General features: G+C 42.4%; 1 protein-coding gene across 1 annotated transcript; it reads right to left on the bottom strand.

Annotated features, from left to right (window-relative positions):
- Positions 1-29,831: 29,831 nt before the first annotated feature.
- Positions 29,832-86,598, bottom strand: PRR5 (proline rich 5; the record flags this gene model as incomplete). Its single annotated transcript, XM_080628789.1, has 8 exons — positions 86,089-86,598; positions 75,469-75,549; positions 68,503-68,551; positions 67,764-67,821; positions 62,282-62,373; positions 59,923-60,063; positions 33,030-33,168; positions 29,832-30,382 (listed from the first exon to the last, which is right to left on the bottom strand). Exons 1-8 carry the CDS (start codon positions 86,217-86,219, stop codon positions 29,832-29,834), a joined length of 1,242 nt encoding a protein of 413 aa, XP_080484915.1. The 5' UTR covers positions 86,220-86,598.
- Between the last annotated feature and the right edge of the window lie 57,581 nt (positions 86,599-144,179).

Raw genomic sequence — 144,179 nt, 5'->3', positions numbered from 1 at the left:
TAAAATAAAAGCTGATATGGGCCAAATTCTCATTTGCTGGGTTAGCGTCACTGGATTTAGCAGCAAACCAATTTACTCTGGTAAATCGTCCATACTCTTGTTTCAAACGAGCTTATTATGAGGCACAGAATAACAGCAAGAGTAGTGTGGTATGACCCACAAGTACTACTGAAGTACTAGTGCTGTACAAATACATTTGTTGCTTTAGTAGATAATGTAAACAAAAAGCAAAGTCAGCCTGGCTGGTAATTCTTGGAGGACAGAGATAAGTAAGGATCAATGGAGAAAGATTACAGACGTGGATTTTCCTGAGAAATACCTTCTGCAACCACAGGCTTCAGAAGGAAGCACATTGCCCTAAGCAGTGATCCACCCAGCCAAGATATGGCCTCTCAATGTGTACCAGATCTTTCTAGAAAATTTATGACTTTTTTGACACAAGATATGAAAAACTCTGTTCCTCATGAAGATTTTAACAAAATGCATAAAAAGATCTGGTTTTCAACCAAGGCATGAAATTTATACCCCTATCTAAATTCTGTAACAACTGCTGAAAAATTTCAAAATCAAGTTCTTTTCATCATTTTCATCAGCCCTTGTCCAGAAACCTGTTCATGAGTTTCCTTCTACCACATCTTTAGCACCTATCTGAATTACATGTAAGGTGATGGTTTAAACTTTGCTTTTTGATACGAGTTCATTAACCAAAATTTGTGCCCAAGTTATGGGCCAAGAAGATTGGTTAAGGTGATGAACTGCTTTGATGTGAACTTCTAGCAAAGTTTTGCATCAATTCACACCAAGAGCTCCTCTCAATAAGCACAACTTACAAGTACAACTGTGAGTGCAGTTTCTATATAATAGGACATTATTATCATTAGAACAGAACTGAGAACAGAGTTCTTCCCAAATCAGTTTCCAATGCAAATAAAATGGCAAACTGTAGAATCAGCACATATGGCAGTAGATTTTTATTAATTGGTTAACAGCTCCAATAACATAGATGCCTACACATCAAAGTCATGTAAACAGAGCTCAATCACCATATGGGACTAGACCAAGATGATAATGGGCAACAAAGCAAGACAATCCTATTCAGGTTCCATATGGCTTCTGTTGACTTCTATCTATTATGCTGAAACTTCACTGTATGCTATTATGGAGTGTAGTGTTTTGCTTTTCAAAATGGATGTATAAAATTAGAAATGGCCAAAAATTGCAGAGAATATATAACGAGAACGTAAACTGTATTTTTTAATATTATTTCTTTTATGTATCAGTGTCATGCTTGCTTTAACCCTATTTACTTTTTCCTATTTGATGAAGATGGTTCGATTAAGTCTTACTCCACTACCAGGAAATCCTCTTCTACACTAATGAAACCGGTCCTTCTGTTATAGCACAACTACTGCAATATTGAACCTTGGGAGAGAAACCCAGTGTCTGCTGGCAGCAAATACCAGCTAAGGGATACCTTTCTTTATACACATACCTTTATCTGCAGCATTCCAAGTGTATAGCACAATGTAGATGATTTTCCTTTCTAGCAAGACAAATGAACTTAAATTTTTATTCCAGTGAAAGGGGTAGAAAGACATAGATACTCTGAGGAATTGACCTGGGAGAAACAAATCATTATTGTGAAAAGCCTAATGCTTTTCCTGCTTTCAGCTTAAATGGAAATATCATTTGGAGCTAATAATTAACAGTTTGGATTTTTCAGACAGATGTGCTAAGTACACGTTTTGAAAATCAGACATAGAAGATGGCCCTTGCAGAGTGAATTGCCATTGAAATGTAAGTGCTTTTCCAAGTGACACGGAAAAGTACAATCAAAGCACAGTAGCCTTCAGCTCCAAGACTCAGAGAGCAGGGGGAAGAGATGAGGAGAAAGCAGAAAGAATAGCCTTCCATCTAGTGGAAGCTTTGTTTTTCACTAGCTAATTCAGAAATGTCTGCAATTCTAACAGCAGTACAGTCTAGTAACCACCACTTGCAGAGCCCTTTGCTTCTGTGTATCATAGCATATAACTACAGATTGGGATGCTCCAGTGATACACGATTCAGCGTCAAACCACTACCTGGCCTTTCCTCGCACACTCAAAACTCCTACTGAAGAGTCCGTGTTCAGGTCTAAATTATTTCAGAAGTGAGATGTGGGAAGAAAGGTATTTCCTTTATATTTCTTCCTAAAATAGGAAAGTGATTTGAACTGCAATACCTATTTGAACTTCGAGCTTTCCTTCAGAAATTGAGAAGGGCCTAGATGCTGGCTGTTGAACCGCATCTTTACACACTACCAGACATACGTCTCATGGTAATTTAAGTGCTGTTAACCACAGTTTCTGTCATTGTGACTGGAGTGTAAGTGATTTTTTTAGCTGGACTAAAGCCAGTTTGATGTCTGGTGTCCAACATATGAGAAAAAGCAAATGAAAATGGGGCAGCTGCATTTGGGAATCCACTATCTTGTAGAATGAAGTGAGATGACAAAACTTGCAGCATCAGGAATGGCTGGTGGTGCGGAGTGAAGGAGGCACTGCAACAGCTAGTACTGTTTCTCCATAAATAACTACCTGCTTGAACAATCAACATTAGTGTCCTGCATGTAAGTAATTTTGACTCAGATCTGATGCCACTTCTATGGTCTGCTTGTTTCCTCAGCGATCTTGTAAACCTGAAGTGTCTATCTGAAAAGGATGACTTCCGTCTGGCAAAGCACAAAAAAGAAACATGGTCTACACCATAAAACACACACTAGTGGGATTTTTCCTCTCTCCCATCAATGCTAGTCTTATGAATAAAAGACAGCTGAGAACTTGCATGCTTCATTTTCCTAAACAGATTTATAAACCACAGCAGCACCCTAGCAGGTGCTGAGGTTTGAAGTCTCCCATTTGCTTTTTTTTTCCCTGAGCAAAGGCAGCTGGTGAACTATAGGGAAATTGCAAACTTTCTTTAAAAGGCTTAATCCACCATCTGAAATTCATAGAAGCATTAAGTCATTATTCAAATGAAAAGCTGCTTTTAGCCATTAACATATTTTCGTCAATAACAAAAAAAGGAAGATGCTGATATGAGAGGAGATATGCACATTCTTATTTATATGGTAATTGAATGGTCAGGGAGTTTGCCTGTTATTTTCCTAAGACATGGTATGCATCAATTAAAACTATGTTGCACTACTCTTCTAATAGAACCTGGCACCATTAAGAAGTCTTTTCTTCTTCCTGAGATGTGATGGGGAAAGAGGCATTGAAAATCAACCAATTTATGCAACCTACTTTGTAACATGATTGCTGGCTTTTGCCTTTCTACAGACAAAGCAAAATTAATAATTCTTCTCTGTAACAAGTGACAAAAGAATTATTTCTATCAAACCCGTCCTAAATAAGAGTAAGAATATTGCTTCCCCTCCCATAAATTTGCATATTTAGAGTGTTCTTAGTAAAATCTGGCGAGTTGTAATTGAATGGCTCATATTCTTCATCAATCAGGCTTCTTTCAAGAGTGAAAATATTTTTAAAAGCCAGTTTACAACTGCAATTCTCTTCAGGCCAAGCAGCACATGTTGCAAATGACGGTGCAAAAAACTCTGGCTTCATTTAGATGGGCAGAGTTCCACTGATGCTGGTGGTGCTGCAGTTTGCCTCAGCTAGGTCCAAGAAGTCCAGCAAGCTCCTCTGCAAATGCATCATTAAGAAATAATTGTCAGTGCTGAAGAAACACCATGAAAAGACAACTCTTAGTGTTATATAAGTACGATTTTACTGCCCTCGTTTCATTACTTGAGCTGACTTAAACACCAAGCAGCACCTCCAGAGGAGCCATTCTTTACGTTGTATACTACCCTGTCCCTCAATGTATGCAAATTTCTCAGGGCCTCACCATAAAGAAAAAGACAAGTTACTGTCCAGTGGCGTGGAATTATTAGCATGTTTTGCTGAAGATGCTTACACACGTCCCATTAGTTTTCCTACCTATGAAGCCTCAGCCTGAAATGGGACAAGTTAAGGTAAATACTTTAGTGCTATCAGGAATTACAGGGATCAAACCCATCATTTAGAAAAGGGTTTGAAAGGGTTGCTGTTTAAAAAATATGAACTGCTCACTAGAAATATCTAAAAGGTGAATTGCCTAAATCTCAAAGTAGCATGTCTAGATAAAAAAGATAACACAAAAGGACAAAGCTCAGACGTGCAGACTGTCCAGCTCCCCTCTGCTCTGAATGAGTTTCCAGTGTCCCATGTGGAGAACACGTCAAAGCATGAGCATGGAAGACAAACTGCATAAACACTGTGCATGCTAAGCACAAGACCAGTCCCTAAACACAGACTGTAATTCTGAAGGGAAGAATAAAATATCTTTCCAAAGAAATTTGTGCTAAATCTGCATGATGCCTTTATCCTATCATACTTTTTGGCCATGGATTATCTTTCTGCAAGTGTAATTTGGAGAAAGTTTTAGATTAAGGAATAGTTGGGGTAGGGTGGCAGTTCTGGTTTTCTAGTACGTATGACAAATAATGCAGTATTTACAAATCCCAGTGATGCTGTCATACAAGTTCTCAGATTTGGATCTCACCTGAAGAGCCCTAAATTATATTCATTTTTCATTAAAAAAGGGGGAGGGGGGGATTTAGAAGACAAGAAGCATTAATAAGCCAATGAAATATATGTACTTAAAGCTAAATAACACGAGTTGCAAAGCAATGATAAACAGTCTAATGATCTTGGAACAGCAGCTGAGAAAATGGGGAACTTGAGTGTGATTGGTAAGCAGTTAGACTAGCATGGACAGTAACTATAATTCATAAGAGAAATAAAAAAGAACCAAGAAAAAGCTATACTGGGCCCTGTGGTTTTGTAGGACGAGGTGCAGCAGAGGAAGTCAAGGTATTTGCAGGTTGATTTAGAATGTCCAGAGTCGTTAAAGAACTCTGGCCTTAGCTGAACATGTGACAAGTGAAGTTGGGACTTCCCATACGGGTGAGGTAAGCGGCCCATTAACAAGTGTCTATAGAATCATAGAATCATAGAATAGTCAGGGTTGGAAAGGACCTGAAGATCATCTAGTTCCAACCCCCCTGCCATGGGCAGGGACACCTCACACTAAACCATATCACCCAAGGCCTCATCCAACCTGGCCTTGAACACCGCCAAGGATGGAGCATTCACAACCTCCCTGGGCAACCCATTCCAGTGCCTCACCACCCTCTCAGTAAAGAATTTCTTCCTTATATCCAATCTAAATCTCCTCTGTTTAAGTTTGAACCTGTTACCCTGTGTCCTGTCACTACAGTCCCTGATGAATAGTCCATCCTCAACATCCTTGTAGGCCCCCTTCAGATACTGGAAGGCTGCTATGAGGTCTCCACGCAGCCTTCTCTTCTCCAGGCTGAACAGCCCCAACTTTCTCAGCCTCTCTTCATACGGCAGGTGCTGCAGTCCCCTGATCATCCTCGTGGCCCTCCTCTGAGAAGATGGTGGTTCTACTAGGGCTCTTTGCCTTAAGAATACGAAGTACATAGTACATGCCCCAGCTTCAAAGGCTTATGGTGTTTAACCTTTTTAAATACCTAATTGGCAAAAATGCATCCTAAGAAAATGAAATGTAACAACTTGCTAACACTAAAAATACTTGTACTGCTTTAGCTGTGTTGATACACTTATTGCAGAACAACTACCTATAGAAATGAATGCTGATCCAAATAGGAATAATGTATTCTGCCATTTTCACCAAGAATCAGGATTTCCACGAAAGTATTTAGGGTTATTAAAACAAATAACAACAACAACAAAAGAAAGTCAAACAAAGGCTTAGACCAGATTGTACATACTCAAGAGCCCTACTGGTAACCACATGTACCAAAAGGCAAAAGTACAGATTAAAGCTGGGCAAGTTATTAGGAAGAAAGAGAGATATTAAAAATAGATGTTGCACAGATTTGCACTGGGATTGAAATTCTTCCCAGTTGCAGGACTGTAAAAGTTTATAAACTTGTTATAACTTTTATTTTTTTTAAATCATAATTCATTGAAAAGCAAATGGGTATTGCACATTCAGAGTTGCACACTTTTACAGAAATATCCCACTTTCTAATACCAGAGCTTTTAATAAAAAATTGATTTGAAAAGCATTTAATTTCATCCATTTAGTCATGATCTGAAGATAACGCTTGGGGGAAAAAAAACCCAACAAAACAAGGAAAACCCAAGAACAAGACAAAAAAAAAAAAAGAGTACATTTTCTTACTGAAATTATAACGTTTTTTATCAGGAAAATAGAAAACACTAGCTGCAATTCTGCCTCCCCTTCATTTTCTGAGGGAAATATGTTTGTTATATACCCCCTCAAAAGATAGGGGCTATATGCAAAGACAACGTTGGAGCTTAGAACAGAGCTGGATGTTAGAGCTGATGTACTGGAAATAAGCCCGCTGACAGCTAGTGCTCATCATGTGTGCAGAGGGGGTGAGGAGGTGGCAGGAATATAACAGCAGAGATTGTGGGCATCCACTGAAGCTTTGCACGCCTGAAAATAATTCTTTATAACCAAAGAGCTTACGAGGAAGAAGGGGTTTCTGAACCAGAAAAATTATAGCGGTTAAAGAGCCTGGCAGAGCAGTGCAGGGGCTACACTTTATTCATAGGAAGGCTTGAGAAATCAGTGGCAAATAACAGGGAGTCAGAGAAGACAAAATAATGCTACAGAAGAACTGAATGCTGGAAACAAGGAATTTGTGCTTTTTCATGGAGTTTTCCATTTTTCATGCATATTTTCACTCTGAGCCCTTGCATGTACTCCTAGAAATCTGCCAAGACACAAGAAAATGGAACAGACCCTATTTTCCTACTTCACCCCTCTGCAAGAGATTTTTTTTTGTCTCTTCTATTTTAACCCCAGGCTTTCCTAATGGTTTATTTTTCTCATTCATCATGTATGCTGTTCTGCCTGCCTCTGGTACGTTTATACATCTCATTGTGCTGCACGCCTTACAGGATACAGAGGTTGCCAGAGTGACGATGCATATTTCGAGGATGACAATAGAAGTCATTCATTTAAATAACACACCAAAACTTGTGCTGAATATTCTCAAACACATCAGTATTTGGCAGATAATCATTCTCCTTGACAGCCTCTTCCTAAGGATGTACCAAGTGAAAAATATTCAGAATAGGCTGTAAATGCAAAACTGGGTTGTGTTCGAAAACCACCAAAGTTGAGGCAGCTTGGTAACATACAGTTTGGAGCTCCTGTAGTTATAAAACCCGACAGATCAATTTTTTTAATCCCTGGTCCCATTATAAATTCCACAAGCAATATTCTGCTCCTGGATGTTAACATGCTGAGTGCAGCAAGGAATCAGTTTACAGAAGTCCCTGTAGAGAGGGCAATGATATTACACGCATCTGTTGTATTTTCAGAAGCATTATGCCGCCTTTTCTCTTAGGGGTTATTACTATGAAAAACCACTGCACATGAAAAAGCCAAAAGCTGTTGTAAATAAAGCAGGAAAAATTTCAGGAGAGGTGTATAGAGCTTAGAAATTCTTTGAAAATCTCTGTACACAGAAACTTTCTCCAGAAAGTCCCAAACCTACAAGGGAAATCCTACATATTCTATAGATGGTATTACTCAGCCTCTGGGCTATAACCTTTTATTTCTTTATATGTATTGGAGAAACTCAAGCCTAGGTCTTCTCTGTGCTAGGATCTTCACAAATGCAGAACAGAAGGGAACCAGGCCCTCAGGAATTTACAATCTAATGTAAATGTAATTTACAATTTACAACACACAGGAATCAAGCAGGAAGGCAGAGCCAGCAGTGGTACAGGTTATCTTACTAGAAGGTGTTCTAGACAGTGCAGGCCAAGAACTATCTTCTAGCTTATCCCACCAAGAATCTCAAAACCAATAAAATTATGAGGAAGTAACTTAAAATAAATTTTTTGGTGCTTAAAGCAAGATTAATCTGTGTGTCATATTAATATTCCTTATCCTATATGCGTGTCTACATTTTAGTGTATGATAGCAGTTTATTTTTTTATTAAGGTTGATTCTAGCAATAAAGATAGCTGGAGTTTCCAGTGATAGCAGATAACAACGAATAGCTTTCCCAGTAGTTGAATAGTATTTCTGATGATCTTTGCACAGAAGAGAAAGGATTTTGCAAATCTGCTTACTGCTATTAGAGGTAGTTTTAGAATCCCTTATACAGTGTCTTTAGAAGCTGTAAGCTAGATAAATTCCTTGGCACCCAGGAAAAAAGGCCAAACAAAAAGCAAGAGTCCAAACTTGAGCAAATAAGCCTTTCACTTTGCACTAAAATCTCTAAGCCTACACAGATAATCAAGCATTGTATAGTGAACTTCAATTAGATTTTAATTCAAGATTTGCCTGGTAGGCTTTGATATTTTTCCTCATGTAACTTTACGTTTGATCCATCCTTGCCAAAAAGAGAGGGAAATTTTGGGGCACAGCGTATACTTCATACATTTCTGTTACATCTCTGTAAACCCATCCGTAAGTATCTATTGTATCTATGACCAATTAGGTATTACTGCTAAATAATATATGCACATTACGTCCTCCACTTGAGATGATCAAAAGTCTCCAGATCTGGAAGCAGCGCTACAGCAGCTACTGCCCAGGAGCTTTATCAATAGAAGAGAATTGATATTTCAGCTATTTTGCCATCTCAAACAGCCAAAGAGCCAGTGCCATGTGTACTTCCACAAAGAGCAGCTGAAATCTTAATAGAAGTAATTGGTAGCTCACCAGTTGAAAGCTTAGGTCAAAATCAACGGCACTGCCTGCTGGCTTTCTATGAATTGCTGCTATCCATTGCTGTAAATTATTATCGGTCACCTTGAGAAAAGCACTGGAAGTTAAGAACAGACCAAAAGCCTACTTAAGTAACTCATCATCAGTTATATTTAGACAAAACCTCCTGTACTGAGTTCACCCACCTTTAAAGTAATTTAAGTAACTATGAACAGAAAGGGGTCTGTAATTATTTAAAGCTGAAGTGCATCCATCCTTCATATGTTACGTAGATTCTAGTGAAATACCGGGCTTGTCCTGTTCATTTATGTTAATGCTTTGTCTCTCATTAAGGTGAAGATCCCCAAGTCTCTGAATATTTGTCTATGTTTAAGATGAAATGTGATTTGCTGAACACTCCATAGTTTGCGGGAGAGGGCACGCAGGGCTGGAAATGAGCATTTGGCAAGAGAAGTGTGTGCTGTCATTTCCATACTATCATTTTCATTTAGCTTTGTTATTTTTTTGGCAAGACACAGGCAGAGTTGACGTGACTTGTCCCAGTATGTAAAACATTAATCTCTGTTCATATATTGCTGTTCTAGGGATATTTGTGGTGCAAAGTAATCTTTAAAATAGAGAAGTGAGTACAATGAAAGCCAACATTATTCTGAAACCTATTTAAGAACAGCAAATTTCTTTGCTGGAACTCATAGTGCATCATTACCGTGATCAAAAGTTAGAGGACGCTTTCTGATGACGTTGCAAATGCCTCTAGCAGATGTGAGAGGTTGTACAAAGATGTTGCGTGAAGTGTCATTACAAATAGAGTGATTCTTAAACATTGGAGACTGTCAATTGCCCACACGTAAAGTGAAGGAAGCCAAGTTACACCAATTAGCGCTACTAGTAACATCCTCAGCTGGCATAAAGTTTTTAAATGAACATTAGGACAGCGGTGCCTAACAAGCACTTGGGGACAGATCCTTACCTTGCAAAGTACTCGGCAGGGCACGTTTATAACCCACTGGGCTAAACAGACAAGGTGACGACAAGTATCAACTCTACGATTCTTACTTTTTCCTCTTGTGGGTTTACTCTGGAGGTGAAGTGGTATGTGGAAATCAAAGCAACAAAGAAAGAAGTATTAGGAGAATAGGAGATAGGGTTTGAGCAACAGCCAGGTAGCATAAGACAAGAGAAACCTGAGCAAGAGCTGTTAGGTGTTTGTGGGCTCCTGCTTTCCCTATTTCTGTTCACTGCAGGTGCCGCCTGGCTCTCACCTCTAGTGTTTCACCACCACCACATGGTTGAAGGGAGGGACTGCTGATTCAAATTACTGCCAAGTGCTCCGATGGATGGTAGCTGGATGGAATTTTGCTCACTGGAGAGAGGTGGCACCTCTCATGCTGTGCTTACCCCACACCTTTTAGAGCAGTTCCAGAAGACAGTAATAGAGGGATTGCTGTAATGCTGCTGAAGTCTCGCCCTAACATTGGAGTAACAACCTCTGGAAAAAGACTACTGTCTTGCCATCCAGGCTGTCTGCATTTTACTCTATCATGTGGCAGGTGGTCTCAGTACTGCAAGGTAGAAACCATCGCTCAAAATTAAATAGCCTTCACTGACATCTCACTGGACTGAGCTCAAGTTTGCTTCATAGGAAACAAAGCCAGATTAAATTGGAAGTCAAGTAGATCTTGGCCTCCAGCATAATCAAATAAAATAGACTACATGCAGCCCATCCTACAGTGGGGCCAGTAAAAACAAAAGCGTCAATCAGATGTTAAAGTAATGCATGAAGAAGCAATCTCCAAAACTGAATTAAGAAGTTAATGCACGTGTTTCCAGGCATGGGAGTAAAGGGTTTTACTGAGTGGTCCTGAACTTCCAGGTAAGCCCTGGAATTCAACCAGATCTCAATTTTCTAACTACATTCCCCATAAAACCACATAGCATTAATAAAAAAGTAAAGAAATAATAACATTTATCCACCATCTAAAATTCTAAAATCTAATAGCTTTTTTATGCCTTAAAAATGTAGTTTGTTTTGTGTCACAATGATCTATTTCAGAAAACATGAACATTAATTGGAGATTCTTTCTGTTAATTCATATGACATTATCAAATTATGCCTAGACTGAGATTATTTCTATAAACAAAATTCTGCTTTAGCTTTTGAGTAAATCTGCCTCTGTGCAAGGTGAATGTAAAGTTAATACATTGAGCTGCTAACAACCAACAGCATGCAGAGAGCATCACTGTGGCAGTGAATGTTGCTCAAAGCCTAACATACGAATTTTAAACCACCGCACAATTCTGTCCATGTCAGGTGTCAATGCAACAAACTGGAAATCCAGAGTCTGACACACATTAACAGCCTGTACTCTTTCTTTTGGGGTGTGTGGTTGAACTGCAATCACGGCTATTTGCTTGGAGAAGAGAAAAAATAATCTGCTGCTCTCAGCACCACAGCTCATTGAATTTCCTCTCACACACATGCATTCACATACCCCAACCTGACAAACTGGAGTTAACACTCTATTTATTAAACAAAAAGATAAGGACAGTTGAACTGATCTCAGTGTTTAAGTACGCCATAATGTTTCCATGTCTATAAATCTTGTAAAACAAAGCTGAAAAACATTAACAGCACTGAATTCAGCTATTTACACTGAGGCTAAAAAACCCTCAGCTGGTATTTCCTGAATGCAAGGTCAAAGGCTCTGTGGATTTGGAGGAGGAAAAAACTTGGAGGAGTGGGAAGGAAGCATCATTTAGTTGCAAGACAAGAATATATAGAAAACACTTTCTAGTAGGGAAAAGAAAACCCAAAACTATTTATAACAACCTATGTTATAAATATTATGCTATAAATATATAAACTGGATCCTTCTGTTCTAATTTTCTTCTCAGCTTTTTGCTGCTGTGCTTTTAGCCTTCCTGTCTGTAGCCAGGCCTCAATACTGCAATGAAATCCAGACTTCAACTTAGGCTCAGGCTTTTCACTCTTCAGTGTCTCAGTTAAAGAAAGTCTACCAAGATGTATGATTTTAAAAAGTTTCAGTCAAACCTGTGCAAAAGGCTGCCTGGGTGCTTATTTTGGCTTATTTTAGTTCAGCTGATAAGAGTTAGCAACAGTTTCGCACAATTTGTCCTGATCTGGCATAAACTAAACTAATAAAGTACAGCCAAAATCAGAATTCTAAGTGTTAGGAGCAATTACACACTTTGAACAGTAAAATTTTCCTTCTGGTCTAGAAGACTTTGATTAAAAAAGATACTAAGGGAAGAGTTGGGTCTGTGTTATAAACAACAGCAAACAGCAAAAAAATCTATAGAAAAGCTGTTTAGAGGTAGAAAACAGTCGCAAATACGGTGTCTCTTGAGGGTGAAGAAATCTGCACGAGTAACTACAGGCTATTCCTTTTGCTATTCTTTTCAGTGCTGTAGCATCTTTGAGATGCCCTTAATGCTCTGTAGTGATTAGGGAAACATGCACTCCCCTCACCTACCACCAGCCAAGTGCTCTGTATGCTGGAGGACAAGCTCCACAGTAGTGCAAATACAGAAAAAAGAGCATTCATGGCCTCACTGAAATACATCATTTAGGCCAAAGAAGTTGAACATCTGCACACGCCTTGACATTTTAAAAAATATCCTTTCAATGTGGAAAAATGAAATTGGTGCCATCCCGTTTGTTACAACAGTAATTCCACAGCAATATCGTGTGATTGGTCTCTTTCTTTCTTTCTTTCTCTCCTGGGGGTAAAACAAAATAATTATCAAAGTTAGGAGAATTTCTGTTAATTTCCTCTCTTGAGAGATTCCCTGCTTTGACGTTTACATGCTTTTTTCTGCAGGTAATACATGGTGAAGGCCAATACCGAAGAGTATATATGTATCTTTGTGCTTCCCGCAAGCTGAGCACAGATAACACATCCATTTCAAATCAGAGGATTTATCTATTTCCTTTCAGGAGACAGAGAGATACCAAAGGCAAAAAATTGCCTAACAAAGTTCTGAATGCAGTTGGACTCGATCATGAAGGTCTTTTCCAACCTAAATGGTTCTATGACTCTAAAATAGAAGATTTTTTCTGTTTCTTAAAGGTGAAGTGAGAGAAGTATAAGTAGAGATGGAAGGTGATTGCATCTTTCCTGCTTTGGTGATGAAAGAAAGATACAGCTTAAGAAGTTTTCTGGAGAGGAAGAAGCATATTAAGAGAGATAAATAGTTCTTTACAAAAAGCCACAACACAAAGATCGAAAACAGGCCTGCCACTTAGAAAACAATGGGAGTGAGTCCATACAAGCAGGGAGCACTGGAGCCTTGTCCTTTGAGTAGATTCTTGGATGCTTATGTTAGTGCTAGCATGTTACTAGTGCTACTTGGTGGAATGAATTAATGGAGTAAGGGACAAAGTTTCCCAAGTTTCACCTCTGGCCTGGGCTTCTTGCACACTTCTTCGCACAAATATCACAGGAGGATATTCTTCCTCTGCACAGTGGCCATTTAAATCCTGCTGGTTTCAAGAGAACCAGCACAGGATGAAGCCCAAATCTGTTTGAAACTTCCATCGTTACATGCTCTAGTTCATGACTGAAGCAAAGCATAAAATATTATTTTTTTCTTCTAGATGTTGTACTGTCCATTCAGAGTCAAGGCAGGGGTTTCATTTGGTAGTTTTTGTGAAAGTACCTCCTACCCTAACATGTCAATTTACTTTTCTACTCTTAACAGAGCAACATAACCCAACACTATCTGAAAGTTATGGTTTGAACCCATTTCTGTTTCTGCTTGTGCTTTCTCAAAGGCTAACCTCAGCCCACAATTGCCACCTTTTCTGTACTTCTGATGATTCATCTGACCATTTGGAGGAGCCTAACAGCTCTGAAGAGAAAGTAAAATGGCTGGTAAATCAATTTGTTGTTTCCACGCACAATAAATAGTCACTTGCTTAACCTACAAAAGTCAAGTTGGCTATAGCATCGGAAAGCTTTGGCTCAGGGACTAACTAATCAGTATGATAGCAACTGGATAATTAAAACATGTTGAATATAATCTCTTTTGGCATCAATCCAGTTGTAGAAGGCTACAGTCTATACCAGGAGAGCCACGACCAACAGTTATTGAAACCACCTCAGCGGGGAGATCAAAGGGAAAAAAAAGGCCTCTCGCGCTATGTTAGACTGATAGAATTTGGGCAGTGGAAGTGAGATTGCCACTCTGCTTGTCCTCATTGGATAGAAATTTAAGTTTGCTTCTTCCTCCCAAAAGGCAGAATTCACACCAAGGGTAAAAAAAAAAAACCAAGCCAAAAACCACAACAAACCCCCCCATATCCTTGAAATGATTGTCGGCAAGTTCTCTGTGGTTGTTTGCTTGACATTTAATGTAATGCTGATGGAAAATAATTTCCCCTTCTCAGTCATTGTCAAAAGTCACTAAGCCATTTTTACGGTGTTTTCTACTGGTACAAAAAAGTCTGTGCACAGGAGATGTCCTTACACAAACATAATCTCAACACATGGTACTTTGCTGCCAAATATTTAAAGGGCTGGAGGAAGGGCTGTGTAGCACATAGCAAGAGACAATCCAAAAGGGAATCAGGATTTGATATTATCTCTCCCTCCCTGCAGTCTGTCTCCCACACTGTCACTTCTTGACAGTGTTATTTTATCTTTATAGAGAGCTTTTCATTTTGTGCAGATGAATGCCCAGAGACAAGCACCAGTGATCTCAGCGCACAAGGCACCAGGCATCATCATTTAACAGCTAGAAATACCATGGCATTGCTCTGTAGCTGGAAGTAAATGGCTCAGCACGTGACAGTGTGCATCTCAAAGCCGCACCTGTGCAGCCAAAGCCTGAGAACTAGCGGAAGGTCTCTAGAGAGCATGGCATGCATGGGTGCTTGATAATACTTACCAAAGTATAGCATGAGACATAACACTCAAAAGGGTAATGCTTTTTTTGCTTAACATGGTAGCTATTGAAAGGCATATCCTCATCCATTCTGAAGCACCAGGTGATGCTTCTAGCACCTTGGCTTGTGGTGAAACCTTAACAATTCCAGTACTAAGTCAAAATAAACCCCATAAAACCAACCAACCAAAAAGAACCCCCAAAAACCTGCCACCAAATACAACACCCTCCCTTTCACCGCCAAAAAAGGGGGAAAAAAAAAAAAACGAGTGAAGGGCAATTCCAACCTGTTAGAAAGCTTGGAAAAGGGGAAAAGAGTCCTTGCAAGAGAATGGAAGAAAAGAATGGTATGGGAGAGTCTCTAAGGCTCTGAGCAGAAATGCGCTCCATGCAGCATCCCTCATACATGGGCATACTCTGCCCTAAAACTTCTCGAATTATGAACAAAAGACTAAAAGAAAGTAATGACAAAAAAGAAGAACCGAAGGAAATCAAATAAAATCAAATGGTTTTGGATGTTAGCTGCTGTGTAACTCTCTTGTCCAAAGGTGATTTTGGTTTTAGTCTTCACATGGCTTTCTAGGAAACATTTGTTCTCAGTAATTATGGCTCATTTTAGCATGCTGATTTTTTAGAGATATATTTGCAGTGAAGTGGGTTATGTAGAAAGATTTGGAGGAGAGGTGTGTGGCTTTATGGATCCTGCATCTCACTTTGAATTGCACCGCCATCCCACAGAGCCCACCACAATCTCATGGGGTGTCTCCCTCCCTCCTTCCCCTTCTTGCTCCACTGCAGAAAGCTTATCCTTCAAGAATGACCTAGAAAGACCTTCAGCTGTTTCTAGTGACACCTGTCTTGTGAAAGTACAGCTATTGGCAGAGTAGGATGCTGATTGAGAGGAAGGGGATGCTTTGGAGAAATGTGGTTGGAGAAACTCCTCCCAGAATCCACATCTGTCTGCAGCTGGTGTTCCTGCCTCAAACAAAACGTGGACAGACATACATATTCCTCCTAATTAACAGCCAGTTTGTTTTTACAAAGCCTTTCATGGTACTACCCAGCCCCTGCCAGATATGATAAACACTGAGCATATGATAAAAAAGTGTTTTCTTTTCTGACTTAAGAACCAGATAATGAGATTGAAGAGCTTTGAGCCAGTACTGCTGAGGAACCCAAATGATTTGTTAGTCACATTCTTAGAGGGGGGAAAACACAGTCAAGCCCTTCATCAAGCACATGACATTTTAGAAGGCTCTGAACACCAAAGAAATGAGAAATCAAGTTACAAATCTTGTTCCTCACCCATGTTCAGCCATCAGACACTGACCAGTTCCTGCTTCAAAACAGCCTTCACATCTGCAAAGAGAAAATAAAGCATTCTGCTGGCTTTACTCACACGTCTCCTCTCTATTAATGCTCAATTGAAGTGGAGAACTGAGATCAAACCCCTGCAGATTAGAAACCCTAGAAAAATCCCACCTGAGAGTTAGTTGCTCCACTCCAGATGAAAAACAAGCAATAATGCCACTCTGCTCCTTTTTGGTGTCTGAAAATCTCAACATAAAGTCTGGTCTTCTGTGCATAGCTTTAGGCTCACAGCATGCTCCTACTCCAGCTCTTTTGGGGTGCTTACTTCTACTTGATATTCTGTCCCTTTTTGCATTTCTGATATCTGGCTGCACAAAGTCCATCGAAGGGAGTTTAATTCGATGTTCCTGCTATGCTTTCCTTGTAAGGTCATGGATTAAACACCACTGTCCTTGTCCATTACAAGCCCCTTTTTTCCAGTTCACAAGGTTAAAGAAATTACACACTGTTATTTAGTCCAGTGTACAGCAAGTGCTTGTAGTTATTTGTATTTTTCCAAGTGCTTTCCAGAAAAATCCTGTTGCAAATTCCCTTGGAGGTACAAAGCAAGATGGCTTTTCGGCACCACACAATTCCATGCAGCCTAATAACCAACCTTCATATGAGCAGGTCACTTAACCACAGTGCCTATGTCAAGCATTCATCACATTTCTACAAGTTCTATTGCTCACATGACTCCGAGCTTATGCTGGGTGTAAAAAGGAAGGCCTTCATTGGAAAGTACGATATCACCTCCTGAACTGAGACTGTTAAACACTGCCACTCCAGCCTGGTGAAAGCCATTTGTGAAAGGCTTCATCCTGTACTCTTCCTAGTCATCCTCATGCGGCACAGGGCAGAAAAGAGCCTGAAAAGGCTGTCTGCAAAGTGAAAGGGCCACTTCAGGTTTGGACCATTTTGCTTGACCTTGAGTGCTGAAACAGTGCAGGCAATAGCCAAGGTGCTCAGACACCGCAAACATGTGGAGCTGGGAGAAGTATATGGCACCACCTGATGCAGCTATTACCTTGATGTGAGCCTTTAGCACAGCCAGAAAAAATAAGGACTTGCAAAAGGGTAGAGGACCAAGATCTGGTTTTCTAGGAATGAGGCTCTCTCCACTGATGGGAGCTCTGTGCAATTCCCTTACAAGTGTCCTCAGGCTTTAACTTCTCGGTCTCATTTGTGTTTCCTAGCTCTCTGCTTCATACCTGAGCCTGGAGGACTGTGTGCTCACTGCACTATGAAATGATCTGCTCAATCATTAATTTAGATAAGTTCTTTTTATAGCCTTGGGCAAGCCCTTGAACTTCTGGATCATTTGTGCTGGTTACCTAAGAAGAATAATTGAAACTCCCAAAGGACATGAGTAATAATGCAGTCTGCCTAGGCCACAAGAATGTTGTCCTAGGTTACCTGTAAATACTGTAAAATGACAGCAGAGATATACACTTACCCTTCCCTTCACCTATACTTTCTTTCCCCTCGTGCCTAAAGATGTAAAAAACCTGAGCACAATATTCACCTTCACAGTATATAAAATGTGTTGATCCAACAACATCAGCAAGTTAAATGTAGTTTTGTCTTTTAAACTAGGTGTGCAAACCAAAACAGCTACTATGCAATTTAATATATTACCACACTAATGGCGTATAAATAAAAGCACAAAACCTATTATCTCAAGCTCCAGGATATATATTAAATTCAGGCTTTTGTCAGACAAATATCATAGACCTTTCTTTGTAACATAGAAGGAATAACAGCATAGAGCTTTTATCAACAACAAACTGTCAAACCTTCTTGCAAGCATAATTGAATCATCCTAAGCATCCCTGAAAATGAATGAAAAGTTACATCAAAGAATCTCAAACAATCACAGCTATTTGTCAACTTGTAAAGCTGAGTTACTTCCTACCTACATTGAGGATATATTTTTAAGATACAGATTCTTTCTGAACCCAGCGTTTCCTTAGGGCATCTTAAATTACAGCTCAACAATGACTACAAAGCTTAACTTCTGGGTTCCCACAATATATCTGGTTTTCAGTGAAATAAATATCTACTCTGCCTTATTTCTTAAAATAACAGTGCTGGACTGTATTGTACAGATAATCATTCCTGCGTTCTCTACACATATGAGTATTCCACTGACTTCTATTGAAGTTCTTTTTTAATTTAGTCAAGGTCTTGGGGCACAGTGATAAAGCAATGAATATCTCTTGCTAGACATGAGTTAAGTGCCCCAGTCTGAACTTGTTTTAAAGTCTGCTTTGCCTTAAGATCAGCTACACATGAGCTAAACAACTAGATGCAGTGATAATCGCTCCTCCTTTTGAAAGCTCTGTGAATGGGTGTCCCTTAGCTGTGTTGGCCCACTGCACCACCTGAAGCAAAGCAAAGCTATTCTCATGATTTCAGTGCCACCTCTTCTCCCATGCCCACAGCTATACTAATTCTGTGCAAGTAGCCTTACATCTTCCTCATATCTCAGAAAAGCCACCAAGGTGGCTCATCAATCATAGACTTGTTTAGGTTGGAAAAGACCTTTCAGGTCATTGAGTCCAGCCGTTAACCCAGTACTGCCAAGTCCATCGTTAAACCATGTCCCTAAGTGACACATCTGCAGATCTTTCACATACCTCCAGGGATGGGGACTCAACCACTTCCCTGGGCAGCCTGTTCCAGTGCTTGACAACCCTTCCAGTAAAGACATTTTTCCTACAATACTAAGGTTTTCCTCAGCATTAAGGCTTTGCTCAGCATTTCAGGGTCTTTGATGGTGACTGCATTCCCTGAAAGGTTCTCAGTTAATATCACGGATTTCAGACACAAGCAATCAAGTTAACACTCATGAGAGGAGCAGTGTCACCAGAGAAAAATGGGTCGTATTCCGTTCTGAGCGGTGCAGTATAAGCAGGGCACAGATGAGATGGGAAGATACAGAAAGCCCAGCCTGGACGTCCAGAAGCAGAGACAGCACAGCTCTGGTACAGGCACACAGAAAGAAAGAAGACTGAGCACTTGGCTGAAATGCTGTGCCAGGAAGAAAGCTCAATACAGACCACTGAGCCTCACATACACCATTAGTATCAGAACAATGCGTTTCAAGTAAAGATGTTTTGAAATGGAGAAGTCAGCTGCCTCATGGCTACATTTTACCTCCACTACTTCCAGAAAATACATGCCATTTGAACCCAGGGAAAGCAGGGGAGGCTGCCTCTCAGAGGCAATGTGCTTCTGAGCTTATTGATAGTAATGTGCATCCTGAAAACCTCACACACAGAAAGAACAAGAGACTGCCTTGCTCAGGACACCCTGGCCCTCAGTTCTTGACTCCATGCCAGCCTCTATGTAACCTGCCCATTTACTCTGCTTGGGACCTGTGGAGGAGCCTGGAGGGCCTTCCCTAGACACCTTGATGAGCCAGAGAAATGCCTAAACTGTGGCTTTCAGGTGAACAGCAGGATGCAAACTATGGCTGCAAGGCAGCCAATGGAAAGTCATCACAGAGAGTCATGGTCTACTGGAAACTTGCTACAGCTGAATAGCACCAAGGCAAGACAAAGAAGGATCTAACTGACCGGATGACCAGAGATCTCCAGTATAAGCACAAGCTGTGGCAGGTCAGGTTGGGGAAGCTCCCCCTAAGACTCCAGAGGAAACCTACTGGTGGACCTGGACACTGATGGTAGAGGTCCCTGCCTTGCAGAGTACCTGAAGCAGAGTTGCTGTGTGGGAACCCAGGTCCAAATCTGTAGGAGGGTCATCTGATCTCTCTGCAGAAATAGATCTTGTAGTTATCAAGCTTCAGCAGCCCTGTGGCAGTGCCCCAGTCTCAGGCTGCTGGCTCCTGAGTTGGGGTATCATGAAGACATCAGCAACTCCAGGCATGCCTAGGGTTAGAAAGCTGATGTGTGGTATGAAAGCAAGACAGCTATTGCAAGAGCTATTTGCTCCAGCTCATTAAAAAGGCCTTCTATATCCCAGCTCTCCACATCTCAGGAGATGGCCCTGCTGTGCTGGCTGTGTTGGGCAGCCTGAACTATGGCTTTCTGCTGCTATCCTGCTATCCTTCCTCTCACCAACGTCTTTCAAAAGAGCAATTAGTTCTCCAAGTTGTTCAAGCTTCTCACCTTCACCATGAGCTGAGAGACCATGGAAGGAGTGTTCTGAAATGCCACACAGCAGCTTTTGCCCAGCTCCTCCCCATACTCTGTGTGGCTGAGTATGCTACAGGAACCAGGTCCCAAGGAAATAAAAGGGTGCTAAAGTTGTCAGGTTTCTCAGTTCCCATCAGCCCTCAAATCATAGAATCATAAAATGGTTTAGGTTGGAAGGGACAATAAAGCTCATCTTGTTCCAACCTCCCTGACATGGGCAGGGACACCTTCGACTCGACCAGGCTGCTCAAAGCCCTGTCCAACCTGTGGATAGGGCAGACACAGCTTCTCTGGCCAACCTGTTCCAGTGCCTCACCACCCTCAAAACGAAGACACGAGTTTGATCAAAGACTGATTACCTTGTAGCAAGCTCAGCATGTTGCTGCTATTCTCTCAGAGGGACTTTGGAAAGTGAGAACACAAAAGGCATTTATATAAAGAGCTGTCTCCTCTGCTCTCAGATGCTACATCGCTTCCAGATGCATTTATTTGGAGCAATGGTGCAATCCAGTGGCCAGTTGGGATAGTAGCACAATAATATTGTACAAGTTCTTATCCACTGCAAAACCAGGAAGCACCTAAAGGGAGCTGTGATACCACTAAGCCTGCAGAGAAGCAGAGATGCATATCAATCAGCAATCTTGAGATGTACAGGAGATCCATGTTTCTTGGTAAGGCTCAGGAACAAGCTTTTGGAATCAGTAAATGGAGCTGTTGTTCTTTAGGGGCAGTAAGGCGCATCCTTAGAAAACTGTACAACCCTCACTAATACTTTGTCCTGAATATTATTTCCCTGTGGTGCCAAGCACAGGTGCTGTGCATGCTGACACCAGGACATAGAAATCCTGCAGGAATAGGCTCTAGAAAATCTTACTCTGAAGGCTGACTGCTACCCAGCCAGTTGTGAGGAAGGGTCTCCCCTCTGAGAATTGCCTTTAGACTCCCGAACTGGGAAACATCGGCTTGTGGCAGTGATATGAACAAACCTTGCACTGTGCATCCCTCCTGAAAAACCTCTGCTGGAAGGGGGAGCGTTTATGCTGAGTAGACTCTTTACTCTGTGTAGTTTTTAAACATGCTTTGGTCTGGAGAAGAGAGGGGAGGAGGTGTTGCTGGAGGAAGCTGTTCACCACTTCTGACCATGTAAGGGAGAAATCGTCTTCTGCAAACCACGCTACAAAACAAATACCTCCAAGGAGCTGCTCAGCTCTGGTGCATCTCCTTGCCATCTTCACCCCCCATCATCAACAGGCTTCTTGGTCATACCAAAAGGAGCCTAAGAATCAGATCTTGAAGCTCAGGAAGAGTGTTCTGGTGTTTTCCTTTGTAGCTTGTAGAGTCAACAAGATTGGTCTGAGAGGCAACAGCAATTACATTAATAAGGGGAAAGTGAAATTCCAATGTAAAGAGTAAAACAGCATCATCATTTTAAGTCAGTGCTGTTTACAGTTATGTTTCCCTTCTTAAACACACAGCCTGGCCACTGGCACACTGCTGAGGGATCATCTCCTTACATGAACCCAGTGGTCAGCTTTTGTCAGAGTATCACAATGAGCTGGCTGGCAGAGCTACTGCACAAAAGAAGAAATAAAGCAGTATAGCCATCTGTATTAGAAAAGACAGAGGGATAATCCTGGCATGTGCCAAGAGCAGAAAAGCAGGACTTCGTGTTTGACTTAAAACACCCTCTGGGAAAAACAAACAAGCAAAAAACCCACCCACGACACACATAAATCCCTAAGATCTACTTAACCAGTAAGAGGAAAAAAATATGACAGTTTCAAGAGTAAGGGGGAAAAAAACCAAACCTATATCTTTGTATGTATGAGACTGTTTAGCAGTGACTAAGTGCTATATTTGAATACTCCTACAACCTGAACCAAGACTGACATGTTCGCTGTTTTTAAAATGAAGCATTTGAACTGCAGCATTATCAGCCAAGAACCCCCCATACAGCACATTTAAGGAACAACTCTTGGAAGATGCAAAAGGTAGGACACCAAACCAGCATGAGCATGAGCATGAGCACCAGCATCAGCATCAGCATGAGCAAATCAAGTGAGTCTTGCAGACAGAAAGTTGGATTCACTTGGTTCTGCACAGTAACCGCGTGCTTGGTCCTTTGGGACTGCACATGCAAACATGATGTGCAGCTTCTTTCCCTGCTAAGCATGGCTTCAGTTTTTCTGTTTCTTCATCATTTGCCAATTCCAGACTGACAGGGCAAGCTCCTCAGCTGCTCTGAATGCTTGCAGTCTCTGGTTGCAGAAAGAACCGTGGTGCTCCATGGATGAGCTTAGTTAAAGTATCTGGATGGGTCTATATAGTACAGATGCATCTATAGTGTCTTTCAGGGCTTGACACATGCAAGACCAGTTCCAAAATATTGGAGCAGTTTGTAAATAACCAACAATTACTTGCTTTTAGAAGTCCAAGAAAAAGAGGAGGCAGGGGGACTAGTGCTGCCGCAGATATATTTGTCTGTCTAGGTCTGACAGAGTAAAACTCCAAATGCCACCTTTGGCCTTGGCAACCAAATGCCATTTTCTGCATAAATAGAGTCCTTGATGTTTGACCCAAGGAGGGGAGAAGTCAATCTGGAAAAGAACTAACGTCCCAAGCTTGTTTTCCCTTGGCAATGTTCATCATATCCCAGGGAGTGCAGCTGATCGCCTTCCCCCTCGCTGCGCACAGCAGCAGCTAGGGAGTTGCAGGAAGGTTTGTGCAGCAAAACCTTTTCTTCCTCCTCTCACTCAACCTGCCCTGGTAATCTGGACCTTTCTTCAGAAAGCTTTTATCCACTGGAGTACTGCCTGGTTTGCCAGCAGTACAATGTACTCGACTGCCACTGCTCCTCACTCCAGGAGTGGGTGACACAAAAGGCAGTTAAAAATAGTGAACATTTGTGTGGCTAATCAGAACTGAAACTGAACCAGTGAAACCAAAAACATTTTCCACTCTTACCCTGACAAACGCCTCCCCTCACAAGCCTTACAAAAGTCTCTGCTCAGAGCTGTGCACAGCCTTTTTCTTCAGAATAATTTCTGTTCACTCTCCTCCCCCAGGGAGGCTTGAACAAGGCTTAAGAATGGGGAAATCACAAAGCTGCTGGCACAGAGGTGGGGTGAGATCTTTGCTGCATTTGAAGCCAGTTCAGTTTTGCCTTTAAATAGGTTACATCTTTTGTCTGCACTCACATGCCATTCTGCTCCCAATTTTTAGGTGCAGCATTTCCATTTCTACTATTACTACTCTATCTTACTGTGCAAAGAGGTTGCCTGTGGGTATCCCAAGAGGTTACCAGCTTCTCCAGCTTTCTGCAGTGTGTTACCATCCAAGACGACTGCATACCCATGAGGTTTAAGAATGAAGTAGCTTAATAATTCACAGCAAATAATAGAGTATTTATGAAAGACAGACATTGTTGCAGAGAACTAGGGAATGCAAGTACCATACCTGTATTTCAACATAACCCTGAGGGTATCATCTAAACACTTACAAACTAGCAACCTTTATATCTGTATCTGGGAAAAAAACAGATTAACCGATCATGAAGAACAGAGCATTATGATCTCAATTTTCCACAAAACTATCGCAAGTGGGAACATAAATTTTCCTCTTTGGAAATCAAGCCTAATGCTTTCCAGTTTTTTGATTGAAAGAGATGGATGAAGTGTGAAGGAGAAATATTTGCTCCTGGGGATTACTAAGTATATTCAGGACAGAACATGAAGCATTTCAGAGCGATCTAAAATATTTAGAGTAATGGGCAGTAAGAAGCTTGATGCTGATAAGAACAAAGTAACAAAGGCTGAGGGGAAAAACCCCACAAGGTGCTCAAAGCTAACATCAGCTAAAGAAACAGCCTAGTGTCATTGTAAACGTGTCAGCAAAGATTGCTGCTGAGGAGAAAAGCCAAACAAGGCATGTAGACAGATAGGGAATGGATCATAAATAAGAATTAATTATCATGTATAGACCTAAATCAGTGATGCAGCTACATTAAAAGAATATGATTGCAACAAAGTTAAATACACAGGACTTAGGGTTGTATTGCTAATATTTGTTCAATCATTGTCTAATACACTGCCTCCTCTCCTCTTGTCATGCATGCTTTATCACAAAACCTTCAAGCAACAGACAATCCACTCAGCAATTTAAAACGTAGGAAAGACGGATAAGAACATTATCCCCATGTTCTGAAGAGGTATAGAGCTATTAAGTGACTTAAATCTATGCAAAAAGCCTGTGGAGGACACGGAATTAAGCCATCTCAGTTTCTGAGTTCCAGCGCACCAACCTGATCCCGAGACTGATCTTCACTGTATAGACAGCAGTGCCCTAAGAACTCCCTTCAAATCCTGATTTCCAAACCCAGAGTTCAGAGGGCTAGGACTTATTTTATAAGTCACAGAATAATTAGGAACTAAATATATTCTGAAACAGTTAGCAATCTGAAGGTGAAAACGCTGATGCAGACCCTCAGTAACAGAAATACAACTTTAGCCTCCAATACCTAATTTTACAAAGGTAACTAGCAAAAGCCTCTGGCAGGTTATTACCCCAACAGTCCCATGGCTGTTCACACACCCAGTTTTCCCTTCCCTCTCTCCTCTGGCTTTGGCAGGGCATCCTGGCAGCTCCTCTCTCAGGTAGGCAATGCTGCTATAAGCAGGCGAGCAGCCAACTTGCTAATCCAATTAAGCAACACAAGACCCGAGGGGTGCACCCTTTGTGAAAGAATAAGCTATTTTCATTATTTAATTACCAGTCAAGTTACTTGCCTGAAGAATATTAAAATGCCAGTGTAATTATGACATTAAGATACTCAGTCAAAGCAAGCTCCTTTCTGCTGATCACCCCAGAAAGTGGCTTCTGAGGGTGATGCACAGGAGTAAGCAGCAGCTTTAAACCAGATATATGATTCAGGGAAATGATGCATCAGCTTGACTCTGATGAAACCAGTGAGTTTAAACATCAGTTTTGATGGAGCAGCTAGGCCAACATACAGCATTTGGAAGAGTTCACGTCCACTTGTTTGATGTATCCTGGGACCATAAAAAACATTTGAACCACTGTCTGGGCCTTCTCTCAATAGCTTGAGCAGTTCAATCAGTTGGTATAATCTCCATCCCTCAGAGATAACTATTCTGTCTGATTTTGCCTGAAAATAGACAAGAGCCTGAGGTCCTCCAGGCCACACATAGGGACCAGGAGCCACATTGGATGACTACAGCAGCTGTTCCCTGGCAGCTCTTCTCTGATCATGCTCCTGGGAAGGGTAGGCTGGCAAGTGAGCCACAGCAGCCCAAAAAACCCCAGGTGGTCTGTGGTTTCCTGAAGCCTGCTGCCAGTTAAGGCAACTGTCTTGAGCAGCTCTAATCCATGTTGGATTTTACGGGACACAATGGCACCGCTGCTTTCTTGGCACTTTCCACCCTGTGCCCAGCAGCTCTAATCCATGTTGGATTTTACGGGACACAATGGCACCGCTGCTTTCTTGGCACTTTCCACCCTGTGCCCAGCTCAAGATGCTGGTCTGCTCTTCCAGCCCCAAGCACCATCTCCTCCCTTTGTACAGGAAGAGTTGTCTAGGAACTTCCAAACCACTCAGCATAGCAATCTGCTGCTGTTGCTACCACACCATGTGAACAGAAAGGGATGTTAGAAAGCTCTTCAAGGCAAAATATATTTATTCCCCTTTTAGAAGCAGATTTTCCTTTTTGCAAAAAAGACTCCAATTGTAAACCTAGCATTTTATTCTCCTGGAGAGCACAGTAGCAAGGATTTCTGTATTATTAAGATAGCTGCATATGTTATTTGCAGCAGCGCCAGCTCAACTGATATCTGGGTTTTCACTCCCCACCTCCAAATTTTGGTACTTTGAGAAAAGTTCTGCAATGATAGTCGCACCTCTATAGACCAGAGCCCAAAACTAACACTAAGAGCTTTCCGACATCCTTATTTTCGAAGTGTTCTCACAGCATATTATCCTAATAAAGAGGTAATCCACACATCTCTAACCAGAACTTGAGAGGTATCAGATATTTTCGTATTGTCACATGTTGATACAGTGGCCCTAGGAGAACACAGCCCATAGCCTCTGTCACCACAGCTTAGTTGTTCAGATGGTATGGGCTAGTGCATTTATTTTAGTCAAAAGCACCACCAAAACCAGCTTGCCAGGAGCTAATTGAATAATGTAAAGTCATTTTCCCCATTTCTTAGGAAAAAAAGCCCTGTATTTGGGCAGCACTATTTGCAGCCAATTATTCCGTTATCTCCAGTTGTGCTCCAGGGAGCTGTATTACACAGAGCTCAGCAGCTGTTCATTAGGTTAGTCTCCCAGTTCCTTTTGCTTGCATAATGCTCACCCTGCAGTGCCATATGACAGGAGCTTTAAGTGCTATCTGTTGCTCTGTATTATCCCTTGTAGGATTTTGGAAGCCATCACAACCAGGAAAATTGCAGAGAGCTTTTGATTTTTTTGGATTAGAATACAAAATGCCACAGTTTATCATAACAAAGAATGGGTGGAGAGGAATAACTGGCATACAGAGAATGCCCCTTAGGAACAAAGCTTGAGTACCACTGGTGGATCAGGACACTTCCTGTAGCAGCATTTGAAAGCTGAAAGCCATCACTTCATAAATATATTTTGGCAAGAACCTGCACTATTCTTTGATGCACATATTTCCTTTGTAATGACTTCATGATTTGCCTTTTAGACTACCACATCCGTGACCTGTCTGCATTGGGATTACTAGTAGATGAATCACAAATCAGGGTAGTCTCACATCTGTGCAGCATTTAAAGTCACTGAACACTGGTCTCTGATTGCCTGCAAACTCCTGGCTCAGCATCACTCGCATGATTGGTCCTCCCAGGGCCAGGTCTGATTACACCACTCCACACCTTGCACATTCACATACATGAGCTCTTGCAACTACAAACCAGACATACCTCAAAGCCCAGAGGTAAAGCACAGCTGCACTTGCATCTGCCTACAGAGAACACATTGCCCGAAGTCATGCTGCTTCTTGGGGAACAAGCTGATGCTAAACATCATCTCTGAGGACAATGGAGAGGGTGGCTTTCACAGGGATCAGCTAGACCATCACATCCAGTTTTTCAATTTACAGTTGTATTTGCCTACATATTTTAACTTAAACTTGAAGGAGAGACAAAATGCCACCCCATCACCATTGCAGTAAGGAACTTAACTCTTGACTTCAGAATTTTAGGCTCTTCATAAGCAACCCCACCAAGATAATAATGTTTTCTTTAATTAAAAAAGACCCCTGAAACTGCAGCTGCAACCCCTAAATTAGAATGCATTTGTTCCTTCCTTAGCATCACCCCAGTATGGGAACTTTAGCATAGCAGACAAAACACTTGTGATACCAGCTTTGCTAGCAAAGACAAGCTTAGTTCAGCAAGCTCTAAACCACAGCAGGAGCAGAGCTCAGCCTGCTCCATTACACCATCATCAGGTTACCTTACTTTAAGCCAATTTAAAGCCTCTTCACCCCCAAAAATACAAGCCTTTTACTTCAGCTCAGCAGCCCTCACAAAACATCTCAACATCAAGTAATGAATCCTAACAGGTCTGAACCCAACTTCCTTAAATACTCATTCAACCCTATCACAGCTGGTAGTCACAGTTCTGCGGGTGGGGTGAGGCAGGGCTGGGTTTGATTTGGTTTTGATTTGCTTTTTTGCCCTTCTCCAATGTAGTCCTGGACCTTCGTCGGTATCTTTTGAAGGATTTACATGCTGCTGCTGCTGTTGCTCCTGAAAGGTTATGGAAGATTTTTCTGCTGCTTGAGCTTTGACCCTAAAGAGCCCACTTAAGGGATGCCATGCAGGCATCCAAGCTGTTCTTGCTGAGGGCATGTTCTGCTGCACCTGTCTTTCTGCCAGTTGCTGTTAAGTTCCTCCACACTGACTTTGCCCCACATCCAATGGTCTCATCCAAGTGTGTTCCCCAACTGTTAGGTTTGAGACTGTTGGGACATAGAAGCAATTATCTCTGTCTGAAGGAAACTATGAAGTATGACCTAACTTATGTGCCTACCTGTAGGGGAAGCTGTCCAGCTCAACATGCCAAACACAAAGAAACAAAGCAGACACTAACCCCCTGCCTCATTTACGAGGCTCCTTCCTCAGCTGGCTTCTGTGGTTCTCAAATCTCTGTGTTATGGAGAGCCTGCACATCTCTCTGGAAGCTGAAATCTGCAGCAGTGAAGTAGGGTGGTTGCAAAAGATTGAGCTAACACTTTCCAAAAGATCAAGTAGTGAGGCCAAAGGAAATCAAGTATCAGAAGTGGGGCCCTGAGCCTAGAAATGTAATCAAAGCCTGGCAAAGAGTTTGGCGAATGCTGGGGTCAGCAGTGCAAGTGCGGAGCAAAGCTGGAGAGTCCTTGAGCATCTGAACTAAGCATCAGGCGCTGCCAGACTGAACTGATGATGAGTCTCTGCTGAGCAGCTCAGGAGTTACCATAAGACTCTTTCCTCCAGAGGAGATGCCTAGGATGGAGTGATCTGAAGTAGCTCTTTATTCACTGGAAAACCATCTGATCGAAAATCTATTATGCATCAGGATTTCTACTTTACCTATATACATCAACCCTCTGTAAAACCACTGACACAGCTCTTACAACAGGATGTTACTGTGAGGGAGAATCAAAGAGCTGGGAGTGCTCAGGATGAGAAGAGCTCCAAGGTTCACAATCCCCAAATATCAACACATAATTGACATTATATGCATTATTGTATTTCTTTAAGAATATAAATATATAATGAGAATTTCCACCAAGAGGCCATATTTTTATTTATTTAGGAAACAAGTTGAATTCTGCTGGAATCGCTCCATACAATGGATGTTCCAGGAATTAACAGTGCACAGATTTCTTCGAAGTGCCACATTCAGAGCATATTAACATGGTCTCAAAAGCCAGTTTCAAGACAACTCTCCCACAGACACAAGGTATTGGCTGTGAAACAGAACATGAGACATGAGGCATCACGTCACATCAAGTAGCACATTTCTGTTTATTTGCCTTTCTTCAAGAAATCTTAACTCACCATTAGGCAAAGGAGTGCATACAAGATGTACCAGATTAAAATAGGCTTCTTTATCACTGGATTCTGTGGCATGAAGGCCCACAGCCTCTGGGCTTTTTTGTTTTTTTAAAAGGATATTTTTTTTTACTTTGGCTGAGGTGTTACAGTTCAGAGAACAATCTGCCGCCTACAGGAAATCTCTTGAGAAAACTAAAAGTGAACACAGCTATTTGCTAGGCTGTTTTACTGAACAAACACTGCCAGCTGTACTAATAGCATTTCACCAGACACTTGTCAGCTTCTGAACCCCTACGTTTATAAAGACAACAGGAAACCCAACTGCAAAGTGATGGAGACAGGGAGAAATGGCACTGGAGTTTCTTCCCCCTTGCAGTAGATTCCTGCCTGCTGTAAACTTGTGTCTCTGTACTTCAGTACAGATGTGATGACCTACAACAGAGGTTCTGCCCTAGACATACATAGCTTGCCCATAGTCTGACTCAATGCGCTAGTAACTTTCATATATTATATTAAACTCCAAGGTTTGTCTCCTAATGTCCTTCACATGATGCTCTGTCTGTTCACGTCCACATTGTATGCTGATGAATTGGAGCAGCCTCGGCCAAAATCAATAAAAATGCCTTCAGAATCAGAGTCAATTGACTCCAAAATCTGATCCACTATGTTCTCAGGGCTGGAAGATGGAACTGGAATCAAGGAAGGGTCCCTGTCCAGCTCAAAAGACCTATGTGTGTCGTCCATTGAGTGGAAGAGTCCTTTCTGTTGCTCAGCTGTGCTGAGTTTGCTAGAGCATTGCACTGACCCGCTGCTGGGCCTTTCCTGGTCTCCTGACAGTGAGCTTTTCGTGGCTGTCATGGAGCTCTTGGAACCATTGTCCATGATGGTGGTGAGGTTGGAGTACCCCTGGAGCTCCAGGCAGGAGGTCATTTCCGAAACAGAGTGCCTTCGGATGCCTGTTCCATTGGCAGCCATGCCCTCAGTTTCATACTCGGCCACTGGTGTCAGCAGTGGATTGTTGTAGCTTTTCGATCGCACCACGGGGTTCTTGGCAAGGATGTCACCTGATTTTGAACGCCTGAAGAACCGCTTTTCTGTGAACAGAGGAAGATCCAGAGTAATATCTACAAAGTCACTTGTTATCATGGTACTAATAATTACAAGTGTTAAAAAGAAAAGTCATATCCCTGAGCTTTTCCTATATGACAGACCCCTTTATAAGAGAATACATTTTACTAGTTCAGTAGATCAATGGGCTTCAGATTTCCTAGAATTCTTTAGCATATTGAAGACCACAAACCTGTCTTTACAAATAATAGCTGAGATTTCCTTATATTCATACAACTTCAGCTGGAATAAAACAGTAAATATTGTGGGAGACCTGACATACAATTGCAAATACTTTCTTCAGGCAAGAACAGAAAGTGCAATTCTGTTCTTGTTCAGGCTGTAAAGGTCATCACTAATTTATAGAAGTTGAAATTTTAACTTTTCTACCACCTTAGGAAAATCAGGTGTCTTCAAATCTAGGGCACAAGGATTAAGACAGGCATTTTTACTAAACAACTTAGATTCAAAGCATCATTCAGAGACCACAGAAGGAGAGAGCACCAAGAGTGTTTGGAAACGTTAATTGGAAGGCAGTGCCCACAGCAACTTTTTTTGGGAGCAAACCTGCACTCAATGCGGCAGTGACTGTACGCCTATTGCTGTTAACCAAGTGGGCTTTTTCCACAGAATGGGCAGCAGGTGGCAGCAAGTCAGCACGGAGATCTTTCACCGGTGGTTTAGGGCTGGAGTGCTCTCCAGCAGCTAGATCAAAATGACCATCATGCAAACTCACTGTAGACCTCAGTGCTCAGACTCACTTTTACTACAGAAAAAAGCGGTGTCAATAATAGGTCTCACTTTTGAAGCTTTCTTCCTGCTATTCGCACTTTGCCATCCCCATGAAAGGGGCACGGCTGGAGAAGGGAACCTAATTACACTCTGAAAGTCAATCACTACATATAAATTTCCTGCTTTAAGTCAGGCTGAAAACCACACTATTTCCTTTACAAATGCCAGTCTTCTCTAAAATTATGTATAGATTGGGCACAAATTCCAATTGTATGCTGTACTACTGAAAACACCAGTTTCTGTATTTAAGATTGCATTTTGCAGTTCTGTCTGCCTCAGTAGTGAAATCAACTGAGCCAAGTTCACTTTTTTGACTTTTTCTTTGTTAGGAGTTTGACCTGGCAAACACAAAAGGTTCCCTGGGGCTGCCCTGCCACAGAAACCCTGGCTTTTTGCTCACACCAAGGCCTGAGTGGAAGGAAAGGCTGGGTGTGCTGGCCAGACAGGGAAGAAAAGAGGTCAGTGACCTCACCAGTCCCAAGGATGGTATGTCACAGCTTTAAATCATTCTACCAAAATAGTGGGACAGAACAAGATGTGCTAGTTTAAAAGCAGCAGACTTAGGAACTCCACAGTCATGTAATACTACATATATTTTCTAACAAAAAATTTCACTGGGGTTTTATTCTTTTTTTGAGTGCATTTTTTCTACCCTAACATACAAAAGCTTGTGTTCTGAAAACATCAATCTGGGGCTCCATTTAAATGCGTGTGGCCTTTTAATGGCAAGCAATGAATACAAAGTAGTAATCCTGAGCCATTTTCCATAAATAATTGGCCTCTATTTACTCATGTAAAACTGATTTGTTTAACACCTAATGCAATACAACCATTTTTCCACTCAGCTTCAAGGGAAAATCATCTACCTTATTGACCATTTCTGACAAGCAAACAGACTAAATTGACTGCACAGGAAACACACAATTGAACTTATTTTCCCCTCTGTTTTCTCTATTCAAGCAGGACATCACAGTATTTACACTAAATTACTCAGGGACTACCACATTTCCTTTTTTATTTAAGCTGGTAGCATCCCCTTGCATTTTCAACAGATTGAATTACTACATGGGATATTCAAAAAACCTTCATCTTCGCCAAATCTTGCCTTCACTGAATGCTTCAGAGCTCAAAGAATCACAGAAAATAAGCTGGAAGGGACTCAAGAGGGTCCATCACTCAGCTTCTGCCACCAAGCAGGACCACGTTTCCCCATACAAATGCCTATGTATGTGACATGTATACAGTGCAGTGAAGATTTAACAGCCTCCAGAGGTGGTTTATGTGGCATTAGAGATTTTTTCCTTCCATGTAATCTGAATTTCCCCTGCTATGTGTGGTCCACTTTGTTGGTTTTATCTCCAGTGGGTTGAAGAACAGCTTATTACCTTCTGCTCTGGAGAAAGCTTTTACATGTTTGAAGGCTTATCCGTTAGTCTTCTCTAAGACAAATTCCTACTCTATTTCCTGTTTTAAACAATCTTGTATGATCTTTGAGCACTAATGAACAGGTACTACTGAGCGCTCTAGAAACGGCTTCTTGCTTCTTCCTCTCACTGTTCATAAAGCATCCTGTGTTAAAGCTTTCTCACTAAAAGGAAATGCTAAACACTCCAGAATCAGATTGATTTATGAGCACTGTTATGATGATCCATTTTCATTTTCTGCCTTTGTAAAGGTCCACTGTGACATTGCACATTGCAAAGAGCGTGATCTTAGAAAAGGAGCCTGACCAAATTGAGTTATTTGTTGCAGCCTCCACTTGTGTGGGCCCTGGCCCTGTGTGGACCAATGTTTTTGTGAAGCCCCCTGGGCTGTGTCAAACCAAGCCTCTGTTATTCTTACCCAAGATACAGGAAGAGTGTGTGAAGGGTCCATCACTGGAATACAGACCATATGTGCCCAAGTAAGGAGAAACGACTTTCTGGATTAGGGATTCCAGTTTCAGATAATCTTCAGTCACACCTTTTGACTCGTGAACCCCCTGGAAGAGAAAAAATACTCAGATGAGCACTGTCCCCTCCAACCATCAGCATTCATTGCTCAGCAGGGCAAACGGAATGGCAGCAAGTATTTTCACTGAGTTGTATAGCAAAGGTGCACTGCAATGTGATAACGGTTTGTTACTACAGCTGATTCCTCCTACTGTAAAGGCGAGAGATGTGAGTCGAAACAGAGAGACTCACCATGCAGGCGCTACACAAATGCTCAGAAAGAGGCAGTAGCTACTTCCAGGACATATAAATCCAGAAAGGTACATCCTGCTTAGTGCAAAGGCACTCAGGGAGGACGGAGTATGTGGTCTGTGAAGGTGAATTAAAAATATCCCTGGTTTTTTCTTTGTTCAGGATGACTTCCTGAAGAAACCACCGCTGAGGGCTGCACCAGGGGCTGGTACCACAGGGTGTCACTGCCATCTAAGCAATACCAACACGGCTGCTCTGAGACACTTGAAAACGTTTCTTCCAGGATATTTTCAGCAAGAAATATTTATAGTGAAGAGGTTTCTCTCTCTTTCCTCACCTCCTCCCTGGCACCTGCCATTATCCAGGCAAAAGTCACATTATAATTATCATGGTAAGATTCACCCACAGGCGACATCTTTTGTCCTTAGCTCTTAACTCCGCACTTCCACACACAAATGGGCTTACAAGGCTGCAGAGGTGACAGGAAAACCCTGTGGAGCTGTAGTCTCCCTTCCACTTTTACAGCTGCAGTATGCATGCTCCTGCATTGTTTCAGCACAGCCCTGTATTACTCATGTGTAGGATTCTTCTTGCAACCCCAAGTAAATTCACATTTTAGTGTGTTGCTATGTAGGCATATATTTGACATATCTTCTTTCAGAATTAAGATCCTAAATGTCATACTCAGCAAGAAGTTTGCTTGAATTTAGCAGAATTCCAGATTTCATAATACGTCCCTGAATTATTGTAAAAAGAAGCAAGCTGGGATGAAAGCCTCCACAGAGCAATATGCAGATCAGATGAGTAAAATTGCAACACTTCCTTCAGCATGCGAAAGGATCCTGATGTTCAGGGTGTATTCACTGCTCAGTATGATTCACCAACCAGTGTCTGCGGGTGACTATCAGCCTGCAACGTGTTTGTGAATGGCTTACTTCACCTCTTGGCTGCTGCGATGCCTGAACGCTGCCTGGCGCTACCTGATGAAAGTTTATGAATGGAAAATAAATAATGGCCAGCAGTGAATGGATGGAATTTGGATTTCAGTTCAGTGGGTTTTAAATAATGAATAACAATCCTTGGAGATGTGCTATGTCCTGTAAAACTTTGGGAGAATCACAAATATAAATACAAACACAAGGGCATATGCAGTGAATCTGAAAGCTTGCAAACACCAAAGTAACAGCAGAATGATTCCATAGCTATTCAACCAATTTAAATCAGACAGAAATAACATAGGAATAATTCAGAACCCTTAGTAAAGATGCATATATTATTTCCAAGTCATTGTTGGCCTATATCAGAAAAATATGTTTTAAGTAACAGAAGGAAGGGTCTCAATTTTTATCATGTTGAAATCTGCTCCTGAGTTTTCCCTCATGTCTTGCTGGGATTTAGCCAAGATCTTTTCAGGCCTCAGAAGGGTGTCATGCCTGCTACCTTACTACATATTCATGATTGCATCAGGCTCATAACCCACTGGCAAAGGCCAGCGCGTTAGGCCATCTGCTCCAGGCTCCCATACCAATTACATGTGGAACTAGTCTCCTAAATGTGATACATAATACTAGTGGCAAAAGCCAGTGATATTTAGCATTGTTCATGCTTACACTTTGTGGTAAGGTTTTACTTTCTTTTCTGACATTAAAGTATTTTTGATACTTGTGAAATAGGATAACTAAATATCAGCTGTGGAGAATGAAACCCTTTAAGTCACTAGTACCATGCTGCCCATAAAACGACTTTTACCAGTAGCAGAACTACAACAGTGTATGAGTGATAAAAGTGTCCTTGTCCAGTTGTAAGGCTGATTTCCTATCAGCCTTACATGCCTGAGAAGTTCTTTTGGTTTCCCTCTTGCCTATGACTTATCTGTTCTGGTACACAATCTTGCTTCTTTGATGAATGCTTCAAAAGCCCAAGCTGTTTTCTGCATTGACTTATGCTCTGGCAGGAATACATGGAGGCTTTCAGCAGCTCTGTTGGGTTGGGGTAGGCTCCTGGGGTGAGCTTAGAGGATGGAAACTTGACCCCTAAGGTCCAGCTGCTGCAACACTCCCATCAGAGGGCACAGATTTGCCTTGTCCCACCACTGCTGCCCTGCAGTTGCTGTGCCTGGAGAGCCCATCAGCTCAGTGCTCCTGAGGAATATCTTGTTCTCTCAAAATCCCAACTCCCTAACCACTTGCATCAGCTTTTTCTTCAGCCTTGCCCTAAACCTTCAATCCTGGTCTCCCAAGAGTAGAGCTAATCTCCACCCCACTTTTCACTTCAGCCTCTTTCAGTTCACACCTTTGAAGTGAAGAGGCAACAAAACACCACCTTTACTACGTAAAGCTCCAAGTATTAACGCAGTCTGCCATTAGTCTTATTCCTCATCTCTGCGATCATCCATGGGATGCTTTTCAAAACATACTGAAAAGTCATAAAACATCTGATGTCCGCTGGAGCCATGGTGACTTCTCTTCTGCCATTGCACCTTGGCACAGATGTGCTGTATCCACCTGTGACATCCTTCCTGTGTTGGCCATTGTTCCAGGCCTTCCTGCTGGAGCCCAATGGGACAGTTCCCTTAAACCACTTTCTCAGTGTGGAGCTCCTGTGACAGTAGGACTGCAACAAGCTGCAGACCATGTCCTGAACTTGTAAAAGAGTGTTTTTCCTGAATTCGTTTCTTCTGTGTTATTCAATGACAAACATCCTCCAGACCTCTATTTAACCAAACACAAGTACATCCCAATAGTCAGCAAGGACTTTCTCAGCTTTCCAGACCTAAACCATTCCACACAATGACACCATCACTTATTAATTACTCCAGTGGAAGTGGCCCAGAGGAGTGTCTCAGAGCAAGCTGGGGCCACTTCTGCCTGGCTGCAGCCCCTGCCCAGGGGCAGAGTGGCACCATCACTGCATGCCACTCACAAAGCCAAATGTCCCCTGACCTAGAGCCAGCTGATCCTTGCTGCAGCTGTGTCAACATGACACATCTGGGAAGCATCCTGACCCAGGGGTCTGGGCTGTAGGCTGTCAAAGGTTGGGTCACAGGGTGTAAGGCAGCCCCTGCTCCTCTTCATGAGCTCTTAAGATCATGGACCAGGAAGAAGGTAGCTGCAGGTTCACACATCAGCTCACAATAGGTTAGCTGAGATATACCAAAGGTAGTAACAAGGTCAGGGGTGCCTCATAACCCTATTGAGAATGTGGGGCTTTACAATTCAGCAATTCTTCCAATTTCACTTCTTTAGTGAAACCCAGGCATGGCTGGGCTGCCCTTGGTGCAGCTGAAGGGTGGCCAGAGCAGGGGTTTGCTGTGGCACTGGCACCTCTGAATCAACTGGTAGTGGGGCATGAGGAACAGCAAGTGTCTGAAATGGTGACTGACCTGCCAATTCTTGTTACTACAACAGCATGCAAACCTCACTTCAGAGGGTACTGTATGTTAGCACCATATGGGGCTGAAGCAGGCAAGGAGCTTCAAGGGAAAGGATGAACACCTATTAAAGCAGACCAGCTGTAAGAGGGTGGGGAAAGCTTTTGCTTTGCTTTAGCTGCCAGCTCCAAGGGCACATTTAAACTTTTCTCTCCACCAGAGGTTTCCACCCCATGCATTGTGCCATATGTAAAACCACTTGTTGATGTGACACCATATTCAGTGTTCCAGTGGAAGTTTAGTATGAAGCAAAATATGGTTATAAATGCTTCATATATCTATGTGTAAAAATGTATAGATATCTATGCATCTATCTACATGGTTATCTATATATATTTAAAGATATACGGAGTCCTTTTTAGACTCTTTCTCAAATTTGTAAGTGATTGTGCTTATACACGCAAATTAGCTTCATTGTATAGCAAACTTGCGATTGTTAACCATGTCAAAATAGTTTCTGAAAAACTGATGGCAGGACTTAAAAGCCACCAATAAAATAATAAAAAGTATTTTCCTGTTATTCTGGCAGCTCATGGTTCTTCACGTACTTACTTCTTGACACCTGACTAGTTTGGCATGTCACTATACAGCAATAAGGCAAAAGTCATATCTAGGAGGCTGGCTGCTTAGCTTGCACGAAGCTGTATCATAATCTGGAGGAAAGAAGAAAACTTGTAATATTATCAGTAAAACAGACTCTAACCTTACCTTCAATGCAATATTTACTCTTCAGACATGCAAAAATCTTACTTTAAAAGATAACTGTGACCTTTCATGAACCCAATTTCATTTTAGCAGTAGAGTTTCATGCTTCTCTGCAAGAATGAGATGTATCTATTGAACTCCTTTCAAAGGCCTTGCCTGACCTATTTATTTCTTAATTGAGGGACAAAATAGCTCAATATCAAACAGCTGCAAGTACCTTAGTACTTCTGGAGGAATGTAGCTGCTGGATCAAATGCTCATCTTGGTCATACTGTTTTGAAATGCGACAACAGTCACCTCATTATCTTTGGAAGGATTATAATGTAACATTATGACAAGAGTCTGCCCTACTCTCAAGGCGTGGATAATGGAGATTTCAGTCCTGAATATGTGAATACCATTGCAAATGGAAAAGGTCTATGCTCAGCATCAAGAACAGAGAAAGGTTATTTCTCCATGTAACACGGTATCCAAGTCTTTAACTTCATTAACCTGTAATTAAATCATTTAGAAACAGAATTGTATGTAGTAGTTCCAAAGCACTGAAAGGAACCTATACACTACTATTTTTGATATGTAAATCTGTACACACTCTCAGAAGGGCCTTATACTCTAAAGACTACAGGTTATTGAGGTAACTACTCTGTGAAGTTACTGTTCTGTTTGCTGCACTGCGGCACCAACCACACGCAAACCCCCCATTACTGCACTCAAGTATGTTGCTGGAACAAACATTCCTTGTATTTGGGAACAAAACCCTATGAGTCAAAACTGTAAGTCATTCCAGCAAGAATGGACACACTGAACCACTCAGGTTTCCATCCCTGTTAATTAAGTCAGTTAACCCCAAGCTCCTTCCTACTGAGTTTTTAAAGGGCACAAGGCTTCTTATAAAAGCACGGAGGAAAGAATACATTTGGCACTGAAAATAAACAAATGTGTTCAGAAGAATAGCTGGGGTTTTTGTAACCCCACATAAGGCCACAGCCTCCTTTGTCAATATATAGAACTTCTCTAAGCCTCAAAATGGTCCTAAAGCGCAGGCCACTCTAGACAGGCATTTAAGGACTTGAAGAGTCCTCCTCAAGCACAACATTAAACCTTCCCTGAGGCTAAGGGGAGTTATTGATATCCCTAGTGTTTTGAATGCTGTACAACAAAGATGAATCGCTTTGACCATTTTTTAATGAACATATGTTTTAACAAAAAATACTACTAAGCCATTAACAACCTTGTATCTAAGCACAGGGTACATGACTTGCAAATCTGACAGAAACTGAAACTATTTTGGTAACATTTGCCACAACTTTTCTTAAGGAAGAAATAAAAAAAGTTAAAAAAAAAAGAAGAATCAAATATCCTTCCTTTATTTTACCATGGCAATGAAACAACCACAGTCATAACCCGTGATTTCTATATCCTATTATGTAATTTTTAACACCCTCTTCTCTTTACAGGGAGTGAACAGTGACGGAAGCAGGTAGAACTGCCATCAATCCAACTCGGGGTAAGATGCAATCCTGCCTGCTGCATCTGTCCCTCTGCAATGAGATTGGCATTGCTACACGGCCCTCCAAGGCTCCAACTCTGTCTTTTTATTCATTACAATAACTGGAATCCCTTAATTTGTGGTAAAAAAAAAAAGAAGACACCTAAAATGTAACTGGATAGTATCAGCACTTCCAGACAAATGCTCTGAAATGACCATAAACTGGGCTGCACTGAGCCCAGTCCATCGGGATGGAATTCAGACTGTGAGTTGCAAAGGAGTGCAGAAATTAATCATCTGCCTTCTACCACTTTTCACCTGGTGTTGGCTACTTCACTTCCTCAGGCTCTGGTAAAAAACCCAGACATGAAGCAACCCCCAAAGACAGTCACACCATGAAAAACGGTTTAGGCTCCTGCTGGTCTGGTATGTCATTAGACAGCACAGCTAAATTAGGACCCAGAATTGTAGGCTTCCCATGCTCTTGTGAGCAGATGTAGGACATCTTACAGAAAACGCCTGGCTCGTGAAACCCTGGCATGTGGCAGAAAGGGAGCTTGTGTATCATTTGCTGCTTATGCCTCTTGCTTCTCACCCCAAAAACTGGTTGCAAAGCTGAACATCTCCTTTTCACCTGCATTAGGGAGCAAAGAGGTGGCAAACCCTTGCTGTTTCAGTGGCAAATCCCCACTGTTAACAGCCTGCCCAGGGAGATCAATAACAAAATACAGCCCCAGAAACAAAGTCTGTTCTTGGGCCACTGAGCAGGTTGCTTCATTTTCTGTCCCACTGCTCTGCGAATTACAGCCTGCTCACAAGTGCTTGCTAGCACAGTACTAAGTAGAGTAAAGATGAAATTTTCTTCCCAAGTGGGAAGAGCAGCCAGCAGAACAATGGTACATTCACCACTGCACCCAACTGTCTTGAAATCTTGGGAATTGGTGTGTTACATTGACTTAAAAATTATTTACCAAAAAAATCCTGAAATGTATCACTCTCTTGATGGTAGGCAAGGCACCAGACCAGAGAACTGAGCACATAAATCACAACAGTTGGATACAAAAGAGCTACAGCTAAAGCTGTCACATCCTCTGGCTATCAGGCACACTTCAAGGGTGATATCTCATGCAGGCCAAGAGGCTAGAAATAAACCTAGCTGCTGGCTGTTCTTTTTGCTACCTACCTGCTTTCCGTTGATGCTTGGCTCATGTTATTCTACTTTGGTTTCATAGCTGGATTTCCATGTGGCCATCACTCTCTCATGCCTGACTCCTTTTGTTTTAACCCTCTGCTTTGTCCCTTTGACATCTGCTGTTTCATAATACCCCACATCCATCCTGATCTCCTCTTTCAGGCCCTGGGTAAGCTCTCCATCATATGCTGAGCTCCTCTGCTGTATGAGCCTCCCTGTATTCATCTTTACCACAGGCTGCTTCAATTCTGCCAGGAAAACTGCAAGTTGTCCCAGGTAACTCCCCAGTCATCCGTCTGAAAATAACCATAAACCTCTATTAAACACCAAACTGCTTTTAACTGACCAGCAGTAACTTAGGGTTTTGCTGAGTACTTAGAAAAGGTTGTAGGTCCTCTACAGTTTACAGTTATGACTAATGTTATTACTATGTTACCACTAGTAACATCTAGAAATGGTGCTATCACCCAGTTTCTTTTCACTTGCTTCTTTAGCACAGAGTATTATAGGACCATTTACCTAATAAATTACACATGAAAAGATATCTCCCATTTTTAAGTGTACCTAACAACAGGATGTAACAGTGGGAACTACTTCATGCCCACCTGCAAAAGTAGGTGTGCTGAAGTATACACTGGTCATTGATCAAATGATGTAACACTCAGCTTCAGCATTGATGCTTCAGCTGATCAGCATGTTTACATGAGTAAGTATTGGTGCACAAGACTGCCTTCTATTTCAACTGACAAACTGCTGGATGGCTTTTAAATGAAAAATAAAATAGAATGTGAATAAGATAAAACAAACAAAATCTCTCTTCTCTGAGGTCAGGGTGGGCAAACGAAGCAGGACCCAAGCCCAGCACCCTGCCAGGAGTGGACATGGCACTGAGGGAGGCGCAGCATGTCTTGGTGCTTTACATGAGAGTAGCTCTACCGCAGGGGACACCAAGCAGGAACAGCCATGAGCTAGATCCTGTGTTACCAACTTCTAGACTCAGGGAAGAAAGGAGTAAAATCCAGACTTCTGGATTATTTGGTTGAGTATTTCAGCAATAATTACTCTTGGTGACTTGATGGCCAAGAATAGCGAAGTTCTCTGCCCGTGGGACAGGAAGTGGCTGTATACAACTCATGGCCAAATAACACACCTTGAACCTTGGTCTGCTGGGGCATCCTTGATGGCTGGCCTCCACCCTAGTCTTCCAACAAAAAGGTGTGACCACTGCTGAAGCAGTCCTGACCTAATGCTATGTGAAAGGAAACATGCTGCCAGAAGAGTTTACAGGGTCAGACCCAAATGTAAAGTGAGGTCCTGGCCTCATGTACTGCCCTGTCTTAGCCACACAGAAAAACAGCTAAGAAATATAACTACTTCCTGCTTAAAAGCAACAGATTCTTTGGAGGAAAGGAAAACTCATTAAGAACCACATTTCTTTCTTTAACTGACAATAGGTCAGATCACTACATCTGAAAGAAACACATATGGAGTGGTGTTAAACTAACAAACACCAGATAATAATAGCTGCCCAACTACTTCTAGGGAAAACTGAAATTAAAAGTCACAAGACATACCGCAAGGCAGACACAGAATAATATCTATAGTGAAAACACACATCGTTCAGCCAACACTGCTGGTGGAGAATTGGCAAGTGCACACCCTGGTGACCACATAAACAGCAAGATCTGCTTCTTATTTTAGCCAAAGGGATATCAGCAGCCTTGCTTGTAAGAGATTTGGAAGACAGTGTCCTTACAGGCCATCACTATGCCATTTTGGTGCATGTAACACCTTTCACTGCATCACATCTAGCCCCCTAAAACTTTAGCGACACAGAGAAACCTGGTCACAGGGCAGGCATGAAATCACTGTGCCATGGAATTGAGGACAAATGGGCTACCAGTCCTTGCCATGTGCACCACTAGTGGCACAGCATGTGCTCCCGGTTTTTTTCACCTTTTGCTTTGTTGAGAAAAGGCTTCAGGGGTGGTCCCCAGGTGTGTAAAAATTTTGTTTTCTCTACATCACTGTGGCACTTTCATTGACCAGACCCACACAGCCTCATGCTTTGGAGGAGACCACAGTGCTGTTTAGAGCTGCTGCTCTTACTGCACCATGGAGCATCATCGTGGGAGTCTCCCACTCACATTTACTCCAGCTGACATGCACAACACTCTACTGAAAAACTCGAAGATCTTGCTTTCATAACCCCTGCAAGAATCCCCTGAGCTCCAACACAAAATCAGGAAGCCCAAATAGGTAGAGATATTGGGCCCTCTCACCCCCAACTGCCCAACTGTTCCCTGGGAGTCAGCCCTGCAAAGTGAATCCCCAGTATTATACAAATTAATTACATTTGTAGAGCAGCAGAGTAAACTTGTGGAGGTATCAGATGTGATAACAGATTCTTCTCAGTCTCTGCAATCTTGACGTCAATGGTAACCCACTGCACAGAATCAGCTGTGCAGTGTCAGACCAAACTTTAACTAAATTCAACGTCTTCTTGCTAACAGTGATAGCCGGAGAAGTGCACAGACAAAAAAAAGAAATAAGGCACGCTCAGTGTGGGCTTTCCTGTAGAGAACTGGGAACAGGGAACTGGCGGAAGTCATTGCTAGACCACTCTCCATCATCTTTACCAAGTCTTGGGAAACGGGAGAGGTGCCTGAGGACTGGAGGAAAGCAAATGTCACTCCAGTCTTCAAAAAGGGTAAGGAGGAGGACCCGGGTAACTATAGACCGGTCAGCCTCACCTCCATCCCTGGGAAAGTGATGGAACACCTTATCCTTGATGCCATCTTAAGGCATGTCAAGGATAAGAGGGTTATGAGAGGCAGTCAACATGGCTTTACCAAGGGGAAGTCATGCTTGACCAACCTCATAGCCTTTTATGAGGAAATAACATTGTGGATGGATGATGGCAGAGCGGTGGATGTGGTCTACCTTGACTTCAGCAAAGCATTTGACACAGTCTCCGACAGCATCCTCATAGCTAAATTGAGGAAGTGTGGTCTGGATGATCAGGTAGTGAGGTGGACTGCGAACTGGCTGAAGGAGAGAAGCCAGAGAGTTGTAGTCTATGGGGCAGAGTCTAGTTGGAGGCCTGTATCTAGTGGAGTGCCTCAAGGGTCAGTATTGGGACCAGTATTATTTAATATATTCATCAATGATTTAGATGAGGGAATTGAGTGTACTATCAGCAAGTTTCCTGATGACACTAAGCTGGGAGGAGTGGCTGACACGCCAGAAGGCTGTGCTGCCATCCAGCAAGACCTGGACAGGCTGGAGAGTTGGGCAGGGAGTAACTTGATGAAATATAACAAGGGAAAGTGTAGAGTCCTGCATCTGGGCAGGAACAACCCCAGGTTCCAGTATAGGTTGGGGAACGACCTGTTAGAGAGCAGTGTAGGGGAGAGGGACCTGGGGGTCCTAGTGGATGGCAGGATGACCATGAGCCAGCACTGTGCCCTTGTGCCCAAGAAGGCCAATGGCATCCTGGGGTGTATTAGAAGGGGGGTGGTCAGTAGGTTGAGAGAGGTCCTCCTTCCTGTCTACTCTGCCCTGGTGAGACCACATCTGGAATATTGTGTCCAATTCTGGGCCCCTCAGTTCAAGAAGGACAGGGACCTGCTGGAGAAAGTCCAGCGTAGGGCAACTAAGATGATTAAGGGAGTGGAGCATCTCCCTTATGAGGAAAGGCTGAGGGAGCTGGGTCTCTATAGTTTGGAGAAGAGGAGACTGAGGGGTGACCTTATTAGTGTATACAAATATATAAAGGGTGAGTGTCACGAGGATGGAGCCAGGCTCTTCTCAGTGGCAAACAATGATAAGACAAGGGGTAATGGGCTCAAACTGGAACACAAGAGGTTCCACTTAAACTTGAGAAGAAACTTCTTCTCAGTGAGGGTGACGGAACACTGGAACAGGCTACCCAGGGAGGTTGTGGAGTCTCCTTCTCTGGAGACATTCAAAACCCGCCTGGACACATTCCTGTGTAACCTTATCTAGGTGTTCCTGCTCTGGCAGGGGGATTGGACTAGATGATCTTTTGAGGTCCCTTCTAATCTCTAACATACTATGATACTGTGAATACATTTGTGCTTCTGGCAAAGAGTGATGTAAAAACTTGCTGCATGGGACTTCGCAGTAGCCCTGAAGCATAAACAATATGTGCTAGAAATTATTTAACCAACAAGATGAAGATGATCAATAACTGATAGAATAACTAGCTTCCAGAAATAAGGAACCAACGTAACTACTGAGCCCTCTGAATAGGGGAGAAGATGGATTTCTTTGTTACTTTCACTAAGTGCTTTTCTTCGGAGTTGCAGCCTTCCAGGTGAGTGCAATGCTGAACCCTTCTGCTGTCTGAGAGAGAAGGACCAGACTGCTCACAACAATCATTCAGCCTAATTCTGCATGCTAATTGCAGTTAAGTGGAACTATGCTGACTGGCATCAGCTGGCAATCCAGCCCAAACCAGCAAGGGTGGAAACTGGGTGAAAACAGGTCCATGGAGTGAGTGATGAATTTTTCCACTTATATTGATGAAATCCTGATGTTCGCAGTATCACAGAATGGCTGAGGCTGGAAGGGACCTCTGGAGTCACCTGGTCCAACCCTGCTGCTCAAGCAGAGCCACCCAGAGCAGTTGCCCAGAACCATGTCCAGATGGCTTCTGAATGTCAACAAGCATGGAGATGCCTCCACCTTTCTGGGCAACTTGTGCCAGTGCTCAGTCACCCTCACAGTAAGACTGTGTTTCCTTATGTTCAGATGCATCCTCTTGTGTTGATTTTGTACCAATTGTTTATGGTCCTGTCACTGAGCACCACTGAGAAGAGCTTGGCTTCATCTTTACATTCTTGTTTCAGGCATTTGTTGGATTGATAAGATCCCCCTGAGCCTTCTCCAGGCTGAACAGTCCCAGCTCTCTCATAAGAGATGCTCCTGTTCCTTTATCATCTTCATGCTCCTTTGTTGGTCTCTCTCCAGCATACCCATGTCTCGTACTGAGGAGCCCAGAACTGGACACACATGTGACCTCAAGAGTACTGAGGGGAAAGATCACCTCCCTTGTCTAATGCAGACCAGGGTATCATTAGCTTTTTTTACAGCAAGAGCACGTTGTTAGCCCACGCTCTTCTACTAGCTTCAATGGGGCTCAGCATTTCTGGAGGGCTCTCCAACTGAAAGCTTCAAGTCCCATAAAAACGTTGAGTAAACTCTGGCAGCTCACTAAGACAGACTACAAGATCAGTCGATCCATTTTGAAGAGACATCTGGGTCAAAAGAAACACCCTCCAACAAAGTAACTGGGAGCAGAAAGGGGTCAAGGACTGGAAGTTTAATCTTCCCGCTCCTGCTTCTAGCCCACTTGTCTGTGTTTGTCAGGACAGACTATTTCAGGTACTTCCTCCTGGGTTTCCCTGGTGATTCATACCACTTTCATTCCAAGCAGACAACTTGGTCATTTTTTTAACCTTTAGGAAACAGAATCAAAACAGAATCAAAACTGCTTCAAGCAGGGATGAGATTTTGCTTTGTTCAAGCCTGTGTTGACTAAGCTGAACCTGATCTGCTTAAACTATTTGTGCCCTCTTTCCTGTGGAGGGTTTCTCTGCAGCAGTCCAAACCAGAATGAGAAAATGTGCCTGAGCTGGGGGGAAATGGAGGACACATCTTTGCAGACTGGAACAAGCTGGAAGAAAGCAGTTTCACCTCTCAGAGGGCAATCTCAGCCCAATGGAGGAGGCTAAGAATTCGTAATGGACTCATTTTCAGTAAACCTCTAGGACTACACTATGTGTGGCCACAAACAGGTATATCTCACAGTGGGAGGAAATGTGAGAAGCAGGACTTGTACGTCAAATTCTCAATTGCTTTTAGGCAGAATAATCCCTGTTAGGTTAACTATTTAATACTGGTTTAGAACCACAGGAAGCTGTGCCCTATGCATTACATGTCCACTCCTAGGCACCGGTATCTTTTTTGCACAGTAAGGACAGATGCAGCTGCACAGTTCATGGCTGTATTGTTATGAGACCTCGGTAGTGTTGCCTCGCAACATTTTTTCCTCTCTTTATTTTATCCTAAGCCATTGGCACACTGGTAAAGCCTAGAATATTCAAAGGGTTAAATCATGTCTTGTCTCATCTCTGCCTGTTGTTTTTCTCATAGCAACAACGTTCACGGGAGGGAGAGGCAGAGAAGCTTGCAATTGCCATATTGACAGAAGTCAGCACTTCAGATCCTTGCGACTGCCTCAGAAATAAAGATCTTGTCATATTCACTTTAATCTCCAGCAAGTGCCAAGTTATGTCAATGTCAGCGTGAGAAGCTGCTCTGTCTCTCTCTTCCTTTCACTGGTGGCACTGAGACACAGACAAAAGATAAGGAAGACAAAACACTCAGACATGGTTTGTGTTCAGCTGGTGAGAGAGTTTTTCAAATGGCTTAGCTGCAGAAAGATAGCAATAGGATTTTTCTTTCCAGAAAGGATCAAAGACTACGAACAGGCTAGTCTTCCCATGACCCACAGAAATCCAATCTCCCTTTAAACTGTTACTCGACATTTTATATGAGACTGCAAAAGACAAAGCAGAAGATGAAGACCGAAGATAAGTAAGATATGAAACGATTAAAAGTAAGGAAGTCCCTTTGAGGACTTAAGTACAGTGCTTAGGATCCTGCAGAAGCTGAACAGCCAGTTTGCTAATAAAGATCCAACAATAATGGTATGCACTTTTGTCTTTCATAGTTTTAGGGCTAGAGGTTGTCTGCTTCCCAGCTAAGTGACTCCCCTGGGCACAGATGAGAGCTGCAATCATCTCAGTCAAATAAGCTAAAATGACTTTGAAACAACCCACCAAATGAATCTACGCAGAGGTAAGTGTCTCTGAAGAGCAGTTTATGGAATAAATTTGACCTAGAGTTAGTTTATCTGCATTTACAAATGTTTTACCACTGCCACATTGCACTCACAGGCAAGCACACACCTGCACAAAAGTGCTTGTGCAGCCCCATGCAGAGATCACCCTGCGAGTTACCAAATAATTAGATGTGATGTTTAATGTCCAAGAGAATAAAGCTTCTCATTTCTTTTTAGGCTCTCTCCTGAAGTTCTTGCTGATCTATACACATTAAGCTCATCTAACCTTGCTGGGGAATTGATGACTTTTAACTCTGAGCATTCAAGTCTTTGACCTACTCTTGGCTCTGAGTGTTTTCTCATTTAACATTTATTACAAGTAAATCCATCTTGCATCTATTTTCAGGTGGGTACTCATACAGAAAAAGGGGTGGCAGAGCCCTCCCTCAGTGCATCCAGGCTCTTTTGAGGAGACACTCAAGAAATGCTTTTGAAGAGCTGCAAACGTTAACTTGACTGCTGTTGACTAATTGTGAGGATTTCTGATACTGCCTTTCACAGCCACACTCCCCTTTTAAATCACTAATGAAAATTCATCCCTCAGCATCCTCCTTACTGCCTCATCCTTTACAGGTAGCTGAATCTACTCCATGAGTTTTCTTCTTTTCTGAAATACCCTTGAATAGACTGAGCAGATGTGTCAGCTCTGCCTTCTGGATTTTTAAAGTATTTGCTATTTCTGGCAGCAACACTGTTTTCATCACCAACAACTCATTCCCCTGAGCCAGAAAGCAGCAGATCACCTCCAGATCACCTATCTCTCCTGGCTTAAGAAGGTGCATGGCTCAGACACCAAAGAATGGCTCAGGCAACCAGACTCTCAGGACAGCTGCTTGCCCTCAGCCTGCTGCTTGTGTAGGCACAAGTAACCCACCAGGGTAACTGGAAAATGAGCAGTGCCTCATGGTAATTCTCTTGCACAAGCAGGTAGATCTTCCATTCAATCCCACATCACATAAGTTTTGGAGCCCAGGTACCTGGCATCCTGGGCCTGAGGAAGCCCTCCTGGCTTGCAGCAAAAGCTTTGCTGAAAGCAACACATTTCTACAGAATGATTTAATTTCAATAAAAATGTCTTTGCCAATTCAGAATTCTTGGAAAATAACTGACTGGATCTAGAGCAGAAACCCTCTCTCAGCAACCCAATGTGTAGTGGATAAAAAGAAACAAAGAAAAATAAGCATACAAAATCCAAGTCTGCAAGCAGAGAGCACTGAGCAGAGTACTCCCCAGTTGCAAACAGTACACAGATTAGGATGTGATCGCAGGAATGGCTCTGAAGGACAGACCTTCCCCCTCCTTCGTACTTACCACCCACTAGGGACATGCACTCTGGCAACTCCATGCTCTGGCAAAATTCAGCACCATTCAGCAAGTCTTGAAACAACTGTGGTAGGTCTTTACGTAATGGAAACCTGTGTGGTTGAAACCAGCAGATGCCCTGACCTACCTCTTGTTGATATGACTCTAATGCTGAAATGAAAGTCCCTTTTTTCTCCCCTCAGTGCTGGCTGGTGCTTTAATTCACAGAATATCACACAGCCAGCTCCACAGAGCAAGCCTTCTCCTTGGTTCTGTTTTAAATGTTAACAACACAGCCACATATGTAACCATGTTCTAGAGCTTTCCAGGCAAAATTACTATGCAATTCCTCGTCTACTATACACAGGCTTTACTACAGCTGCATTAGCTTCATGCTGCCTAAACATCTGTCCTCATGCCATTCAGACATTTTGAGAAACAGTGGAAATACCCCAATGCTTCTTCCAAGGTTTTATTCTCTTCATCTAAACAAGGAAACCACAAGAAAGGCTCATGAGTGATACAGAAGGAATGAAGGATTTATTTTTTCTCTTGAAGCCCAACAGGCAGCCTACAAGAGGGCAAGAAGGACCACACTGTCCCTACAAGACACCTAGACCACTAAGGCAAACAACATATTATATGTCATAAAATCACTTTTAGCATGTTTGTCTTCTTGTTTCCTCCCGTTCTCTATTTGTCTGTCCAGATGCATCTACCACCTCTGGCATCAAGCTACACAAACTTTAGCGCAGAGACTATATTTTCATTGTGTTTATACAGTGCACAGTGCATGAAGGCTCTTGTCTACCCACACTAGAAAGAAGAGAGGCTTGGAGATACACGGTGGCCAGAAACAGAAGCAGCTGACAGCTCTCAGCTCCTCAAGGAGAAGAAATGTAATTGCTTTTATGTGAGCACCACTCCAGCAGCTGTATTTTGCAAAATACCTTTCTGACAGATTCCAGCCAGGCTAAACAATGGCTTTTCCTCTTGCCAGCAGCATCTGCTTGATTGCAGCATGCTTGCTTTTTGCTTTGCATTTGAGTCAAGAGCACAGCAATCCCCTGCCTAATGACTTAAAACCAGAGGCCTTTGGATCCATTGTGAAGAGCACATGAGTGAGGAGCAGTTCTCTACCTTCGCTGCACCCATGTCTTGCCCACCACAGCTCTCACCCTCCTGATGGATGGTTGCTTCTCAGCAAAACCACACCACCATGGCTAGCTGGTTCTATCACAGCAAAACCAGGATGTACTGGGGATGCTCGGCATGACTACCCACACAGCTGACTTGCAGTCATGACCTGTCACATCACTGTCACCTTGCGCTGCAGAAGTTTTGCTGCAACCACCTGGTAGCTCACTAGAAACAGGAGAAGGCTGCCAACAGATTAACAGTTTAAATCAAATAAAGTAATCTGACTCCTGCTCTGTCACGTGATTAACTGTTTACCTTTTAATTGCCTGTAATAATTGGGTAGTGACAAGTTAATGAATTCCACAGTATGTGTCACATATCACTGTGCCACATGGTTGTTTCTTCCGCAGCTGCAGCAGAGCTACGGCTAAGTCTGTGAAATTACTGATAGAAGACAGTTAACCCTGTCCACTCACCATGGGAGAAAGGATGTCTCCAAGAGACTCATTCAATCACCCCCTGTCTTTTCCAGACTGCAGCACACAGCCTTTTTATTTTCGGCAGAAATAAACCTCAAAGACCACTGCACAAGTCCCCATGCCACCAGCATGGTACGTGCTATCCCTGTGGGCTCCTGGTTCTGTCACTAGCAACCACAGACCAGGAGAGGAATGGCTTGGGGTGGACTTGGGTGGCACTACAGAGCAGAAGCTTCCATACTTTTCACAATTCTTTCCCTTCTCAGTGCACCTTCTGGGGAGAAGGCAGAGGCTAGGGTATTTTATGTAATTTGTTTTAATCACCCTGTCAGCTTAAATAGGAACACATCTTTCCATAATAATAAAATTCTATAGTAGAGACAGAGAAACAGGCAGCACCGAAACCCCAGGAGAAATCACTCCTGACTGAAAGCAAACAGCTGCCAGAGTTGCTTACAAACAATTCATACAGGAAATAATTTGTTTCGCTCCTATCTAATTACAGGGGATTCTTCCACAAAGTTGCCATTCACATCAACGTGGGCAAATCGCTCAGTGTCTGATGCTGGGGAACACCTCCTTTCTAGGGAAAGGACCTCTGGCTGTGCCCTTGTCTGTCCCCAGACTAGACGGACAGATGGCTGCCTGCCAGAGAATGCAACCAGCTCCAGCTCCCACTGCCTGGATGGCAAATGGAGCTTCACAGCATCTGCATTTCCAACAGCTGCTGCCCACATCCCCATAACTTGCTCAGGTCATCACTGCTTCCAGAAGGACTCTGCAGTTTGGACATCACTGAGCGATGCTTGTCAGTTGAGACTGTCTAACAGGCCAGTGGCACACACAGTCCTCCATGTGACTAACATGCTGCCAGTTACTAGCTTCTCTGCCTTCTTCCCTTCTGTCCCATGAGAAAAGAAGATGGTGTTGGGAGGGGAAAAGAGTCAGAAGGTAATGTATGGGAAGGTAAGGTGACACAGCAGCCTGCAAGATGATGGAAGAAGCTGTGCTACCAGCAAGCACTGGTGTTTAAAATGCAGTGAGCACTTTGGAGCCCCGTGTCTGCTACAAGAAGGGCTCAAGGAGCAGACCGAGCACATGGGCTGCCTCTGAAATCTCCCAGTGGGTAGTTTCTCTGCTAGCCGTGTGTTCAGCCAGAAAGCTTTAGGCAGTAAGAAGACACAGGCATGCTGGTACCTGCACAGGGGACTATCCAAACCACTCCAAACCCAGCTGCAGCTCAGTACAGATCTGACTGGAAAGTGATGTTGACTTGTCTCCAAAAAATCATGGGGAAGCCCATGTATGCAACACTACAAAGAACCCTGCAGTCTTTCTGTTGGACATTACTTGTGTTTTTCTTCTTGTGATCAGGGACAGGTGAACCCAGCAGGAAGACCAGAAGATGCTGCACCAGTGACCCCAACCACAGAATCGGCTCACCTGGCTACCCGTATGGACACAACTCAATCACAGAGAGCAAAAGGTCCTCCCCTTTTGTGCTGGGTACCATCACTGCCATAGCTGGTAGATATCACCCAGGGTGCTGGTGGCACCTGGGATGGCTCCCAGGTCTGTGGTCAGATATGACAGCCAAGAAGTGACTGTCCCCTCTTGGGATCCCATCCTGTAAAGCCTTGAGCAACTAAACAGCCACGATTCCCCTGTGGCTTTGTCTACCTGGAGACACCCAGGAAAATGAAATTATATTCACTAAATTAAGAAGAGAAAGCTGGTTAGATAAATTGTGCTTAAGCCTCTGATGTAGAACTCAAGTGTCATTAATTTGTCTCCCTTCCTACCCCTTTAATTCTCAGAATGAGTGTCCATACAGAGTTTTAATGAGGTTTAATTAATCTTCTTTAAAAGGTAGCTTAGATTAACTTTCTTATGTTCCCCCTGTAGACAACCCATGAATTACAGTATTAAAGCACCATGCCTCAAAGGATTCTTGCACCGTGGGAACCTTTCCTGCTCAGAGTTTTTCAATAGTCAAAATTTCTAAGCTATCTATCTTTTATGCCAGTTTCAGTCTACTGGCTCAAATGGGTCCACAAAAGACATTTGTACAAATTTGTACACAAAAGACATTGTACAAATTAATGCAATTAAGTTAAAACCTTCCCCTCTTACTTGATAAAGTCACAAGTTCTGCAGGGACTGCAGTTCTGAAGACCCCAGGCCCACTGTAGGAGAGGATCTGGTTCCAGATCATCTTAAAAACCTGAACATACACAAGTCCATGGGACCTGACAACATCCATCCATGGGTCCTGAAGGAGCTGGCGAATGAAGTTGCTAAGCCACTGTCCATCATATTTGAAAAATCATGGCAGTCAGGTGAAGTTCCCGACTACTGCAAAAAGGGAAACATAACCCCCATTTTCAAGAAGGGGAAAATGGATGACCCAGGGAATTACAGACCAGTCAGTCTCACCTCTGTGCCTGGCAAAATCTTGGAGCAGATTCTCCTGGAAGGCATGCTAAGGCACATGAAAAACAAGGAGGTGGTTGGTGACAGCCAGCATGGCTTCACTAAGGGGAAATCCTGCCTGACCAATTTGGTGGCCTTCTATGATGGGGCTATGGAACTGATGGACAGGGGTAGAGCAGTTGATATCATCTATGTGGACTTGTGCAAAGTGTCAGACACTGTCCCACATGACATCCTTGTCTCTAAATTGGAGAGATATCAATTTGATAGGTGGACCACTCGGTGGATAAAGAACTGGCTGGATGGCCACATGCAAAGAGTCGTAGTCAACAGCTCAATGTCCAGCTGGAGGCCAGCAACGAGTGGTGTCCCTCAGGGATCGGTGTTGGGACTGGTCTTGTTCAGCATCTTTGTCGGTGACATGGACAGTGGAATTGAGTGTGCCCTCAGCAAGTTTGCCGATGACACCAAGCTGTGTGGTTCGGTTGATACACCGGAGGGAAGGGATGCCATCCAGAGGGGCCTCGACATGCTTGTGAGGTGGGCTGATGCCAACCTTATGAAGTTTAACCAAGCCAAGTGCAAGGTCCCCCACCTGGGTCAAAGCAATCCCAGGCACCGCTACAGGTTGGGCAGAGAAGAGATTCAGAGCAGCCCTGCAAAGAAGGACTTGGCGGTGTTGGTCGATGAGAAAATGAACATGAGCCGGCATTGTGTGTTCACAGCCCAGAAAGCCAACCGTATCCTGGGCTGCATCAAAAGGAGCATGACCAGCAGGTCGAAGGAGGTGATCCTGCCCCTCTACTCTGCTCTCGTGAGACCTCACTTGGAGTATTGTGTGCAGTTCTGGTGTCCTCAACATAAAAAGGACATAGAACTGTTGGAACAAGTCCAGAGGAGGGCCACGAGGATGATCAGGGGACTGCAGCACCTCCCATATGGAGACAGGCTGAGAAAGTTGGGGCTGTTCAGCCTGGAGAAGAGAAGGCTGCGTGGAGACCTCATTAGCAGCCTTCCAGTATCTGAAGGGGGCCTACAAGGATGCTGGGGACAGACTATTCATTAGGGACTGTAGTGACAGGACAAGGGGTAAGAGGTTAAAACTTAAACAGGGAAAGTTTAGATTGGATATAAGGAAGAAATTCTTTACTGTTAGGGTGGTGAGGCACTGGAATGGGTTGCCCAGGGAGGTTGTGAATGCTCCATCCTTGGCGGTGTTCAAGGCCAGGTTGGATGAGGCCTTGGGTGACATGGTTTAGTGTGAGGTGTTCCTGCCCATGGCAGGGGGGTTGGAACTAGATGATCTTAAGGTCCTTTCCAACCCTAACTATTCTATGATTCTATGACATTCTAATTCAAGTTAAGAATTATTTTACTGATTTAACTCTGTTATTTAAGGAGTAAAGATTTGCCTACCAATGAACTTATAGTGGTTTTAATAGGCCAGTTTCATTAATGGAGGCAAATTCCAGGAGACAGACATATATTTTAGCATAGATAACCTGGTTTAGCTGAGGTTCAACATGCATCTAACTGACTTGAGCTGAAACAACTTACACTTATGTTGCACAAGTACATTATTATGGGCTAAGGTTGTCTCAGGTGCCACAGGCAGCAGCTACACCAGAACTCCATGCATGCCCACTCTAGCCCCAAGGCAAGTGTTGAGCAATTTGAAGGAGGACTAGTAAGCACTTCTCACCTACCAAAGTGCAAGACAACAAATTGGCAGTAACTGCAAGGAACCTCACGGATCATAAGTCAGAGCAGTCTAGACAACTGCTGCAGTGTTTGATCAACTCCATCTGAAGCCATACCTTTGGTATCCTTCATATTTAAAGTGAGGTACTCTTAAAATGCATTGCTAATGTACGCCCAAAGGAGTTTGCACAATGCAAACTGCCTTCTAAAATAATTGTGTTTAATTGACATGGACAAAGTTATGGTCATGCTCCACTGAACACTGTCTTTCTGTTAAAGAGGAGGGACAAGGCACACATTTGAATTACTACGTCATGGTGTTCGTGAGACTGGTTCGTATGTAACAAAGCAAAACAACTACAATATTTTTATATTGCTTTCCTGTTTTCCCACTGCTTAAGATTACAGAAGTGGCAACACATAGTGTTGGCAAATACGATGAGAGCTAGTTTTGGAAAGTACCTGATTTCAAAATGAAATCCGTTCTTTTCACATGGCAATGGCCTTAGTTACAAATAGGATCCACATGAGTGCAGATCTTTCAACTTCTGTGGTGCAGAAATGGAAGCTACATTGGAATTAATACTGATAAAGCCCCTGTCAGTCTGGCTTACAAAATGGTTAAGAGCAACCACACTCACCCCCCCCATCACTGCCCCTAGAGAAAACCCACTTGTGGTGAGCCATGAAATAAGTGCCAAGTGGAAGCAAAGATAAAAGCATTACAGAGGGAAAATACCTCTGATGAGTTTCCCTCCTTAACTATAAGCCTACAGTTTGTAAACGGAAAACGGATAGCCATCGACTGTCACTGACTCACATTCTTCTCACTTACACCAAGGTCCCCAGCTATGGCAGGGGAATTACTCTTGACTGACAACCAAGCAAGTCAGTTACTACTCTGGTTAGTACAAATAGTGTATTTAACACTCCTGCCTGGCACCACTGGCCAACCAAAGTGCCAGCCAATGGTTGGTACTTGCTCCCCTGCATTGCATTCTGGCTAGTGATGCTGTCACTGTTTTGAACTTTCTGGTCAGTTCCCAGCTTCTTGTCTCATACTCATTAACACAGCACATTCTAACCTGCTCGAGGCAATACACCACAATGTACATGAAATAGTTCTAGCATTTTTGCTGCCTCCATACAGAAATGATTCCCAGCACCAGAAAACTAGCACAACAATGAAAACCATATGAAGAAAAGAAAAATCAAATATGATGAGTACTCAATAGCAAAAAGGTCAAGACTGTCTTTCAAAAAGCTCTTTTTCTTACAACAAATGAATGTTATGCCTTGTTAAAAATCATGGCAATACAAATTCATTCCAGGATAACAAACCTGTGTCAATTTAATTATTGCAAACTACACTTGCTGGTAGAGACACATACTTGCTGGTACTAAGGCAGAATAAGAGGGAGGATATTACTTAGAAGCGAGTGTTGTTTCTACAAAATACTCTTAAGGCGTAAATCTTGAGGACCAGATTCCCAGTTTTATTATGTCAACACAAAGCAATGAAAGACTCTTCCTTTCGTGTCAGCCAGTGTCCCAGCTTTAAAATTTCCTACCTGACTCCTTATGTGCTTATGGGGCTGATGCAAATGACACAGACAAGCCACCCTCTCACCGGGAAGGAAGAAAACACATTAATGCACAACCAAGGGGAAGTGCATGTGGCTTATGGGAATTAATTTTATTTTTTTTTTATTTTTAACTGTATTTTTAAATACATTTATTGGTTTCTACTTTGTCTTATAAACTAGGAATTCAGAAAAAGGTAAAGAGAAATTAAAAGCATGTTGAAACATCCGGCCCACACCACTTTGTTCAACCGGTGCTTCAGGTCTAAGAGACTTAGTAAGACAACCTCTCAAAAGCAACCACCAAATTCAGAAGCCTATGGCTATAAAAATTTGACCTCAGCTGACACATATTGTAGAGTTACGGCAAATCTGTTTTCCACAGGCAGGACCCTGCAGTCTTCTCATAGCAAAGGGTGTTTCGTTTTTAACCACTACACTGTCTTCAGTTTGCTATGTGGCTGTTGAGATGGAAAACTGGAAGTCTGGATTTTGCTTTCAGCTCTTGCAATGTGTTTTTCCACCCCTTTAAAGTACAAGGAGCTGAACTTATATTTAGGAATTTTTCAGAGATAACAAATAGGTCCCACTGGACAGTTTTATTTTGTCTTCTTTTACAGAGAAAGACAACAGACAAGGGAGTTCAAACGAAGCTCAGAGAAGCCAAAAAGGAAACCACAGGTTTTATTTTTCTCGTCAGAGCTTATGTTTAGTGAGGCCTCATCCCTCAGCACGAAAGATACTATGCTGTGCTCTTCTAGGGTTTTTAAATAACACGGGTTACCCAGAGAGATTCTGTGAATGCAAATAAACCTGACGTTAACTGAAAGATACAGATAAACACTCTTCAGTGCTTCTCCTCCAACATTCTCAGACCTCAGGAGAGACACCTGGAGAAAAGATGTTCCAGTTTCAGTGGCAAAGCTTGTCTTTAACATCCTTTGGGAAGTAAGTCAGATTCTTTACCCTCTAGTGGTAGTTTTGCTCTCTTTGGTTTCCAAAAGCACAAAGGAGAAAATTCTTTTCCACTCTCTACTTCTGTTTATCCTTCTCTCTCCAGCTTTGTAATTTCACCCAAAGAGAAAGGTCATCAAGGCAAGACCAACTACTCGGCATAGTTATGTGAGCTCTATCTAAAGCCTTGGGCAACGTGGTGTAGGGTGAGGTGTCCCTGCCTATGGCAGGGGAGTTGGAATTAGATGATCTTAAAGTACTTTCCAAACCAAACCATTCTATGATTCTGTAATTCTTTTACTTTACTCAGCCATGACTCTGCTCTTGAAGACCTTGCAACTTAAAACAGGAATATCCTGAAGGCACTTCAGCTTATGTTGCCTATAAAGCTGCCACAAAGGATTAACATTTCAGTTTGTGCATTGTAATTGGGTCAGGCTATGCTGGCCCGATTACTGTGGACAACAAAAAAGGATACAAAGAAGGGAAAAAAAAGTCACCCAAACAATGAAGTTCAGGCCCTTCTATTCAGGAGGTCTTCGGCAGGGACTGTTTTATTCTCCTTCACAGAGTGCAGCCCACTGAGCAAACAAGGAACGTGTGCAACTTGCAATAGGTCAGTAACTTCACAGGAGTCAATGAAATTGCTCACATGCTGAAGCCAGTGAAGCTAACGCAAGCTCAGGTAAAACGTTTGCTTACTGAGCTTTGCCAAATCAGCAACTACCTCCTGAATTTAAAGCCCAAGGATTGCTGCAGCTTCCATTTCCTCTTTAAAAAGCTTTCTTTCCACTCCATAAGGAAATTTTCTTTACCTGACAAACTGACAGATCTTTTCCTCTACACTACAACAAGCTAAAACATGAGCAATACCAGATGCACCCTGCATTAGTTACCAAATCTCTGCCACTTTAATCCAGTCTAATAGGACAGACTGGTGCACGTCAGCATGGGCCTTTGTCAACCTGTGACCTTCAGCTGACATTACAGCTGCTGACTTGAAGAACATAGCCTGCTCCTTAGGTAACACAGCTGCACAAGGCTGCCCAGGACAAAAATAGTTCAACTTAGCACCAAGTTCAACACTTGGTCCAGTGTCAGCATCACTAGACTCATCTTCTAGCCACAGGAGTCCAATCCAGTGTCAATGAGATTCTAATGGAAGAGATACACAAGGTAGATAGAAATAGGGATTAGACAATGCCCACACTGAGACACCATCTCCCAGTCTGGAAAGTCCCCACACATAATTCCACGATATGCTCTTTGGACAGCTGAATTGTCATCTCTCTTCCAGCCCTATTCACATGTTCAGTTAAACTAAGACAAGAAAATTCCATTATTACACCACAAATGTATAAAATTTGCTTGTGTTTAATGTGACATTTGAGCCTGGGAAAAAGCCTTTGCTCTGAAATCCAATTATTGACTAACACTGCTAAGCATGTAAACAGCTAATTCCCAGATCTTCTTTTGACCTTTTGCTACATTAGATTTTAAACCACAAGTTTGGCAGATCTATTCCCAAGAAAGGGCTTTCACCATTCCCACCACATGTAGGTAACGTATGCAGAAATAAATGCCCAGGGGCAAACTCCCTTTCACTTCATTATTGATTTCCATCAGCATATTTGCAATGAGAATGGATTTGGTCTTTTACCCTAAACAGGCATCCATCTTGTTAACACTTCTGGTTGTTAAGAAAGCAGATTTGCAAAGCAACAGTTTCTTGTAGCGATGATCCTGGCAAATGACTCCATATCACCTCCTATGAACTTTCTAAATCAGGATGTTATTCAGTTCCCAGCTCACCACTGAATCCATTCGAAGCCGGATCCTGCCCATAGCCAACAGACTCTCTAATGAAGAAACCACAAAAAAGCCTGCAGATCTGTTAGTAATGACACTGCTGAAGCTTGGTTTAGAATGCATCTAAGAAGGGATGAGGCCTGATAGACAACCCTCCTGTGATTAAGTTTTTTGCGATGGTGCTGTCTCTCATGTGGAGTCTCTGGTGTCTATTAACACAGCTGGGTTCACAGTTCAATTATGTGAATTCTTTGATGTCTCATTATGCAGTTAAAACCATACTCCAGTTTTACCCTGAGGCTCCTCTCCTCTCTCCAGATACTAATTTCCATGAAGCTCCTAGGAATCTTAATATCTCTGATACTACTGCCATTGCGCCACAGTCAGCCAGCAGTTTCAAGAAGCATTTGACAAGACGGAGGCTAGGGAGAAGTGAGACATGGGGCAGGATGGCAGTCCTATCATATAAGTATCTTCTTCTGAGAAAACTAGGTTCAACACACCACTATACACACTCCAACAAGTACGCTGCAATAGCAGGGGTGAAATACCATTTCTTCACCCAGCAAAGAGAATCTTACTCCTTGTTCTATTTTCATCACTGACCTTTAGATTATCCTGTTATTTGAAACAATTTCAAACACAGAACTAATTCATATGGAAATGTAGAGCAAAGAAACATTTTGAATGTGAGAAACTATATCCTTTCGTTTGCTGTAAATCAAATTGTTTATTAAAAAAATCACCAGCCAAGAAAATCTCAACTTCCTCACCTCCTAGGAATCTGCTCCTGACTTTCTCCCTCCCTTCTGCCTCAACCTTTCTTCTCCTCAACACAAACTCATGCTTTTCTTTAATTAAGCAAAAAAAATCCTAAACTTTTTTGCTTGGAATTCCTCATTTTGTTTCTCCTCACTACTACTACTGAAAAAAAAAGAAATCTAACACTTAAGACAAATAACAGTATCTGGTCTTAATGGTTTTGTATCAACAGCTTTGACAGAATTTGGTTCTAGTGACCAAATATGACCACGATTCAACCATAAACTGCCTACTCCAGATGTGAAGGTTCATATCCAGAACTGCTAACGCAGTAATACACAACATTTAATGTAAGTCACATTATTACCACATACACTGATCTGCTTGCAAAACTTTGTATTTCAAGGCCCACGTTTCAAAACAAGCCTTTACTCTCAGGCCCTCTGGATCTTAAGGCATGAGATCTGAACCTCTGCAGTCTTTACTTTTAGGTATCAGGGCCACAGTTAATTGCACAGAAGCTCTGTAATTCTGCATAAGAAGTGTTCAATGAATGAGCAAAATCAGAGACTGCTTAAGAAGTCTTCAGCAATACAGTACAAAAAGATACAGAAAACAGATTGAGAAAAGTAGCCAATTTACCTGGAGTATTAATAGCATCTGAATAATAGAAGGTGGAACTCTGGCCCGAGAACGTGATAATGCATCTTCCAATTTAATGTTGAGGGTAATTATATTCCTAAAGTGCAGAAGAGCCAGCTGCCGAACCGAGGGCTCCTTCCCCTTAGAAACAGAAACAAAGCAAGACAGATTATGAGCAGCATGAAAATGAGTTTCAAACTCTGCTGTCAAAATTCCTTCCTCCACTTCTAAGGGATTACAAGAATGGTAAACCTAAATGAAAAGCAAAGGAAACATGCAAAGGAAACATGCAAAGGAAACATACAAAGGACACAGAGCAGCCCACAAGTCTGAACATTGAATTTGATTTGGCAGTAATGAATGTTGCACACAATGACTGAGCCTGATTGTGTGTGAAAATGGTGGGGTGTGGTGTGGGGGATCATATCTGAGAACGGGATATATATGGATATTTTGTACTTTAACAGTAATGAAAAGTATCATGTATGTTTGGTTTGAGGGGTTGGGTTTTTTCGGTTGGTTGTTTGTTTTTTTTTAAAGCAGGGTTGAAAAAGACAATTTCTATTGCTTCTCAAGATTTTTAGTACTGTCTGGTTACTGTCTTTAAATTACAGTGGGAATCCCCACTCAGCCCACCTATGGATCCCCCTTTTCTCTGCAGTCTGGAAGACTTCACTATAAGGCACAAGCAGAGCTAAAGTTTCATAATGCATTTTCAAAGACATCTTTTTGCAGCTCAAGAATACATTCTCATTGAAGAAAATCTCACCTGAAGGATACAATGCTAAGTCTGCTTGCAGAGATTAACACTGCATGCCTTATGAAGGGCTGTAAAACTGTTCCTGTGTCTGGCATCAAGGTTTTTTACTTGGGTATATATGGCTGTACATACATATTCTTGCCTGCAGTTATGAGTGCTGCCAGCCAAATATTAGCACTTCCAGGAATGTCTGGTACACAGCTAGTACTGACTTATCTTAGTTTGGAATAAAGAAGCCTGATCCAATTCCACTCCACCTCACCCATTCCTTTTCACTTTGTTAGCAATATATACTGAAGGCCGCAAATTTGCTTCAATTTCTAATGAACTGAATTCACAAGAGCACCAGCTGAGCTCTTGGAAGTAACCTCAGAACATCAGGCACCCAGATCTATTTGAAATTGCATGGGATTTAAGGTTCTTACCCCTCTAGGCTCCTTTAAAAATTCAAGCAATTATTTCCATCTCAAAGGAGAGGAGACTTGTGTTGCTAAATTATTTTCAAAGGCTTCAGGAATACAACAGTGAAAAGGAGTATTTGATGCATTTTTCAGAAACATCTGAGTTCTAATTTAGTCAAGTGCTTTGGAAAACCACGTTGAGAGCCTACCTATATCTCTAGGTGTCCAAATGCCTTACATTTGAATTATGTGGAACATGAAATATCCCATTGTGTTCTAATACCATCTTATTTCTATCTTTTTTAAAGTTTCTGTTAGGAAGACACAAGTGAATGGGTGAAGTAGCCCTGCGTGTTTCTAGAGGTCTTCCCTTTCAGAATCAAATTCTGTGTAAAGCTGAAGCTTTTCCACTGAATTCATGTCTGTATTATCTGCAAATGGTAATACCATTAACATTGGCACAGTCCTTCTAGGTGTAAAGTCCACTTGGAAAAATGGGAGGTTTCTGAAGTTTCCTCAAATATGTTTAGGCAACAAGCTCCTACTAAAATCCTTGGACATATAGGAGCAGCTCCAGAAGGTCACTTGTACCTATCTGGTACAAGGATTTCCTTGGGATTTAAGTGACAAACAACACTCTATGGCCATCACTAAATTAGAAGATTGATCCTTCATCCAAATCAGATCAAGTACCTATTGTGGATCTAAAATTACTGGGGTCAAATTCTGTGCTCATGTAAATTTGTCTCACTCCACTGACTATTGCTGTGCACTTACAATAGCATAGAATTCCATCTCAGAAATACAATTTCTTTTCAAAAATGGAGATTCTTCCAGTACAAATTCATATGAAGATATTTAAGTCAACACAGCTCCACTTGTGTGTATATTCACAGTGTGCATATTAGACCTTATCATTCATAACCTTTTTTGACTTTTAGTGTCAGTTGGCAGAAGGAATCACCATCCTTTCTGCAGTCCACTTTGGTTTTCAAAGTTCCCCTTCATCTTTTTCACACGAGCACTTCAAACCTGTTTGCATAAGTAACTTATTTGCATGACATGACTATACAGAACAGCTGCACTGGGAGGCTGGCCTAAGGAGAGAGAGTTAAGGATTGCATCAATCTGTTGATGAACCAGTAAAGTTGCTTTTTCCAGTTTTTCAAGATGCTATAGTAACAGAGTAATTTTTCACCTGCACAGGATAGAAAATAGCCTGAAGCATGGGCAGGACATCACTGAAGAAAAAGTCCCAGGTTTCAGCTAAGGTATCCAGTAGTTTCTGCCCTGCGAAAACACAAAACAGTGAACTGTTTATGTTGTAATAAGTAACTGCAACGACTGAGACATGTAGGAAACAATGTGAATATGGTACTATACACAAAGATGAATCATGTAACAGCTACTATTAGCAGTATGGAAATAGTATTCCTTTCGTGTATCAGATCATTCAGTATTTGTGTCTTTTCAGGTGACACATCTGATGTTCTTAGTAAACTCAAAGACTTTCACATTAGACCTTACTCAAATTTTCTGAGTATGAAGAACAAACAGTAATAGCCCAGGTTACCTCCTCCTCCTCTTCTTGCAGTTAATACCTTGTAGACAAGGAGAGCAGCACGAGGAGGACACAGCAGGTTAAACATGGAAGCATTCCTGCAGAGAAATCCCTCCCCCACCACTCTCCCCTCTGTCCTCCAAGCAGCAAAGCAGCAGAGCAAACCACTCTCTGTGGAGATGCTCCACAAAGCAACCCCTCAAAGCAACCCCTTAACTTCCCTGTATCTGTGGTTACAGAGAAAATCTCACCCAAGATCTATGGAAAAAGACAGTGTGTTGCGGCTGTATTTTTTACTGTAACTTTCAAAGGATGCAGTCAAAACCTGGATGCTGGCTTCAAATCTCTGTTCCCCAGAACAGCCTGTGTGACCTTGGGCAAGCTCTTTAGCATCACTGTGTCCCTAATCCAACTGTGAAAGGAGAGCAATGCCACTGCACCTCCACCAGCAAGTATTATGGAGATATATGCATCAATGATTATGAGGCATTCATAGAAGACAATATGGCTTATCAGGAAGCAAATTCAGTAGCAACCAATCAATATTACTATTGGTGTCAGAATCAGATACTATTCTTAATTTCTGTATTACAGCATTACTTAGGGACTCAGCCAAGGAACATTTTGCCCAGAATTACACACATATCACAAAGAAACTATGCATGGAAGCATCTCCTACTCAAAGTTAGCTAAGTGCCAATCTTTATTATGGGATACTTGATCTCCCTGCATTTTTAAGTACATGACAAATAGCACCAGCTCTGGCCCATCTGCAACTCCTGAATTATTCCTGGGTTAATGACTTTAAGTGCTTTCAGTGACAAATGTGGATCACCATGGTATACTGCAGCTGCTGGCGTGTGAACCACGCCAAGGTCTTTGTTTCTGTACCACCAGGCAGGAGTCCTCTCTGTCCTACACACTTGTGCACAAGACTGAAAAGGGTGTTCTTGGTTTCAATGTTTTTCTAAATTTGTCTTGCATTAATTCCAGTGGAACACAGCAGGGAATCTGGTTCAAAATTTCCTAGCAGCTGTAGCAGTAATAGTAATAATAATAAATACCTGTGCTAGTTTTGGCTGGGATAGAGTTAATTTTCTTCATAGTTGCTTGTATGGGTCTGTGTTTTGGGTTTGTGCTGGAAACAGTGTTGATAACACAGGGATGTTTTAGTTATACCCCAGCAGTGCTTGCACAGAGCCAAGGCTTTTTTTCTGCTTCTCACCCCACTAGCAAGCAGGCTGGGGGTGCACAAGAAGCTGGGAGGGGACACAGCCAGGACAGCTGACCCCAACTGACTCAAGGGGTATCCCAGACTATATCACATCATGCTCAGCATACAAACCTGGGGAAAGAAGGAGGAAGTGGGGGACATTCAGAGTGATGGCATTTGCCTTCCCAAGTAACCGTTACGCATGATGGAGCTCTGCTGTCCTGGGGATGGCTGAACACCTGCCTGTGATAGGAAGTGGTGAATGAATTCCTTGGTTTGCTTTGCTTGCGTGCACAGCTTTTGCTTTACCTAATAAACTGTCTTTTCTCACTTTTACCTTTCCAAGTCTCTCTCCGAGACCACCAGGGGAGAGTGAGTGAGTGGCTGTGATGTGCTTAGTTGCCAGCTGGGGTTAAACCACAACAATGCTGTTGTATTATAACCTCCATATACTAGTGTCTGAAATATGAAGGTGTTCCAAAGAGGTAAATCTGACCATGAAGGAGAAACCAAATCCCTCTATGCCTTGAGGGCAGAGTTTTAAAAAGAGTTAAATATGCTAGTTACCCACAAACTAAGGTTAAGTGGAAACTAAGCCCTTACAAATCTGGCTCTAGGTGTGGGTGCTGAACATCAGTTGTTTTTCAAATTTGCTGCTAGAATTGCATGAAAACAAATTACCCTGTTGAGATAAACACGCATTTACTAGTGTACATTCCTTTCATCTTGTGGGCAGCTTGCTTTCTGAAGTGATGGATTTCTGTACAGCGGCTCAGAAAGGCTGCAGGGTGAACTGCTTTTGCCAGGCAGGCCTTTTACAGGGGGCTCTGGAAGAAATCCTATGGTTTGTTGATGATGGTGAACATCTTTCACACAGAGGAATGTGACTTTCATTTCCATTCAATGATATGTTTGTTTTGCCATCAGGCAAAGATCCCTACATTTACCATAAGCATTTGCCAGATTTTAGGAAGCTGAGTTACTCTAAATGCTCATTTCAATGATGCATGATATAGTCAATTTTTTATGACATAAAAATACATGCAGTACTTTTCACAGTGCTTCTAAAAGCTAACTGAGACCCCTGTAAGAAATATAAGAATAAAAAAAATCATTGTTTCAAAACCCACTGCAGGCCAAAAACCCTCTAAAGTGTGCTCTGAAGTGATCATTTTTCACTTTTGAAAACTTCAACACCAACTGGATAGGGAAACTCAAACCATGGGATGCGGGACAACCTGAGACTTGAGGGCAGGACTACTGCTGCTGCTGACCCAGGAAGGGAGCCCTGCTCAGGATGGATGCTCCCAAAATTTCTGTGCTCCCAACTTTGTCTTGGGTGTTTTGGGAGCTATGGAGTCACTAACTACAGGATGGACTGGCTGGAGAGTTGGGCTGTGAAAAATGTAATGAAATATAACAAGGGAAAGTGTAGAGTGTTACATCTGGGTAGGAACAACCCCAGGTTCCAGTATAGGTTGGGGAACGACCTGTTAGAGAGTAGTGTAGGGGAGAGGGACCTGGGGGTCCTAGTGGACGGCAGGATGACCATGAGCCAGCACTGTGCCCTTGTGCCCAAGAAGGCCAATGGCATCCTGGGGTGTATTAGAAGGGGGGTGGTCAGTAGGTCGAGAGAGGTCCTCCTTCCCCTCTACTCTGCCCTGGTGAGACCACATCTGGAATATTGTGTCCAGTTCTGGGCCCCTCAGTTCAAGAAGGACAGGGAACTGCTGGACAGAGTCCAACGCAGGGCGACAAAGATGATTAAGGGAGTGGAGCATCTCCCTTATGAGGAAAGGCTGAGGGAGCTGGGTCTCTTTAGTTTGGAAAAGAGGAGACTGAGGGGTGACCTCATTAACGTTTATGAATATATAAAGGGTGAGTGTCACGAGGATGGAGCCAGGCTCTTCTTAGTGGCAAACAATGGTAAGACAAGGGGTAATGGGCTCAAACTGGAACACAAGAGGTTCCACTTAAATTTGAGAAGAAACTTCTTCTCAGTGAGAGTGATGGAACACTGGAACAGGCTGCCCAGGGAGGTTGTGGAGTCTCCTTCTCTGGAGACATTCAAAACTTGCCTGGACGCCTTCCTGTGTAACCTCATCTAGGTGCTCCTGCTCCGGCAGGGGGATTGGACTAGATGATCTTTTGAGGTCCCTTCCAATTCCTAATATTCTGTGACTGCAGTGCTGCTGCCTCTGCTGCAAAGAACCCCAAATTCAGTTCAAACTCATACCAAGGGGTAATGGGTGTAAACTGGAGCATAAGAGGCTCCATGTGAACTTCAGGAAAAAGTTCTTTACTGTGACAGTGACAGAGCACTGGAACAGGTTGCCCAGGGGGGTTGTGGACTCTCCTACATTGGAGATATTCAAGGCCTGGCTGGACAAGTTCCTGTGTGATGTACTCTAGGTTACCCTGCTTTTGCAGGGGGATTGGACTAGATGATCTTTTGAGGTCCCTTTCAACCCTTGGGATTCTGTGATTCAGACTAAGTGGTATTATGACTGCAGCTTTGGAAAAGAAAAGATGCACTTCTTTAAAATCACCTCAAGGCTCCCCAGAGATATTCAGACTGCTTACATGGCAATAATTCTTCAAGATATTCCAAAACCATTTCATCCTCTGATGATGTATAGAATCAAAAAATCATTTTGGGTGGAAAAGACCTTTAAGATCAAAGAGTCCAACCGTTCACCCCGCACTGTCAAGTCCACCATTAAATCAGGTCCCTAAGTGTCAAATCTACACATCTGTTACATACCTCCAGGGATGGTGACTCAACCACTTCCCTAGGCAGACCGTTCCAATGCTTGACAACCTTTCTGGTGGAAAAATTTTTCCTAATATCCAATCTAAACCCCCCTGGTGCAACTTGTATGCCTACATCTAGTACAAAACAGCATATTTAAGAGCACATCTAAATGCCACACAATAGCATAACACATTAAATGAGGGTGACTGTAAAATGACACTTCGGGTGAGGTTATCACAGAATAGTTTTGGTTGGAAGGGACCTTCAAGATCATCCAGTTCCAATCCCCCTGCCATGGGCAGGGACAACTTCCACTAGGCCAGGCTGCTCAAAGCTCTGTCCAGCCTGGCCTTAGACGCTTCCAGGAATGGGACAGCCACAGCTTCTCTGGGCAACCTGTACCAGTGCCTCACCACCCTCACAGTAAAGAATTTTTTCCTAATATCTAATCTAAATCTCCCCTCTGTCAGTTTAAAGCCATTCCCCCTTGTCCTATCCCTACACGTCCTTGTAAAAAGTTCCTCTCCAGATTTCTTGCAGGCCCTCTTAGGTATTCGAAGACCTTATATTGTTATAAGGTCTCCCGGGAGCCTTCTCTTTTTCAGGCTGAACAAAACCAACTCTCTCTGCCTGCCTTCATAAAAGAGGTGCTTCAGCCCTCTCCTTGATGTTTACTTCCATAAGGTGACACTTCCAGAAGGTGCAGACAGACAAATGGCTCCTTGACCTGTCTGACTCCATTACGCATACATGAATCCAGAATAACTCTTAAAAAAAGCTACAACATTATTTTGGACATAGCCAGACACTTCAACTAACTGGGATCTTAGTGCTTGGTTTTTTGTTTATTAAGAAATCTCAGTCTATTTTTCCACTTTTCCTTAATATTGAGCAGGCTATAACTGAAGGAGAAGTGTCCATGCTGCAGTTACTCTTTCCTTTACTTCCTTTCTGCTCCTCCAGGCAGTCACCTCTCCTTGATGAAAATCAATGGGAACACCAAGGCAGGACACAAAAAACTGCAAGAACAAAATGATACAAACTATTCCATAGTCCCAGGAAGATTCCCAGAATGCATCACACTACATCCAAAATGCATTTGCTGAAACTCCTGTGACAGATATAGGTAGGCATGCCAAAATTCAAGTTACCTTCATAAAACCGGATCTTGTCCCTTAGGATCACCATGCCTTTTGTGAGCAGCTGATTCTGTAAAACAAAATACAGACTACCTTTACTCAATTCTGTACTTCCCTACAGCCATCACATTACACATTTTGCTCTTTCTTAACTTTTGACAGTGAAGAGGGTCTTTTGTTTTAATGATAACTCATCAAAGGACTCCTCCTGTGTCCATCTTGCTTAAATCACTTGGGACACTTGTCAAACATTGATATAATCACCTACTGATTTCAGGATACAGCACGTATTCTGTGCGGTACAAAGTGCTTCTCAAACTTCAAATGGCTTACCTACGAAGCATGTACTGTCTTAGAGAAGCAGGAAAATACTGCTTCAACAGATGGGTACTTATTGTTAAATGTCTTTCCCATTAACTATTCTACAAGGAACTTAACTGATTTACACAAGAACTTACAATTTTAAGCTAAAAGAGAATGTCTGAAAGTCTACTGAAAGACAGCAATGTCATAAAGCAATACAGTGACTGCACAAATCTATTCCATGGCTTGGGCTTCCACTATCTAACTAGATACACATATATATAAAATACAAATCTCATTAGTCCATAAATGACACAACATAGAGAAGTCGGTGGACATCTCTGAATGGTTTCAAGGATCTCCAGATCAGCATTTAGAGTGGGTGAAATGATTTTGCTCAGTAGCATATTAGGAGATCTGATTTAAATTAAAGAAGACACACGCCTACCTGTAGATATTCAGTGAAGAAAGATCCCAGTTCTGTTTTTAATAATTGCCTGTATTAAAAGAAGAAGAAAAGGTTCTGCGTAATTGGCAAACTGTATTAGCTATGCACTGCATGGAAAAGGTGAGGTCAGTAATAGCAAAATATTTTCATATGAACACAGAGCCTGTCAGCAATGCCTAACTACAAATAGAGCAAACAGGTTCAACAATACCAAGACTCCCAACCAGCATTCCGTATGATCAAAAACATCTGCTGTGCTTTTAGATGGCTCAGTTCCACAAATACATATGAAACAAATTAAGATCTGACAAAAAGAGGATGCTTTCCCTCCTACATCTAATCCTTTTACAAATGCTGGAATTGTTTTCCTGCTGTGCTAGGGCTTCAATGGTGCCTGGCACTGCAGACATGGGAGAACACCTGGTGCTCTCTGCCCATCTGTGGGTCTAGGCCAAAAACTGAGCACGTGACTTGGCTGGTATGTTCAGAGCCAAAACATCCCTGTCCTGCTTGAGGCTGAAAAAAAGAGCTGTGTCAAAATATTTAGAGAGAAATCCAAAGCAGGATGATAATTCTGTGGGTTTTGTTGTGGGTGTGAAACTTGGCCAGTTTCCATTGAAAGGGTCATGATTTTCCACTCAGGAGACTCAGAACAGCTTAAGCTTCATACACTTTCAGTCAAAAAGCAGGTAGGAATTTAACGGCTTTTATGACTCCTTAACTGCCTTTTATGACTCCTTTACACTAAAACCTACAAAGCAATCTCAGTGAGCAAACCAAACTCACAAGCAAAAAAATTCTCACAAACAACCCTCAAATTTGAAAATGGAATTCAACCTGATTCCCAAGCCCAATGTTTGTATCCAGGTAAAACTCACTACGCATTGCTACAAAGCTGTATTTATGTCTCAGACACTGGATCCTAGATACACTTCTCTGTACTCAGGTTGCTATTTAGATGCATAAATGAGAGCTTGGACCTTATAGAAGTGTAGCCCCAGCTGGGTTTTCTAAACACATGAAAATCTGGCCTGGAGCTCTTTTGAAAACCTGACTCTGTGACCACCTCAGGTCCCACGAAGAATGATATCAAATTCAACTTAAAATCTAAATACCTACTTCACTTAGAGTAGTTATGTAAGTTATAGATTCAGTAGCATGTTATCATCTATCTCTTTGGGTTATGTCTTTAACAAATAACTAATTAATCAAGTTTTTTAAGTAGTAAATAAATACACATGGTTTAGTTAGTCCAGCATATCCGTACGCTCCATGAAAAAGTCTGCAGGAGCTGGATCTGATGTTTTTAGCACACATGCTTCAGCACAGCCTCTTGAGATCTCCTGAAAGTTCAGGGAAAAGAGGAGCAGGTCAATCTTCAGGAGGCTGAAATACAGTACCTTATTTATTTATCTATACTGACCTCATAGCATCCTATGGAAACACTCCAGGCATAAATGGAATAGAAAATAAACAAAAGGAAGGAGTTTTTCAGATGTGCCTAAGTGTCAAAATCCTTTTCAGCTAGAAAGCTGATTAATTCAGACAAACTATATATGGACCAAAATTTTCAAAGCCAGCTCAGGCTTTAGCCATAGATCTCTCCACAAATGGTCGTTGTATGGCTAGGCCCCTTGGCCTGCTCTTGCAACATATGGGAGAGGACAACCCCTGCAGTGCCCAGAGACTCCATCCTCAATGTTACCCACTGACAACCCCTTGGCAGGGGTTAAAACTCACTTGCCCCAAAGACTGTCAAAGTCTTAAAGCCTTAAGAGTATGTCAGTGAGTATAAGAATGCTACAGCCAAATTGTGGAATGCTCACTCAAAGTGAAATTTTACTGTCCGAGTGGTGTGATTTTTTTTTCTGGATCACAAGCAATGGCAATGAAGGTTTTTCTCACTTTGAACATGAATAATAACTATTTTTAGGCTTAAAATAACAAGAAGGCTTTTTTGCAGCTTTGAATTTTCCTATGATAAAGACAATTTATTCCCAGATATCTCTTTGTTCCACTGATTCAAAAAAATCCTGATACTTTATGTTGACAGGTTTTGCTTAATCTTCTACCCTTCTCCTCAAGCTAGCAGCTCATTGAAGTCTAGTTCCAGATTCCTCATTGTCTTGAGCAGGCAATTTGCAAATACCTTCTCTTTTCGTATTTTAGGCTCTACTAATAATTCCTGGTATTTAGGGCAGGAAATACAAAATTATATTCTACTTGTCCAATAACTAGTCCTCTGATAAAATCCCATCACATTTCCATTTTTCCAACTGTGAGTGAACTAAACAACCCCCTTGTAGCTAATTATATGCACTGGACTGCATCACACCAACCAATACTTAGCTACATTAGCATCTCTATTTACAGGGTAGAGGAAGAACTGACAGCACAATTAATGTGTCTTGCTTTGTGAATAACACAGATACTTCATGTTACTTAATTAATTTCTAGTGAAATACTGAAGCCCTCAGGCCACATCAGAACACTGGTGTTTGATGTTCTCTGCACCCAGATTCATTTCAGATTCATTTAAAAGAGATCCACAATAAAACCGGATCCAAGACATTGCTTGTAATTTTGTTTTTTTCCAACCTTGCTATATTTCTCTCAACAAAAATCAGCTAGGTTGTCACCTGTCAGATCTCGGATCATCCAGATTACTGAATAACCATAGGTACATGGGCATCATGATAGAATCCAGGTAAAAATCTGATTAAACCTAAATGAGACCCCTGATCAGATAGAAAACCTCACTTCAAGCACATCTGATTTTGAAGCCAGTCAAGGGCTCTTATGAAGCTTGTCTATCATTGGTATCAGGTCTTTGCCTGAAGTTTAATGACTACATAAATTAAGATGATAATATAAATTCACATAAAATATGATAAAATAGCTCCTGAGTTTTCTGTAACCTCCTGCTGCTGCTACTTTGATTCATTTTGAAATTAACTCTTGCAACATTACTCAGAATAGAAAGTCTAACACTGTATAATATCTATTAAATAAAATTAAATGAAGCAAATGCAAACAAGCGATTTTACTAGATTTGAACTCTTGTTGCGAAAGAGGAAATGCCACTAAAATGTCCTTTGTTTGCATCAAATCAGTATCCTGAAACTCAGAAAAGAGGTAGCTATAAATATGCATTAGCTTTAATACAGGACATCCGGCTTCCACTGTGTTTCCCTTTCCTTCTTTTTCGTCCTTGATTTACAAGTGGTGTAAATAAACACTTTGAAATGACATAAGGTACATGAAATGAAAAAGGAAAAAACACTATACAATTCCTATACAATTACAGTCACAGGCACCAAGAGAAACACTGAAGAGTAAGTATACGCATATATGTTTTTATTACATGACTTTTGAATCAATCCCCTATTAAATCACCTAGTAAGGGCTCATAAGAAGTAACATACAGGCCATACACTGGTGATACTCCCAGCTACTGGAGTATCTTCTCATCACTTCACTATACTTCATTAGCTTTAGCAGTTATTCAGGAGTTACAGTAATATGAGAGAGACACAAATCACACAGTGTTTTTTGGCAATAGGGCTTCTGAGAGCCATGAAACTCCATATTTAAGGCCACTTACTAATGCCAGGAGAGTGCAAATCGCGTCAAAAGGCATTGGTGTACATGAGTGGCAGCTTTTATGAGTCAAACCTAGAAAAGTAAATGGTATTGTACAGATTTGTACCCACTGATGTTTTCTTTTTTTTTGAATTTTGTTCAATTTTGTTCAATTTTTTGTTTTTTTTTTATTTTGAAGTAATCAGTGCATACATAACCAGGGTTCAAAGCCTCAAGATGTGTGTTCAGAAAAGGAAGTTATACGTATTTGTTTGCATGTATGTGACATGCAATAGTTGAATATACGTGACATTCCTGAGTCAAAATGATGATGTGCAAATATTGCAGGTTTAAGCTAACTGTTTAAATATTTACACTTGGTCTGTGAGTCAACTTTGATATTCATGGTTTAATTATGAAAGCACCCCATAATATGCTGTAACTGAAGTGGCAAAATAAAATAACTTCTTTTAGTTCTGTAACTGTTGGAAAAGCTACTAATACTAACTGTTTACCTGAAGGCTTCCACACTCAAATTCTGCCCAGCGGAAATAATGGCTATTTGTTTCTTTGCATTTATGTACTTTTGGGAAAATGCATCTAAGGCAATCATAAGGCAAAATACACTTGTTCCAATTCTGAGGTCATGTTTATGAATCAGATATTTTTGTATTCAATAATAACACTAACCCAAAGAAAGTTATTTTGAATTAAATAACAATAGCAGTAAGCCAGATTATTTTTTGGCTTGTGTCAAATCAGTATTTCTTAGTTATGTTTTGAGCTGAATTTAAGTGAGGCAAAAGGGCTTTGTATGCAAATAGTCAGGAGGCCCTAAAATGTTATTGACTGTGATCAGCAATAAAATGAAGTAAACACCAGGAATACAGTAGCTTCTGGCAAGAGGCCATGGCTGGGCATGTGAACAGGCATGCTTAAAAAATACCACTACCATGCTCTCATTTAGGGACAGATCTTTTGGCTGCTGCGTCCTGTTTGCTCACTCGCAGTTTTCTCAGCTTAACTTTGCTATGAATGAAGCAAGCAGGACACACACGAGAACACAAAAACAAACTCAGAATTGTCTCTGAGAGGGTGGACAGCTTTTGGCAATAAATTAGAAGGCTGTTCAGGCCAAGTTGGACACAAGAGGGAAAATCTCAAAGCAGCAGTAGAAAAGAACCAGTCCTGAAAGCCATGCTGCATCTCTCCAAACACTCACTCATTCCAGGACAGCTATGCTGCTGGTGCCTCATTTCTGACAGCAGCTTGCTAGGTTGGTCTAGATTTCACAGTATTTTGTCCATCAGCTCAGGTAAAAGTCACCAGGCATTCCCCCCAAAGTGAGTGATCAGCTGAGGTAACAACAAAGCAGTGTTATCCTTACCCTAACAAAAAGAAATGGGTCTATCATGTGGAAGCAAAGCCCATCATAAAATGGAAAAAAGAACAGTCTATTTGTAATGTCTGTCTTCTGTTCGTTGGTTCATACAAGACTCTATTCATCTCTGTCACATCAGCAGATAATTTTTCCTCTTCTGTCTCTTACCAGCAGATGAGCATCCTGAGGCAAATGCATTGGGCCAGGAAATTTCAGCCCAGAACCATCTTCTTTTGTCATTCAGACAAAGCTAAAGAATCCTAACTGCACTTCCAGTAACAATGATTAACTATTATTCCAATAACTAACTTGAAATGATTGATGGATCATGCTAACTGACAGCCATCCTAGAAAAGCTATTCTTCATATGTCACTTTCTCCCCAGAGAATCAAGAAATAGCTGGAGAATAAGTTTCTTTTAATTTCAAAAAGACAGAGGGAGCAGGAAAAAGAAAAATCAGAGATTAAATGTCATTCACCTGGATATTTCCACAAACAATGGAACCAGACTGGGCCAGCTATTCCAGACTGAGAACCAAACAGGGAGAGATAATCCCAGAATATATGGATATTCTGTGGATATTGTCAGATTCTGGAACATGGATTGAGTGGGAATAAGCAGTAAGGGAAAGGGAATCACTGAGGCTATTATCTGAAGACAGCTAGGAAGGTAATAAGCTGTCTGTCTTTTGGAAGTGCATCTTCTTTCCTACCTTTATTCTACAGAGTTGGGAGTTGGGCCAAATTTGTAAAATGAAATCTGCTACACCTTGCCCTTGTCAAGGAGAGAGGGTTTAGTAAGCAATAGTAAGTGCTAGAAAACATAAAAAGTGAAGTGCTATAAATCCAGATATCAGCTTATATCTTGGTAAGCTTATCTTTACAATTATAGCATAAATAATTTGAATGGTAGGATTTTCAGCTTCTCTCTTAGGTTTTTTTTGGGTTTGGTTTTTGGTTTGTTGTTTGGTTGTTTGTGTTTTTTTTTTTTTTCTGGGTGGGTTTTTTTTGAGGTTTTTTTCAGTTTACTTTTTCAGGAAGAAGAGTTCCCATTATACATAGAATCATAGAATAGTTAGGGTTGGAAAGGACTTTAAGATCATCTAGTTCCAACCCCCCTGCCATGGGCAGGGACACCTCACACTAAACCATGTCACCCAAGGCCTCATCCAACCTGGCCTTGAACACTGCCAAGGATGGAGCATTCACAACCTCCCTGGGCAACCCATTCCAGTGCCTTACCACCCTCTCAGTAAAGAATTTCTTCCTTATATCCTATCTAAACCTCCCCTGTTTAAGTTTGAACCCGTTACCCCTTGTCCTGTCACTACAGTCCCTGATGAATAGTCCCTCCCCAGCATCCTTGTAGGCCCCCTTCAGATACTGGAAGACTGCTATGAGGTTAAAATGAGGTTATAAATGAGGGAATAATCTCACTCCTATTTAGTCTGTTGCAAATGGTATCATCACAGTATGAGAAAGAAGTAGGAACCTTAAACTGTGTTACTAAGGTCACTGTGTTGAGAAAACAGCTTTATAACATTTACAGCATATTCAGCTTGTGCAGAAGCAGCAGCTAGATGTAAGGGACCACCAGACTTTACATCCTTTGCAGATGAAAGGGAAGGACTTCAGAGCTAGGCCTGACACCTATGGAAAGGGCAGTGTTGTTGCAGCAGAATAGGGCTGCATTACTAGAGGGGTCCCCATTTTCCTTTCCTTAATTTCAATCTCGTATGTCAAGACAGACTGAAACAATCCATCCTCCTCACATCCGAGTGTCTGTCTTGCAAAAGGAGGAACTCAGCTTCCACTATGAAATGAGGCGTAGACACACACATCAGCAACAACTATGCACTGAGGCCAAATTGACAATACCGGTTGAAACTACCATTAGGAAAAAAACGTTGTAATACTGCTGTAGGAGCTTTATAGCACAAGTGCCAGCAGACAGTTCTGTGCACAACGGCTAAAGACACCTTGTGTAAAGGCAAGTCTCTTACCTGACTCCTTCATTGAGGTTGTAAAGTTCATGGTCTGGGAGACCCTTACGCTGGAACACCGATATTACTCCATTGTGGATACTGAAAGAGGACATCAGGAATCATTAGCACTCGATCATATTTTAGAAGGGTATCACTTCCACAATAAGTCTAACATCCCTGCCTAGGCACTTCAAGACCTTTTAAAAGTCATAGATGACTGCTGGTACGCCATCTCAGACGCCTTAAACGGCATTACTGCCTAGAAAATAGATCGCATCTTTGAAAATCAGTTCTTTTTGATTTGTTTCAACTTCAACAGTTGCACATCTGAAACCACGAATTTCAAAAAACTTAAGCTTATTTATTTCTTCTAGGTACTTTAAGCATATTAAGTAAACTTCTTATATATATTTTATGTTAAGCATATGTTAAGTATTTTAAAGTTTATTTTTGTCCCTATGGCTCACTACAGATACAAGTAACAGCTTCACTATGAGATTGGTGATGATATTCCTGCAATTGTTGGCATATATTTGTCTGAGCTATGGTTACTTGATTTCTTTATCAACAAATTGGCACTTATCCAGACTAGACGCTATACCTGAAGTTTAACCCACAATACAGAATCAATTTACCAGAATGTAATCTCAAGAATGGCTAGTTCTTAAAAAAAGAATAATAAAAGAAACACTGGGCAATTATGAATTTTAAGTCAATTTAACCAATCTCTCATTTACTTTCAAAAATGAAACAAAAGAGAATGGGAAATTGGTTACAAAGACTGATTCTTGTCACCACTAACTCATTTTTCAAAGATGCACGCTCTTGCTTCAGCTAAAGGAAAACTAGGCCTGTGCTAAAAGAACAAGTCTAGAGTTTCTAAGGCAGACAGCAAGAGAGGCAGTGATATGCTCAGCATAGGCCAACCATCTGTCCTACAAAAATGTTCCCTTTTCATTTTCAATGCCATTTTTAACTGTTCTGCAAGCAGAAGTTGCTTAGAGGTGATGACTTCCTTCTGCAATCAGATGCAACCGAAGACAGGACTGAAACCACAAAATTCTCTAGCTCAACAGAAAGTCACATACCCAACACTGCCTGTTCCTGGGGCACGTGGTCACCAGCCCTGTAAATTCAAGAATGCTCAACAGCAAAAGTCTTCAAGGTACTCTAGGTATCTGGCAATCCACGTGCTTAACAGGGATGCTTACCAGTCCCATGAACTGAACAAGGTTGCACCTCAAAGTGAGCATGTGCTTCAAGATGAAGCTCTGAAATGCTCCTGAAATACACCTGACACAATTAGTGTGATGACACACCATTCTAAATCACTCAGCTTAGGTCTGAGGACAGTGGTAAAGAAATGCCAGTGAAAGGTGAGACCAAACCTGTTTCCAGCATTAGTAGAAGGGAGCAGAAGTCTTACTCCCCTTCCCCAACGCGGTGTCACCTTTCATAGCCTCACAGCTTTGACTCCAAAAGGAAAGAAGATTCATGTGGTCCCTCCATCTGTCAGCCCATCCCCACTCCTTTACTCTTGGAACTGCCTGGGAACTTCTACCACATTTAACTATGGAATGGAAGTTCCAAAACCATTAAGGTCTTTAAGGTTTCAGCTGGCATAGAGGAGCATCTTTCAGTGACCAAGAACATACGGCAGGATAAGCTCAGCCTTTATTCAACATGCACACAGATGCTTTAGCTTCCCGATGACAGCACACAGCCTTCATCCACTCTACTGTTCATACTACTGCTACTCAATTTCCAATATGCCAGCTTTACTAAATTGACCATTCCCACTGCTGGCAGTGACAGCAAGTTATTTCATTTCTGTCTGACTCAGTTACCCCACGTATAAAATAAAGATGATGACACTGATCACTAAAGGGTATTTTAAGATGTATTCATGAAAATCATAACAATGAGTGTGATTACCAATAGCAGCATTACATGCCATCATTGTCACTGTTTTCCCTTCTTCCCTCACAATCCTATCTGCAAAGGGAAAATACACATTTTTGGCATGTGGCTCTTCCTATTCAAGGTTGCAACTGAGAAGAGGAGATGACATCTTAAGGCATATTACAAAAAACACAGGGAAGAAGTCTTCCTGCTCTGTGCCATTTCTCATTCTGTGTGTCTCTCATTTTGCATGCCTCCTCCCAGTCTGTACTCCACAGTAGCAAGGAACAGCAACAACAAGCCTCAGGGACACTCAGGGAGATGTATTTAGGAGCCACTGAATTTAATCTCACCCCTAGAACATCTACTGAAAAGATCTTCCAAGAATGAGAAGCTACAGCATGCATATCCCTCCTGGGGATGCAGTTTTACCAGTGACTCCACAGTATCTTTTTTCTGAGCTTTGCATCTGACCTCCCTCTGCTCACACTGCACTGGAATATGGTGCAATGAAGCAGCAACCAACTTTGGAGCAATGGAAAGCAAAACTGGGACCAGATTTGCCCATCCTGGAGATACCAGAATTTGGGGTTGCCCAGTCTTGTGAAGAAGAGCTAAAGGTGGCATCTGTTTATAAGGTCTCCAGAGGGAGGAAGCCTGATTCCTCCTGGTGAATGAGCTTGGTCAGCTCTGCCTGGAGTCAGCTCCAGGGCCAGATCCAGACACAAGCAGCTGCTCCCACTGCAAGGGGATGTCACTGCAGGCACTATGCCAGGCAGCAGTGGAGTGTGCCTGGGGATCTCAGGTGCCCACATGAAACCTTCCCAGGTCCATGGTAAGACAGCTGCTTTCAATGCTTGGTGGGAGCAGAAGACTGGGCTGGAAGGTAAACCCGATGCTATGCACAGAGAGATGTGAAATGCAGGCACACAACAATGCTGAAGAGCAAAGAGATGCACTGTTAGGCAAGCTCAGTCACATTCATCTGTGGAAAAAGGAAATTAAAAGTGGCAGGTGAAGGATATGACCTGCTGATGAGAAATGCACAAGCGATAAAAATAGGAACCGCTATTCTCTTTTTTGCTCCTTTGACAACATTTCCAAGGTGTTAAGCATTCCTTCTGCCATGGCGGTCCCTCTTTCCCCCCACGCCCCCATACTCAGACATACATTCGTGATCTAACCCAGCTTATTTTGGCTGGTTCAAACAGACACACTCAATTTACGATTATTTGAAAATTGGCAGCTAAATGTCTCTGGTATACAGTGAAGCGATTTGGATATTTTAGTATTATGAGTAATATGTGAAGTACGATTAATGTAGTGAATAAAACAAGCAATCTTTACACGCTCTTCTGGTTCGGAAATGAACTTTGCAATGTTCCCTGCCAGCCTTCCGCAGAAAAGAATGACTAAATATCTCTCCTAAAAGCCAACATGCTCTCTCTCCTTCTCTCTGGCACTCCTTTCTGAACAAGGGGGAGGTTTTCTCTTTCCAGCTTAACAGGGCCATTATTATTCCTCAAAGAAGTAAGAGAGAGCAAGCTTTTTTAACAAGAATGAAGGGGACAGGTTTTGAGCATTTAAGTTATTATGTGTGTAGTAGAACTGCACCTACATAAAACATCCCCACGGTGATCTTTCAATCTGCCTGGGATCTCCCTTGTAGTGAGGGACAACTTCCTTGTCTGGAAAACAAGTCTTGGCTCCTCTACATTGACCACCTTTCTTTCCTTCCCATTGCAGACAGCAGTGCTTGCATGCAGGGTGCAGGCATGCAGTCCCAGGCTGTGGGTGATGTGGGAATGCCACTGGAATCTGGCCCTCCACACTTGCTGAAGAGGCAACAAAGAGAAATTGGAATAACCGGAATGCATTGGTGGCATAAGCTGGTGTCAGGGTAATAAAAAGCTAGATTAAATCTTCCTAGTTACCTTAAGCTAATGAAAAAACCAAACCCAAGCCTTACTTAAATCAAAGTAATGCTATGGTTTCTATAATGAGCGATTGTTTAAAAGGGTTTAGTCAGAAAGGTAAACCGTTTTTGGGTAAAGAAAATCTGAGCTTCTGCTTACACATAGAAGTCCTGCAAGATGCTTGAGGTGGGTGGATCAGCTTTATTTGCGCCTGTGACCAGCCTTCGCTGAGGCTTAAGTCAATAATGTGTGTAATTAAACTTTTATTTTAATAGTTAACCTGAACTAAAAATGCCTTGTAAACTCCCCTCTGTAATTCTTTTACAACTTGAAAGTTAATAATGGGTGCACTCACACACTGATACTATGCTGAACAACTTCCCTGCAACTGCTGTGTGTGTAAATGTTTGTACATGAACACAGCACTTCAGAGGAGACAAAAAAAAAAAAAAAAAGCCCAAAAGAAACACTCCTCCCCAATCAGTTCCTGAATTGCCCATGCTCAGTACTGAACAAGGTTCCAGTCACCACTCAGGACCAGACCTTACACTGTATGGCCAGTGTTTGCTGTACTGTACCAACAGACATCCACAGAAGCACAGATGTAACCTCCTACTCCTGCAGTGCTGCAATTTCTCCTGCTTAAGAGAATGAGCAGTTTCTAATGTTTCTCCCCCCAGTATCTTCTGCTGGAACATGGCACACTGGGAAGAAATGAGCACTTGAGCAGTGCACCTTTGAAACAAGACACAGCCCCCTTCACACTGCGAGAAAAGGCAAACCTCCCAGTCGCGGGATTATGGTATTTCTTGAAAGCACAAAACCAGTTCATTAGCCAGCTCCTCAACTGGTATGAATAAGGTAAGTTTCTATGGACGTATTATTTAACCTGAGTCCAAGCAAAAGATATATTGTGCAGGCACCTTTCCATAAAAACCTATGCCACAGGTCACTCTTGGTCTGTAGACTACAGCTGGAAGAAGACATTTTGACAGACCAGCAGCAGGGCAGAAAGAAGCCTTTGAGGAAGTTTTCACAGGTCACTGGGTAGGCAGGGAAGAGACAGCATGACTAAAGCAGGCTGGCTGTAGGAAGGGAAATCAGGATTGGAAAACTGCAGACACTAGGGGGTTTTTTTGGGAGGTTGCCTTTAGAATTAAGACAAAATGTCAGGCAGCTCCAGCAATGTACTGAATTTATCCATCCCACAGTGTCCACAGATTGCCAGAAGAAAACTACCTACAACCAAGAAGGCACTCAGAGCAACAAAAATCAATCCAGCAGCCTAAGAAACTTCACCTCTTTGGACACTCATTATAGATTTGCCTGATACTCCAGAGGAGGTGGTTGCTCCAGGACTTACTATTCAGCTTCCTGAAACATGGGGAATGGAACTCCAGCACACCCAGTGCAGACCTTCCCCACTGTTTGCTTCAGCATTAGGGGATCTGGGAGGTGTAAATCCCCAGAGCACAAAGTTGGATGCTCACTGACAGCACTCCCAACCAACCTAACAGCGTGAACACCAAGACAAGGAAGGTGAGAGTTATTATTCTGATTTTTGCATAATAGAAAACCACTGCCTATTTAGCTTAATACCACCAAAACACACATTCCTCTTGAGTGTCTAATTGTACATCTGGACACCACTGCCTTCTGTGGGTGGGAAGCTGGCTCCCTCTAGCACTAAAGTACCACACACCCCAGTTCTTCATTGACTTTTTTAAGAAGCCAAGAAGGAAAAACTGTTGTGAATAAAACACTGTTTTCTGCCAGGTCAGAATCAGTTTGTCCACAGAATTGAGGAACAACTAAAAAGTTGAGCTCACAAGTCTCTGTCTGAATCCTGACCTTCTGGTTTGCTTTGACCATGGCCATGGTCCTCCCAGATCAGCATTTCCTGGCAAAGCAGGAGGAGCAGCCCACATTTCATTTGTGCACAACACACAGGTAATTTAGGTTCTCTAAAACACTCACTACATTTGTATGCAAACAACATGGGTAAAAATATCACGGTGTTTTTTATTTACTGTTTGCAAATTCTCCCCTTTCCAGAACTCCAGGTGAAGTCCATGAGCAAAACCAATGTTGTGTGAATAGTCACACCCTGCAAGTACTGGGTAGTTAAAGGCAACACTCTCATTTTCCAAAGGGACTAAGTGACTTAGGCCTCATTTCCTTTGAACAGTTATGGGAATAGCTAATTAACAATAATTAACCTGATATACTTGCATCAAAACGTCCTTGAAGGCACTCTTGTTCCAGAATAAAGCCTCATTTTTCTGAATTAGCTTAATCCAATAGGGAAGAGACCATTTCCAGCACAGCTTTGGTCCAGCTGCAACTCCACAGGCTTTCCATGAGGCCCTGACCCTTTCAAAATCAGCTTGCAGCTGCTAGTTCATTTATGTTTCTGAAATTTCTACCCAAGGTAAAGCAATCTGCAATGAGGGATAAGCTGCAATTATGAACTGGATCATACAAGTGAAAATAAGCTGGTCTGCAAAACTCCCATCTTCAAAAAGTTTGAGAGGCATTAGTTCACTAACTTCACCAACTATAAACACTACTCTTGCATATGAAGAAGTTGAGAAAGACAGGTAAAGGGACTTCCCTGAAGTGTTACTCAGAGTTACTATCTCTACAGAGTATAGGACTAAGGAGATTTTGGCTTCCAATTACACTTGCATTCAAGCAAGTACAAATATGTCTGGAGGGCTACGGGGAGCAGCAATTCTCCACCCCCACCCCCACTTCCTATTACTGCAGTAGAGGCTGACGTGTTCCATGGTGCTGTGGTGGCTTGACCAGCTGGTAAACCCCCTTCACTCCCCAACAGCTCAGCTTTGTCTGCCCCCCATGCACACACACAGCTAAATTTTCCGAAAAGAGAGCCAGATTAAGGGTTAGGAAAAAGAATGTGATCCTGACACAAGCAGAAGTACTTGAAAATATTTAGAATCATAGAATCAACTAGGTTGGAAAAGACCTTTAAGATCATCTAAATAAACACTAAATATTGGAAGAAAGAAAATTTCCAAGGAGAAATCACAGATAAATATTCTGGTCTGGAATGTTTTTTTTCCACTAGAAAAGCCTCCCTGTGATCTAAAGAAACATTCATTTTTAATTAGAAGATGAAATGTGGCTCCCACGACTGCAAAACTTACGTTACAGAAAGTTGTGCTTATTACAACACTGTAAAAATTAGCCCAAACCATAAATCCATGTCTCCTTGGATTTCCTGCTGATCTCACTAATGTCACAGGCATCTCATCTCTGTTTTCTTCACCTTTTCTTTGCTGTCTCCTACTCCATGTTTCCGTGAATTTTCCCCACTTTCTTACACCAAAGAGGATGCAAGGGCCGTTGACTAGAGGCTTTGCACAGCACAACTCAAGACAGTATCAGCTCCTGATCAGGCATTCTGTGCTAGCTCAGTCAGAATGAAAACCTCACGATGGATTTTATTTGCCCTGAGAAGGGCCCCCCGGCTTGCAAGCTCAAGATTAAAAGCCTTGGGTTTCTTAGTCCAATTGGTTTAGTCAGCATTCAGCCCTCATTTTTTGCCTGAAGCAGAAAGGGGGGGGGGGGGGGGGGGGGGGGGGGAGAAAAGGAATTGAAGACAATGCTAGTGAAAAAATCTAAGCTATTTTAATCCAATGCAAATTCTGCGAGCTGTAACGAAACTGTATTGTTCCACTATGTTGCTGTTGGTTGCTAGTTAATGTGCTCTGCTGGTGTGTTGCTGTACAGATCTTTCGGGGTTCATGGGAAAGCAACCTCAGAAAAAGCTATGATATAAAATCTAATTTGCATAGTAGCAGACAGCAGCTCAGCACTGATTTCCCTTTGATCTAACAGTGTCAAGAAGTTTCACAGCAATTTAGTTTGGAGGTGAAGGAAAGGAATCGGAGAGAAAGAGACTTTCCTTGCTAGTACTGAGTGCTATGTGCCTCTTTCACACTCAACCTTGCGATTAAGCCCCTGCAGTCTGCCCTCCCCTGCTGTCAGAAAGAGGCAGGCACCCTCTGCTATAAACAGTCTGAGGGCTAAGACTAGTCTGAGCAGAGCGGAGGTGGTGGAGAGGACACTGCTTGGCAGCCAGACTGCAGCCACACGCAAACCAACTGCAGAAGGGGAACCGCACATCCCATCCTCCTCAGACAAAGCCCACAGTGGCAGAGCTGCTACCTTAGAGAAGACCTCACCGGAGCAAAACCCTGGCTCCACAGCGTTCCAGGACAGTCCCCAGCAGGGCAGAGGCAGCATCCTTGCTCATCCTCACTCAACCTCACATTTGAGCATGGGATTGGCAGTCTCATGTGGGGCAGGGCCTGCCATGCGGTTGTGCTTTAACCCTCCCCACGTCAGTTTTGGTGAATTTGGTTCAAAGCCTCTTTCAAAAGCAGATACACACATGCCACACCCAGGCACAGCTGCTAACATTAGGCAAGAAAACAGCAGACATTCAAATATAGAACAGCCAGGCTTGGTGAGAGGGAAGAGCTCTGCTGGTGCATCTCAACTTCCTTGATCAGAAAGCTCTTGCGCTCGATATTGCACAGAACGAAACAGCACAGGCAATCCTTTAATTTGGAAGAACAAATGTTCCCATTGACCAAAGTACAGTATGCTAGTCCTCTCCTGGGAAGCTTTAATTTTGCAGGGTGAAAATAAAAAACCTTCCACAGCCCAAGATTTCCAAAACTCACCAGAGATTTCTGGTGAATCAAAGTTTAGACACTCAGTTTCCGACACTGACATTGTGGTCTCACCAGGAGAGCTGAATCCGCTCAAGATCAGACCCTGTTACATGTGCCAAGATGGGCATGCTCTGGTGATAGGCAGGAGCTACAGTGGGTAACTTCTTAATACAACTAATCCAATGTCACTTAAGCCTCGGCTTTCCCGAGGATAAGCTCCAGTTTTTACAGATTGTAGAATATCTGAGTTTCTTAAAACCAATAGAGGATACAGGTCTTTTTGAGCCTGAAAGAATTACCCTCACTCTCTCTTCCACTCAGGACAAAGGCTCGCACTCTCAAATAAGTAATAAAGGGCCCATGCCCATGCAGTGCATGTTGCTTGTAATCTGCCATCCTCGCCACAGCTTTAAGCAACAGTTAGTGCCGAAGTACATGATGCCCACTTGACTTGCCACTGCAGGCAGCACCAGCCTGCCCTGCCAGTACTCTCAAGATGTCTTGAAGGCCCATGTCACCAAACATCAGGGATGGTCCAGGGATTCCTGCACAGGCAAAAGGCAACCCGTGGCAGGAAAGCACAGTTAGGCCTGAGTTCATACAAAGCAGTGACAGGATGACTTGCAGACACCTATACCAGAAACAGGCAACAGGAGAGTTGTCTAATCATTTGAATGAAACCTGCATATGTCTAGCTCAATAACTGTCAACTGAGTTTAGCCAGAGCTATACCTGACCTGTCCAAGTAAAACCTTTACTCCAGCTCACTTAGGAAAACCCTCCGGTTTGACTGCCTGTAGTTCTTCCCTCTCCCATCAAGCCCAGTAACTGACCTGCTCTCCATTCACATCTGTCTCCACAGCTCCCTACCCACAAGCAAGACCTGGAAATGCTAATCCGTGTCAATAAAAGCTGTCAGCACACCATCACAAAAAGGCTTTGGGGACTGTATTTTGCCACCTTGGTTCATACTATGGAATATCTTACTCCCCGTTGCTTTCCATAGGACTACTGACCAAGTGAAGTCACAACTGGCAAGAGCCAAGGTGGCCCAGTTTAGCCTTTAATTAGCACCACCATCCAGACCTTGGGTACAACTCCAGGTCATATAAATTGTGTGATATCTGAGCAGCAACCAAGTCTCTTTTGTGACCAGTACACAGTTTCAGTGCTTGTGTGCTGCCTGCATTCAACAACTAATTCATAATGAAAACATAAAACCACAAATTGAGTGGTGAGAGGGACAGAGAGATGATTATTTTATAATTCTATTTTTTCCCCTCAAAACTGAAATATCTTTAGCAAATGTGTCTATAGGTCACTGGTGGTTTTCTTCCTACAGCTCTACCACCATACAACTACGAAACATTACAAATGACACTTTCCGAGCTGTGACCAAGCGGAGATGACATTCGATTTTCAAAAAGGACATAAGAATATAATTCCTAACCACTCAGACTCATCTTTAAGAGTGTCACCAAATGGTCATTAAGATGCTTTCTGAGTATCTGTGCTAAATGACAAAACAACAAAATGTTTGCATGGGTGTTTTTTTTTGTCAAACAGTAATAAAACTCAAATGTATAAACACAATAAAGGAAACAATCAGGGCTTATTTCTCTCTGTCCAAAGTTTGTGTGCTTGCATGCTCACATACACACACATTAACGTAAGAAGATTGAGTAGACTTTGTCATATCTGTATCGACAACCAGCAATATATATAGTTATGCAGATAAAGATAATGTAATTTAATAGTTGTGCATATTTAAATCTTTTATAACTAAAATAAACCAAATCAACCTCGAATTAGAGTATCTAGATAGACACAAAGACTATTTCTAGCAGGGCCCTTTGAAATAAGTCCTTGTCCATCACAAGGAAGAGCAGGCTGAGCCATCTGCAGGAAGGGCTCTCTGCTATCAGCCTTGAAGAGGAAGGTTAACAGCAATGGGGAGAAAAGCCGCTCCCGTCTTTTACTTGAACGCAAACTGATATGTGGAACACGCAAATGCAGAAGCCTGACATACTGTAACCTTGCCGAGCTCGGGGCAAGGCAGCCTAAATAATCACGGAGAGGCTTCAAGGGAGTCAGCACATCGTGCGAGACCTTACCTGTTCCAGGTAGCGTTGGAGCAGGCCCGTCGCTGCTGGGTCCCCCGCTCATCCAAGGCTGCCTGCTCTCTCTTGCCCAGATCACTGAGGCTGGGCGAACTCATGAACTTCAACCTGCGAAGAGTCCTCATGGTCAAATGTGTGTTTGCGCGTGGCAGCTACAGATACACCATCCTGTTTACACACACACACACGCAGCTGGAGCAGCAGCAGTGGCAGCAGTGCGAGCAGTTCCCTCCGTTTGCTGTTCAAAAAAGAAACTTAAAAAAAAAAGAAGAGAGAACCAGTCTCTACGGAGCACACCTCTGCCAGCAAGAAAACAAACCTTTAATCAGATCAACTCTGACGTCATCAACTGTGGTTAATAATTTCTCCCGTCCTTTCAAAAAATAAAAGTCAAACTTCTGGCTGCTGCTGCAGCACTTGGAAGGGGCCCCTTGCAACTGCAGCTGTCCCAAGTGCGAGGGCTTGCCCTCCCCCTGTCTCCGGGCACCATGACCTGGGAATCTCGCTCAGAGCCGCGGTGGCGTGCTCCACCTGTCGTGGGAACTGCTCGGCTCCTCCAGCCGCGTGGGGGGCTCTGCGAGCATTTCTCACCCCTTCCCTCCCTCTCTCTGCACTCGGAAATGAAACTGGAGGGCAACGGACAGGAAAAAAAAACCCAGCACCCAAGCAACCAATACTGACGCACTGAGACTATTGGAAAGTTTCATAACTGCTTGTGCCCTGCCACGTTACGACACTGCACACACGCGCTCTCACTCTCTCACTCATACATATACATAGGCACACTCCCGCTCTCCTGTACGCACTCAGCACAGCCTCACGGCTCGCCTGAGAGCCTGCTTCCGCTGGAAGTGTCACATAAGCCACGAGATGGGAAGTATTCACAAGCGACACAAGTGCAGAATGAAAAGCGCTGGTTTGGGTTTTAGCATTTTGAGGAATTTTTGGTGATGCACAGAAGAGCCAGACGCTTTGTCTTTCTCTGCCTTTTTATTTTTAAATCAAGATAACAGCTGCACAACTCGGGGCATACTTGGTTTCTACAAAAGCCCCAGGTGTCTTATCTTCAAAGGAAAAATCTTCTGTCTCTGACTGCAGCACTGGAGCTGAAGGATATGCTGCTACAAGACTCCAGCCTGTGCTTAGCTCGCTGTCACTCATTTGTGGTTCTGTTTTAAATTCAGGATTGCCTGGCTCATCTGCTGGGATGTAATGCAACAAAACAGGGATTAGCTTTCTCAGAAACAAAATTGTTTGCAATAGACTGAGCCAGAGCATAAGAACTGCTCTTCTATTGCTACTTCACTGGTCTGCAAATTAAAAGCCACAAGGGAGTAACCTTGCACTCACTGGAAAGGCGGCTGCAATACGGAAGAACTTACACCTTCTTTTTTTTTCCACACTTTCTACTTATTGTTTTCATCTCTGATCACCTATTGTCTAGACTCAGGCTATAATTGGATTTGTTTGTGTCCAAATAATATGGCAAAGCTTACATTACAGGAGAACTGAATTTCTCACAGCATGATCTGCCCTATGTGCCCTGTGTGCATCATTTACTGACACATCTTAATGAAAACTGATTCTTTTCACTACTCACCCAAACCCACCTAAATTTACTGCATATAAATATTTACTTCCAAAATTTATAATCGGTATTACCTCTACTGGAACCAGCTGCAGAACTACCTAGGAACTAGATGCATTTTAACCTTCAGCAGTACTAGTTTTCCCAGCCCCTTGGATAAGCATTATATTGATTGTTCTTCCCACACCAAAACCCTCAAATACACAAATAAGCATCACAGTAGATGGCACATAGATACCACTTCACTTTGGAAGGGACCTGCAGCTCCACATCTAACCTATGCACAAAGACATCGCTATCCCCGGTCTCTTCCAGATGTTTAAATCCTTCAAACAAACGAACATCAATCCACTATGTACACAGCAGCAAAAGGAAAATAAACACAATAATATATGGCTGTATTCTAAGGAATGAGACAGCTTCTACAGCATACAAATCAGTACCCAAAAATAGATATAGCAGAACACTGCTTTGTTCAAATCGGATGAAGGGCACTCCATTTCCAAGGATAATACAGCCAAGGAGAGCAAGGGAGCACAACTGGGTCTGAGCTTCTGCTGAGAGCTCAGGTAAACGTGTGTCTAGCCTGTTAAGTGAAACAACTAGCTAGATAAACTTGTGGCAATATAATTCCATCTAGTTTCATTTTCCAACTAGCTCAGTTGCTTCTCTGCTTCTTAGTTACTGCGAACTCACAAAATATTATTGAGACCTCACAAAATATTATTATACTGGATTGAATCCTTGGAATTTTTAACTCTTTGATCTCTCAGCAGCACCAGAGATGGACAAACCATACCCTCATGATATCAGTATGTCAGCAGCTATGTAATAATATTTCATCTGCTTTTTTTCCTAAAATCCTTCACTAGCTACTTGACTGAACCCAATGAGCTGCTGTATCAACCCTGGATATGCCAGCCAACAGCTGCAAAAAGCAATGCTTCACTTCCTCATAAAATGCCAAATCCCAAAAGATGGAAAAAAAAAAAAAAAAAAAAAAAAGGACCTCTTTCCATCTGTACGTTGAAATATTACACCTTTAGAAATCAGACTATTTTTATGCCACTCCATCAATCTCAGCAACCAGTACTAGATTCAGAGTCAACACATGACCGAAACACGTGGGAGAGGCAGCATTCCAGCTTCCTGAAAAATTTTAGATTGAGGTAAGAGAGAACAGACTTTCTCTACACTTCTTCCTTCTTCCTATGATTTCACATAATCAAATGTTGATTTATGATAAAAGAAATAATTTTCAACAAGGTTTACCTGTACCCATAATTACAGAGTAATACTTCACATTTACATTGTGTTGTGCATCCACGGGCATCCCTGACATTCATTAATTCAGCTTGAGCACCTCTTGGGTATGAAGGTAAAAGATATGATCCACACTTCAGCGTTACAGTGAAGAAGCGAAAGGCAATGTGACTTGCCCAGGCCACCTCATGAGCAGGTGGCAGAGATGTCAAGAGATTCCAGGACTTCTGCCTCCTGTTCCAGCATATTACTGAGAGGATGCGGCAGGGATTGGGTAGCCAGGGACACCTTGGGCCCGGGCAGCTGCAGGGCGATGCAGAATACAGAGCTCCTCAGAAGGGCTTGAGGTGCAGCCGCTCCTCAGCAGTCACTTGCGAAGAGAGTTGTCGCAATACAGCAGTGCTTCAGGATTGAGAGGCTAAGCGCAGAGATTGCTCACTATTGGTCATGGAGAAGGAATAAGAGCACTGACTGAACTAATTGGGAGGGAGGGGAGGACAGGGGATTGGCGGGGGCCCTCCTGTAGGCTCAATAACGAGCACTACAAGGTTCTTAAATAGAACAGCTGCACTCAGCACATTTACAGAGCTGAGACTGTAAAGTACTGTTACGTTAATTCATTTAATCCCAGCATGCCATACACGGTGCTAATACCACTGTTCCACTCACTCGAAACCTGCAGCTCAAAGGTTAAGTGATTTAATCAAAGCCACACAACCACCTCAGTGCGGAAGGCACATCCAGCCCTAGCTCCTGCTCCCTCCCTTTCCCTTCAACATCTCTCCTCATAAAAGCAGGCCTGTCTCTACTAGACACCATTCTTTCATCTGTGGGGCCCACATCCTGCGGGGGACTGCATGGTAAATCCCGGAGCCGCCATGGTGCAGAAGACGGAGGGGAATTCTGTTCACCTAGACTTACTTGCTATCTTGAGGCCTAAACCAAAGTACAGGTACACGAATATAGGCTGACAGCCCAAGAGGATTTATGCTGTTATTACACGAAGACATTAGCATACAGATCCAGGACCTCATAGCAAACACTGCTTTAAAAATAATCACCAAAGGTAATTCCATAGTTACCTCCTGGTATGCTGGTAATGCCTGCCACATTCTCACTGGGAGCTGTGGTTTAACAATCCTGTTGCTGCTCCTAGCAGATGTCAAAAAAATCCAGGCGGACCTCCTCAAGCATACACTTGGTTTCAAAAGAATGAGATTTGCTAAAAAACAAAAAAACAACAACCCAAACCAACCAAACCCAAAACAACAACAAACCAACACCCTCTATTTTATCTACATAATGCTATGTTAATTTTGACAGTACAATTATATTGTCTTCTTACACGTTTCTTCCTGACTGTGATAAGAGGGGAAAGGAAGCAAAAAGTATTGTTCAAGAATGAGAACATTAAGAAATTCACAATATATAAAATTTGTAATAAAACTGCCATTGCTGTGACTGCTACAAGTCAACGTGTCTTTGGCTACACCGGGCTGCTACTGCAACGACAGGTTAACACTGCAGCATTATTGGTGCCAGTGGGAGGGTATAATCAGCTAGAGGATTTGCTATCTCAGCTTTACTCACCAGAGGTTTGCTGTGTAAAAAATAACTCAATAAACATAAATTTTAATTAAAGGAATAATAAAAAAAGGCATGCTACTTCACTTTATCTCCCCTCCTCTTTTGGAAAAGAGAGCGGAAGTCCCTATGGAAATGCTGAATGGTGAGTGCTCTACAAGCAAAGAACAAAGAAGTAAAGTGTATCTATGGCAGAAAGGAGTTAAAAACCTCCTTTGACAAATGCACTTCAGTTTTTCATAAACCACACCACAAAACTTAGGGCATGCCTTGACACATGCCAAAGCTCAGGAATTAGTCCTCTGAAAAACTACACTTCTTAAAGGCACAGCACATCCTGCTGCACCAGCAGAGGAGGGGCAAGGCAGAAAGGAAGAAGGAGATGCAACTATCAGGAAAAAAACAGAAAGAGCAGAGGGGGAACTGAAGTTGCAAATCTTATGACTCACCAATTCCTTTGCTACAATATCTACATAGAGCTCCTTTATCATCAGAAAACAAAGAATAAAGAGAATAAAGAAAGCATGAAACTAAACAGGCGCTATTTACACCCTTCCCCCTCCATCCCACTGACTGTCTGCAACCTCTGGAGATAAAGCCACTCTCAATGACAGTTTCTGGCTGTTGTTTATTGAGGCTGGTCACAGGACAGCCCTGATTTTGCTAGTCCTTTGCTTTATTTCTGCCCTCACTGCAGCCAAGCACCGATTTACGGAGGGGACATGGGCTTACTAGGCCATCTCCTCAACCTCTGAAACACCTCCTGTGTACTTCCTGTACCTCTGCACCCTGTGTCTGCATGACCACAGTGTCTCCCTTTAAACAGAGCTGAGCTTTCTTCTCCTTCAACTGCATGAACGACTCTCACATGAGGTTTTTCTTTTATATTGTCAAAAAGAAGAAATGCTCAAGATAGTATCTCCTTCCCAAGCAAGCAGAAGGTGATACCTAAGAAGAGTCCTTTGAAAGGGATGCTCTGTCCCCCTCACCATTCCTGCAGTACCACCTGCAAGTGCAGCCCATCCTACAAAGTTTCAGACCTGATCTGCAGGCAGCCATGGCTGCTGCAGTTCCACTGCCTGCCTTGGAGATAAGGCTGGCTTGCACCAAACACGGACACCCATAATCACTGCAAGCTGTAGAGGATCAGGGCCAATTTCCTGGACCTTCCCTTCCCAGTGCTGTTCAGTGAGAGGGAGAGCAGCATGAATACGCCTAGGAGCGTTTCTCAGTAGAAACTGAAACGAGCATCTGACCAAAAGGACCATGCAGTCTGCAGCAACCATCTGTGTCGCTTCTTTTTACAGTTTTTTACTGGATGACACTTCTTATCTATTCACTGTCTGTTTGAGCTTCCCAGTCTCCCCACCTTGCTCCCTTCCTGCTCCTCCATCGCCCTTTGCTCTTCTGCTCCCTCTTCCTTTTTTGTTTTTCTTGGGCAGCTAATTCTTCCTCAGGCAAAGTTTTCACATATAAAGGAAAGGGAAAGGAAAAAGAAAAAGGAGATCAAAATGCTGGTGCTAGCAGTGTTTGCAAACCACTCTTCGGCTGTCTGTAAGGGAATCAAGTCTGTCTTCGCCTGTTTGGACTGTGAGCTCTTTTTCAGCTCTTCTTTACCCTTTCTACTTGGTGTTTGTATTCCAAGCAGCAAAACAGGGCCCCAATCTCAGAATAACTCCCCAGTTACCAGCCTAATCTAATACAGGTCAGAAACCTAGCCATACCTGTAAGGAAACCTTAGCTCAAAGCACGCATGAAACACTGTCCCCTTTGCGAGCAGCAGGTTTTGGTCTACAGAGCATAACAATATAAGCAGTTCTTAAAATAACAGTATACAGCCAAATCTTTCGTCCTTGAAATGAGGAGAGAATTAGGATGGGAATAGGCTGGTTACACCTCCATTCAAAATATCAAGCTTTCCATCAACTGGCATTTCCCCTAGCTTGCAGTATCAGTCCTCATTATCTCTTTACAGGTTCTGGGAATTAAAGATAGTGCAGTGACCTGAATAAGCGTGATGGTTATGTTGGAGTAGGAGATGATCGATGCTCTGGATTATAGGACCTGCAGCATTACCACCTTCCATTCACATTACTTCCAGGGAAGGAGGTGGGTTTCTGAGCACCAGACATGACTGTTTCAGGTTTCACTGTTGGCTACTCACCAAATTCACAACCCACTGCAACCAGCGTATACTCCAAGGCAAGCCCACAGCTTTGCTGTTAAATGGAAGTCAAACCTATAACTGTGATTTAGAAAGTAAGGTCTCAAGAGTTCTGATCAATAAGCAAATCAAGCATTTAAAGTGCTTTGTGCTCTTATTGCAAGATCATGAGATAGAGGAAAATTAATCTTACAAAGTAACTGAGCTCATAACACATACAATTTTTTTCCTTCCTGAGCAATATGTGAATTCTTTCCTAAATTGCCTATCTTGCATAATTTTAATTGGATCCTAGTACACCATGACCTTGATATAGCATCTACAGTATCTCAGTGCTGTCTTCTACAGTTATATATGGTACAGCGCCTTCCAACCCTGTGAACCCTGGGAGATCAGAATTGTGTTCTGCACAATGCTGTTTTTCTTGCATCCAAACATTTCTGATTCAAGGTCTTCCAAGAAGGCTTTGATTGCCTTGGAAGGTCACCAAGATAAAGAACTCACTTTGGTAACTAGCTTGAGTTTCTAATAAACTGCACTGGCGGCCAGCTGTTAGTTACGAGTGATATTCTGACTTCACTCTCAAACCCAGGATATTACTTGTGTGATGTTCTCTCTAAGAACGTGAGCATGGCTGGAAATATGAACCATGTCTTGAGATTACTGCCACCTCCTCTGTATAAGTCAGGGAGGTCACTTCAGTTCTGAAAAATGCAATGCAAGGGACAGCTCTGCAAATTTGGGGGATCCTTCACTCTGGTGGTACTTCAAATGGTGCTAGAGCTCTCTGGCACAAACCCTGTAGTATTGTAAAAGTCACAAAAGCCTAGCCTTCACTACAAATGGATTCTTTCAGAAAATTTATCATTCTCCCTTTGTATCACAAGGGTAATTCTGTGAATGGAAAAGCTGCCAGAGAGATTTTAAAGATAATCCAAAATTGCAACACCTAATGGTATAGTTGGACTCTGTAGTGTTCAGCATGGTAGAACTTTCGTTAGGAACGTAAAAGTGGGGACCTTTTGCCATCTTTTCATACACACATGCTGAGACACTCCCTGCGGACTTAGATACCAGGAAGTGGAAACAGCAAGGATAAAAAAAGACTTCATCACACAAATTATTTTACACTTGTACCTTTCAATCTTCACCAGGTCCAGTGCTATGACTTCACAGTACGTATCATACCAGTGTTTTCTCAGGATGCTCTGGGAAATAACTTATCTAAAAGGGCAGAGTGCTGGAATTATTTAGACTCCACAGCAAGGTTTGGAAAAACCTTCTTTCTCACTCCAGCTCATTAGCCAGTCTCAGTCTTCAATAAGACATCACCATGACATCACCACCGGAGTTATCACCTGGAAGGAATGCCTCATTATCAAGGAGGTCAGGCAAATTCCATTACATTTCCTTTCAGAAAACATTTTCTTTCCCCCACAAGGTAGCAACAACGACGTAACTAGTGGAGGTACTTCTCCCTCTCTAAGTCAGCATAAACAACAGCCTCCTCAAAGCTATTGAGAGATGTGGTAGAAGAACAGAGATATCATTCAGCAGGTTTGTGCATCTTCAGCAGCTTTGTGGTATCTTTCCTGTTTCCTTTTCCTGATGAGTCCTGCTGCTCCAGCTTTCTTGTTCACCAGGCGTTCCTTTAGTCATTTCAAATGATCTGTTCTCCAAACTCAGGCTGTATTGCAGAATACTTCAAATTCTCTACATGTAAGCAAAACTAAAATTCTTCCACGCTCATCCTCAGAAAACTGCTGGGACAATAAAGGTTTCAGTTTTAGGCTTCATGGCATCGAAAACCATGAGCCATCTGTGGTCTTTCAGGTTTGCTGCTCTTGGGCCAGCAGTTTGAAAGTCCATGCAGACTGAGCTCCCCCACTCCAAAGCTGAATGGTTGAAGGACTTATTTCAAGCAAGACTCCCAGATGCTCTGCTGGACCACTGAGATCCTGGTACCAAAAGTCATGGACCCTGTTTCTAGGCTGCATGGCTCATTCATAGAGAAAGCTATACGCCAGCTAGACCCAGGCTTGCAGCCAGCACTTGCTTGAATCACTCCCTGCAGAGAATACTCCATGGGGAAAAAATTAATGTCAAACCTCTTGTGAGCAGGGAAGCTTGCACTGTGCTGAGCTCCATGCTCAAATCTGTCCCAAGCCCTTTTAGGATGCTTTAGTCTGTATGAATAGGTTGGTACCAAACTTCACTAACTCAATGTTTTCACAGTGAGACAGGGTGACCGCTGAGGGGAGAATCACAGGAGGATGAACAAAGCTCAGCCTCACAGAGACACTGCAGCCTTTGCTTGGCCTTGACCCTTAAAATCTGACAAACTCATTTGCGTCAGCCAGCGACTTTTGGTAATTATTTATTTCAGGCCCATCTGAGCCACATGCCAGGTTTCACCCTGATGATACTTGAGGGGCTGAAGACCTGAGGTAACAAGGATACCTGGAAGGCCAGACAGGATGGGTTGGGCTTGGGTGTCCCCTTCAGATGCGCCCCTCAGGGTGTGTGAGGAGGAAGCCTTGAGAACAGCCATGTAGAAAGCACACACAAAAATGCACCATAGTGAAGGCATGCTCCCAGGCACGTTGCTTTCAACCAGATTTTAACTTGCTGACAGAGCCCCTCACGACTTGTTACACCTCCTTCGGGCGGGATGAACGTTACCGCAGCCGACCTGAGGAGAAGCTGTCAAGGAAGCGACCGGCACCGGGCAGCGCCAGCTGCTGCTGCGCCCCCTGCCGGCCGCGGCGGCCCCAGGGGAGGGCACACAAAATGGCAGCCAAGGTGGTGGTCAGCTGAGACACAGCCGCCCTGACTGAAACAGCTTCACTCCTGCAAACACCTAGAAATGGCCCCCTTCCACAGGAACACTGGGTGGTGGTTTGGGTTGGAAGGGACCTTAAAGTTCATCCAGTTCCAACCTCCTGCCACAGGCACGGACACCTTCCACTAGACCAGGTTGCTCAAAGCTCCATCCAACCTGGCCTTGACCACTGCCAGCGATACAGCAGCCACAGCTTCTCTGGGCAACCTGTGCCAGTGCCTCACCATGCTCACAGAAAAGAATATTTTCCTGATATCTAAATCTCCGCTCTGTCATTTTAAAGCAATTCCCCCTTGTCCTGTCACTACATGCCCTTGTAAAAAATCCCTCTCCACATTTCTTGTTGGCCCCCTTTAGGTACTGGAAGGCTGTTATAAGGTCTCGCCGGAGCCTTCTCTTCTCCAGGCTGAACAAGCCCAGCTCTCTCAGCCTGTTTCTGTGAGAGGTGTTCCACCCCTCTGATCATCTTCAAAGGCTCCTCTGGAGTCACTCCAACAGGTCCATGTCCCTCTTGTGTTGGGTGACCTAGAACTGAATGCAGCACTGCAGGTGTGGTCCATCATGTGTGGGGTTTTTATAAAAGATGTCCAATTTTTGGTTTCCCAGATGGCATGAAAAAGGCCACAGCAGCACAGCAATGCAACAGGCAGGGTCCGTCCGTGGTCCCCTGGTCCCTCAGGCAGCTTGCAGGAGCAGTGGTGTGTCACCTCCTGCTTAAAGGGGGAGAAAAGCCTTAGGGCACTACCCTTCCCTGGCGGGAGATGCTTCCAGTGGGACACATTCGTGTCAGGCAAATGGAATTTCCTTGCCTTGCACTTTTGCTCAGTTCTCTACAGCCTAGCATCAAATGGGGGGCAAAACATGATATTTCAAAGTGCTGTTTCTAATGTTTCCTGCTGTGGTGGTGAGGTGGGTTGGAGTGGCACAGCATTCCAGCAGCTTCAAACAAACCAGGGTAGCTGGGCATTCCCAAGCAGAAGCAGGATCTCCCCCACCACAGTGGATCCACAGTCCTGGGGTGTACCTAAGAATCGGGCATAGCCCTGAGAGTCTTCCAGTTTTGCCACTGTTCTGCTTTTTACCAGGCCACACATTCATAAAGCCTGTGTCCCTGCTGAGATATTTTGGTGCTTGCAAATGGTAGGCACCAGTGAAAAGATAAGAAACACACAACCTTTTTTCTTTTCTTCCTCCTTCTAAGACTCTCAAAGGTCAGATTTGGAATTAACTTCATCCTGTGTAATGTAGGCTTGGTTTGTATTTATTCCAAATGAGTTCACCCATTTCTACTGCAGAAATAAAAGGTCATGAAACCAGTGAATTCTCTTTCTCCTAAAAGGGGTGAATCCCTTCTAGGTTGTGAATCACCAGTGAAGTGTAGCAAAACAAAAGAAACCACAAAAATATATTCTGTGGGACTGTAATCACAGCTGGGTACAATTAAAAAACGCACAAGGGCACGTTGAATGCCATTTGTTTGCACCAAGGGGGGGAGGGAAATAAACCAAAACTTTTATCTTTCTGCTAAGGAAAAAAAAACCAAAACCCACGAAAGAAAACCAAATCATTTTCTTTTCTGCAGTTTTTGGCTATGCAACAGTAAGAGCCAGCACAAACATTTGGCCAGACTGGGAGAAGGGAGGAGGACAGGGAAGGGAGAGTTGAATCACTTTATACATAAAATAGATCTAAACCAATCCTGCCCCTCAGCTAATTCTCCACATGTTAAAAAGGAGAGATGCGTGTGTATATATGTGTGTGTCATTATGTTAGTTTTATTAGTCATCTGTTTTAGAGATTCGGCTTTAACAGAAAGTTCTGGATCCAGATTTGAACACTTTGAGGAAGGAGTATATCCAGAATTGAACTTTTGACTCAGACTGGCATAAAGATAAATGGCTTTTTGAATCCAGGATTTTGGTTCATTAACTCCATTTGAGTTTCCTTGCTTTGTTTAGTACAAGAATTTAGTGTCTCATATGAAAAAACACATCTAAACTTATTCTGCTGGAATAAAAAAGAAAGTTTCAGTGTTTGTTTACTGTAGTGTATTGTTTCCTTCCTAATGCTTTCAACAGAAAATCTTCTTGGTTCAAATGTTTTGAAATAACTTTTTTTAAAGGCAAAAGGCTTTCCAACTCTATTGCTGGTACACAGTAGTGCTTAAAAAAACCCAAAACTATAGCAGCAGCGTAGTGACCTGGGAGGTCCGAACTGGAAGTTGCAATTAAGACGCTCTTGTGCTAAAGTTCCCATTAGCTTGGCCTTCCATTTTTAAGCTCATTCAACACTACCTACTAGGTACCTAGATACTAGGTATCTTAGGAAATCTTAGAAATATATCTTAGAATAAGATAACGGACATCAGGAGCAGGATATCACAAGCAGAGATGTACAGGAAAATCTGGACCTTAGTCTGTAGTTGCTGGAGAAACCTGGGCTTGTCCAGGGTGCACTTCATCACATCCTATAAGAGATATTTAAACCTGATCATGAAAGTCATGCTGGGAATGTGCCTGTTCTTTCCACTGACTATAAAGAGAACATAACGTGAGTAGTTCAGATATGGATATGGTATTCCAAGCTGCAAATATCTAAAATTAGATGAGCTGAATGTCATCCCCAGTCTCTGATTGCCTTATTGATCATGATACAAATGTAAATAATCTGGCATCCACCTAATGAATGTTTCATTTCCTCAAGTACATGCTCTGACCCTAAATGAAGAGACCTCCGGGAGCTATCTCTGGTTTACAAGCTCAGTTGGTATTTCAAGTAGAGAGATATTAAATAATGAGTATTTCTAGGACAGTCTGCTGCTGGCCAAAGGCATTGAGGGAAAAGGAAAGAGAAAAGGACAACGTTTTCAGCCTTCATGGGACAGCCTCAACAGAAAGGCAAATCAGATTTGCTAGCTAAGAGCATCTTCTGGCTAGGGAATCAGCTGAAGTTTTAGGGAAGAGATGAGCTTAGAGTAACACTCACTGCAACAGTGGACAAGGAGAATTAATAACTAAAAATAGTCAGGTTCTCCTGTTTGTATTAGAGGACTAAAATGGGAGCAAAGAGTTACATCTTCACCAGGAACTTCTGTAATACTAATTATGAAAAGACTGAGTGCTTATCAGCTGTGACACAGTAAACATCGCTAACCTCCTTTATTATCTCAACACGCTCCTACTGACTTCTGTCTCTCTGTAAGTGCAGCAAACATATTATTTTGCTGCTTCTGATTAGGCCCCTGCCATGCCAAGGCTTCCATATGTGCTGGATTTGAAGCCTGTAACATTTCCATGGACTAACAGGGGATACCTCCAGGAAGTAAAACCTGTGTACAATCATTTACAAAGGCCGTGGCCTGCAGATGCAAACTAATGGGGACCTGAAACCTTCAAGATGTGTTTTCTATGGTCCCTGTTAGAGTAGGACTAAACTCCTAAGACCTTTAAATTATATCATACCACAGTGAAGAGCAAATAATAAATGTAACTGAAAATATGCACATTGTTGGAATATAAAATTTGAATACAATAAAACCATAAGCATAACTTAAAGCCTATTATATTACCAGCAAGTTATGGCTTTTGCAATGAAAAAACCCCAAGTGGCTATAAAATGCTGGGTTAGGAGCAACCAGGCATCATTTTTTCATTTTATTCATTAGTATTTCCAGTCAGCAAACATCCAGTCAGTGTGGTGGCAAGTTCCTCAAGCCCTACTGTTTAGCCTCCTTGTGTGGTGGGAAATCTGATCTGACTGTATGTCACAGTAAGGTTACAGATTACACAGTAATCTATAACCAGTTTACAGTGGGATAGTTTGCAAGTGCTCTGCTAGAAACAGAAGGCATTCACATGTGTCTCTGTTTACTCTGAGGGGCAGTTATTTAGAATACCAAGAATAAAAAGTTTAACAAACAGAGTGTTCACAGTGAACTCTTCAAAGTATTCCAGTGAAGCATTAGAGCAGCTTTTAGTTCTACTGGCAGTGGCTGAATCCTCCTAGCAACTGTAGTTGGAGCTGCTGCTGACAGAACTCATGTTTGGTAACCAGATTAGTTGGTAGACTAACTTAGTTAACAGCAGGTGTGAGTATTTGTTTTAGGGAAGGTTCCGGAGCTGAAATTTTCTGTGTATGCTTGAAATAACATGGGCAGAGGTAGTAAGGATTTCCTAAATTATATGCAGGTTCTCCCCTCAACTTTTCCAGAGGAATTGCTTATACAGAGAAGAGCAATGCCCCTACCCATACTCTCTTCATGACCTGGAATTATCAAGTTCCCATTTTACAATACTCCCTTCTCTGCTACTGATACCACTAACTCACTTCTCAGGGAATCCAGAGAGGCAGTAGCTAACAACACCCTAGAAATCCTCAGGGAAAGACTGCAGTGCAAGTGAAAATGATTTATCTCACTTTCAAACATCCGTGCCCAGTTTACAAAACAAGCTAAATTCTGCTGGAGGTCCCAGCCTTGCACCGGTTTATAGCGCGAGGCCTCAGTGGGAGCTGTAGATTATAAGGAACCATTTCCCCCTGCAGCCTGAGATGAAACTAAGTAACCACTGTAAGCAAAATCCAACTACCACTGCAATGAAGCAGCATGGAATAAGCATTGCCATCATTTACCACTTGCTACAAATTGGGAATAAAGCATGTGTTACTGCCAAGTAAATCGAAACGGAAATTTTCAAGAGCAAAGCCTTTAGAAAAACTTACTTGCTTAAAAACCACAGGAAAAAATAACATGAAGCCATAGCAGAGGTTAAATTCTGCAGTTTAGTGATAAAGTACATAAATTTTAAGAGAAAATAAGTATCTCAGTATGTTCAGAAAGAAAATTCTTTTAGAGGGAGAAACTGGCAATTGTCTTCTGAGAAAATTTCTAAGTTGCTTTGAAAAAAAAGCTACTACATGCTATGATAATGTTAAAAGGAAAACCGAACAACATCAAAGACAGATTAAGCACATTTACTTTCCTTTCACATAAATGCACACACACAACCCCATACACGCTCTCCTTTAATGACTAGCATCTACTGAAAGTGATTTCAAGAAATCTGTATAAATCTCCTCCTTCCTAAAAACCCTGAATCTCAAATATGGATCCAACTCTAGCGAATATTGAGGAGGACCTCTAGAAGGTTGTGCCAAGCACCTCAGCAGAAATAGCTGCACCTGTGTAAGATACTACTACCGCTCAGCTGTCCAAGTGCCACTTCTTGCCACACCCACATACACATCAATCATATATAGGTCATTTGAGAATTCCTCATATGCTTCAATACACTGTCAGCCAGGGTAGATTAATCTGTTTCTGCAGTGGTTGCCTATGATCTTGGTGAACACTATCTGAACCCTCTCATTCACCTTGAGGTTGCCATGATGGGTAAAACCCATCACCCATTCTGGCTCCCTACTTCAGGGCTTTTTTTTTCTCCCCAAAGACATAAAGTTATTTAGAGACTCCTCTCAGAGAGCAGAAATTCAAGCAATTTTCTACATTGCATGCGCACAACCCTGATTCAGCTGTAAATAGATTCACAGCTGAAAGTTCCCGCATACCATTTTTTAAGCTGCACTAAAGCTAGAGGGATGTAGACTGACACGAGCTGATGTTAAAATTCCCACAGTACTGCACTGTTACTCAGATATTTTTCTATGGCAGAAAATACAGCGATTTCTGTGGAAAATTTTGGAAGAGTGATATTAATCCTACTGAGTCCAACAAAACGAACTCACAAGGTATTTGAAATTGGACACATTTCCCACTTGCAAATAGCATTGCAGAAACACGTGCTTACCTGCTACAGGGAGAAGAAAACAGGACTGAATAGCAAATAGGGAAGACTCTGCAGCAGGTTTCCAAGAGTCACATGAACATTCTTGACAGGCAATACAATTTGGTTGAAAAAAGTCAGCCCTTGCAAATAAAGCACCTCTGTAACAGAAGATGAACAAAAAGTAGTATTACAAATATTGCTATTCTAGCAATTGTTTCTTAAGAGTGAACTAATAAGCCCATACTTGACACACAGAGAAGTAAAATAAGCACAACTGTAAATGCTGCTCTACCTCATCATTCACAGAATTAAACATTTCTTCTTGAACCTTTCCCTTTTCTGTTTTATTTTCTTTGGGGGGAAGCAACAGCAACACCAAGAGCTACACTTACCACTAAAGAGTCTAAGAGGGTTTCCATGAGCAGACACAATGAAAGCAATTCTGTGTTCAGCACTAAAGAGGTAACAGAAAAACGTTTTAAATATGCTGCATGATCTGCAGTGATGACCTTTGGAGAGTAGCTGTCCTGTAAGGCCCAGAAAATTCTGAAATGCATAATTTACATATACTGGAAATTCTTTCATCATCTTCAAATGATGGCCATAATATCATTGCCTGGTCAGCTCTTAAAGTGCCTCTCTGAGATGGCTATTAACACAATAAACAACCCCAGAGTGGATATCTTGGTGCAGCACAGAATTTATGTGACTTCTAACCCCAGTACAAATATCTTCATAATTTAAAGATTTTATTTTTTAAAAAATCACTTGTCAATAAATATAAAGCAGTATTAGGAAAACAGATACATACACACATACAGACAGACACACAGTGGTATTCACACACACCCGCATCCACATTGTAAGAATGGTTCTTCATGCCTTGCACTTTGCAGAGGCATTAGTACCAGCTCTAACACACTGCTAAATTTAACTAGGAATATATAGATGTCCTTTTTGGCTCAGTTTATCCTGGGTACAAACTGCTCTTGCTTTTGTTTTGTGGCATTTCATACCCACTTTGCAAGGATGTAAATAACTGCATGTGTTTAAAAATACACATTTTAAGGTTAATCTTTCCTGTGTTTGACAGAACTAAATAATCCCCTTTTACTCCCACCTTTTGTCTGCTCTATGGGTGTGAGCTTCATTCTGTTACCACTTATTTTAGTCAAAGTCAGAGGTGTTAGTTTAAATAACAGTGTGGTGCGAAGTCAGTGCATTTTGACTGCAATGCGTTAAGAAGCTCACACATAAGCAGCTCAGCAGACAGCCTGCAGAATGGGAGAAATTACCTGCAGCTTATAGGCTACAGAGCCACAAACTGGTATTTTGAGTACAAGGAAGGGAAAGCAACCTTTCCAGTGACACATGTGCATCTAGGAGATGACACATGACGAAATGTGAAGTGAGGGATGTATACCAAAACCACAGGATATGAGCACAGGACACTGGATAGACCAAGAAAAACTCCTGTGGACACAGCTAGATGTTGTACTCCTACATGAAAAACCGCTCTAAGCAAAGCAAGCAATATCAGAGTACAGCTTTCCTGATATAGCTGGGTTTATATTAAAAGTGTCTGCCAAAACTGCCAGAGTAGTCAGGACACTGAAGTCTTCTAAAAGCTCAGCTGGAAGTGGATACTATTAGAGTCCGTATCTAAAATAATAGGACTCGTAATGAATTCTGGCATTTTCCCCCTCCCTGTTTAAAAGGCATATTGAAGAAGATTCTTAATCTTCTAATGTAAAGTATATGAGAAGTCCCACTGATTTTAGACAGATATTATGGGCAGAAAAGGTAATAATAGCTATCTGGTTCTCAAAAGATTACGGCTGTGCAAATAGTGTTTTGCTTAGAGATCAAGCTTTGACTTTTCTGTGCTAGCACATGAAAAATAAAAACAACCTCCATTTTGCCTATAACCTGTGATAATTTGATTAGCTGGAACAATAAACCAACATCACAGTGCTATTCTTCAGGATTTAAGGGGGTTACTTCATAATAAACCTCCACTGTCTTTTTTACTTAAATTGACATAACTCCGATGATCAAAGCTCAGTTATTTCATCAATGCATGCATGAAGTATAAATTACTTTTTTAAAAACTTCTGAATGACATTTACCTTGCTTTCATGTAATATCCTGTATGTCTTAAACTATTCATAGGTTCAGAGGAAAGGAAAAAAAGAGAATGCCAGAAAATAAAAAAAAAAATCAACCCAACCCATGATGCTGTTGTACAGAAGTTCCAGGAGACTATAGTTAAGCATTTGCCTCACACCAGCTGAGCAATCAGTATGTTAGTTTAGCAGGTAAAGCAAATCAAGAAGTCATATAGCCTTTTGTTATAAAATACTGATACCATGCTTTAAATCAGGCAAAGACAGGATTACAGAACTGCTTTACCGTTTTCTCAGGTACATACTACTTACCCATCCCTTCATCTCTCAATAGGGAAAAGCAGCAATACAAGTCTATGAGGAGAATCACTGTGAACAACCCAAAATATTTTTGCAGACATAACAGTCATGTTGCAGCTTCAGAGACCTCCTCACCATCATAGAAAGAAACATGACTTCACAAGTTTTTGGACCCCAAAGCTGTCAGAAATTCAGATTCAGCTTAAACTGCTCTGAGCTGCAGGGCAATGTGCTTTCCAGATTCTGCATGTGAGGCAGAGGAGGGAAAGGTGTAGCATGGCTGGTGATGCTGCTTTTAAAAGAGGTATTTTGGAATTTGTTCAAAACCAAAGTGTCACTTCTGGCAGAAAGGCCCGTTGTCCAGATGCAAGAAACTATTCAGAAATCTAGGGTAAATTGCAGGATCATGCATTGCAAGTGCATTATAAATAATACATTAATGCAACTGCCCTCTTTTTCTAAGTGACTGTACCTTAAAAATATTTGTGAGTCTGGATGAAATTAATTTCTCATACAGCATGAACTTTCTTAGGGAAGGGAATGACAGTTCCTCCTCAGGACTGACAATGAAAGCTGCTGTAAATCAGTATTTCAGTGGAACTGACACAGTTGCCCCACTTAAACCTACAGCTCAGACAGCTACGGCCAGAGAAATCAGTCACAGGACTCTAATTTTGGGTATTACTGCACGTCTTTCAATTCAGCTGTGAGTGGCCAGCAAATAAGCTGTATCATTTCAGTGACTGCACTCAAGGTACAAGCCAAGAATCAACACAGTGGCTGGAAATGGTAATTGCAATTAAACTGCTATCAGCCTGTCAGGCTGACGTGATCATGATCTGCCATGTGAAAACCCACAGCAGCACCATTACGGACCTTTTTCTACTGGAAGGTTTTAATTTGGGACTGCTATGACTGAGAAGCATACTGATGGCTGGAAATTGCAAAGGCTTCGTCATTACTTTCTGAGTTTTGCTAGCTCAGCTCAATCAACCAGAAGTGCGGAAAAAAGTGCATGGGAAGAATGACGTGAGAAGACATCAATGAAAAATGCACCGTCTGTATTCTTAGCTTTATTCCTCAAGTTACACATGCGTAGATTTTGCTTTGGGCAGGCTAGCCTTATTTCAGCCTATGAAGTAAGTGGCCTTTAGAACTTTTGGCCTTCCCCTCCCCAGCCATTTAAAAAGCCATTCTAAAACTGGTCCCAACAAGCAAAACAATGGGCTTCAGCCTATATTATACCTGGCTTCCCAAGCACCTTGGTTCACTCTTCTTTCAGACCTGTAAAAGATTTGCCGGTTCAAAACATTTTTTCTTCTTTTTGTTTTGCCAGAGATAAAAGGATGGCAGTATCTCTTCTGGGTTGTACGACCCTGATCTTCCTCATTTAAAAAGATATTTCACTTTAATCAAATTAAAGCTCATACTTTAAATTAAATTATATCCAAAGGATGAATTCTGATAAATTCTGTCTACAGAAATGGATAGGAAAACCCCTGTTGACTTTGCTTGAGATAGCATGCACCTCAGACAAGTAAGAAGATTGTTTTTAATGCTGACTTCTCGTAGCTGATTTTTTTTTCCTGACAGTCTGTTTCTGTTTCATGTATTGCTGTTTCTTTTCTGCTGCAATAGTGCCATTTAATCTGCTTTTATATCTCTGGGGACATAAACTTACAAAGATAGAAACCTAAAGGCGCGGTAATTTCTCCTGAAAATCCTTGGTGTTACTCTTAAAAGAATTTTGGATGAGAAACTTACAGAAAGCTCTACATTAAAAGGTGTCAAATTTAACTCCATGGAGACAAGAGAAAAAGCTAGAACCTTCCAAAACCAAACATGTAACTTTAAGAGGCTAATTACAAGTTTAACATAGTCTAAAAGCACCAAAAGATCTCCCCTCTTATCTCAGATCATGACTTTCTCCACGCTCTAAACTCCAATAATTCATATTTTAACCTTTCCCATTCTTTATTTCCCATAGACCAAATCCTACATGTAGGGATCCTAAGACCAAATGGCACACAGATTACAATTTCAGCAGGCAAAGACTGGAAAATCCTATTCATAACTTGCATCACCTTCAGCTAAATTCCTATTTGATATATTAGTGCCTTGGTTTTACAGGTTGTTCATTTACAGGCCTCACATAAAAGGCAACATCCTACAGTGATTTCAATAAAAAAAATAAAGCTTCAGGTAACTTGGGGAGAACAGTTCTTGGGTAGGTAAACGCAGCATAACTAAATACTTAAAGCTCCCTTTGAACTTTCCACAGGCTGTTTCAAGACAAAACAGAAAAGTCTTTCCTTTGCTTCCATTAAATCACTCAAACTTATGAATTTTTGAAGCAGCATTTGAAGGCTTTTACTGGGAAAGGATGCAGTGAGTGTAAATGAGGGCATTTTGGAAGAATTTCACTTCAGCACCCGCTGGGTCTCCTTTGCTGGCTTAGTCACTTCTGGCAATCTCATGGACAGGGACTGTCAACTGCTTTACTTCTGTATTTGAAAACAGAGCAAACCCAGACAGGATGTTTTGTACAGCAGCCTGGCACTATATCTGCAGCAACATTTCCCAAAAATATAATAATAACAAAATAAGAGACCTTTCCCTTCAGCTGCCTTTGCTTTTCACTAAAATGCCAACATTTCTTACTGGCCTCCTTCCTCATTCCCAAGAACTGTGGGAGGTGGAAAAACAAAAAGGGTACATTTCGGTTTGTTCTCCTATTTATAAGTAATGCCTGCACTGCAAGGAGGTCCTGCCCACAACCATCCTCAGCCCAGCCCCTCTCCAAGCCCAGCGCTCAGCCTCTGTCTGCAGAGGTGCCAGACCATGTTTGAGGCAGTTGCTTCTAAAGCCTATGTGAAAAACATCCGCTGTGAACCTTAGCTTCCTATTAAGAACAGCAGCAACCCTCTATGGAGAGATTAAGAGACTGATGGATCGTGGGCAACTGAGACTCATAGCCATCTTAGAGAAACAAATCACACCCTTCTCATCTGATCCACCGCTCCTGGCACAGACAGCAATAAGCAAGCTTTGGAAGAAGCAACAGAAAAAGGGGAGAGAGGCATTTGACAGCAGAGCAGAGCCAAAAGTGATTCTAGTGCAGCAAGAATTTAAAGTCTGTGTGGCAAAAAGGAATGACAAGGTCACAACCCACAAGCCCCCTTGGCAACTTCATCTGTCTCTCTTCACAAATCTGTAGAGTTTGAACATGCTCCAAGGCCTATCAACATTAAGGTGGACATCTCCACTCAAACCACCATGCTTCTGGGTCAGCACCTTTCAGCATACACCAGAACAAAAACCACTCAGATTTCTTTATTTTTAGAGTAGAGCTGGGGTTACTTATGGCCACAGCAGGGATAACTAAGCCTAACAATGCCAGCATTGGCACCAGATTAGAGACATATGCAAAGACCTGTAGTGGAGCTTGGGAAGAGATGCTCACAAGGCTCTGGCTGCAGAAGAAACTTTTGGTTGGGTGGCATCGGTTGGGCAAAAAGAATGTAAAACATCATAATTCTCCATTTACAGAATCACTGTGGATGTAGGGAAGAAAAAAAAGGGAAAAAAATAAAGAAAAAGAGTCCAGTCCTTACATGGGAAGCACTCTGCAGTCATGCATCCTGAAAACAAAAGTAATTGCCACTTGCATTCCATAACATGAGGGAAAAGGGGAAAAAATTTAAAATACCAGTAAGAACAGTAAGTAGGCAGCTCATCTTAAGCTCATTACAGATGGTTTCCAAGTCTGCAGAGAGAAATGAAAGAAATTATAACATTACTACCCCTTTTGCCCCTTCTCCTCTACCAAAGGGAAGCTGGCAGAGGGGATAAGTTATGCTCTGTTTCTGCGCAAAATCCAGTGGTGTCAGCTCCGCTGCCAAGGAAGGTGACGTTCCAGTCAAGCTGCCAGATGCAATACAAAGATACTTTCTGCTCTACCAGCCCTGCAGATTTTGAAGAAAGGTAGCAAATAGCTGGAGGCAGTGACTTCTCATATTTCCTTTGACGTTTCTACTACACTCAGACTCAGCTTCTCACTACGCATGAGACAGCAGCTGCTTAGTCAAAAGCTTCCTGAGGAAACTCAGTAACACCAGAATACAGCTCCACCGCCTAACATCTGCTGCCATTCTTAAAGCAGCTACTACTGCCTGAACCCTCTGAGAATAAAAGGAGAAAAGATATAACAGTTTTTGACTCCTCTCTAGTGAGGACGATATGCCTGGATAACAGAGGATAAAGTGCTGTTCAGAGAAGACAGACCAGGTCTCCATCTCTCAGTTGCCAAAGTTCAGGGAGATGTCAATGTTGGGATTAAACAGATGTCAGCATGTTCACGGCTCCATCAATCCTCCATTACTGAAACCAGCCAGAGGCTAGGTAGACTGTGCAGCAATGTCAGGACTTCGTGTGCTGGAGGCAGTAAGTAGGGAATGGTTTTGTGGAAAATAAACTGACTTCAAAAAAAGAAGAGGTAAATAGAAGTAGCAGCAGGACCATCACAAAAAAGCACTTTGATTCAACTCAGCTATCATTGCACTCCTGCCATCAATAATTTAAAGTCCTACAGCGCAAATACTAGGCATGTTAAAACTGACATCCTATCATCACCTCTCTGAATAGTTGTGAGATACACCTTGAGCCTCTGAACGATACCCAGTTTTTCAGGAATGCCTCAAATGCAGACCTATACTTAGGGATTAACAACTGCCTAACTGGTCCCTTCAGGCTCAGGAAGGGACACTTGCCAGTGACTATCTCTGGAAAATCTCTAGGATCATTAGTAATACCAGGACAGAAAAACAAAAAACTGTTGTGCTGGATTTTATGATATTGAATACACAAGGTATTTTTCTATTGATGTCAACAGCCACTGATCAGAACCCAGGTAGTTATGAGACCACGTGAAGAGCCTGCAGCTCCTGAAGTGGTGGACTCTATTCACCTTGCCCTGAGGGAACTCCTCAGACCCCTCTTGAGCACCCAACTGAGATTTCAAGAAAGATACCTAAAGCCATTCAGAAAAGCACACTACACCCTTGATATTGCTGTTTAGTTTTGAGAATGTGCTACCCCTAAGTCTGTGTTTGCCTGTTTTCCACATCCAAAGCTACTGATGCAAAATACATACTCTTCACAAATAAAAGAAGGGCATCTTCCACATGCCCCTGGAGATGGGACTGTCAGAAACTGTGCAGCCCCAGGTAGCAGATGGAAGCTCTAAGCATTTAAGCACATCCTTAACTAATTATAAGCACAGAAGTACTCCTGCTGTAGCTCCAACTGGCCATTACCCTTTGCTTCTACACAACCTTTTAATGTTCCAAAACTGATGGTGCTGCATTCAGAGGCATAGGACTTGATCCAGAAAAGGCATGTGTACTGAAATTATGTTTGGCTTCCAAATTCTGGGAAAATCTTCCGTGGAGAGAAAAGAGAAATGAGGAGAGGGAGAGGATAGCTAAGGTTTTTGAGCAGCTAGGTGCTCTGCCTCACGGCACAGTTTATTCTGACCAGGCTATTTATTAGCATTAATCTTCAGTGATTTGTGATCACGATGCAAGGCATTTGGCTGTCTGTGCTGGGTGGAGAGACAGCAACCTGTCAGTGGCAGAGCAGCTGCACAAGTCCAAGTGGACAGATGGCAAGAATGCAGCTCAATTCTTTCTTCCCTGTATTTCCCTCCTATCATTTTTCCTTCCTTCCTTCCCTGCCTCCCCTTAAGCCCTGGATTCTTTCAGCAGGGGAAGGGAGAGCCACTTGGACCTCCATGTGCTCTAAGAGCAAATTAAATTTGCCTTCTAATTACTTCCTGAGTCTCTGTACTAGCAATCTGTCCTCACTCCTGACAGATGGCAACTGCTGCTGCACAGCTGGTCTGGCACCGGCAAAGCCGGCGAATGCACCCACACGGCAGGTGTAATGCTGGCTTGGCTCACAAGATGCAAAGAAATCATGGAAGAAAACCCTGCCTATTGGCCGAGGAGAAAATTATTTGGAAGCTGTTCCTGCAGGATGGCTGGTAGTTAATCAGAGAAAAATTCAGCCTGAGCCAGCCTGAAGGATACTACAGCCTCCTTCAATTTCCCTGAAGAAGGTTGTAGCATCCTCACTGGAGCTTGCTCTAGCTGTTTCCTTATTCCAAGGAGTTCTCTGCACACCTCTTATTTGTTACTAACTTAGAACACGTATAAATATGTATGCATTTTAAGCGTCCATTTCCACGTACTTATTCAAAGTCTAATATAGTGGTTCTGCTAATAAGGTGCTTAAGTTGCTGAAGTACAATCATGATTAAATAACTGCAACAGCACTGGTATCACTAAAAGTCTACCTTTCGTCATTCTACAGCCAGAATATAATGTCACTCCATCAACCATCATGGCACTGCTTTGTCCCAACTTGCCACTATTGTGAGCATACAAACATGAAAGCCTCAGTACCGTCTTGAGGGCTAAATTGGTATCAGCTGAACTTGAAAGAAACATCCTTATCATAAAACAGAAGGAGGAGGGGGAAAAAAGGAAAGAACCCTGATGCATCAATAAAAAGAGGAAAACCTAAAAGCTCTTCCCCATTCCCCTCTGTTAAAAGCAATGAGTTATCCTGAACTACCCAACTAGTCCCCAGCTTGCTTCAAGTTCTACAGAACTTTAAACTTCTTAAAATATGACCCTTTTCAGCCTGGGGAGTGGTGTTTTCTCCATTTTAATTTGCCAGGTTATCCGAGAGACTTTCATTGTCATGTCTTCACTCCTACCGAAATTTCCGAGACTGCGGAGGTTTTTGCAGATGAACGAATGGATGAGTTTGCATCCAGCAAAGGGAGAGTTAGCACCTGCTGAGAGACCAAAGGCAGCCTGCTACCTTCACTGCTCTCCCTGAGCTTTAGGAGCATGTACCAAGACACGTGGACAAAAAACCCACTCACAAATGAAAACGCCAAGTGTTAACCTCTCACCAGGCACAGGAGAGGAAAAGAGCTGCTAGAAAAAATAATACTGGGCAATTTAAAGTCAAAACTAGTATGTTATCCAGGCTCATAGGAACACTCTGGTTCTGCCAAAACATGATTGCTGCAGTGGTGTTAAATGGATTTATTTAAACTAGTCTAAGCTGCTTCTTAGATACTGTCACACTATGGAAACAGATCCCTTTGTGGATGCAAGTGAGAGGGTTAAAGCAGTTGCCATCCCAGGGATCCCTCCTGCCTGGGACAGAGGAGGAGCAGCCACCAGCACTAAGACAGCCATCCTCATTTAAGCATCCCCTATTCCCAGTTTAACCTGAGGTCTCTGTGCCTGAAGAGCTCCCACAATCTGTTCTGTTAAGCAGACACAAGCAAGACTAACTGCTGGCAGAGGGGCACGAGCTGTATCAAACAGCTGGGACAAAGGGTGCCTCTCCATATTCTAACTGGAAACAGTTGTTTGCAAAGTGGATGGCAATGCAGCATTTTTGCTGTGCTTTATCACAGTCATCCTGCAAAAGCCCCAGTGCAATTTTCTTCTGGTGCAAGAAGAACACAAGCCTACCAACCTTTCAAACACTATTTCCACCTTTTTGTTAGCAGGTAACAAACCTATACAAGCAGGAGTCATTTAAAACCTGAACAAAACTGCTTCCTCAACAAAAGATGATACAGTTCAAGAATTTTCAAGCTTCCAGGAAAGCAGAGAAAGCACTGGAGATCCAGTATCACAAGCAGTTGAAGGGCAAGATGATTTAGATTTCAGATCCAGCAGCACAACCCAACCAGGCCTTGCTACACGTGAAACCAAACTTTGAGAAATCTTATTACAATAGCTAAAATTAGGAGATAACTGGGTATCTAGGCATACTGTGGAGCTTGTTCAGTCTGTGCTGGTGGACAGTACTGGCTGGTAAGCGTGTTGATGAGAAATTTCCCTGGAGTCTTTTGTTTGTCACTGTTCTGCATCATACAGAGACACAACCAGCTAAATAGCTTTTATAATGAAGGGAGAGAGGGAGAGACTTTTGCCAGGGCCACAGTATTTACACTGGAGCATCACTTACTCCACTTATGCAAAAAAAAAAATATGAAGAAAAAGGTGATTCAGAAGAGACATCCTGAAGAGCAATGGCCAGCTTTGGTAGATAAGAAGAGAGTAAGAAACAGGCATGTACAACAGGAAGAAACCACAAGCTGAGGCACGTGAGCAGGTGGGTGACTCTGAACCTACCCTCAGCTGGCATCTCTAACCTTTACCAAATGCTATCACTCAATCTCTGCTGAATTAGCGGCAGGAGAGCACCGCTCTGACACTCCTTCACAGCAGGTCGGAGAACAATGCTGGAAAGCTGCCAGGGGTTCAGACACAAAGAGAATAAAGAAGGGGAAACCCCCAAGAACCAAACCCCAAAGCTGAGAGCTGCTTGAGAGACTGCACAAGCCTAAGCATCGTTTCTCAGACTTTTTATTCAGGGGAAAGTCTTCCCGAGCTTCAAGGGCAATTGCACCTTAATGAAAATTAACTATAGTAGCACAATTTTTCTTCCAAGCATTATGAAGGACAAAGTAGCGTAAAAGTAGCTGTATTTAAAGATTTTTAATTTGTATTTGTTGGGTTTTTTTTTGCATTGTTCCCAAACTCTGGAGCCTCAGACCAAAATCTGACTGAGGTAGGTGCTGTGGGAAGGCAGCACAGAAAACGATAGTTAAACAGAAGCAAGAGCAGAAGCATATGTTCTCTCAGGACATGTTCTAGGCACAATCATTCATGGGTAACTAAAAAGCAATGAAAGCATTTCCACATAATCTCACAGCAGCATGCCAGACAAAAACAAACCCCAAGATTCCTCCTCATTTCCCTTCACTTTCAAATGCTGAGGGAGTAAAAAGCTTTACAAGACACCAGAAAAGGCTGTTGGACTCCATTTCTTTCACATCAAGTCAGTATGTGTCTGAATACTGAAGACCTCACTGACATGAATATAAGGTAGCTGTCCCCAGGAAAAGATGGTCCAGGTTGTTGATGCTCCCTTCCCCATACAGAGTCAACACAGCTTTTTTCACTCCTCAGCACTCTATGTAAAGGTAATTAAACAATTACTTCCCTGTCTCAAAATTAATTCGGAACCCTCAGAAAAGGTTGAAAGCCTGCTATTAATACATACAGCTGCTGTAAAATCCTGGGGCTTTCTCCTTCAATTTACCTTATATGTACACCAGGAAGGTCGTGGTTTTGTCAAAATGTTCTTCAGATGATGTCTGGTAGCTCTTATCCACTAATTAAAGGCCAGGTTAGTTTCTAGTAAGTCAGTTTCCAACATGACAGTGATGCTCAAAAATGAGAAAACAAAACAAAACAAAAACCACACAAACAAAAATAGCTCTCAAAAGTGAAAAACAAAAATCAGAGACAAGAGAAAGCTCCTTCTCCCCAAACCCCTCCATGTATATTTTCTTCAGTGATGGAGCAGTCTGCAGGCAGGCTTTCAAGAGCTGATATAATCTGTTGCCTTCCTAATTAGTGGGAATTGACCAGAAGTCTACAGGTTCTGCTGGGCTGGATCTGACTTTCTATTAAAAAAATAAACAGAAATTAAGAAGGGCTAAAGCCCATTTGGTTTCCTTCCACAGTAATTTTCAAGACTTGAAAACCTGGGTCAATCCCTCTTATACATATTTGTTCCTCGTTTTTACCAAATTTAACTTCCACCTTGGGAAAAAGGCTGAGGAGGCAGCCAGAGGCTCAAGAGAACACTGAATCGCCCGCAAAATGAGAGATTAAGACAGATGCCTTTGTGTTTACCAAAAACATACAATGAAATGCTACAGTGCAGAGCACTGCCAGGGAGCATGAGAGCACAGCAAATAAGATATTGCGGCAGTCAGCCTTCAAACACACTGGAAACAGAGATTTTGGATTATGTAAAGGCTCTGCTTGTTTTTATTGGAATATCAATGTCCTCTATGGAGCCAGAGGGCTCTCCAGGCTTGGTATCCCCTGTAAAAAGGAAGGCTCTTCCCCCCGCCCCCCCCCCCGGAAGGCATTAGCCAGACTGGCTTTTTAAAATAAACAGCTGGAATATCACCCTAAGGACCAAATACAAAGGGGCTCTGGTGGCTGGACAAGATTTAACCGAAATGAAGACCAGATTTCTGCTCTCCAGCATGGGTGGTGGGTTGATGTCGTGAGGTTTTTAACTGCTTTGGCTTCAGGGTGACTTCATGAGGCTCAGATTTTCCTGGGAAGGACAGGAGAAAACTGGAAGGTTGCTTCTCTCCTGTCCTCATTCCCTGCTGCCACTGTCCCCTGTTGCACAGACTTGCAACTTGGGACAAGGCACAAGGTCACAGATCCATGAAGCTGTGCTCTGCCAAATGTCCATCTTCCAATTAGATACCAGGGTGCTGCGCTGCATTTCACTTAGGTGTGCTGAGATACAGTAGGGCTGGCAAATCTGCATCCTCCTTTGAAGTTATTCCATGCATAGAGGCTGTGGTAAGTATTTCCCTTGTATATTTTCAAGCTTGCAATATCTGCTCTTCCACTTAGTAGAAACTAGAAGACGCCAACATGATCTAGTATCCTGATTCATATGGTCATATCTTTTAGGCTGTTGCACAGTTCCAGTCACTAAAATCAGCAACAGAAACATAACTGCAGAGAGTAATAGGTTTAGTGTAGCAATTTACATTATTATATAGATGAAACCAAAAAGTAATTGGAGGAGGTGGGGAAGAAGGAAGGATGGGGAATAGAACAGCACCAAGACTTGGCTGTCAGTGCTGCAGGCATCAGCTACAGCACAAGACAGCACTGTTTGCATGGAAAAGCTCCAAGGAAGAGGGCACATGGTGCTGCTTATAGACAGGATTCATAACTAAAAACTCAATGCAAAATTAATTGCATTTAGCTACTCTAAATGCACGGGCATTACTCGGCTTCTCTGCACTTGTTCATTTAAATGCTGCACTTGGATTCGTTACCCAAGTGCTCTCTCAGAATTCGTCTAACTCTCTTACACAACCGTGTAAGCCCCGCTCATCAGCTACAAAGCAAGCTGTGAGCACTCAGATTTGTTTGCAACAGCACTGGACTCACCATTCCCAGACACCTTGTGCCACCACCCAAAGTGCCACAATCCATTCAACTTCCTCTTGGTAAATCATGATAAATTAAAAACTTAACTGAGTGTTGGTCTACAGGGGACCTGCATCACTAGCATGCTAAAGGTTTTGTTCTTTGTTTCCAAAGTAGGAAGATAGGTGCTTTGCTGTAAAGTCAGCAAAAAGTGTTTTCAACAACAGTGTTTTTAAAACATAAGCAAAGTGAATGGCTCTTAAATGACTTTGGACGCCCTGACCAAGGACACCATCCTTCAGTTTTATTCCAGCACACCATGCTGTGCTCCTCAGAGGTCAGCACTGTCTTCAAATGCCACTGTTATCTCCTGTTCTCTAATCTATCAGTTTAATAAATGTGCTCCACCAGTGTATCACTTGTAGAGGCAGGCAGGAGACTGCAACACAGCGGATGCAGGAGTTAAAAACAAAAAGCAGGGGGGAACTTAAGCAAATGGCTTTTATTTCCTTATACCTCAGATCTCTCAATGCATGCATGGAGCTGCTGGGGCCACCCAAAGCAGTACCAGTAGTTGCCTAAGCTCCCCATGCACTTCCAGGAAGAGTTGTCCTAATCACTGTGACCATCCCAAACACACCTCTAGACTTTACATGGGATCATACAGTGATAGACCATTGGGTCATACCCAAAGACTAAATGACAGGGGATCCTGCCCCAAGTTATGTAAATATTGCTCAGTGGGACTTGCGGATAAAAAGCTATCCTGAGCTCTTCAGCACCAGACATTGGAAAGCTCAGGCTGAAAGAGCAGGAATCCCAATAGATGTGTCAGCTGTTTTACTGGTCTTCATGACTATGTAGTATTCCCCTGTAAACGCATGAAACAAGGAGTATTCAAGGGTATGTCCTAGCAGCGTAAAGCCACATCCATCCTTCAGAGTACCTGCTGGCGACAGTATCACCACACAGAAGCTGACCGGGGCCTGTCTGGACATGCTTTCTCCTGGGTCAAAAGGATGGCAAGCCCCAGACACTTTTTCAACCAGGTGTATCAGTACCAGAAAGTCATAATCTAGATACACAATGTATCTTTCCAGGAGTCCTATTCCATTTAATTCCCTAAACAAGGTTACACAGGGCACTAGGGAGGACACACTTCAAAACCTGCAGAGTGGTGCCTGCTGTTTTAAGAGCAGGTCAGCCTTCATACTTGGTCTGTTAAACATGGTGTGTCTGCAGCTCTATCTATATATATGTATGTGTACGTATACGTACCTGTATGGAAAACCAAAAGAAAGCCAAGCAATACTTAGAAAAGAACCTAGTTCAGTTAACTGCCCTGACAGTTCTGCCTTTGAACCTCTGCTGCCTAAAGGATCACACTCCAGGCTGTAGTCTTCTCAGGGTACAAAGTACTCCACATACAAGAAAGAGTTTGCACTCAGCAATGCAATGATTTGTCATTTTCAGTGTGCTTTTACCATTCTTATTGCCATCACAGATTCAAGGGCGAGCAAGGAACCTTTCTAGTTTGACCATTTCTGGATGAAGTAGAACATCCTTCTTCACAAGATTACACAGTAATAGAGTATCTTAATTTTTAGTAGTGTTTTTCTTCTCCTGTTGTTTAAAACTGAATAGAGAAGCTGTTGAAAGGCGGCAAGCAAACAAAACAGACAATAGGAGGGGCACACTGAGCCTAACCATTCATCAGCCCATTTGCTTGAATGAGAGGAAAAAGCAAGGCAAAGAAGAAAGAGTAACACATTTTTGCCTAAACACACAGATGACAGGGAGGCTTTATGAACTTATATTTTTACAGCTCCCAACAAGCACAAGGCTTGTTTTTGCAACAGAGGTGCTCAGTTTTAAAATGTTTTCAATGGGGTGGAGATTTACCTTCGAGGATATCTAAATGCTGCTAAAGTGGCAACTGACAGTCCAGGGAGGTCCGAGTACAGATCAGTTAAGAGGAATCTCCCTCATTTAGTCATAAAAAGTTCCCATGCAGGGCAAGGACTTAGGTTTGTGTTTGTCCTCTGGGGTGGTCTTAGACCCTCAAACCAAGGGTTTAAAGGCAAAAAAATTAATAAAACCACCAATAAACACACGATACTCAGGCAGTATCGTAATGAGAGAACTATTTGTTAAGCAAGAATGACAAAAGCTTCCAGAATTAGCATCTACAGGACTTTCCATATGCTACAGAATAACTATGAGGGCCAGGATTAAAATGTGAATGATCAAAAAAACCTTCACGGGAATTCCAGACCTCAGCGTATTCAGGGGGAAAGAACAGCTCTGCAATTCAGTTGCATCTCTCACTAAACATTGTTAAGAACGCCATGAAAGGGAAATGAAGTTAATTGAATTTAAACCAGCTAATAAGTATTCTTTTGGATACTTTTTCCCAGCAAAAGAGTAAAAAGGGATGATGCCAGTAGTTTATAGCCAATGTTTAAAACTCAACCCTAAAAACAGAAAAAGAAAGAGGAATTTACTATACATGAGTATGCCAAATATAAACCTTGTATCTTGTTCCTGGCGGGGACCATTCTTCAAATTAAATCTTCTGGTAAATTCTGAGAAATCCGTGATGGCTGTAACAAGGTCTACACAGTGCTGTATATGGCAAAAAATTATTCTCCAACCTGCATTGAGGTTTTCTGTCCTGTCTGTATAACCACAGACAATTCTGGTAGTCGTACGAATACATACTTAAGCCTGAGTACCTCCAGGAAATTGTTTAATAATGATAAATGCACAAAAGTAATGCAGAATAAAACAGAGAATCGACTCATGCTGGAATTACACATTGTAGAATTAATCTGGGAAGCATGCTGCAATGCCAAATTTGATCCATGCAAGCAAATCTCCCAAGTCTGGGCCAACATCTGACTTCTTATCTGAACTTTCCAAGCTGCTTCTCAGTTATACATGCCTTGGATATTTTATTGAGAACAAGCTCTTTCTCAAAATTTTCCAATACTTTCTATCTTCAGGGATGCCAGAATTACCACAAGAATGTCTTTTTCCTGGCAGTTTGAATTGGACTGATTCAGACCTCACTGATAGGATACAGTACAGGATAATTTATACTAGGAACAACATTTTATTTAGGAGTAGAGGTTTTGTTATGCCAAGCCAACCAAATCATGTTAAATCCAATCACATGCTGACAGAGGCCTTTGCCTCATCCTCCAGAGCAAAAATGGAAATAAATTTAAACAAAACGAAACAAATAAACCACAAAACCCCACCACAAGAACAGCAAGACAAACAAGTGAAACCACGACCACAAAGTCATGGTAACCACCAGTGGAGCGGTCAGGAGCAAATCAAGACTCTCTTTATATAATCCGTAGTGCCAGCACTTTAAAAGGTAATTGATATTACAAACCATACCTATGAATCAGTGCAGATAACACTGTGTGTTCCTTTTACAGGGACAGTTGGTTGTGAAGTTTACTCACTCGTTAGAATAAATGAACATTACCAAATTTAACCAGTTTGCTGGTTGAATTTCTCTGGATCGGGATATAAGTGCTTAATCAGAGCAAAAGCAGCCCTTCATTCTTCCTGGGGAGAACTTTAACAGAATATTTTACAGAAAGAAAAATTAATACAGTGGTGAAAAGAAAACCAGCAGTACTGGCTTACACAGGGGCTGGATGAGCACATTCAAGCTGGAAGAACGCTTAACTTCTCTCAGCTTTCTGATTTCCTTTGCAACCAAGACAACAAAATTTCATAGTTTCTTTTCTTCTGACTTTCCTCTACAAATGGACGATGCAGGAAGTAAAAACCTGGTACCAAGTCACTAGATGAAGCAATTCTGGACTCAGGGTACACTTAATTAAAGGAGAGTCATCCTCAAGCCAGTATTATAAATGTTTGTCAATGTTTTCTCTGCCTGCCTTCCAATAAACCATTCATGCTGAAGACAGTCAAATGGTCTCTGATTTTTAAAGCAGCCACTATGAATCAGAATAAAAACATTCCTCCTTATCCAGCAACAACATACCAGCATGTTGGAGCACTTATAACTCCACCTGTTCTGCAGCAAAAGCATGTCTAATTTATATAAACTCTGGTTTATTCTGGGAAACAACAAGAAATCCAGTAGAGGAAAAAATTATATGCTAAAACATCCAACCACCCAGGAGAGGTACGTTACTGTACTATTATACTTCATACTATTCAGTGATTCCTTTAATCAGACTCCTCCATAAACTGACCCACCTTGTATCTGAAGAGAGGAACACGGTATCATGAGAAGACAGTAACACCATAAAACTAATTAAGTTCAAAATTGCAACCTCTTTATATTCTTGGAACCACATTCCAAAAAAAATACCTTAATCCCAAAGAAATTGATTAAATCCAAACATAAGCAAACACGAGCTCTTGGACTGAGGAACTGTTGGGGCTGATCCAAAGCAGCAGGCTCTGACTGTGGTGCATTCTGAATCACGGCCCTCGGCCCTTCTAATCTCTTTGTTCATCACCTACCACTTCAGCAGAGCTGTGCGCACTTTTGAAGTCGCTCTTCACATTTTGGCGAGTATGCAATGTTGTGTCTACTACAGGAGTCAGCAAAGGAAAAGGTAACCACTGTCAAAGAACATTCATTTTTGCCAATAATGGCTGGAACTTAAAACAGGAAAACACTCCAAGCCTGTTGCTTTCTAGCTTTTCCTCAAGAGGAGGATTCAACATGGGTCCAAAGACTCAAATGAACAGAATCAACATAAACTGAGCAGTATTTGCAGCCTGACCTGTGCTCACCAGAGGAAAGTATCTTCCATCGCTTCCCTCCTCCCATCCTCCCTTGCTGCGTGATCAGAAAGGCATACAAGATGCTATAGCATTTGTTTTACAGCATAACTGCATGCATGACAGTTGCCAGCAAGAGAAGCACACATGTATTTCCTGGATCATATGCTAAAGATGGAATAAGATCTATGAATTCATCCAGGCCATCTCCCTCCCTACAGGCATCTTATCCAAGCTAGCAGAGGATGACTGTCCCTTCCAGCAGACCACACAGGGTTGTTGAGAAGTTGATTCCCAGCAGAAGAGCTGGCCTGCTAACTAAAGAGCCTTGTCTCCAAAACCTCCACCCTAATTGCCAGGCACAGTTCAGCCAGAGGAGATGTAACCCTGAGCTGCCAGCCTTACAGAACATTGTCCAGAGCTCTCTATGAGCTGTACAAACCCCCAACCAACAATGCTACCAGCATTTTTCCATGGAAGATTCTTTAGCTTCATTACATTAGGAAGCTTTTTTTTCTGACGTTCAAGTTCTCTTCTCTTTTGCAGCCCACTAAGTCTATAGTTGCACGCTCTTGCAAATGCTAAGTGATTATCTCTGGAGCATCTCCCACCTGAAATTGTTGGTATCTTTCCTTCTTGGATATCCATACTAAGCGTTTTTAATCATCCCTCAGAAATCACCCCCTTTGCTCTCCTAAATGGCTCTCCCTTCCTTGTCAAACTTTCAAAGGCAAAGCCAGGGAGTCAGACGCATCCATGCTGCACATGCAAAGCCTGTTATTCTTGCATTCATAACCAGGATATCACAGATAACTGAGCTGCCTTGTTTCACTGCTTCACTGCAGCAGCAATGCCTGACCACAGGCCCTTGATTTGTTCCAGTCTTTGACTCTGCATGTGCTCTTTCACACCCAGTACACACGTTAACCTATCATTCATTTTATTTTCCCATTTCCATCCCTCAGGCTCCTCGGATTGTTCTGCACCATCAAGTCTGTCTGCAGAGGGACAGTTCATTGCCAGTAACTGCAGACACCCAAGTTTTATACATAGAATATATCATAATCATAAAATATATCAAGTTGGAAGGGACCCATATGGATCATAAAGTCCAGCTCCCTGCCTCTCTCAGGACAACCTAGAACATACAATCAAGACCATCGTCCAAACGCTCCTTGAATATCAGTTCTGCTCTCTGCACCCTACCAGTGTTGTGCTGTCAACTTCAGTGGCCCTTACTGCTGTTTGAACTATGGTTGGATATTTTTTCCTAATTTTGGTTCCATTCAAGTATCACAGGCCCAGAAATTCAACTCAAATGTCAGTGCTAACAGGCTTGCACCTCACTTAACGCTGTGAATTATGAGGTTTAAAGATGGCAGCGAGAACTAAACCGAAACCAGACCCAAGTATAGGTATCATTAAGCAGATGAAAAGGTAAAACCCACCGAGCTCTCCTGATGCCTTTCACGTTCCTTCCTCAGTTGTGATTGTCCTGGCTTCTGCATCACACCATCACTGAGCATAAATACGTTTTATTCTAGGAAAGGACATGCATCACCAAGTTCCCCAAAGGAGCTGCTGTTTCGTCTGCTTGAAAAAGCAGCATAAAGGGTACCTCTGTGGTGATACCCAATATCTTTCAGGCCACAACTGCTCCCCGAAGGACTCGTCAGCCTCCTGAGCAGATTGAATTTCAGCCTAAGCGACACAAAGGAGTATATTGTGGCTAGCTGATGGGCAGGAAGGATTTGGGGTTTACAGTTCCTGCGAGTCTTCCAGCAGTCACAGAGTAATGCGACAGAAAGTAAACAACTTTCAAGTGAAAATAGCTTGGAATGAAACCAATGTTCCTTTTCTTTGCTGCACCTGTCTTTGTTTCAGATCCATAATCATGACAAGAAATAATCTTGAAGGCAGTTGTCCAAGCAAGGGAATGCCCGGCATCATTATGTGGAGTTTCCCAAGCTAGCTGTCAGGTTTTGTTTAGCATTCTGCACTGGTCCTACAGTTTGGCTCGCCTGGAAATTTTAAATGCAAATGTATTTGCAGGGTGGCACAAGAGAACAGTATCAGAATTTTACCTCGTACCACAGCTTCTCATTCGGCTCTATTCGACTCCTTTTTCCTCCCTGTCATATACGCAGATTTTTCAATCACTAAAAAAAAAGCCTAAAAGACTTAAACAAGAAAACCTTTACCTCTTATTTCTTTCTAAGACTTTCCCTAGCCCTTCTGCTTAGAGAGACCTAAGCCACAGTTTAAATAATGCTTTAAAATTGCCTACGACTCCAACTTGAGTAGAGCAGGCAAGTAATTTCTTTAATAGCAGGGAGTAACAGCACTTAATTCAAATGATCCCCATACAGTATTTTCCATCTTCTGAGGGCTAGATGTGCACTAGTTAATTAACCACTGTCTTCTCCACACCCCAAACTTGCCAGTCTTGCCCTAATAAACCAGGGGAATCAAGAAGACATGTTTCTGGACAAGCATTTGTCATTTTCTTCTCTCCTTTGTGCTCAGTGTCAATGAGCCCTGAGCCACAGATGTAGGCAGATAAATAATTACCAGCTCTTATAATTCAACAGCTCCTTGAGAAGCCACGATCAGGGCTTTCAGAAAGGCAAAAATCTTCATTGACCTTAATATGAAAGCATTTATCTAGCAGTGATGTTGAAACGCTTCACTGTTAAAGGATCAGAACCAGACCTAATTCTTTTCTTTCTAGTGCATGGAAACTCTTGCCCATGTGAGTGACCAACCCCTTGTGTAAATCTAGGCACAACCTGAACACAGCTCAGCAGCTTGCACCAAGCTACGAAAGATTAGGATACATTCGAGGAATTACAGTGCCACTGTGCTCTAATTTTCCCTTTGAAGAATAGCTTTTTGGTGTGCATTTGTGGTTTATTGTCAAAAACACATTCAAGAGTGACACTTTAAAGGGAAATAAAGAAATAGGCCGTGAGGTCAGCAGGTACAAATGGTCAAAGCCTCTAGCTCTGGACCAATCTACCTTGTTGCAGTTAGTATCCATTACAATATTTAACTCTATTGTTGAAACAGGAAATACTATTTTTAGCCATACCTATTCTGTTTGTCTAAAGATTAAGTGCCCCTTACAGTTCTATTACCAATCTTGCATTTTATCATACGTATTTATGGAGCTGTTCATTAATCCCGCTGGCTCCTACATTAAAAAAAATACCCAATTAAAGTAATTTTACTGGCTTGCTTTATTGTGGCTACATTTTACAGCTATAATTCTATCTGCTGTAAAAATTAAAAGAGCCTCTATAATGGAAATAGGGGGAGGTATGACTGTAACCCAAGCATCAGGTTTTCTGAAGTGCTCAGGGCTTGATTTTCTTAAGTGTTGAAGACTCAGAACTTGGCTTTCACAGACACATTTCCCTCAAGGTCCCCCAAAGAACTGTGGTTATAAAAGTCTGAGAACTGAAAAGAAAGACCTGAAAATTCAGCAATTTACTCTGGAGCCTAAACACAAGCTAAGAGTGTCCAAAATGTGGCTCTGCCTTGGGTGATGAGCACTTCTGGATATTCCTCTTACACTGTCTGCTTTGCAGTGTCTTTTTCACTGCGAATCCACTGGGAATGTGTCTCAATTCCATATTCCTTCCAGAGTCTTCCCCTAATTAGATTATTAATGAGAAAAAGAAAGATGAAGCATTAAGTCATTCAGTCAATGGTGTGTATCATAAATATGAAATCCTTGTCAATCCATGTTTCATAGCAAGTCATATATGAATAGTCTACCATAGACTAACTAGAGTTATATGCAGTATTCATGTGACTCCCAGAACTAAGTTTTAGAGATGCCATGCTTTGGCTATGAGAGAAGTTATGAACAAAGAACAGTTTTGCTAGGCATTACACAGCTCCACATCCAGCTATGCCCTCCATGCCAAGCGTGTCCATTTTTCTATAGCTGGCCTATACTGAACTATTTATTTTATTCAAGTTGTAAGAAAGCTGCCTAATCATCACCTAATAGTCCCCTTTTTCTTAAAAGCTAATAGGTATGGAAGACAGAAGGAAAAATGTTTATTTTACATGAAGCATCAAAATTTAGTGTCTGACCTATCTTTCCATCATTAATCAACATGCTGCTAAAGACAAAACCTGATTGTTTCCTGTAATTTAAAATGAAATGCTTAAAAGTATGCTGGCTGGAAACGACGACCATCACAAAAGCTAAATCATTTCCTCGATCTTTTCTCTAAGAGAGACTCTTGCTGCTTTTACAGTATGAAAACACTGGCACACATCCCACTTCATGTATTCCTGAAGAAAAGGAAGACACCGGACCTTTACCAATGATCACTTATGAGCTGCCAAAATTCACAGCAACTGCACACACGCACATTGATACGGACAAGCCCATCTTCTGCCAAAGCCACGAGAGATTATACATTTCAGGGTGGAAACATGCAATATCATTCCGCAAAAAAATTATCTTACTCATGCACATAGATCTTACTTGTGTGAATAAGGCTTAGAGCAGTCAACCCACAGGAATCACATTTAGAGTCAACTCCAGTTACCTGAGATAGCTATTTCAGACTGTAAAAAAAGGAGATGAGTGTCTGCACGAACGCTGATTTCACATTCTCTCAGGGTGCAGAAACTGCTACCCCGCGGTTTAGAATTAACAGAGAGCCCTTAAACAGCTACGAAAGCTGCTATTTCATCGCACTTCGCAGGAAAAGACAAAGCCGGAGCCCCCTCGGACCGTGTCCCTGCGGACTGGCCCCTCTCACTAACCCCCTCCGCCGCCCAGCTATTGGGGTACAAAAGGAGTCCCTGGAGCCGCCCCCCAGCCCCTGGCACCGCATCCCCCTGCAGCCGCTGCGCCCGCCGGCGGGGGACGGGGACACAGGGGCAGACCCGTCTTCCCTTCCCCCAGGTTTCCGGGCGAGCGCCGGGCTGAGGTGCCCGGTCCCCGCCGCCCCCCACTCACCGTGCGGAACCCCGGCCGCCGCCGCCGCCGGGGGGGGTGGTGCCGGAGGCCGGGGAAGGTGGTGGGATGGGGCGTCCGGCGGCTCCACAACAGAGAGCAGCCGTTGCCGGCACTGCCGCCCGGGGCAGCGGCGCGGTGCACAATGCGCGGCCGCGGGAGCCGCGCCGGCGGGGCGGGACCGGGCGGGGCGAGCGGGGTTGGGGCGGGGGGTGCCCGCCCGCCTCGCTGCCGGGAGGGAGGGAGCCAGCCATGGGAAGAGCAGGACCTCAAACACCCCAAATCCCCCCAGCCGCACCCCGGTGTACTGATGGGCAGCCCCTTCCCGCTGCGGCTCTGTGGGCAGGGACCCCGCCGGCAGGGAGCGGGGCTTGGCCAGCGGTGGCTGGTACGGGAGCAGCGGGCGGTGCGTGGTAGCTCCAAACCGGGCTTAGTTTTTCAGCCCCCGAGGCGCTTAGCGGGGCTGCAGCCCGGCTGGCGAGCCCGTTCCCTGCGCCAGCGAGGTGCTGGGATGCGGTTGAGGAAGGGGAAGGAAACGAGGAGCAGAGTGCGGGCAGAGAAGGGAAAGCGGCGGGTGGAGGCAGGAGTACAGGTGAGCCCTTCCACCTGTGTCAAGCGAAGGTGTTATTTCTTGAGGAGAGCCGGTGCTGCTCCAGGCACTCCGGTGCTGGAGAAGCTGGAAGCCCAAGGGGACGCGCCAGGCCTTGTGCCATTAGCACTCGCATGTGCTGAGGTCCCAGGCCAGGGTGATGTAGAGCGTGTAGTCCCAGGCAGGGACAGCAGCTCAAAGCTGGCAGGCTCAAGTTTGCTTTGTGGCTGTGTATCTGTCAAAACTTGTGGTTTTGCCTGGTCTGTAGCTGGTAGTTTTGATCTGAGTTATGGGATTTAAAGTACACCCTGCAGGGATTTAAACCAAAGGAAGTTTTATACAAAGCAGTTTCACCACGACTTTCAGCCACATCAAATTGCAGCTCAACAGGAGTATCTGGCAGCATGCTGCTTTGGTTTTCTATCTGCAGGAATGATTGTGCCAAGAAGCAGACTCGAATGATGGCTGTGTTGGGGTGCTAATGCCACAACATCATGTCACAGCACCCTTGGCTTTAAAATACATGGTCTTCTGATCTCAGAAGGGACTGTTCACACTTCATTTCTTCCCATTTCAGAGGAAGCTGGACATCACTGACTTTGTATATTGACTTGATCCGGTCTGTGTTCAGACTGTAATGACTTCGAATGGTATCACTAGGTGGAGGAATCTAATAGAGGAAAAGTAAGGATCATGGAAACAAGTCCTTTGCACTGTTCAGGGCAAATCGTTACACTTTAAAAGCTGTTTATAAAGTGTTCAGTTGCCTGTTGTCTGACTGCAAAGACAACAACAGTGCATGAGTTGTCACTGGGCATTTATAGTTAGTGATGGAATTCAATGCAATTTAATGGTGAAACAACCAAGTTCATGACAAAATAGTCCCAGTCATGTAATCTATAAAACTATACTCCTGCACAGATCAAGCCATGATTTCTTATCACCTTAACTAACCCAAAAATCTGGGGAAGATAACTTCGCCTTTCTAAACCTGCAGTGAGAGAGTGAAAGGAATGTCCCCGCTTGTCCCTGAACGCAAAGAAGAGTTAATCTGAGGACTGGGAAGCAGTTTCTTCTCCATTACTGACATTTTTTTCAAACTGCAGGTCTCTAGGACAAACTGAAGCCTGTGGAAGAGACATTTTCTTCTCTATTTTCTTTCAAGTTACCTCCGTTTCAGAAAATCTAAACCACATGATTAAAACACAGTTAATTAACATGCAAAGGAACCTGAGTTGGTTCTTTGATCCATAAGTGTTACAGAACCACTATTAAGCCAAGCTTTTTTAGTAGGAACTGGTATCTGAATTTGTCATCAGAAACAATGTATCAAATACATTCTTTTATTTAACAAAGCAAAACCACACAGGTTGCTCTCCCGCTGGAAGTTTTCTGAAAGCTTTGCTTTAAAAAATACATTCTCCCTAGCAAGTAAAAATGAGAGAATTGATACTTACAATGATTTTAACAACTACTGCCAGGTTTAAGCCTCATCCGAATGAGGAACCTCTCTGCATCCTGCCAGGAGCCAGCTGACTTCTGTCAAAACTAACATGGCCACAAAATTCCTTCTGTTGGAAATGTCTTAAGGGATCAGAGACTTGTTTTGCACTATTAATTTGGGATTACTCTGGGTAGGTGAAATACTACTCCAATATGGCGTCTTGGTGTGAGAAATATTTATTTCACAAGAGGAAAAAATTACCGAAGGGTTCAAATCACTCTCAGCGCCAGACGGAGTAACGTCAGTCAGAATATGCTCAGATCCTTTGCTAACAGCCAACTGCATCCAGTTGTTTCGGAAAAAGAACCACTTCACTAACAGCATCTTCCTACTAAAGTCTAATCTGTCTATGTACAAGTTTTATTAGTGTGAGTACAGATGATGTGCAGAGTTTAGGACAACATAGTCCTAACAACATACCCTGGTCACAGTTCTAACATGGAGACAGTAAAGGTTCAGAAAAAGCATAATTTTATTGCTCACCATCAGTTCAATACCAATATAAGTACCTCAAGAAGCAGACTAGAAGTGTTAGAACTATTCAGCTCAGGTGCAGTTATATGCAGCATATATAGGTAGCATAACTGTATCAGTACATAGGAACCAATTCTTAATTTTTTCCCCTTTCTTAAAGGACACAGCCAGAGAGAAAGCAAGCCCTCTTCAGCACCTGGATAAAACTAAAAATGATCAACCAATGCATGCTCAGGAAGGCAGCAAAACCAAATCAACAGGCAGCTCAGCTCTGTTCTCTGTGTTTCAGCTCCTACCTTCTCAGAGTCACTTTTATACTCCTGTCCAAAATTGTGCTTCCAGCAAAGCAGGAGGTGTGTGGAGCCAGCCAGCTGGGTGGTAATGCAGGAGGATCCCCTAGCTGCTCTTCACCTCCTTATAAAGACAGCTTTGCTAGCAGGCTGCACACAAGAGCAGGCAGGACTCGCTCACACTGCCAAAGCCCAAACTGCTGCCTTGCACATGCAGATGCGCTCTTGATGGGCTGTCAAGGGAAGCAGGAGTTTGTACAGCCACAGTAGGAGGTTTCTTTACCTGAGGGAACTTGTGCAAAGCAGCAAGGTAATTAAACCTTACAGGAGGGGCCAGGTCCTCAGGGCTGTCATACTGACAGGACCGTGTCTAACTTCCATCTCACTTTGTTTTCCTGTACTAGATGACCAAAGGGAGCAGCAGCATCACACACAAGTAGCTTGAGATGTGGAGAGAGACAGCAGCAGCTTTTAAGTTAGACCACCAGGTTCATGAGCTCCTTTTTCCTCCCCTGGTGATGTCACCAAGAAGACTTAATTAGATAGTAAAAGTCAACTGGGATATCTGCCAGGAGCATGGCCACTGCCACCATTCATGTTAATCACTGGAGCAGCCTGAGTGGCAGCAGTAAAGGCTGAGGCAATTGGCAAGAGCATCTATTAAGGCCACACTGAGCTGGGCTGCCAAGCTCCGAGACAGGTCCGCAAGCTACATGGTCACCCACGTGTTGTTGGAGACTCTGGTGCTCATGTTCTCAGGCTGCCGAAAGAGACAGGAGATTGGTAAAGTGAATTTCAAGCAGACGCTTCCTGGTGCCTAGAACGCTGACGTGGCATGTTTTTTGGATGTCTCAGCTATGGTAGCAGAAAGAATATGTAGGCCTTTGTGAAATGTAGGGTGTTTGCTGTTAGCATTTTTTTTTTTGTGCCCTCAGCATTTCACAGTTGTCAAAACAAGAGCAAACCTCTTGCCTCGTGAATTAAAAGCTGTACAACAAACTTGTGGATGGAAGGAAATTCGCACTAGAACATGCACAGGAAACCACAGAGCTGCAGAAAGGATGAGTTAATGGAAAAAAGGTTGATGTCCTGATACTGTGTAAAGTCTGTGGAAAACTACCAGCTCACACTGTTGAAGTGTAGGACTGCCAGAGAGTGTCCTCAGTTAAGCCGTAGCATGCCTACTCCAGGCAACTTCATTCCACAGATATTACTGAAGGCAGAAATTTCCCTCCATCTGCAAGAACAATGCCTCGCCAACCATTTTTCTAAACAATGAAGTAAGAGCATGAAGAAAGCTCAGTTTTCACCAGCTGGTTAAAATTAATACAAGGCCGGATTTACTTTATTGCTCACAGTTATGGGCTTTGTGTGCACGCTTGCTTTACATGTCCCTGCTGTTGTATCTCCTGAAATTACACAAGGGTTTGTTGTCAGAGAAGCTGAGGATGGGAAGCTCAGGGGAAGTGAAAATGAACCATAATCACAACATTTTAGATAAGGCTTGTAGCACAACGATACAGTTGCAGAGAGTGGAAAAGGAAACCTACCTAAGCAACCAAGGCACAAGGAGGTGATTAAATAACTGTTTCAGCTATGGGACAGCAAGGCATAAAGACCTCTTAACTTCTGATTTTTAATGGATCCATAGGAGTTTGGCCTTCTTCATAGGCCTAAGCAGTGCATAAGTGGGATGCTTGTCTTGGCCTTCTTCTCACACCTCTTCTCTAGCTCCAGAGTAATTACCACCTATTTAACTTAGCAGGTAGCCTTTTCTTTATTGTTGCTTGGCTAGTGAAATCGTTCAGTGTAGATGTCTTTTTCATCTGAAAAGGAAAGATCTTCTCTGGTTAAGGATACCCTCAGGCAACTCCATCTTACCTTTTTTTTTTTTTTTATGAGCTTCTTAGTTTTTCTATCAGCCTTAGATAAAGCAAGTATTTAGGAATGGAGTGAAATCTGATTTACAACATAAGGGATAATAATTTGGGGTTTTGTAGTGTCTTTTATGCAAGAATACCAAATGCTTCACTAACATTAGTTAGCTTCTCAAAGCATTCTGTTGAGGCACTGATAGCTATTTGGCAAAATAGCTGCAATAGATAAAACACTAAAATACATTTAAGCGTACTTACATCAAACCAGATGTAAAACCAGGTGTGAGTTGCCGAAGGGCATGTAGCAAATCAGCAGTGTATCACTGATATGTGTCTTAAACATCCTACATCCCATCTCATAGTGTTTCTCAGTGGTCCAAGAGCTTTCCAACCTCAAGATATTTCAAAGTGTTCTGCTAAGTTAAATATAAGTACACAGGTAGATGGCTGCCACCAAGGACTCAGCATAAACAAACAAGTTTGAACATTAGAACCATATTTTGTTTTGGAGTTGTTTGGGCCAACATGGGAGCATATACGAAATAAACAAGAAGTTTCATCCGGAGAGTCAGCAGAGAAGGAAAAATAACCACAGTTCAGCTAACACTTCAAAAAAGTGCACCTTTGGTGAAGCAGTTCAGTGCAATGTCAGCCCTGAGCACAATTACTGGTAGTGGTACTGCGGTGCCCTGCAGAGGTGCTGGCTGGGATCTCTGCTTTTGTACACTTAGCATTCCTTAAACACACACTTGGCTGAAGTCTGGCAGGAGCCTGCAGTCCCAAATCCCCCATCCCAGATTGAAGATGGCTATGAATCACAGAGGAAAAAGAGGGGCACTACCCTTCCTCCTTTTTTTATCTTATCTTGCTAACAAGGATAGGGTAATTTACAAATAAAGCTTTTGTTAGGAAAGAATCTCAAATCCAGACTGAAACTTCTGATCAAAATTAGTGAGGCTGCCCTGAGAATACACGATGCACCTGAGGACTGAAAAAACTTGTCCAGGAAGTCAGGGACCCAGGTTCCTGCTTTGCTTCAACTGTTGAATTTGCAGACGGGTCTTCCACAGCTTCTGTAGGAGTAAGACTACAATTGTGACTTTGGATGCTTGAGGAAGGACCTGTCTTTGTCTTGTCTTTGGAGCTTTTCAATTCAGTGTGAATCATTTGCTATGAAGTGGGCAAAGTTCTGCCCAGTGAACTTCCTGTTGGACATCAGGGAACTGCACAGTGGTGACCTCCATCCCTAGCACATGAGATCTGCCAGCAAAGGAAATCTATCCAAGAAGCTATTGAACTGTTTCTGCACATCTCTGCCGCAGGTACTGCAGGAAACGCTGCAGGTGGTTTGCTGTTGTCATGCTTCTGAATCAGTAATTTGCTCTGGTCCAGGGAGCTAGGTTACAGGATTTCTCTGGACATCCTTTCTAGGATTTTAGGTGATCAGTAAGTGGGACCGCTGTTTATTTCACCACTGGAACAAATTCAACTACTCCTTCCATTATCATGATGCCATGTAGCACATTTGCCTTGCTACTGAGCGATTACCCCACACCATGCCAGCGCTGGCTGTGTTTCCCTGACTGCATAAGTGATTCTTACACCTCATATCGTTAAAAGTTTGTTAAGTGCTAATGGTCTTTGTCAAAGAAGAGATAGTACGTAGTTACCACAAATTTCCCAGGACAATGAGACACTCAGAAGCAAGTGTGAAATGATATAAAGACTTTAAGAAAAACTATTTGGCTAAAGAACATGTATGTGTCATTTACAGTGATTTTGAGGTTTTACAAAAATATGTTCATTTTAATGTTTTTCACTTAGTGTTTTCTGATGTGTTTAAACAATTTGTTTATTACACTTCTGAGGTTCTTCCTTACGAGGGTCTGTTTTCTTTTTTAAGTAGTGTTTTTAATACCCTGAAGATCAAACTCACAGTAGTCCTATGTAAAGACTTTAAATATTAATAGCAGCATACTAGTAATGCCATAGGGAATAATAATATCTTCTTTAAAATATATATACCAAAATGACTTTACTAAGTAACATTACAAATCTGATGCTAGACTAAAAGTAATAAAATTTTAATTCATACATATTTGCTCCCTTATGCCCACTGTTCTAGCAGTTCTCTCAGAAACATTACCATAAAAAGATCTGAAAATTCAGTAAGCCTCCAACAGCATATCGTATTTGTCTTTGCACAGCCTCTGCTGTTTCCAAATAAAGAAGTGTTTGATCTCTCTTAATGTATCCAGATACACTGCACAATGAATGTCTGTCCAGGACTGTTTAGATCCGCTCCTTCTCATTTATAGTTTGGCTAACACTTGTTTGCAGCAGCAACCTTAGCCTACCTTACCTATTTGTGGGTTCGGAGTTTGGGTTTAAGCTGCTGGCCCCTACTGGCTGAATAAGGCAGTGAGGTATCATTACAGGTGCCTTTATACGACTCACCTCGGGGAGAAGAGCAATAAAGGCAGACTGAGAAAAATCCAGCCGTTCATGAGCATTATCTCTTTTGGGGGAATGGCTGAAGGCTTTTGGAATTGTATAGAACAATGTCAGAAGATAGTTTGCTACTCAGTCAAGATCCAAAGTCTGATGACGTTTATATTTTGAAAGGTCAAGCGGCATATCCACGTAGATAGGTACATATGTAGGTATGTAGTGTTCCTGCATTTGAAGGAGAGTTTTTCTATCACAAGCAACTCAGCTCTCTTGTCAAAACATCACATTTCCAAAGAACAGCTCTGCAGAAAGAGAAATATCCTTGATCATGGAGCAGTGTGCAGTCATTAAGGAGTTTTTATTGTTGAAACCTTGAAGAGAGACAGTTCCAGTTCAAGAGAAAAACATTTATCAATATAGAAAGATGAACAACCTATGCAAGTAACTGGAAGAAAGGCTTGTGTGCCACCAGAATGGTTAACACTCCCTGTGTAATTCAGTTCATTTGGAGAAGGCCTTTGCTCCAATTCAGCCCTTAGCAAGCAGTCAAAACATACATGGGTGCAAGTATAATAATCCTTTCTGCTTTCATCTAAACTGGGATTTTCAATCTTCTTTTAGCTGTGCAACTGTAAAGCCTTCCAAGTGACTCTACAGCCTCCCACGTGCCAAATGTAAGCCCACTTGCCAGCAGGATGGCTTTTTTGCCTGTACCTTTGGGTGGACCCCTTAAAATTGGAGACTCTCATAAGCATACACAGACAAAAAAGAGCAAAAGGTATCAATTTAGAAGGCTGCCCCTTAGGAGCAGCTGGAATCTCACTATGTGGAACACACAGAAAAACAAGGTAGAAAAGCATACTAAAAGCAACAGTCATAGATGAACAAGGTGGGAGGAAGCAGCAGTAGGGCATTTGCTGGCTCCCAACTGCTCTGACAGTGTAAATCCTCCATGTACTGCTCAGGAATACGTTGTCCCTGCCACTGAAGGAGCATTACCAGCCATTCACACAAAAGCAAGGTGTGTTCTAAAGAATGATTAGAGCTTTTTTCCCCTTGCACTAGAGATGTTATCTATGCCATGTGCTGCAGTTTCTGCTCTAATAAATACCTTTGTTTAATGAATAATATGTAGGGGAAGATTCCATGATGTAAAAGACTGGTTAGACCAGCTACAAACCTACTGAAGAGTTTCAGAGTGATATCATATAACATTTTTTCAAGTTCAGCTGCACACTGATGTTTTCTTTTTCCTCTGAGAGGTGCCTATTTTGCTTTTAATGTGCTTCTTTCTCACATGGACAGTGTGGACTTAATATACACCTGCATATTTGTGAATATTGGGCAGAAAAGAACTTGCTCCTCCCCAGGAAACTTTCCACTGCCTTTGCCAAAGCTTAAGCCTAAACCCAGATTGGGCAGGTTCAGTCCATAGAGAGCCGTGGAGAAGGGGAGAACAGTGCTGCTGAACCAGCGTTTGGAGAGGTTTAACATTCACTTCTGCCATGCAGGGTTGATTTGCTGGTGAGTATCTGAAAAAGGCAATGTGGTTAATGCATACACCTGGCCCACCTGGGGCAGCACAACAGCAGTACACCTGATCTGCCAAAGTCAGAGGAAAGAATTGCTCCTTTTTCCTCTTCAAGGCATCTTCCAGCAGCCTCAGTGAAGAGCAAAACCATCAAGGTGCATCTTACAATTACACAGGGTCAGACAGTCCCTGCCCCAAGGGGTGCCAGCTGAGCAGAGCTGGGCAGAAAAAGAGCCACACAAGGCAGTGTTATTTTTCCATCACACACTTCATCTGATCACTAGTCCAGGCCCCTGCCAGTGCCCTCTACCCCTAGGACAAAGGAAAGCATAACCTACAGCAAAGCATTGCAAAACTTGAAGATACATATTTGTGAGGCAGTTTCTCAGTGTTAGGGATGTACAGCACCCTGATGAAGGAGGGAATTGAAACATCCCCTACTCTGCAAAGGTGAAGTCCCTGCAGCGAGGCAGAGGCAATCTGACCATGCACCTCAGAGCAGATCTGCAGAGACCAGGCACAGCGAATGGAAAAGCACCTTATCTTCACGGTGATCTGATGATTCAGTCTCAGGATTTTCTGTTAAGTCTGGTAACATGAGAACAACGTGTCATTTACTACTATGTGATTCAACTTAAATCAGGTCAGATTACTAACTCATTCTATGAAAACCACCATATTGGGTGATAGAATCCCGTAATAGTCCAAGGATTGATATGAATCTCAAGATCTTTTCTTTCACAGGGAGCTCAAAGACAACCTAGAAGGCATTAAGATTTAGAAAAAGACAGTCTTTATTAGACCAAAAACCTGTTAGATCAGAAAATGCCAAGTGACTAGGTAAGAAAGTAAGACAGAAGAGCAGCTTAAAAGGCTTATAAACAAATCTCTCCCTGCCCATTGTATCCTAGAAAGTCAGTCCACTGCTTTCAAGATACCATTTGGAGTTTATTGGTGGGTTGCAACTATCTGCTGAGTCTCCTCAGCTCTGTAAGTTTTCTCTACATAGACATGGAGCTCAAAGTGTGCTTGCTGCATTTCTCAGTGCTCTCTCGCTTCCTTGCTGTGCTGCAAATTTCTGCCTTGCTAAAGCCTTGCTGCTGCTCCCTCTGATCCACCTCATAATCCAGATGTCTCCTTCCCTTGGGCAGATTAAATCGCTCCCTAAGGGAAAGAGCATCCCTTCTCCTTCCAGAGGTCTCTTCTTACAGGGAGATAATCTATGAGACTAGAGCAAGAAAACCAGATACTGTTCATAATGAATAGCTGTCACCGTTAGTCAGCAGATGGCAATCAATATTTGTTACTCTTTGAACTGTGCTAGGTGATCTGGTGACACGACTTGACTTTCTGGCCTTTGCTTGTGGTAGCACCACAGGTGTCTCAGCTCAGGGGACCTGCTCTAAGGACCAGCATTGAGAAATGTGCTCTCCAACCTCTTTAGTACACACAGGCAGGCTAGAGGGGTGCATGCAGTGAGGAATCAGCCCTCAAGTCTGTGGGGCAACGGATATGATGCAGATGAAGATAAAAAGAGAAGACGTCATCAGATCCTCCCACAAGCTAGACTTCGTAAATCTGAAAAAGAACTTTCAGCAATCAAAACTTGGAAAGAGGACATTTCTAAAGAAAACCACTTGCTTTGACAGTATTTTGGGGGTGGTGGGTGTGAGATTCACAGTGTTGAGACACTGAATTTGTCAAAAGATTGGGAATATTCTTTAGCCAAGAAGCCCCAACAAATATCTGTTGGGAACAGACTCCTTGTCAGATCTGATTGAAGCTATCAAGGGAGTCAACTTTAAAATGGTATCACCGTATCTGTTGCCAGTAAGTGTTGTCAGAGAGTGATACAAAACTAAAATACATGTATTTAAATGTAAAGAAATACAAGACTTATTCTATTAAATGTTATTTTCTGTCACTTTGGACGTTAAGAGAAGGCTGCGGAAGCAAACACCGTCACACTCTGCTTTTTTTTTCAGGAGGTTGCATAAATGTATGGTCAAATGTGTGTGTGTGTATTATGCATGCCAAAGTAATTGTCAACAAAAGCCTGATGACTGAAGGAGTAAAGAACAGGCTCTTCCTTGTTCTGCCAACAGTTCAAAATTTTAGTACTTCTGAGCCCATTTTTTCCAAAAAAGCACTTTTTTCTTTTATTCTTTTTTTTTTTTTAAATCTATATTGCTCTTGTGCATGAGGAAATAATTCCCACCCAGGCATCCACCTCTTTGTCAACTCTTGACAACACTATGAAAACCTCTAGAGCACCACCATGATAACTGCAAAGCATGTAGAAGCAGTTCCACATTCACATGCTAGAATGTTATTAATGAAGGCAATAAACTCCCAGTCCTGACTAAGTGCTGTGACCTTCCTCCTGCCACTGTGCCCATTTCATCCATTTTGCCTCCTGTGGGTGTGCAGTTTTCCAACGGGAGGACCTCTGGTGGTGCTTTTAAGGAGGCATTCATTTGCCTGCAGGCCCAGAGCTAAAACCTCCATAACTAGATGAAAATCATCCATGATAGAAACTGGGCATACCCAAAAGTCAGGAAAGCTGAGACCACAGGCTTCTGTGAGTTCCACCCATCTTGTTCCTTCAGCATTTTCACCTGACAACACTAAATGGGTTGAAAAAGCTTTGGGAAAAACCTCAGCAGCGCACAACCTCACTGCAGAAAAATATTCCTTGTTCAGCAAAAAAAGAAAAGGAAAGTGAGTAAAACAATGTGAACAGCTTTTCAAAGGGCAGTGAGTGGGCATGCCACAATTATTCATTTTTAAGCTGTATCTCACTACTGTTATGAAGTGGGTTCTGTGAACTGGCTGGCTGAGGCACCGTGAGGCTGAACCCACTGGCTCCCAACATCCTCCCCAGCCCTGCCTTGATGAAAGTCTCTGAGGTTAAGCTCAGAACATCTCATTATATTGTGTGTGCCGTTTTCACAGCAAAAGCAACCGCTCTCCTAACAATGGCATTACAGCCGAAACAATGACCTGTGGGCGCTTTGTGTGCAGAAGTGCCAGCCTCAGCTCTCACAGCATCCAAATTCAGCTTTTTCTGTCAGGAGGTCATAAGACATGAGGATACAAGGTGAAGCTTTACTCTCAGAACTTTCTCAACGTATGGTGTACCTACAATGGGGACAACACTGTGGAAGAACAAAAGACCATGGACTTGAAAAGATCTTTTTCCAAATCTTGCCATATATTTGCTAAATCACACAGGTACAATTAAGCACACACGTGTGCAAGCACTTTGGCCCACAGGGCTCAGTTCTCAGGGAAACCAACAGTGGAGAATATACACACCCTTCTGAGCCCCTTTTCGCTTTTGGAACCGTGTTTAACAGCCCCAGTGTAAACAGGTTTCTCTTTTCCCCAGTTGCTTGGGCAGTAGGTCACAGCGTGCTATGTGAAGGGTGGTGAATATTTAATTTTCCTACATACAGTCTTGGACGCTCATGGGTGCCTCTGCTTGATCATCTGGACTTTCTGGAAGCACCCTCTAATGAGCCCCTCTGCTAACCAGTGTGGTTTAAGCTTACATGAAAGGACTGATCAGAATCTTTAATTTTTACTTGAGCTTTAACTGATGTTTTGCCTAATTAGAGCATTCTTTCATTTCTGATTCTTTTCTTTTTCTAAATGTCAAAGCTGGTTGCTTCAAAGGATCATTTCAATCACCCCTGCAGGAAGGGAGAAAATTGCTCAGAAAGATAAAAGAGAGCACAAGAGAGGGAGGTGCAGACAGATAGACAGAGTGCAGAACAAAATATCTAACGAAAGCCTGATCCTACTCCCACTACAGTGAATCTGCAGAGAACGTAGAGAGATCAAATATAATTTTTGCATCTAAGACACATCCATGACAATATACCAGAATAGTAAATGCGACTTTTGTGACATTCATGAGAGATATTTTGGATGAAGCTCCTCTCCTTCAACAAGGCAGATCATAGCAATTCTGTGCTCCAGGTATCATATGGCTGATACACATTCCAGCTCAGAAGAGCTCCACAACAGCTAATTTTAATTCTGCATTCTCAATTCCTTTCTTCTTTCCTCCAGCAATTTAACTTCAATGGGATAAGCCTTCTATCACAATACCACAGTACGTTTTTCCCCCAGATACACACCATGTAATGTATTAAAGATTTGTGATAGAAATGTAGTATTTGACATATATCTGTAATATTTTCATGCTCTGCAGTCACTTCAGTGTGTTTCTGTTCTAGGTCATACTGACAGAAATGTGTAAGTGTAGAAGAATTCAGAAGAGTGAACTGTAGCTGCATCATTATGCTCATATCAAAAATATCAATCTTGCTTCAGCCTAGGCTGAAGTGTCTTATCTATACATTTTATCTATACAATGCCTTATCTATCCATTTTAACAAGCAAAACTGAGGACCTGATGCTGCAAACAGTCTGTAAATACAGAACCACTGACTTCAGTGGGACTCTGCATGGAAATAAGAGTATCTATGCAACACTGCACCATGCCATGCAGATATAGCCAAAGGGAAAATTCACATCAGCTTCTTCAGGCATTTAGCCTTAGTTCCTCATTTTCAGAATAATGCTTATGCTGCCTGTGTAGCTAGTGAATAACAGAAGCAATATTTACTGGTGAGGGAAGGGGATGATTCAAAGCACTGAGGTTTAATACCAAAAGCAGGTGATTTGGTTAGCCTTTCCCAAAACCATTTAACTAAAGTTCTGTGAAGGACCAGGATCTTTCATGACACCGAATAGATACAGATAGGTCCTAGCATTTGGAAGAAGAGCCTACTCACTATCAAAAATGTTCTTAGAAAAACATATCTGCATTGTATCACACAGAGACACAGGTAAATCTAAGAACCATGGATATTTCTGGCCTAAATCTGGCATTATCCAATTACCCAGATTCCTGTGTGAAAGAAAAAGACAAATTCAATGGCAAAAAATGAAAAGGCTCGAAGATCAGTGTGTCTTGACTCTTCCCTTTCCAAACTACATGGCAGCAGATTATCTGCCAGTGTCCATCTTTTAAAAACGTCAAAAAAGAAGGTGTAAGGATAAGATGGATGGCTTAAGGGCTGGAAAGCCTGTCTTTGTTCCATCACACAAGATAAACACTTGAGGAGACCTGATAATGATCTCCTAACAAGCTCCATACAGAGAAGACTTGGATACTAGAAGGATAATTAAGCTAGTAGCAAATAATACTGCAAGATGCATTGATTTGAAGCTAAAAGATTTCAGAGACAAACAAAAGACGTTTGTCTTTTTTTGACAAATCACACCAGTAAAATGGTGATCAATTAGGGAACTGCTGCACTGACATCACCTCCCAGGTCCCAACTCTGCAGTGACTCTGCACACTCCAACCCCAAACACATGATTGGCATGTGATTTGTTTGGCTTACAATTAACTTTCTGGATGTGTTATAGGTGTAAACATATGCATGCAGTCACATAGGCATATACGCAGAAATGCCACGTGAATTTCACAAGACTACTGCTTTTCTAGACTCTAGCCAAGGAATACAAGAAATGGTCTAAACAAAATAGTAAGTCCAGTAAACATCCTTGCCCAACTTCTTTGCTCTCTTGTGTGTTCTTTAGTTTGGACCTATGTCCCCTGGATAGTCAGGGCCTCCTACTCAAAGCTTTTCTTGTGACACTTTGGTAGTTCTTCCATTTCACCTAAGTATACCTTGTCCTTAAAAGAAGTCACAGGCAAAAGTCTCAACTCAGGGAATTTTTATTTACTTCATTCAAACTATTGCCTACTAACAAAAACTCCAGATCATTAATTCACGTAATTAATTTGAGCAGGAAAAAGGAGTGCCAACACTTAAGACGTTTTCTTCTTTCTAGGGGTGGGCACAATCTGAACATGAATCTATTTATTATGTACTCCACCCCTTGCTCTGGTCAGCTAGATAATTTGGATTAACATCATCATAGTACCTACTGCATGCATCTTGTCCCTGTAAAACATACAAGCAAGAACAGCAAACCAGTTTAAACCATTCATTGTACCTTAGCATAACAACCATTATCTTAGTTCAAAGATTAACATTACTAGTAGAGATACTAGTAAGTTCATAAATCCAGTAAGGCGTTGTCCAGGCCCCAAATGGATGGTGAACACTCTGCATAAGCCTCTCCCCATAAGTAAAGTGATGCACTGAGCTGTCTTGGAGCTTGCTCCATGTCCTGTAGCATTAACTGAGCTCTCACCTTGCTCCAGTACTTGCAATACCTTAACCTTCACCTTTTGTACTGTGAAGGGCTTTTTCTCTCACTTCATCATATCCCCCACCTCCCTTCAGGAATTTGTGAATCCCTACACAGTAAAAAACCCTGACAAACATACTAAAATTGCAGTGTGTTTACCTGCATTTACAATTTCCAGCTAAGGAGAGGTTAAAGAGGGAGCAGCTATAGAGTTCCATTTTACTCCATGTTATCCACTATTAAGATGAACATGCTAGAACCACACTTGCTTTATATAGCCTAGGCTCTGTTTCATTTGACATGCTTTAAGAAAGACATGTGCACATTTAGTTAACATTTGAGCTAAACCAAATGGGATGTTGCAGAAAAAGCTCTGTAGAAGGCTACCCAAGCAATGCAATTAGATTTAATTAGGCTTACAGCGGAAGAAAGCTACATAGGCACCACACTAACACACATGCAAAAATAGAACTATAATGGGGAGTGCAGGGGGGAGAACACAGAAAGCATGTCAGAAAAATAAATGGGAAGAACTGGCAGGGAAGAGGATGACCAGTGCAGGCCTGGAGCCTTGCCTAGTTGAACAGTACAGGGAGGGCCAGGCTCATTCAGAAGTATTCCTAGGGCAAACATGAGCCTAACATTACCAAGAAGCAACATCTTTAGCTCATCAGGGAATTCTGGGCGCAAGATGAAGACACATTCCTGGCTGGGATTCATAACGTGTAATCTTTACATCTTTTTGGCCTCAGAAAGAATCGCATTGCATGGACAGGACAGGTTTGCTAGGTTTTTTCCTTCTGCTAGTCTGAGGACAGCAAGCTTTTCATAAACTGACAAAAAATAAATAGAAGCAGCTGTAGGTTATATAAGCAGTAGCTGTGAACTTGAAAAATAGTGAGGACTTTTGATCCATCCTCTTGTAAAAGAGTAGGCTATTCTGCTTGGCCGCAAGACCTGAAACCATCTGCAGCCAGAGTGGAAATTCTAATGATATTTCAGTGAAATAATTGTTGTTTGTTCCACAGTTACCTGCATTTGTTTCTGCTAAGGAAGGAGACAAGTAATCAGTGAGGGCAATGGGCTTCATAAATCATTTTCTAAAGTAAAAAATTGATATGGCTGAAAACACAAATGCACCAGAAGGGAAGACAATAAAGGTATTTGTCCTAAAAAAACCCCATAGTTAACAAGGCTGAAGCACTTCACTGTGTTTCTTTACTTGGCACGCACATATGGCAAGTGACATTCCTAAATCTTTGCTGCACTTACTGGTCTTTTACATGTGCCAGCTTTTTGCTTTTTCCTGTATTCACAGGAATTCTCTCTGAGGCAACCCCATTTCCAACTTGCCTCTTTTAGAAAGATTTGCAGATGAAAGGAACAAGATATATTTTTAGGAGACCTACATCACTTCATGCAGGGCTCCTCCGAGCTCTGCTAAGTCAATGCATTCTTCACCTGAGCTGTATGTCATTAGAGTAGGCAAAAAATAAACTGAGAAAAGCAAAGAAGAAATGGGATTGTGAATGTGAGCGCTGACTTTGATCTGCTTGAAAGGTTGCACTGTTCATCCCTTTGGAATATTTAGATGACGTGAGGGTATGCCTACTTATCTGAAGCGAGGCAAGTATTTGAGATAAATGAAATCTAGGTGTGAGTCTAGATTATAATAGCAACAATAACTCTTGCTGATACAAAGCTTTCAAGAATCTCAAAAGAGAGGACTTTCTACAAAATGAAGAAAGTCTTCTGTTCCCTGCTTGATATGAAATTCTATATAAAATCTGGATTTCATACAATGTGCTCTCCAAAAAGAAAGGAGGTATACTGTACACAACCTTGATTTGGCTGGAGTTACAGTGAATAGGGATACCTGTATGCGTATACTTGCTGATACACATATTCTGAAGGCTTTTTGTTATACTGCAGTCTGTGACCAAAACCAGCCTTCAGCAGACTGATACTCTGAGCTACAGCACACCTAGCAAATACTCCAATGAAGACCAATACCCTGTTTTGGGTTGCAGAAATAATGGTTGTAACAAATCTATATTATTGAGGATAAATTTCTTCATCACTTGTCTATAAACTGAAATGCAGAATTATGTGTTCAGTCCATTTCCAAGGAGGTGAATTAAAAGTTAATTGCTACACCTGTTTTATGACTGACGTGCATGTAATATATGCAGATATTTGTCTTTTATTAAAAGCCTTTCTAGAAATGTCTTTCTATTTTCAGACTGATTTTTCTAACAGTTCATATCAGGACAGTCTGAAAATAAGCACAGAGGCACCTAACAATGAACAACCATGTGTACCTAATAAATCCTGTATGATTAACTAATCTGTGACTTACACTACTTCACTTTGCATTGGTCATTGTTGATTTGCTCTGGAAGATTTCCGGCTGCCCAAAATTAGAGCTCTGAAGAAGACAAAGAGACTTCATCCTCTTTTCTTCCAAAAGAAACCCAAACAGCCAAAACCGAAAAAAAACCACCTGTGAGAAAAAAGCAACTCTGGTGACAAGTATCTGTAAGTAATTCAATTTTACTGCCTTGGCTGAAATTCAGATGAATTTTGAATGGGTTGTCTGCCTGCATGCCACACAATGATGACACTGCATCATAAGGACATAATGAGGTATGAATAGCATACAGTGTATGTCAGTGTAGCTGTGATTGCACCAGGTACATGAGATTATCACTGACACATCTTTCCTGTGTCTGCATCCATGAAAAGAAGTTGGCTGTGAATATCAGAACTTCTAGAACCACCATGACAATATGAAAAGGCTGTAGAATATATACGAGATGTTCTGAGGGTAAACCTGATGCATTGCATTTTGACTAGCGATAGATAGTCAAGAGACCTCAAATTCTCATTTTAACCTTAAATATTTTACAGTTTCTGGATGCTCAGTGAAGACAATCAGGCTCTTGATGAAAGTGTTGAGAGTCAGATGGTGGGATGTAGAACCCTGTTGAAGTTGTGAATGTTACTTTGTACTATGTAAAGGAATGGTAGGCTAAAAATCGTTTACCCTACCTCTGTTTGGAAGGACAGAACAAAGATGTTAGAACTGAAAGTTTGGCCATAGGCTCAGTAAGCCTAAGACAAAAGCCAAAAGAAACACACCACTTGGATCATGAATGGAATGCAAGGGATGATCAAGATGCTTGACTCAACTTGGAGAAAGTGAGGAATGGAGAAGTTCAGTTATAGCCCTATTAAATGAAAATAGACTTCTGTCTAGAGGAAAGGAGAAGAAAATCTGGACTTTATTGGTGCCAAATTTAGAGTCCTGCAATGCAGCACAAGTGTCAAAGCAGTGGTTCTGCCTCATCCTTTTGTTCATTTCACTTACCTCCTTTAGCACTCCGTTTACTTGCATATTTACAGCAAGTAATCAAACGTTCCCAGCATTTGGCTGGATGGAGCATTCTGCCTTTCTGAGGAGGTCTCTGGCAATCATTGGCACTTCCTTCTGAAAATGTTGGAACAAGTATTTGGCTAAACATCAAATTAGATGTCTGTCATCATTAAGACAGTGCGGTGGCTGATGTTTTTACTGCTTTCCTTGACTCCCATGGTCTCACATTATGTATACAACGGACCTCTACCAGACACATGGTCCTGTTACTTGCAAAACACAGATGGATTCACGTCATCTTCTAAAGTGTAAACAGTTATTTGGAAGGTAAAAATGAACAGCAGTAGCAGGAGAAAATGGCTACGTTTGCATGAGTTGGTACGGAAATGTCACTTGAAGCAATAACATTTGTTCTGACAGAACATATGGAGAATGAAGATAGTATCTTTGCATTGTACCAATGTTAATAACAACTCTGGTACCCTATAATTACACAGTGAAATACTGAACCAGAATGAGTTGCTCTGAATCACCCATATAAGAGTTAGTCTGCAATACTCAGCAGAGTTGGCTGGAGCAGAAATAGATGTGGGAAGGGAGCAAGACGAAACTATAACAGTGAAAACACCTGACAAATCCATCACTCTGCATAAACATCAGGAGTATTGCATTGACTGATTCTCCAGAGCCTTTCCCTATACAAGAGTAGGAATCAGTGGCAGAAAGAGAACACAAGCTGGCTAGAACACAGTACCATCAGCTGGAGAGTTTGTAGGAGATAAATAGGGGCTATATACCCATATATATTTGCTTTATTGCCTCTGGGATAGAATCATAGAATAGTTAGGGTTGGAAAGGACTTTAAGATCATCTAGTTCCAACCCCCCTGCCATGGGCAGGGACACCCCACACTAAACCATGTCACCCAAGGCTCTGTCCAACCTGGCCTTGAACACTGCCAGGGATGGAGCATTCACAACCTCCCTGGACAACCCATTCCAGTGCCTCACCACCCTTTCAGTAAAGAATTTCTTCCTTATATCCCTTATATGGGATGTCTGGCATTTAACCACCCTTAACACCTCTGGTCATTCTTTTCTAGATAAATTGTTTGAAAACTTGCAAAAGTCACTGTTTAAATACATCCCCTGAAGGAAAGTCAATTGTAGATTAAGTTTTTTAAGATTTTCTTTTTAGTACACTTATATAGGCTTTTTGCCAGCACTTCATTAGAGGCAACGGCTACAGATCAGGTTTTAAAGTATCCCTAATAC

Source organism: Psittacula echo (genome assembly GCF_963264785.1).
Source record: "Psittacula echo genome assembly, chromosome: 1".
Classification (NCBI taxonomy): Eukaryota; Metazoa; Chordata; class Aves; order Psittaciformes; family Psittacidae; genus Psittacula; species Psittacula echo.
The sequence above is the reverse complement of the archived record's forward strand: the minus strand, read 5'-3'. Positions and strand labels throughout refer to the sequence as shown.